This window comes from Giraffa tippelskirchi, chromosome 10 (genome assembly GCF_054371585.1).
Source record: "Giraffa tippelskirchi isolate mGirTip1 chromosome 10, T2T-mGirTip1v1.2.pri, whole genome shotgun sequence".
NCBI lineage: Eukaryota > Metazoa > Chordata > Mammalia > Artiodactyla > Giraffidae > Giraffa > Giraffa tippelskirchi.
Genome location: NC_137284.1, coordinates 111240654 through 111345353, shown reverse-complemented (window position 1 = coordinate 111345353; position 104700 = coordinate 111240654). Strand labels below are relative to the sequence as shown.

Genomic DNA, 104700 nt, shown 5'->3' with positions numbered 1-104700 from the left:
TTGAGGCAGGTAATGGGAAGTCCTAGCTGTGTTCCACTTATGGTCTTTCAAAAGCAGCGTGCGATCTCAGATACTCGTAATACCTAGCTTCAGGAAATCAAGCATCTTATGCTACCATGACTCACGAATAGGGCAGCAAGCCAAGAAAAAATATGTATGATTAGCTACATAAGAATTTCATTGGCCAATTTCATTGGTGTATTAGATTTTTTTTTTTTTTTAAACACAGTTTGTCATCAGGGAGCTTCTGAAGTCTTAAAGAACAATCCATATATTCATTTCCTATGGCTGCTGTTAGAGAAGGAAATGGTAACCCACTCCAGTATTCTTGCCTAGAGAATTCCATGGACAGAGGACCCTGGCGGGCTACAGTCCATGGGGTTGCAAAAAGTCCAACACAACTGACTAACACATATGGCTGCTGTAACAAATTACCACAAACAGTTGCCTAAAAACAATACAAATTTACTATCTTGTAGTGTTAGAGGTCAGAAATCCGAAATGGTTCACACTGACTAAAACCAAGATGTTGGTAGGACTGTGTTCCTCTTGAAGGATCTCGAGAGAATCCATTTCCTTGCCTTTTCTAGCTTCTAGAAGCTACCAGCACTCCTTGGTTTGTAGCCCCCTGTCTTCAGCAATGGCCCACTGAGTTCTTCTTGCACTGTATCACTCTTTTTGCATGTATCATTCTAAAAAGCCAAAATATATAAGTATATATTTGGTGAAATTACAGTTCTGAAAATAGCCCTGTGTTTGCCAGGACTTGGGGAAGGACCCAGGGTGCTGTCTGGTACATCTCCTGTAGAGGAGAGAGGGTGGCGGTCAGGAAAATACACACTGACATCTAGTGCCTCTCCTCTCCTCCTCCCTGTTTCATTTATAAGGAACCTTGAAATTATTTTTTTTATTTAATTGGAGGCTACAATATTGTAGTGGTTTTTGCCATACATTGACATGAATCAGCCATGGGTGTATATGTGTTCCCCATCCTGAACCCCCCTCCCACCTCCCTCCCCATCCCATCCCTCAGGGTCATCCCAGTGCACTGGCCCTGAGCACCCTGTCTCATGCATCGAACCTGGACTGGCGATCTGTTTCACATATGATAATATACATGTTTCAATGCTATTCTGTCAAATCATCCCACCCTCGCCTTCTCCCACCGAGTCCAAAAGTCTGTTCTTTACATCTGTGTCTCTTTTGCTGTCTCGCATATAGGATCATTGTTACTATCTTTCTCAATTCCATATATGTGTTAGTATACTGTATTGGTGTTTTTCTTTCTGACTTACATCACTTTGTATAACAGGCTCCAGTTTCATCCACCTCATTAGAACTGATTCAAATGTATTCTTTTTAATGGCTGAGTAACATTCCATTGTGTATATGTACCAGTTTCTTCTTCATTCATCTGCCGATGGACATCTAGGTTGCTTCCATGTCCTGGCTATTATAAACAGTGCTGTGATGAACATTGGGGTACACATGTCTCTTTCAATTCTGGGAACCTTGAAATTAAATTTGGCCCATTCAGATTATACAATTTCCCTATCTCAAGACCCTTCATTTATTTATACCTGCAAAGTCCCTCTTGCCATGTAAGATAATATGTTCACAGGTGCCATGGATAAAGGCATAGACATCTTTAGGTGGGCATTTCCCTATCACAGTCATTATTTTAAGTACAAAAATATAAGATGCAATTTTTAGATACTTATTTTTTATTTATTGATGTATTTATCTATGCTGGGTCTTACCTGAGGCACGATGATCTTCGATCTTTGTTGTGGCATGAAGGATCTTTATCAGTTGCAGCCTGTAAGATCTTTAGTTGCAGCATGCAAACTGTTAGTTGTGGCATGTGGGATCTAGTTCCTTGACCAGGGCTTGAATTGGCCTATTAAAAAGCTCATCACCTCAAAAATTGTATCTTAGTCACTGAGACTTTCCCGGTGGTCCAGTGGCAAAGATGCAATTTTTGAGGTGAGGAACTTTTTAATAGCCTAATTCACTGTGATATAAAACTGCTGTCCATAGTAGACTGTGTGGGAAAATAACAAGGCCTAAATTTCCTTTACTCATGGAATGTTAACAAGGAGGAAAAATAAATTTGCCACACCCAACATTAATATTTGGTCGCCCTCCAACCTGACTGCACACAGCACTACCTCTCCTTGCAGTTGTGGTTCCACGTGTTCAGAATGTCTATCCTAGGAATAGCCCTGAGTTGGAGAGAGTGGGAGATGTGGTTCTTGCACTGAGAAGCATTGTGCAAAATGAAATCCAGGGCTTTGAGAAAGCTGTTTATACCCCTGCGCAAATTCAGTATAGGATTGGATGCCTACAGCCAACAGAACTTAACTCCATGGCTTGCTACATCCTAAGGCTAGTTTTGTTCTGCCTTGTAGAACTGAATGTATTGCCCCACTTGTCAAACTTGATCTTTCCTATCTAGCGCTCCCAGGGACCCAAAAGCTTACCAGTCATCCCTGACTGTCCCTTCTCACTAATGTACAACACCTGATGGGCCTCCAAGACCTATGGTGGCTACTCTCTTAATAGCTTTTGAATCCACTGTACATCAGTCTCCTGACTTGTCTTCCACTTCCACTGTGCTTTCCTCCCTCTTATCAAGAAACTCTCCAAAATACTGCTTGAAGTTATCCTTCTAAAATGTATATACAATCATGCTACTTCCATGTTTATGAAAGTGGTTCTGTCTTCTGGATTGATTCCAACCTCTTAGCCCGGCACACCAAGCCAGTTAGACTTTGCCTCAACCCACTTTTCCAGCCTAGTCGCTTGCCTCATCGCCTCCCATCCTTTGTTTCAGCTCTGATGAACTGCTTGCTGTTCTTCAGATGCTCAGAGCTCTCCCTTGCTTCATGCTCCCTCAGCCTGGAATGCCTATGGCTGCTTAAGCCAACTCTCAAGATTCAGTTCAGTATCACTTCTGGGAATTCATCTGTCCTTCACCCAACCCCCGTCCCTGCACTCGGCTCCAGCATGCATTTATCACATTGCACTCTGATCATCTCATGATTTATATCTATGTCCCCTGACTCTAGGCTATAAGTTTTTTGAAGGCAGGGACCCTGTTTAACTTTGCATCCCCACTGGTAAACACAGGGCCTGGCAATTACAAATGCTCAGTCACCTTTTGCTTAAGGAATGAAGACATCTCCAGCTCAGGTCCCAAGGTATTCTGCAGTTTCCATGCATCAAGGACAACCTAGTTCAGGGCTATGTTCCAAAACCTACCTGGTTTAGACCTGTATCCTGAGAGTGCAGCCAGAGCCCAGCTAGTTTCTGGGAAACAGAGGGTGGGGCAAGTTGAACAGTAGCTCTTATTGCTCTGTTTTCTCTCTGGTTGCCAAGGATAGATCATCCAGCAGTTATGAGTTTACCACTTCCAACCTGCCCTAACCTGGTGGCATACGTCAATCAACAGCGACCCAAATGAAACTGGCCATGTGAGATATGGACTTCACTCGCTGAAAAGCACAGAAGATGGCAAATGGGACACAGGCAAACTTAATGCGGTGATGACAGCCTGGTAAATCAGGAGAGGTTCAGGACAGGTACTGTCACGGCTGCCCGTCGTGATCCACAGCGGATACTAACGTCTCTTGTGTGCAGAGTGTCTCAGAAGCAGGCACTGTAGGGAGTTAAAAATAAAACAGAAATAGAGTTCTGTATTTGGGAGGCTTATGCAATCTAGGCTTAAAATAAGGGGCTTGCTTTCATTGGGGCTTTTGGCTACTTTTCGGGCTAGGGGAGGAGGTGGTTAGGGAAAATGTCTTTTAATACTATTTAATCATTGATGTATACCATAGTGATTTCAGCAAGTGACAGGAAGCAGGGGGGCAAGTGTATATGCACTGGATAAGAGCCCACATGCATTATGTAGCAGAGAGCTATTTTTTTCTCCAAGTCAAGCTATTCTTCACTTCTGGAGGCAGGAAAACGCCCCTTGGTACTGACCTCATGACACACCTTTCCACTAAATCTTAAGTTTTTTTTGACAGTATGCTTCTCAGAGCAGGGATTCCTTTTAAATTTAAAACAGTGTGGGGAAGTTGAGGATTTCTTCATAAGGGAGAAAAATCATCATGTGTTACGGTTGTTTTGTATGATGGGTTTTAAAATACGGCTTTTAAACATTGAAAAAAATATATTATTTGCAATCCAAGGTGGATTGAGAAGACAGCATAATATAAACATTTACGCTCTTATTGATACTCCATATCATTTTGATAAGCAAGAATTAAGTTATTTTTATTAGTAGTTGCTGACATTGTATTTCAAGCTGTTCTGGGAAGGAAAATGATTTCAGAATCTGCGTTTGACATAGCTTAGGGATCTGGCCACTGATTAACATGAAATGCTGTCACAACATGTTTAGTCCTGTTTAGGATGCTGAAGTCTCCTTAGTGAAAGTGTAATTTAATTATCTTGTAGACTCTAGAGATTTTTTTCTTTTTAAAGCTTTAGATATATTTCAAATAGCTAGTCCCTGGCCTCTTAATGACAATTTCCTTACAAATTTAATATATATACATGCATACGTATTCATCCATCCTATGACAATTAGATGTGCCATTATATGTCTGTCATCAAAATTAGAGTAGTGATAGACACACTTATTAGTAAATTACTACTAAACAATTATTACCAATAAATTGTGTCAACAATGTATTCAAATTATACAAAGTGGTAAAATCAATCCCAGTCAGTACTAGTATATATTAAACTGAATAATATCATAACCTGCTAGAAGTAATATGCAAATTATTACAACCTGCTAGGGACAATCACATTGAGATTAAAATGTGTGCATCTATTAACAAATTTCAAAGTATTTTCCAACAGAGACTGACTCTTTTGAGACTCACAACTGCTCTGTGAGATGGGTATTATGATTATCTGCATTTTACAGAGGAAACAGGTTTAGCCAGGTGAAGTGGCTTGTCCTAAATCCCACAGCCAGAGCTAGGCAAAGCCAGGGCCTAATGCTGGCCTGAGCTTACCCACTTCATGGTGTGTGCTTAGAATCCTATCATGATGGCTCCATCTTTTGGAAGACAGGCATGACTGATTAAAGAATCAATGAAAGTAAAGGGATGGAAGAATTTGGCTTACTCGTGATTCCAAAAAAAGTGTGTTAAAGACATTATCTAAATTATTGATGTCCTATGAAACATTACCGAACAACACGAGTCCTAAATATTCCTCTCAAATGACTTCAGTTTTATTAAGATATAAGTTTCTAATTACCACTCTTTTGTAGGGTGGATTAGGATAAATTTTAGTGTTTAGATGTCTCATTTATTTATGTAAAAAATGAAACATAAGAATAGGAGAAAGGCCTATTTAAAGATAGGTAATTATACCTATGGCTTCCCTGGTGGCTCAGCAGTAAAGAATCCGCCTGCAATGAAGGAGATGCAAGAGATGCGGGTCCGATCCCTGGGTTGGAAAGATCCCCTGGAGAAGGAAGTGGCAACCCACTCAAGTATTCTTGCCTGGAGAATCCCATGGACAGAGGAGACTGGTGGGCTATAGTCTACAGGGTTGCAAAGAGTCAGACACAACTGAGTGCACACACACAATTATACCTATAGTCCTATAGTTTGGTAAGGAGACCAGATAGTATATAATACCAAAATCATGGCCATCTTTTAAATACTATAGTAAGAGGAAAGTGGGATGGCGGAGACTTTAGCAAACAATGTAGGGCTGGTGCTTGCTGTAGGAGAGCCTGGTTGGGAGGCTGTGGGCCTGACTGAGCAGATTAATGGGTGTGACAGGTCTTTTGCCTGGTGCAGATCTGCTGTCCTGTATGTCAAAGGTCTGACCCGTCCTAGCTTTAAAAGAGTGGGCAAGAGAGGAAAGAGAAGCACAAAAACAGAGTAAGTGCAAAAGGAAAGAGACGTGCTCTGACTGGAATTCAAACTAGATAACAGCAAACTGCTCGGTCAGGTATTTTTACTAAGCTCACAACTAGCTTATTTGTTCCAGTGTGGGTTTCTGGTCACCAGTTTTGTCAACAGGAAGTACTTTAACAATACAAGCTAATTGTGAACCCCAAAAGTCTTTGATCAAATATCATCATTTAAACCTGTTAGGAGAAAGAAAAACAGAGCATGAGAAAGCTTCAAACAATTTTAAAGAGCTGGGGCTTCGGTCTCTTGAATAGTCACTGAGACATTAAAACAGCTCTGATTAGGTACAGGAGAGTGTCCTTGAGACGAGTGCTTCTCCAAGGATGTCCTGAGGTCCCGTGGCATCAGCGTCACTGGGCTGCTTGTTAGAAAGCACATACTCAAGGTCCGATCCTGATCTAAGGAAGGAGAATCATTGAGGGTGGGGCCCAGCAGTCTGTTTCAGCGAGATCTCCAGTTGATTCTTTCATGCACTGAAGTTTGTAAAGCACTGATTTAGATCATCATTTGTCAAACCACAGATTACAACCCATGAGTGGGATATAAAATCAATGCATCAGGCAGTAACCAGCATTTTACAAAAGTGAAATGGAACAGACCAGAAACTGGAGCGTATCCCATGTAGCATGGGTATGATCACATAAGGCTTTGTTCAGTTCTGTACAAGTGTACTGATTTGGATGAAGCAGCACTTTTAAATGTTGAAGAAAGGGTAGGGTAGAATAAAGCAGCTACAAATTTTAAATGAAGTCAGAACTGTTTGGTTGACAATAAAACACACTGACAGATTAATGTGGATCCCTGTTTGGAGAGAGACAGAGGAGACAGGGAAGAGGGCCAAGGGAAAAAAAAAAAACAACAGAGCAGGCCAAAGTTTCATAACTCCAGGATCCTTGAGGGGACAGAAATAAGTCCCACCCAGAGAGAAAATAGAAGGGGCATCGACCACAAGGGAGATATCAAGGGGGATTCATGCATGCGTGCTTCAGTCATGTCCGACTCTTTGTGACCATATGAACTGCAGCCCTCCAGGTTCCTCTGTCCATGGGATTCTCCAGGCAAGAATACTGGATTGGGTTGCCATGCCCTGCTCCAGGGGATCTTCCTGACTCAGGGATCGAACGCAAGGCTCTTTTGTCTCTTGCATTGGCAGGCAGGTTCTTTACCACTAGCACCATGTGGGAAGCCCATCAAGGAGGATAAGTATGAAATAAGGTCATGTGTGACCTTTAAGAAACCATCATTTAAGCTAAATACTCACTCACTCCTTCATTCATTCATAGATCACTTATTGTACCATCACAGGTCCCAGGCACTGTGTTAGATGCTGGACAGTATTGTTCAATGACAACAAGAAGATGAATAATAACAATAGCAACATCTGTGATGTGAAGGGAGTATTAACATATGTTGAGTAAGAATACTCAAGTTAGCCTGTGATGATGGGGTTAAGAGTGGAGTGACAAGAGACATCCATATGGAGAGGGCGTTTAATCAAAATGATGACCACATTTCAACATGATAGTCTATTTTGAAGTTAATTAATGGTTATTGAGATAAGTGGTTCTTAAATATTAGCATGCCTCAGAACCCCTACAATGGCTTGTTCAAACACTTTTGATTTAGTAGTTCTGGGGTGGGCGGGTGGGGTCTGAAAATTGCCCTTCTGACAAACTTCCAGATGATGAAGATACTACTGATCTGGGCACAATACTTTGAGGATCACTGACCCAAATGACTGGAGAAGGCAATGGCAACCCACTCCAGTACTCTTGCCTGGAAAATCCCATGGACGGGGGAGCCTGGTGGGCTGCAGTCCATGGGGTTGCGAAGAGTCGGACATGACTAAGTGACTTCACTTTCACTTTTCACTTTCCTGCATTGGAGAAGGAAATGGCAACCCACTCCAGTGTTCTTGCCTGGAGAATCCCAGGGACGGCGGAGCCTGGTGGGCTGCCATCTATGGGGTCGCACAGAGTCGGACACGACTGAAGCGACTTCGCAGCAGCAGCAGCAGACCCAAATGACTAAATGAACAGTTGTGCTGGATGGTGTTTCTAGACACACAATGTAAAGCAGAAGGAATTTAGCTGACCCATACAGACACAAAATTTTTTTCTTTACATTTTGATGGCTTAAAAACAATAGCTGCCACTTGAAATTTTTCATGTAACTTAATTTTTATTGTAAAAATTAAAGTTTCACTAAGATTTCATACTTAGCTTAGATGTTTGATGGCCAGACAGTTGTTCCTGTATGGCAAAGATATGTTTGCTATGTGCCTGCCAAATTACTTCCTTCCCTTCCTGGGCACACACACAAATCCACATTTTCTGACCCCTTTGCAGGTAGGTTAGACCATGTGACTGATTTCTGCCAACATGGAGAGTGGGAAGAGGGATGCAAAACCCTCTAGTCTTGGCCAAAACTTCTTCCTATATCTGTCCTTTTTCTTTGGGTGGCACAGGATCTAGTGAGGGGACCAGGGGTCTGCTTAGCCACAAGATAAGAACCTGGGTCCCCGAGTTACCACTTGGAGAAGAGACACTTAGGATTGCCACTAAAGTGGGAAAATCTTTGGAGGGAGCTGAGAGGGTTTACCGAGTGAACCTGTAATGTGCTTTCATTGCATTATGAACCTGAGGTCAAGGGGCTTGTTTTCCATTTTGTGGCTTAGCCTGCCCTGATTAAGATGCTGTTCCTGGCACTAAGTAACACAAAACACACGTTTATGAAGCAGAATGAATAATCACTACAACTCTAATTTTTACCGTCTATATTCAGTTTGTAAATGGCCTTCTCACTATTCATTTATTCAACAAATACCTACCTAAAGGTTATTGTATGCCAAGCATTGCAATGGTGAGCCAGAAAATGATGCTTTCCATGCCCTCACGGAATTTACAATCTTGTGAGGAATGGATATAAACAATCAAACAAATGTAAAATTTCAGGTGTTGTGAGTGGTGTGAACACTGGAAACCTGGCACTATAAGGAGATGTTTTTCTTAGGTAGGAATAAATGAATAAATATTGAGTACTTTTTAGACGTAATTAACATCTGTGTAAAAATGATTTAAAAGTATAGGTTTGGATGTGTTGAAGCAAAATATATGTAAATTTGGATATGAGCAAGAATCATAGGGTTAAATCTTTTCATTTAACAGTTTTAACTAATGAATGGGGTTTGCTCCATATTATAGCTATCTAAACTTTTAAAATGCATAATGTATAATGACCCATAAAATTTTATATATGATAAAATGTATAATGATGAGTGTGAAACTCTATCAGTTGTTAGCTCCTCAGAGACCTGTAAAAGTCTTTTACTCCTTTTGAAAATCATAATTTGCTACTTTTCTCTAGTAACAATAAGTTCTTGCCATATTGGTATAAATTCCTGTTGAACCAGAGTTTCCCATCAAAGGCCTCATTCAATAAAAATTAAATCGGATTGAATCACTAGATTGTCTGCTTAAATTAGAGCTCATCATTCTGGCAACGACTTTGGCCTTTCAAACTTTATTTTTGCTTACCAAGTAAATGTTAAATTCTTAAAGAGATGGGAATACCAGACCAACTTACCCGCCTCTTGAGAAATCCATATGCAGGTCAAGAAGCAACAGAACCAGACATGAAACAACAGACTGGTTCCAAATTGGGAAAGGAGTATGTTAAGGCTGTATATTTTCACCCTGCTTATTTAACCTATATGCAGAGTACATCATGCTAAATCCCAGGCTGGATGAAGCACAAGCTGGAATGAAGATTGCCTGGAGAAATATCAATAACCTCAGATATGCAGATGATACCACTTTTATGGCAGAAAGTGAAGAGGAATTGAAGAGCCTCCTGATGAAAGCGCAAGAGGAGAGTGAAAAAGTTGGCTTAAAACTCAACATTCAAAAAACGAAGATCATGGCATCCAGTCCCATCACTTCATGGCAAATAGATGGGGAAACAACTGAAACAGTGACAGAATTTATTTTCTTGGGGTCCAAAATCACTGCAGATGGTGACTGCTGCCATGAAATTAAAAGATGCTTGCTCCTTGGAAGAAAAGGTATGACCAGTCTAGAGAGCAGAGTCACTACTTTGCTGACAAAGGTCCCTCTAGTCAAAGCTATGGTTTTTCCAGTAGTCGTGTATGGATGTGAGAGTTGGACCATAAAGAAAGCTTAGCGCTGAAGAATTGATGCTTTTGAAATGTGGTGTTGGAGAAGACTCTTGAGAGTCCCTTGGAGATCAAACCAGTCAATCCTAAAGGAAATCAGTCCTGACTTTTCATTGGAAGGACTGAGGCTGAAGCTGAAACTCCAATCCTTTGGCCACCTGATGCAAAGAACTGACTCATTGGAAGACTCTGATGCTGAGAAGGATTGAAGGCAGGAGGAGAAGGGGACGACAGAGGATGAGATGGTTGGATGGCATCAACAACTCGATGGACATGGGTTTGAGCAAGCTCCAGGAGCTGGTGACAGATAGGGAAGCCTGACGTGTGGCAGTCCATGGGGTTGCAGAGTCAGACAGAACTAAGTGACTGAACTGAAGTAAACGTTGGTTTCAGTAAGCTCATACCCAAGATGAAAGAATTTTGAGTAGCTCAAGATTTGAATTGAGTAGTTATATATATATGTGTGTGTGTGTATATATATATATACACACACATATATGTATATACACACACACAGTACATCAATATCTATACATATATTCTTCAGTTCTGTTTAAAAACTTAATTCTCATACTTCAAAATGATAATCATTACATAAATCACTCATTACTTATTACAAGTATGAGAAAAAAAAGTATTTCTGCAATTTGTACGAAAAAATACCAGTTGCTATTATTTTCACATAGAGAAAACTTTTAGGCATTTTAAAAATTGAACCCAGGGTGTCCACTGGGTATCTAGAGCATGCTTTGCCACCAAATACCACATTACAGTTTGGAATGGCGTGAGAAGAATTTTATTAGGTTGATGCAAATGTAATTTTAAATCATAACTGGGCTCAAGCCCATCTTTATTAATTAAAATAGGAACCATTATAATCAACACATTTTTGCCAACAAGAAATAAGTTTGTTTATCCCTGTAGTATCAAAATCCATACTTAGGGATTTGATGAACTCTTAGAAAGCATTTCCTGCCTCCTGCTGGCTCTGGAAGCATTTTCCCTGCAAAAATTTGTTGAGATGCTTGAAGAAGTGGTAGTCAGTTGATGAGAGGTCAGGTGAATATGTGGAGACGGCAACGGCACCCCACTCCAGTACTCTTGTCTGGAAAATCCCATGGATGGCGGAGCCTGGTAGGCTGCAGTCCATGGGGTCGCTAAGAGTAAGACACGACTGAGCGACTTCACTTTCACTTTTCACTTTCATGCAGAAGGAAGGAAATGGAGAAGGAAATGGAGAATTGAAGAAGGAAATGGCAACCCACTCCAGTGTTCTTGCCTGGAGAATCCCAGGGACGGGGGAGCCTGGTGGGCTGCTGTCTATGGGGTCGCACAGAGTCGGACATGATTGAAGTGATGCAGCAGCAGCAGGTGAATATGGTGGATGATGCAAAACTTCATAGCTCATTCATTCAGCTTTTGAGGCACTGGTTGTGTGACGTGCAGTCAGGTGTTGTCATGGAGGAGAACTGGGCCCTTTCTGTTGACCAATGCCAGCTGCAGGTGTTGCAGCTTTTGGTGCATCTCATTGATTTGAGGAGCATACTTCTCAGATGTGATGGTTTTGCTGGGATTCACAAAGCTGTAGTGGATCAGATCGGCAACAGATGACCAATCAGTGACCATAACCTTTTTTGGGTGCAAGTTTGGCTTTGGGAAGTGCTTTGAAGCTTCTTCTCGGTCCAACCACTGAACTGGTCATCGCTGGTTCTCATATCACAAACCGATGGAGAATAAGAGAAGAACCTAACATAGAAAAAGAGAAGACGACCCTTCAAAACGATGATTTTTTTCATTTTCAGTCAACTCATGATGCACCCACTTCTCAAGCGTTCCACTTTTCAAATTTGCTTCAAATGCTGAGCAACTATAGAATGGTTGATGTTCAGTTCTTGGGCAACTTCTCACATAGTTTGTAAGCTTCTCAATTGGTTATTGTCAACTTCCCATGGGCAGCCACTATGTTCATCTTCAGGCTTTTATCTACTTTGCAAAACTTCTTGAACCACCACTGCACTGTACATTTGTAAGCAGTTCCTGGGCCAAAGGTGGTGTTGTGAGTTGTCTCTGTGAACTCTAATAGGAAAATTGCTGGAATTTGCGTTTCCTCTAACATCATTTCCATAGTTGAAATAAATATAAACAAGTAATAAGTCAACCAAAAACATAAAGCAAGAAATGTGCATTAAAATGATGTACAGCACAACCAAATTTATTTCAGAATGTATTTCAATATCAAATGGAAAATTTAAACAATGCAAAAACCACAATTACATTTGCACCAACCTAGTATTAATTGGCATTTTAGAGAAATTGCAGGGTTTTAAAGCAGTAGGTGCTGTGGAGATTTGATACAAACATCCCAGGTAAGGAAACTAACGTCGACAAAGGTAAAATGATTTGCTTACTACACTTAGTTTTGGTCCCAGACCTAGACCCCAGGTCTTATGAATCGGTTGCAGCTTTCTCTGTGCCACAGTTTTTGCTCTACAGCTTAAGATCATGTTGGATTATCTTTAGTTCTATCAACTCTGTTTTCTCCACAGTCAAGAGTGTTTAAATGGGATAGATCTAATTCAGATCAAGTTGCCTTCAGCCTCCTAGGTTCTTTCTTTTGTTTTCAGTCTTTTATCATCAGCATTGGTGAGTTTCTGCTTTATTTAAAACACGCACTCGGAGTAACATCAAGGAGGAAGGTCGACACCCACTCAAACGCAATGGCTCGGGACACATGACCGAGACACTCACAGCCCCAGCTCTAAAAAGGTGAAGACTACCCACTGTCAGGTCCAGCGTCCGAGGGCCACGTGCAGGAGGAGGGGCCGCCTTCTGGTTGGCGCCCGGAGGAGCTCCGTCCCTCCAATCAGCGCAGGCCCCGCGGTGGAGAGGGGGCGCGCCCTGCAGGGGAGGGCGGGGCCAGAGATCTGTCCATCACCGAATCCGCGGGTGGCAGCACCTACCCCACCAAGGCACCTAGGCGAGACGGGGCGGGAGCGGGAAGGCCGCGGCGAGAGGGGAGGCGGGGCCAGGCCGGTGGGAGCCAATCCGCCCGGCGGCGCCAGGGGCGGGGGCGGGGTCACCGCGCGCGACCCAAACACACGGGTGCAGGCGCACCCTGGGGCCGCGCTGCTCCTCCGCCTTCCGGTGCGAGGGCCGCAGCACCTCCTTCCCTGCTGAGCACCCCTACCTTCATGGTCCAGACCCTACCCCCCGGCCCCTCCTTCTCCGGGGGAGCGCGGTGACGGTTGCTGGGAAGCGCGCGCTGCCCCTCCCTCTCCTCCTGGGTCCTCCCCTCCCGCGCCACCCGTTTTTCCTCCTTCTCAGTTAATAACAGCTGGGTGGCTGGGGGAGGAGGGAAGGTGGCCCCAGCGGAGTCTGGGCGGGCACCTCCCACTCACCCGCGAGCTGCCGTGGGAGCAGGAGGATGGCGGCGGTAGCGGCGGCCGCCCGGGAGGAGGCGGTGCCGAGGGCCTGGGCGCAGAGCGCAGCGGCGGCGGCGGCAGAGAGCGGCAGCGGCCCGTCGCGGCGCACCAGAACCGAAAGCAGCGGCAGACGCGCAGCCACCTGAGCCGCCCCTCCCGCCGGAGCCGGTACCTCCTTCCTCTCCGTCTCTCCTCATCTCCCGCGTCCCCAGACAGGCCGTCGACCTCGCTCGTCACCCCCTAGAAGAGCGCGGCGGGCGCCGACCGCCCCCCGGGGCGCCGGGCGGCGGCCCTGGACGTGCGGGCTTCTTTCTGTGCCGGCCTCCGAGCCTCGGCCCTGCCCTCTCGCTCCCGCGCTCGCTCCCGCCCTCCCGGCGCTCCGGGCGCTGTGCGCGGGCCCGGCCCGGGGCAGGGCGGACATGGGCGCCAAGCAGAGCGGCCCGGCCGCTGCTAACGGCCGCACCCGCGCGTTCTCGGGCTCGGATTTACCTTCCAGCAGCAGCAGCAGCGGAGGGGCCAACGGGACCGCGGGCGGCGGGGCGCGAGCCACAGCCGCTGGGAGGTTTCCGGCTCAGGTGCCCAGCGCGCACCAGCCCAGCGCCTCCGGCGGCGCCGCGGCGGCCTCGGCGGCCCCGCGCAGCCGCTCCCTCGGCGGGGCCGTGGGGACCGTGGCGTCGGGGGCCCGGGCGGCGCAGTCTACCTTCAGCATCCCCAACAGCAGCAGCGGCCCGTACGGCTCGCAGGACTCAGTTCACAGCAGCCCGGAGGACGGCGGCAGCAGCGGCGGCAGGGACCGGCCGGCAAGCGGGGGTCCCGGAGGGCCGCGCCTGGTAATCGGCTCCTTACCAGCTCACCTCTCGCCGCACATGTTTGGAGGTACGGTCCCTTCCCTCTCTGGCTCCCGCGGGCGGCACGTGGGCCGCGGCAGCGCTTATTTTTACCCTTCTCCTTTTCTCCTTCAGCCTGAGCGCCGGGGGTTCGCCGCGCGGCCGGGGCGGGTCACCCCTCTTGGGGGTGAGAGGGAAAGAGCGCCTCTTAACCCCTGCAGCGCCGCTATCGCGGGACCCCTATGTTTGGTTTTTGAACACCTCGTGCACCCCCACCTCTTCGTGGCTCTCTAGTACAGAAAGCCCTTGTTTGCTCTCGGAGGTGAAGGGAGCAAATATTGTTTTAAAAACAAACGCAGTGGCCCTGGTGCTTGTGGTTTTTAGCAGCAGGAAGTCAGGACCCGTTGCTAAATGTAGTTGTATCTGGTGACTCCAGTGGTGAGCAGTTTTTAAAGGCCAAAAGTCAGAGTCTCAAATGAACAGATGAGTGTTTGAAAAAGGAGAGAGTTATCGCTTTTGGAGTAAGTTACTGTAGAACTGTAATTCTCATGTCTTGTGTCAGTAGTCCCACCTACTGTGTACGCTTTAATTGGGTGAATGTGTTAATGAAAAGTATATTTTTAACCTCAGTAAACTGCTACTTTAGGTAATGATTAATGTGAGTCCTGCTTAATTTGGACAGAGCATTAAAAAATTGACGACTGTTTCTTAAGGAGAGAAACCAATAATCATTACAACTCTGCCTACAAGATGCAATAAAAGCCCAGGTGTTTTTGAAAAGCAGTGCTCGCTAGGGTTCAAGAAAGACCCTGTGAAAAGTGGAAATTTTAGTAGCAAAACGGTTTGTCTTTTAGGATGGATAGAAACGGGGGAGGGGTACCCCTGATCTTCAGTTGTGTTTCATGGTTTCTACTTTCCTGCAGAACAGTTAATGGTAAATGAATTAAGACACTCTCTTCCCAGTTCATGAAGAGTAGAAGTTAAATCTGGTTAGAGATGCAGACAATAGAAGATAAACATTTCCATATTATTGCTTTCTTTACACATCATGATATTACCTACAATTACAGTTGGGCACAGGTGAATTGTGAAAACACCGTCTTCTCTATTTCTCTGCTTCCTTTACTTATGTTTATAAATGTGAGGCATTTGAGCAGGCAGTTGGTAAAGTGAAATGTTCAATAATGTAATTTATCTGCTCTGATGTTCTGTACTATCAGTATTCACATTAGCACAAATTAAAAATGGGGGCGACATGTTTTGTTTTCCCCCCATCTTTTTAATACTGCGTTGCATATTCAAAATATAAAACAACTCTTTAATCACCCTTACTTTAATTACTTGTTATAAACTGAGTTTTTCTTTGTAACTAAAAATATTGATTTTTCTTAAGATTGGCCCTTAAAAAAACATTTCTTTTTGAGAAAAAGAACTAGTGCTGATTGTACTGTGATTTGTGATTCATAACTAACACAGCTGAAGGTCCTGTAGTACCACATCGAAGAATAACAAAAGATAGTTTCTTAAGAATGGGAGATTAGTGGCAAGAATAAAGGCTAAGCTGGTCCTAAAAAAATACATGTATCTTAAGATTAAAATTTGCATGTATTTAACGTCTAACAGCTTGCTAAAGAACGGGAATAGGAAAAGGCTCATCAGATTAGTAACTTCTTTGGTATACTGATGGCTTAACTTTTTTTAAAGGACTGTTTTTTTTCTTTTAACAAAGTTTATCTGTATGGGTTTAAAATGTTTCATCTGGGGGTGGGGGCAAATAGTCGACACCTGTGCTATTAATTCTTAGTGAAATAGCAGGTGAAGGAGATCTAGTTGCTGAAAGTTGGAGAAGTAAAGCATTTATCTTTTTTCTTCTCTGAATTCTTAGATTTGTACACGTTAGCCGTTTTTAGTATTTTAGGGGTTAGCATGATTGGGGCCTAGTGGAAGCACAGTGACACTGAGAACTGTGGCAGCATCTCCTAACCAAGTCTCTGTAGAGAATGGAGCCCCAATGTCTTAAAAGTATCTGCTGTCTGCAATTAGTTAACTATTCTCTTGTGCATTTGAAATGTTTTAGTTATGTATCATTCTTAGGAAATTTGAGAAAACAGTCACTGGGATAATTTTGTGTTTGGTTGTTCTGATGAGGAACCCTAGTTGAGAAAGCTTGGAAGAGAATCCAAGAAATTACCTGTTCTTTCTAAATGATAGGAACAGACCGAAGTGCCAGTACCTTAGATCCTACTTAAGACTGGAAGATGGAATACACTTGAGAGTGAAAAAGCATCTTTCTAGCGGCATTTGATTTAATGAGATTGTTTACATGTATTTCAGTAGTTGGGCTCATTAAGGAAACTTAATAGAAGCCTGTTTGTCATCATCCTGAGATTTAGGGAACCAGATGATAAATCTTATTTTGTTTTTTAATTGTTTAAACTCTTTATTGAGTTTGTTACATATGCTTCTGTTTTACAGTTTTAATGTTTATCCCTAAGGCACGTGGGATCTTAGAGCTCCCTGACCAGGAATCGAACCCGCACCCTTCACATTGGAAGGCTAAGTCGTAACCTCTGGCCTACCAGGGAAGTCCCTGAATCTTATTTTAACACATGTAAACCCGTGGCTGATTCATGTCAATGTATGGCAAAAACTATTACAATATTGTAAAGTAATTAGCCCCCAACTAAAATAAATAAATTTATAAAATAAAAAAAAAAAAGTAATTATTGATCAGTAAAAAAAAAAAAAAACAAACTGGACTTCATTATTACTCCATGTTGACTTAATTTTTTAGTAATTTATTCAGTTAGAAATTGTGCAGATATTTGGGCAAATAAAAAGGAACCCCATCTGAAAGTTGAGAAAAGGATTATTTCTAAATTATTGGAAAGTTATTTCTGTAATTTTATAAAACTTTAATTGATGTTTGTATTGTTACTGTTTCCTAATAGGAAAATATGGTACTAATCAGATACAAAATTATCTTTCCCTTATGGAAAAGGAAAATCTAAACAATATCACTTTAAAAAAATTTAGAAGTCTGGCAAGGTGAATTGTTAGCTAGTTCCATCATAATGAATTACCAAATTAAATGAGGTTTTCTGTGTTGGTTTTATGTTTTGCTCTCTTTGGAACATGTATTTTGGCTATATTCGCTCTTATTTAATTCTCTCTAGAGAAATAGAAGAGAGATTCTTAATTTATATTTCAGTTTACAGAAGTTTCCTAGAATTTCTTAGAACTGAGTTGTATATCAGAGTATGATTATAAAACATACAGGAATTTTTAGATCAAGTAGGTTCCTTCTTTTATTTTTTTCAGAGTGCTGAGTTTAACAAGTTTTACAGTGAACGAAAGCCTTTTTTTGTTTAATTACCTTTGCTTTAAAACAGGTCTTTAAGGGAATAGTCTAATATTGAAGACTTGGTGGTATCTTAGTATTTTCTTGGCTTTAGTGTATGTCTACATTTTTTTCATTATCAAGTTGCTAATGTTTGTAACATCAATTTTGATGGATGGTAAAATAGTGTTTAATAATCCAGCAAGAATATCGAAGGTAAATTGGACTATAGAATTATGCCAGTCAGTGGAGATCATTTTTAGAGAAATCATGTCGGGTCCTCATGTATCTCTGAGTCTGGAAATGAAATGGAGAGATGAATTAATCTAGACAGTTTATTAATGGTACTGGGTTGCTTTTGGTCACTTCTTAATTGATTGGCTTAAGTTTGGGTGTGTGATTGTAATTCAGGTGCCTCTTGTTACTTAGGAACAATTGTTTCCTTTTATTGAAGAAGTTTGTCATTGCTTAAAACTGAATATGTTAAAGTTTGTAGTTCTAGGCCAACTTCTCAATCTTCAGGATGGATGTGGGTGTTAAGGTGTTAGATTATCTGCATTAATTAACTGTATTGAATTATGCTCAGTCACTATTACTTACCAGTATTTAGTTCCGGAATGTTTGAATTGGGGATCTTGTGATTAATCTGCTTTCTATTCCTGAATGTTCTTTTATTCAGTTAGAAACTTACGGGGTGGTAGAGAAATGTGTGCTTCAGAAAAATGACTAATTAACCACCTTCCTGTCACCCATCTCCTCCCCCATCCACCCCCAAAAATCAAGAACTCTTGTGGTTAATTTTTCTCATTTGTAATCTCACATAATCCTTAAACACTCTAGATACTTTGTTACGCAGATACTTTGTTACGCTAAAGTATGGGCTCCGTGGTGGAAGTTTCTGCTTTGGGAATATTTTTGAGTTTTCTTGCCTGCAGGGTGGAGCGGGTGCCGAAGGGAGGAGTGGTTTATGTTGCAGTGGGCACCATCTGATAAGAGAGCAGCTGCCTGACCTAAGTGCTTTTGATGCTTTGCTGACTGCAAAGCCAGTACAAGCTCCATTGTTTTACTAACAGGTAGTGTCTCCAGCAGGAGAAGGCACTGGCAACCCACTCCAGTACTCTAGCCTGGAAAATCCCATGGGCGGGGGAGCCTGGTGGGCTGCTGTCTATGCGGTCACACAGAGTCGGACACGACTAAAGCAACTTAGCAGCCGCAGCAGTGTCTCCAGCAAGTCCCCCAGTCCTCTCCAATTGGATTACTTTGCCTGGTAACCACTTATTTATTTTCTGGTTACCAATACCACTAATTAGTTGTCAGTTTTTATGAGAATTGTGTTAAGGTTATACTTACTATGTATTCTGGGTATCTGCACAATTGGGAATATTAGCAAATAGGTTAAAAAGGAAGTATAGGAATTGCTATATGTAGCAAAATACTTCCTAATTAATTTTACATATATGTATATACTTGACTGGTGTTATTAATGAATTGTTCTGCACTTATTGAAGTGTTTAGACATTGGAACAAACGTACCCTTTGTATGAACAGAGTTCAGAAATAGCTTAGGTTAATGATTGTATTCAGTTGTAGGTAGTTTTCTATGCTGCTTATTAAATACTACAATTCATTTCCTCATGGTTATTAAGCTGTTAGCAGCTTGCATCTTCAAAGCTAGCAAAGGAGAGACTTGCAAGATGGGCCGGTGCTACACTCTTATGTAAATATGTACACGTAATCACACTCAGCCCATGGCCCTTGCTGCGTTCCATTGGTTATAAACAAGTCACAGGTCCTGCTTATACTCGGGGGAGGGAATGACAGAAAGGTGTAAGTATCAGGAGGCAGGAATCACGTGTGCCCACACTGATTATAGATTTAGGTTAACCAGCTAAACGTGCAACTGTTTCAACCATATTTTTGAATTTACTATTTACTCTGAAGAAGTTATAATAGTGTAGATGCTAACTATTGCTTTAATAAATGTGAATCGAGCCCTTTCTAGGGGCTGGCTATTGTAGTTGTCAGGGGTACAAACATGAGGCTTGTTCTTGCTCAGTGCTCAGTTGAATTTGAGATGGTTATACACTTGAGTTCTCTAAAATAGAACTGATAGAGTTGGGAACTGGGGTGTGCGGTGATGTCATTAACCAATATTAAAAATAAAGAAGAAAAGAATAAGTTTTAGGAAATTATAATGAGTCTTTTTAGGCTTGTTAAATTTTGAGGATTTCTATTTAGAAGATCTTTTAAGCATTTGTAAATATGTCTCCAATTTAGGACATTACAAAAAAAATTGAGAAATTGTCAATTTGCATATTATAAATGAAGCTGAACAGTGGTTAAGATTACTGAGGGATGGACACAAATTGAGGAGCAAGCACAGAATCCTGGGGAGCAAGAATTTTAAGAGACGGGCAGAGCAGGAGGCCAGTGATTACAATTAAAGCACAAGGAAAAGAAGTTGTTTAAAATGTTTTTATTATTAAAATAATATGTGTTTATTAGAGAAAGCTATAATGTGGAAAATACAGAAAGGCACATACAAGAAATTGCAAATCACTTGTAATATCACCATGGGAAATAACCAGAATAAAATGTTGGTGTCTATTTTTCTCATATATATGTTTTTAGATAGAAAATTTGGAGGTCATTCTTGTATATTCTTTTGATTTTTAAATCTTTTGGATGTTCTAATATAAGATTTTAAGGCTACAGATTTCTCCCCAAGAATTGCTTTAGCCGAATGCCACAAATTTTGAAGTGTTTTGTTAACATTCAGTTAAAAATATTATCTAATTTCCCTTGTGATTTCTTTTTTCATGCGTTGGTTACATATTTTTTGATAAAATGCTCTTTCTGCTTAATCAGTTTCTTCTATCATATTAAAAATGTTTATAGCATTATTTTTAATGACTGCCCAGTATTCCAGAGCTCATTCAATAAATATTTGATGAAAACCTACTTTGCCTTGCACTGGCCTAAGGATATAGAAGTGGAGAAATCTTCCCCACTGTCATAGGCCTTATATTGTACTTGGGGGAGACAGTAAACAAACAAGTAAAATATCAATATACAGTGTTTCAGAGGGTTTTGAATGTGATGCAGAAAAATGGAAGTGGAAAGGTAGAGATCGTGGGGTATAGACTTGTTTCTATTTTAAATAGGGTTTTAGGGATAACTTCTCTGATAAGGTGACATTCAAGCAGAAACTAAAGAAACAAGTTGTGAAGAATCTCTAGGGCAATAGCAAACGCAGGGAGAAGGAACAGTAACTAGAAAGGTGCTTAGGTGTGATTGTAATGAATGTACCTGGTGTGTTCCGGGAACAGTTATGACACCAGTGTAGCTGGAGTGCAAGGGGTTGTAGATAAGGACTAGGATGGGGCATGAACTGCCTTATAACCATTGATGTGGTTTTTAGAGTTTTGTTTTAGAGAGAGATGGGGAGGCATTGCAGAGGTTTTTTTGAGGAGATTGACATATCGTGACTTAGGCTTTTAAAAGATTGCTCTGGGCACCATGTGAGAGTAGACCCTAGAGAGCAAGAGCCAGACAAAGGCGCAAAACCCTTGGCAAGAGATAAGTGACTTGGACAGAGTCATGGCACCGAAGTTGGTGAAGAGTTGCTAGACTCTGGGTATCTAGCTCTTTGAAAGTGGAGTCAACTAGATAAGATGTAGAGGATTTATATTCAGCTGACCCTTGAATGTCGTGGAGGTTTGGGGTGCAGGTGCTCTGGGCAGTCCAGTTTAATTTGTAGCCCTTCTCTGAAATAGCCGTTCCTCTGTATCTATGGTTAGGAATGGAGGACTCAACCAAACTGCAGATGGTGTGTTGTTGTTGTTTAGTTGCTAAGTCATGTCCAACTCTATTTTTCACCCAGTAGACTGCAGCATGCTGGGTTCCTCTGTCCTTCTTGGAGTTTGCTAGAATTCATGGTGTACCGGAGTATATACTATTGAAAAAAGTCCACGTATTTGACCTCCATGGTTCAAATTTGTATTCAAGGGTCAACCGTAGTTTGTTTGCAGTTTGATTCTTTCAAATTATTAGGAAGAGTCCTACAATAGCTCACAGAATAAAAGGACCAGGTTCAGGAACCAGCATCTGTGAAGCTGAAATTGAGAAATTCTGTATGTGCATGCGTAGTTTAGTTCAGTTGTGTCTGACTCTTGTGACCCCACGGACTGCAGCATGCCAGGCCTCCTTGTCCATCACCAACTTGCGGAGTTTACTCAAACTTATGTCCGTTGAGTCGGTGATGGCATCCAACCATCTCATCCTCTGTCGTCCCCTTCTCCTCCCACCTTCAATCTTTCCCAGCATCAGGGTCTTTTCCAATGAGTCAGTTCTTCACATCAGGTGGCCACAGTATTGGAGTTTCAGCTTCAGCATCCGTCCTTCCAATGAATATTCAGGACTGATTTCCTTTAGGATGGACTGTTTGGATCTCCTTGCAGTCCAAGTTACTCTCAACAGTCTTCCTCCACCAACACCTTGGAGGAGTCTTCTTCTCCAACACCACAGTTCAAAAGCATCAGTTCTTCAACGCCCCGCTCTCTTTCTAGTCCAATCTCACATCCATACATGACTACTGGAAAAACTATAGCTTTGACTAGACGGACCTTTGTTGGCAAAGTAATGTCTCTGCTTTTTAATATGCTGTCTAGGTTGGTCATAACTTTTCTTCCAAGGAGCAAGCATATTTTAATTTCATGGCTGCAGTCACCATCTGCAGTGATTTTGGAGCCCCCCCAAATAAAGTCTGTCACTGTTTCCATTATTTCCCCATCTATTTACCATGAAGTGATAGGACCAGATGCCATGATTTAGTTTTCTGGATGTTGAGTTTTAAGCCAACTTTTTCACACTCCTCTTTCACTTTCATCAAGAGGCTGTTTAGTTCTTCTTCACTTTCTGCCATAAGGGTAATATCATCTGCATATCTGAAGTTATTGGTATTTCTCCTGGCAATCTTGATTCTAGCTTGTGCTTCATCCACCCCAGCTTTTCTCATTATGTACTCTGCATGCACACCCACACCCTGGTTTTCATTTTGCTTGTTACCTAGTTTTATCCTCTTATATTGTGTATAGGCCTTATTTAAGGTGATGGCCTGTTGGCTCACTGTTACTTCCATCTACATGTCATCTGAGTGGCCTGAAGGGAATGTGTTCCTCCAGCTGTAGCAAGGGGACCCTGATTTAAGTTGTGTGCCTATCTACACATCAGTCACCAAAGTGAAGGAGACGGAATGCACTCTCTGAATGAGATGGCTGTATTCTGTTATCATGGGGAGGAGTTTGGGTTGTCAAGTCAGGCTGTCAGGGTTGAGTCCATCCACACTGGGTGACCTTAAGCAAGTTATTTAACCACTCCATACCTTAGTTTTTTCACCTCTAAAATCAGGATAAAAATAAATCTTGTTTTGTGGTATTGTGAGGTTTAATCTGTGTATCTTTATATTTTTAACATTTGAACTGCTATCAAAAATTAAAACTTTCAAGACTCGTATCCCTCTTCTCATTCTCACCTTCTTCAGAAAGACCATGTCCTTTACTTTTCTCAACTTCTCAGATTTTGCAAAAAAATCCAAATATTTAGCTTTTATATATGTGTCTTCTGTTTCCATGAATCTCCCTTGAATATCTGGATTAAGCTTTACAGCGCATGTACTGTGTTAATCAGAAGGTAAAACTTTGTAAATTCAGTGTTTTCAGGTACATTTTGTATTTGAGAACACAGCTAATGATCACTAAAATTATTGTGTATTTAAATCGTATATAAAAACTTACTGCTCCAGAGAGATGTTATATTTTCACTTGTGTGAATGCACAGCCATGAAATTAAAAGACGCTTACTCCTTGGAAGGAAGGTTATGGCCAACCTAGATAGCATATTTAAAAGCAGAGACATTACTTTGCCAACAAAAGTCCGTCTAGTCAAGGCTGTGGTTTTTCCAGTGGTCATGTATGGATGTGAGAGTTGGACGGTGAAGAAAGCTGAGCGCCGCAGAATTGATGCTTTTGAACTGTGGTGTTGGAGAAGACTTTTGAGAGTCCCTTGGACTGCAAGGAGATCCAGTCAATCCATCCTAAAAGAGATCAATCCTGGGTGTTCATTGGAAGGACTGATGTTGAAGCTGAAACTCCAATACTTTGGCCACCTCATGCGAAGAGTTGACTCATTGGAAAAGACCCTAATGCTGGGTAGGACTGGGGGCAGGAGGAGAAGGGGACGACCGAGGATGAGATGGTTGGATGGCATCACTGACTCGATGGACATGGGTTTGTGTAGACTCCGGGAGTTGGTGATGGACAGGGAGGCCTGGCGTGCTGCGATTCATGGGGTCGCAAAGAGTCAGACATGACTGAGCGACTGAACTGAACTGAAAGTAAATACATGCAAACTGAATTGTTGAGCCAAAGAAAATAGGTATAATGTGGACTATACAAATGTGGCTCTCATAAAATTGTCTTACAAATAAAATTATGCTGTACTTAATAGTTGTTTTTTCATAAGCATTTGAAGTGCTGCAAACATTGTTAATCAGTTTGAGTATATTTTGTGGGTGGTTGGAGATGGTTGAGGGAGACCGTTGTTGAGAAGTTAAAGCAGGTCAGTTCTTTTAAATATATACTACTTCTCCAGGGAAGTATCCGAAAAACTTAGCATTTTTATGCTGTTTGATTTACTGCATCTCAGGCAACCTGGATGACATGGCATTTGATAAAGGAACATGCCGCTTTGCTGGTGTTTTGGCATGCTCTGGTCTGAGACCTCTAAGGTCTTGATTGGGAATTTTTCAGATTTCTTGTCTATTATAACACATCTTCAGAAGCAGTACATCTTCGAAAGCAGTGCATCTGATCACCTTTAAATCTCAGTTAATTCCCACGTTTCACTCTTTGCACCATCTTGCCATGTAAAGAATTGTTCAGAGGAATGTCATTAGTTTCCTAAGAGAAAACTTAGAGGAATACTTAATATTATAGACCACTTTTAGTGTCTCTTTAAATATAGAACTAATACTGTTTTATGTGGTAATTTGTGGATTAGAAAAGTGACTTCACCAGCACTAACTCATTTGCATTTCATAAATGCAGAGTAATTTCTTCGGTTATTTGGAGATGAACATCAGAAGTTAGATGAATTCCAATTCTGCATTTGTTGTATTTTTACTTATTCCCAGGTGGCACAGTGGTAAAGAATCCACCTGCCAGTGCAGGAGACACAAGAGACATGGGTTCAATTCCTGGGTCAGGAAGATCCCTGGAGTAGGAAATGGCAACCCACTCCAGAATTCATGCTTGAAAAATCTCTTGGACAGAGAAGTCTGGTGGGCTACAGTCCATGGGGTTTCAAAGAGTCAGACATGACAAGTGACTGGATATGCATTTCATATGTTGCAATGCACAGATCCTAATTTACATTTTAAAGAGTTTTGACAAGTAGATTTGACAATTCACTGTGTAACCAACACACTGTCAAAAGTAGGGAACACTCTCTCTGTCCCCAAAAGTTCTCTTACGTTCCTTCCAAGTCATTCCCACGGTACTTCTTAAGAGATGATTAATATTACCTATTTCTATTGTCATAGATTATCATATCATCTATTATACCATCTATTATCATAGATTAAAAAGTTGGATGGTATCACCACTCAATGGACAGGAGTTTGAGTAAACTCCAGGAGATAATGAAGGACAGGGAAGCCTGGCATGCTGCGGTTCATGGGATTGCAAACATGACTTCACAGCTGAACAACAACAGTATCATACATTAGTTCTGTCTCTTCCTGAACTTAATGGAGTCATAATAACAGGTAGTTTTTCACGTTGAGGGTTTGGGTAGTTGTAAAGTTAAAAATAGGAGACATTGGAAAGGTTGATTTTTTTTCTTGCCACTCCCATTTTTCTGTCCCTTTCATGCCACTCCCTCCCTGCAGTAACACTGTCCTCTAATGTGTGGACACTAAGCCTGAGAATACTCACAATGTTTAATCAGTGATAGATTGATAGTAGGATACTCGAGTGTGTAAATACCTCAGAGGAGAAATTTAATTTTAAAATTAATGCTTAAATTTATCCTTAAACTTTATTGACTCTTTAATCTTAAATTATCTGATTGGAAAAGGTTTTGAATGATACTAAATGTTTTAGATGGTATTCACTATATCAAAGTGGGATATAGTGGTTAATTGTTTCTTCAAATTGTCAATTCTTAGGAAAAGGACAGCATTCAGGAAGCTTTGTTATTAGGATCAGTGCTTCTAAACATGGGAGAAATGTAACTTGTCCAAGGAATGTAGAGAAGTGATTGAACAAAGATGAAAGAGTTGGTTATTGCCAATGTTTTTGGTTTAGTCTAAATCTTTTAAAAATTAAGTAGACAGTAGCTAGACATCTAATTTTCTTTATTATGTTTTCTGTTTTTGTATATAAATCAGGAAGTGTAAATGAGTCAAAGATCCTGTTTTGTGTACAACTTAACTGTAATCCAAAGTAACAGCTAGTTAGTAGAAATTCCAGTCTTATGCAAGAAGAACCAGAAAAAGGAGTTCTTAAGGCTATTGTGATAGTGAGACAGACTGTACTGAATCTTGAATATGGATTCTGTATTCACCAAGGATGAGAACAGGAGAAGAATCTACTCATTTTTTTATATGATGCATGTATCAAGCTACATGGACTGAGAAAGGAGACTAGGAAGGCAGAACCTCAGCCTGGAGATTCCTTTAGTATCTGTGGAGAAGAGTATTCTTAAAAAGCTAGTATAAAGGGCCTAACTAAAATTCCTAAAAGCAATCTGGGACATGGTTAGCTGCATTCACTTTTGATATATTAGATATTTTTGGAAGGGTCATTGGTTATGGTGAGAACAAATTCTACCTTGAGGTCAATAAAGCTTGTTTTATGACCTTCATCTTTCATTTTCTTGGGCTTCAGTTTCCAGGATAGACTAAAGAATAATGAAGCTTAAGAAAACAGCTATGTCCGTGCCTTGGATTTGAATATACTAATGCAGACAATCCCCATTTTTACAAATTACAAAAGGGTAATTAAATTTGCTGTATAAGAACAAATGATTAGGACAGCAGCCTAGAGGCCTGTCCTCTTGCAGGTTTGTGCACTAAGGAGAGTCATAATGATACTTGTAGAAAGACGCATGCCGTTACTTGTTCGGAGGAGGTGGTTTCACTTTTTTTCAGAGGGGGGTGGTAAACTAGCTCTGTCAGCATTATTCCTTGGTGTCCCGAAAGCAGTCTTCCTCTTTCAGAGTCAGGAGCTCTAGAGGAATTTGAGAAATCTGACAAGCTTACGCCACAGAAAATTGAGGTCCTTTGGGGACCGAATTGTCTGTCATTCCATTGACATTATTCTTGCTTTTGCTATGTATCCACATACTTAATGTCTTAAGGCTTTTTAAAGAAAGTAGCTTTATAATGTGGCAAACACTAGAAAAAGTATTTCTTACTTTTCACATGAAAGTGTGACAGTGAACTTTCATAAGCCAATGCACAGGACTTAGAGATATCTTTGTGTTCAGCTGGCTTTAAAACTGAGTATGGAAGAAACCTAAACTCTTTTCTTATTATCATGCACAGTCTGTGTATCTGATTCTTCTTCTTCACTCAGTCAAAAAATATTCAATGCCAGCTGCAGTAAGCTAGGTAGGCTTTCTGGTACTGGGACTGCAAAGGTGAAAACCACTTTTGTCCTCAGGAAGAATAGTCTAGTGGACAGACTGTTTGGAAACTGCGAAATTAAGTATAAAGTGGTACGGGTTTTGTTTTGGTAATTTTGTTACCAAATTTCTGTATGTATGTGCCTATAAGGAAAAAAGACCAGAAGATAATATCCATACATTAAAAATCTGGATAGTAGGAATTTCTTATGTTTTGTCATATATTTTCTTACAGTAATACGTGTATACCTTTTATAAACAGAAAAGAACTGGTAGCAGTATCATCATCATTGCTATTCTTACTGTTACTACTCCTGTACTACCGTTACTCATACTTTCAGAGCTCAGGTTCATACTTAAGTTTATCTGACTTCCAGTGTGTGCCCTTAACCCTCAGGTCCCATGGAGCAAAATCTGCTTTGAGACAGCATCCTTGAGAGTTTAATCATATTAAAACACTGATCCCATAAGATTCTCCTAGAAGAGAGAGTTCTGCAGCCAAGGAAGTTTTATAAAGAAATCTGGTTAACTCCTTTTAATTCAGTACCTCCTAAATTAGTTTCACAGTAGTTTAACTTCTGTTTCATTAATCCTTTATTGATGTTCTGTGGCTCTCGAACTTTAGTGGGCATTACCCCCACTCAAACACTTTGAGTGTTTGAGTCAAACACTCAAAGTGTTTGACTCAGTGAGTTTGGAATGGGGCCTGAGAATGTGCATTTCTGATAAGTTTTCAGGTTGCTGATGCTGCTGGTTTGAGAATCACACCTAGTACTCTCTCTGTTAGGTGATTTGTAGTCCCATTTTTGCTTTGAGATGTAAACTGGACAACTCTTAGGTTATGATGCTAATGTTTTCCTGCTGAAAGAAGATATCTAAAAATAGGAAATAATTGTGTCTAGTATGGAATGAGCCGTCAAAGGGGTTTCATTAACTAAATTAACCAGGGGGCATTATTTCCCTTCTACCATCAGTATTTCTCTGTTACCTTGTGAGCTTGAGGTTAGGTATCTGTAGATGGAAATAATTAAATCTACCTCAGAAAGTTTTAATAAGGATTAAATGATGTAATATTTGCAAGAGTGCCCAGTGCTCCCCACTTAGTGCTCACATTCTAAATGCTCACCACCTTCTTAATCAAAGTACATTCTGTGGGCCAATTGCATTACATTTACTTGTGAACTTATTAGAAATGCAGAATCTTGGGCCCCATCCCAGACTTATTGAAACAGAAAAGAAAGTGAAAATCGCTCAGTCATGTCAGACTCTTTGCCACCCCTTGGACTATACAGTCCATGGAATTCTCCAGGCCAGAATACTGGGGTGGGTAGCCATTCCCTTCAAACAGAATCTACATTTTAAAAAGGCCCAGGTGATTTGTATGTACATTACCACACAAGAAGCACCGCTAGTAGCATACACCTTGAAAATAGCTCTCTAGTGCAGCATGTGACTTATTCTCTACTTTATAAACTGACCATCCAGGGCTGTTTCTGTATGGATGTCACCAGGTGGGCTATTAGTTATTCTAGAACTTAGAGATACTTTGTTCAAAATGATAGTATCTACTTTAGTGCTTACTAGCCATAAAATAATATATCCTATTTATAAATCTTGAGTGCTATTGTTAAAATCTTGAAATGGCACATAAAAATGTAAGAAAATAAAAATTACCTGAAAATCCAGTAAGATAAGTTACTTGAAAAGTTGCTTGAAAACCTGCTAAGATAAATACCACTGACACTTTGGTACATCTATACATGTATGTATGTTCACACCAATTTTTTTTTCTTTTTCTTTTTCTTTTTTTATCCCCCACACCTTTACCTGCCAGATAAACTATTTCATGTTTATTTTCTGAACCTTTGTGCTAGTCATGGATATAACATATACACATATATAGGAATTTTGTGGTTTTATAAAAGTGGATTGTATTATGAATACTTTTCTGCATCTTGTTTTTTTCACTTAAAACACTTTGAGAATTCCTCAAGTAATACACTTCAGATTCTTTTTAATGACTGCAAGATAGTTCACAGTCGCCATGTTGGATAAATTATTGAGCTTTTTTTTTAAAACTACTACAAACAAATGACAATCATTGTGCATATGTTCTTTGTGTATTGATGTTATCCCTAGGATAAATTACCAAATGGAGATTGCTGGATCAAAGGGTAATTTTTAGAAGTCATTTTATTGTATAATATATTTTACATGCAGAAAAATATGTGAAATTGTATGCATCTTTCAAGACTAATAAAGGGAATCCTTCTGGAGAAGGCAGTGGCAGTACTCTTGCCTGGAAAATCCCATGGATGGAGGAGCCTGGTGGGCTACAATCCACGGGGTCGCAGAGAGTCGGACACGACTAAGCCACTTCACTTCACTTCACTTCACTTTTGTACCGCCACTCATGCCAAGAAATGAACGGTTCAGTGTTTATTAGACTCTCCCTCTGTGGTCTTCTGTTGTATCATACTTGCTTCTGAGAAAAATATTTTTCTTATCTTTCTTTATGGCTTCATTGCTAAGTTGCTGCTGCTAAGTCGTTTCAGTCGTGTCCGACTCTGCGACCCCATGGACAGCAGCCCACCAGGCTCCTCTGTACACAGGATTCTCCAAGCAAGAATACTGGAGTGGGTTGCCATTTCCTTCTCCCATCGCTAAGTTACTCATCTCTAAAACATTAAGCATCCTCAAATAATAGACTTTGTCATGAATACTATGTAAATGGAGTCATTCTAAATAGAGACTATTTACATTTCATCCATGTTATTGTTTGTAGCTGTAGCTTATTCATCTTTATTGATACATTGTATTCCATTGAATGACTATCCCACAATTTATTCATTTTAATTGTTGATGGAATTGGTGGTGTTTCTGATTTCGCATTATTATAAAGATGCTGCTTGAACGTTTTTATTCATGACTCCTTTTGCACATATTCACAAGTACTTTGGGACAGTGGTCATTAAACCTTTTTGCTTTTTTATCTACTAAATAATTTTTTAAAAATTGAAGTATAGTTTATTTCCAGTGTTGTGTTACCTTCTTATGTACAGCAACGTGATTTAGTTATACACACACAAACACACACACAGAGACACTTTTTCAGATTCTTTTCCATCATTACTTGATACTTGATAATGGTTCCCTCTATACAATAGAACCTTGTTTATCTGTTTTATTCAATATATATATAGTTTGTATTTGCTAATCCCAAACTCCTAATTTATCCCTCCTCCCCTGCTTTCCCCTTGTAACCATAAATATATTTTCTATGTCTGTGAGTCTGTTTCTGTTTTGTAAATAAGTTTATTCGTTCATTCATTCATTTGTAAATAAGTTCATTTCTGTTTTGTAAATAAGTTCATTCAGATATATTTGTCTGATTTCACTTAGTATAATCTCTAGGTCCATCCATGTTGCTGCAAATATTTCATTCTTTTTTATAGCCAAGTAGTATTGCCTTGTGTGTATGTGTATATATATACACCACATCATCTTTATCCATTCATCTGTTGATGGACATTTAGGTTGCTTCCATGTCTTGGCTATTGTAAATAGTGCTGCTGTGAATATTGTGGTGGAGGTATCTTTTTCAGTTAGTTTTCTCTGGGCGTACATCCAGGAATAGGAGTGTTGGATCATATGGTTACTTTATTTTTAGTTTTTTAAGAAACCTGTATGCTGTTTTCCATAGTGCCTCACCAGTTTATAGTCCTACCAACAGTGTGGAGAGTTCCTGTTTCTCTACATCCTCTCTAGCATTTATTATTTGTAGACATCTTAATGAGGGCCATTCTTACTGGTGTGAGGTGATACTTGATTATGGTTTTGATTTACATTACTTTAATAATTAGCAGTATGCATCATTTTGTGTGCTATTGGCCATTTGTGTGTCTTCTTTGGAGAAATTCCTATTTAGGTCTTCTACTTGTTTTTTGATTCCCAAATAATTTTTTAAACTATCTACCTCTTTTTACATTTTTAAGTTGGCATCTAACTTTTTTTATCATAATGTTTAAATAGTTGTAAGGGATATAATTTCAGGAATATTAAAAATATTGATGTTTTAAAATACTAATATCACTGTTCTAAATATATCCAATGGAATATAAATATAATATTCTAGTGTCTTGAGATTTGCCTGCATCCTTTATAACATTCATGAAGAGGCTAGACTTTTAATTGTTGGAAATTTTACATTGTTCCTTTTTTACCTTGAAATAGTATTTGTATTTTATTTCCACCACAGAATTTTGCACCAGAGAGCCATGGTTTTCTGTTCAAGTCTTCACTGATCACTTTATCATACTCCTCTTCATGTATTTATATATATATATACACACACACACACACGTGCATATTATGTAGTACTGGTACATGAAACAATGTATTTTAAATATAATTTAAATTTCATTAAACATTTTGTTGCCATAAGACTCTAGATATTAAACATTGCAGCTGATGATAACTATCAGTTCAGTTCAGTTACTCAGTCATGTCTGACTCTTTGCAACTCCATGGATTGCAGTACACCAGGCCTCCCTGTCCATCGCCAACTCCCAGAGCTTGCTCAAACTCATGTCCATTGAGTCAGTGGTGCCATCCAACCATTCATCCTCTGTCATCCCCTTCTCCTCCTGCCTTTAACCTTTCCCAACATCAGGGTCTTTTCAGATGAGTCAGTTCTTCACATCAGGTGGCTAAAGTATTGGAATTTCAGCTTCAACATCAGTCCTTCCAATAAATATTGAGGACTGATTTCCTTTAGGATGGACTGGTTGGGTCTCCTTGCAGTCCAAGGGCCTCTTGAGTCTTCTCCAACACCACAGATCAAAAGCATCAGTTCTTCGGTGCTCAGCTTTCTTTATGGTCCACCTCTCACATGCATACATGACTACTGGAAAAACCATAGCCTTGACTGGATGGATTTTTGTCAGCACTGTCTCTGCTTTTTAATATGCTGTCTAGGTTTGTCATAGTTTTTCTTCCAGGGGCAAGCATCTTTTAATTTCACAACTGCAGTTACCATCTGCAGTGATTTTGGAGCCCCCCAAATAAAGTCTCTCACAGTCTGCATTGTTTCCCCATCTATTTGCCATGAAGTGATGGGACCGGATGCCATGATCTTCGTTTTTTGAATGTTCAGTTTTAAGGCAGCTTTTTCACACTCCTCTTTCACTTTCATCAAGAGGCTGTTTAGTTCCTCTTTGCTTTCTGCCATAAGGGTGGTGTCATCTGCATATTCGAGGTTATTGATATTTCTCCCAGCAATCTTGATTCCAGCTTGTGCTTCATCCAACCTGGCATTTCACATAATGTACTCTGCATAGAAGTTAAATAAGCAGGGTGACAATATACAGCCTTGATGTACTACTTTTCCTATGTGGAACCAATCCATTGTTCCATGTCCGGTTCTAACTGTTGCTTCTTGACCTGTATACAGATTTCTCAGGAGGCAGTTTGGTGGTCTGATATTCCCATCTCTTTAAGAATTTTCCACAGTTTGTTGTGATCTCCACAGTCAAAGGCTTTGGCGTAGTCAATAAAGCAGAAGTAGATGTTTTTCTGGAACTCTTGCTTTTTCGATGATCCAACAGAAGTTGGCAATTTGATCTCTAGTTCCTCTGCCTTTTCTAAAACCAGCTTGAACATTTGGGTGTTCTTGGTCCATATACTCTTGAAGTCTCATTTGGAGAATTTTGAGCATTACTTTGCAAGCATGTGAGATGAGTGTAATTGTGTGGTAGTTTGAACATTCTTTGGCATTACCTTTCTTTGGGATTGGAATGAAAACTGATCTTTTCCAGTCCTGTGGCCACTGCTGAGTTTTCCAAATTTGCTGGCATATTGAGTGCAGCACTTTCACAGCGTCATCTTTTAGGACATGAGATAGCTTAGCTGGAATTCATTACCTCCACTAGCTTTGTTCGTAGTGATGCTTCCTAAGCCCACTTGACCTCACACTCCAGGATGTCTGGCTCTAGGTGAGTGATTACACCATTGTGGTTATCTGGGTCATTAAGATCTTTTTTGTATAAATCTTCTGTGTATTCTTGCCACCTCTTCTTAATGTCTTCTGCTTCTGTTAAGTCCATACCATTTCTGTCCTTTATTGTGCCCATCCTTGCATGAAATGTTCCCTTGGTATCTCTAATTTTCTTGAAGAGATTTCTAGTCTTTCCCATTCTGTTGTTTTCCTCTATTTCTTTGCATTGATCACTGAGGAAGGCTTTCTTATCTTTGCTTGCTATTCTTTGGAACTCTGCATTCAGATGGGTATATCTTTCCTTTTTTCTTTTGCCTCTAGCTTCTCTTCTTTTCTCAGTTATGTGTAAGGCCTCCTCAGACAGCCATTTTGTCTTTTTGCATTTCTTTTACTTGGGGATGGAGTTGATCACTGCCTCCTGTACAGTGTCACGAACCTTCATCCATAGTTCTTCAAGCACTCTTGTCTATCAGATCTAATTCCTTGAATCTGTTTGTCACTCCCACTGTATAATCATAAGGGATTTGATTGACGTCATACCTGAATGGTCTGGTGGTTTTCCCTACTTTCTTCAATTTAAGTCTGAATTTGGCAATATAGAGTTCATGATCTGAGCCACAGTCAGCTCCTGGTCTTGTTTTTTGCTGACTGTATAGAGCTTCTCCATCTTCAACTGCAAAAAATATAATCAGTCTGATTTTGGTGTTGACCATCTTGTGATGTCCATGTGTAATTCGTCTCTTGTGTTGTTGGAAGAGGGTGTTTGCTAGGAAAATTTATGAACCTTTGCCCTGTTAATTTTGTATTCCAAGGCCAAACTTGCCTGTTACTCCAGGTATCTCTTGACTTCCTACTTTTGCATTCCAATCTCCTATGATGAAAAGGACATAATTTTGGGGTGTTAGTTCTGGAAGGTCTTGTAGGTCTTCATAGAACCATTCAGCTTCTTCGGCATTAGTGGTTGAGGCATAGACTTGGATTACTGTGAAACTGAGTCGTTTGCCTTGGAAACAAACAGATCATTCTGTCATTTTTGAGATGGCACCCAAGTACTGCATTTCAGACTTTTTTTTTTTTTTAAACTATGATGGCTAATCCATTTCTTCTAAGGTATTCTTGGGCACAGTAGTAGATACAGTGGTCATCTGTATTCGCCCATTCCAGTCCACTTTAGTTCACTAATTCCTAAAATGTCGATGTTCACTCTTGCCGTCTCCTGTTTGACCATTTCCAATTTACCTTGATTCATGGACCTAACATTCCAGGTTTCTATGCAATATTGTTCTTTACAGCATCGGACCTTGCTTCCATCACCAGTCATATCCAGAACTGGGCATTGTTTTCACTTTGGCCCTGTCTCTTCCTTCTTTCTGCAGTTATTTCTCCACCAATCTCCAGTAGCATATGGGTCACCAACCGACCTGGGGAGTTCATCTTTCAGTGTCCTATCTTTTTGCCTTTTCATACTGTTCATGGGGTTCTCAAGGCAAAAATACTGAAGGGGTTTGCCATGCCCTTCTCCAGTGGACCATGTTTTGTCAGAACTCTCCACCATGACCCTCTGTCTTAGGTGGCCCTACATGATGTGGCTCATAGTTTCATCGAGTTACACAAGGTGGTGGTCCGTGTGATTAGTTTGGTTAGTTGTCTGTGATTGTGGTAATAGTAGGCTATAAAAATGAAAGTTAAAGGAGTAATAACTAAATTTTTAATAAATTAAAAAGTGATAATAGTAAAAATTTATCTAGGAGTTTCTCTGGAGCTATTGTGGGCCGTGTGGGGTCAGTTCCGTGTCAGATAGTCCCTTATTCCAGCTTGTATTTGTTCTCAAGGTCTATGGTTGCCCCTCAAATGCACAGTCTCAGCATTAACTGCAGGGTTTTAATCTGTTGCACCTGTCACTCCCAGAGCGGTACCCCCTTTTTTGTTTATTTTGGCTTCCTCTGTTTCCAAGTCTCTTCAGTGTCTGATTTCCACTCTGACAGGAGGGACCAAAGGTGGCCCCTTATTTAGACTCACTTATTCAGTTGTAACGTGGAGAGGGAGGGACACTGCAAACAAATACCGCTAGCAAGTGTGGGGAGTGCTCGCAGTGGATGGATCACACTGGGTCTCCCTCAGCCCAGGGCGGCAGGTACATCCCAGGTCCACACTGCTCTGGCTCCAGGGTGCTCTGCAAGTGCACTGTCCCACGTGGACCCTTTGTTTCATGCACTTCCCAGGTCTGAGCTGCTCAGGTTCTCCGGTGCTCCGCCAGGGCACAGACCCAGATGGGCTGTGTGTTTTGTGCCCTTCCAGGTCCAAGCCACTCAGGCAACTGGGTACTTGGCGAGTGCCCTGTCCCAGGTGGACCGTGTGTCTTAGGCACCTCCTTGGTCCTGGCTGCTCGGTTTCTCATTGATCAAAAATAACATTCAAATTATGCAAGTTTTATACACACACACACACATATATTTATCTATGAGGTAGCAGTATTCTGTTTAAATAGGCCATGTAGGTGATTCTGATTCATGTTAAAGTGTGAGAATTTCAGTATAGGGTTTTTAAACCATGTAGGAATTACGAAGTCAGACAGCAAATGGAGCAAGAGTTCTATTTGTGTTCCCAAATTCACAGTGGTGATTTTTTTCATTTCCTCCCCACCCACTGTCAAGGTTCAGTGGCTTTTCCTTGAAGTTGCCTGGGAGATGGTGGTCAGGAGAGGAAAGTTATTTCTGACTTACCATAATACAGCCATTTGAGGGTATCCTACCTCAAGGCAAAGGGCTTCCCAGGTGGCACTAGTGGTAAAGAACCCCCCTGCCAATGCAGGAGACATAAAAGACATGGGTTTGATACCTGGGTCAGGAAGATCCCAGATCTCCTGCAGAAGGATGTGGTAGTCTACTCCAGTATTCTTGCCTGGAGAAGCCCATGGACAGAGGAGACCGGCAGGTTACAGTCCCTAGGGTTGCAAAGAGTTGGACATGACTGGAGTGACTTAGTATGTATACCTCAAGGCAAAAGCTTGTTGCTGTTCATTGTAGTGTTTTGGATTTTCAGTCTTTTTTCATATTCTGGCCTAGGATTCTGTATCTTCCTTGCTAGCTTGTTAATGTTTTTAAGATTTTTTTTTTAATGCTAGATTTTTATTTATTTATATTTTTTCTGTTAGGATTGACCAAAGTACCTATTCTTCTGTGTTCCTGGGACATCTTTCTCTATTACAAAATTCAGTAGATTTTGCCAGGTTGCTTTCTAGGGAAATACAAGCTAAAGTAGTAATGCAGTAGCACTTTATTCCTGTCAGATTGGCAGAAAGTAAAGTAGTAGCAACATACCATTGCAGGTGAGAGCTGTGTAAGTGATAGTGGTGTAAAGGTAAGTTGTTCTGGTTTTTTAGGCAACTTAAAATCAGCTTGTGTCAGGAAAAAACCATCATGTCAAAGAATAGGTTGGAGGAAGTGTGTTTACAGCAAAGGAAACTGGCCACTGCTTTCATTTTTCTGTGATGAGGAATGGGAATGAATGATTGTTACTCATTTTTTATGTTTAAGCCCTGGGGAGTGGCTTTTGCTTAACTGAACAAAAAGAATAGGTGGATTTAGGGGATATTTACATAGGCTTGGAATAAATAAGTGAAAGCACTGATGGATTAAACTGTTGAAACTTCCTTACTAATCCACCAAAATGTATAATAGCAAAGTGAGGGAAATAAATGAAGGACTGGGGTAAATTAAAAAGGGAACTGTATGCCAGTGGTGTGCTAGAACCGGCTCTTCCTGGAGTTGATTGTTAAATTCAGAATTTTGGCAATCATCATTAAAATTACATAAACTTACAATTAGATAAATTACATTTTGAACAAAGATAATGAATAGTCAAAACTCACCACTTCGTAGTTATTTTAGTATTAATGTGTTCTTGAGGTTATTGGCATCTATTTGATTGTATCTGTATGGTGGAAATACTATAAAATGATGTACTTGTGCTCATCTCTTCCCAATTCTGTGTTCAGTGATGATACTTTGGTGACTTAAAATCAGACAGAAATCATGGAAATCAGCAAATACCGAAAGTCAGGATTTTTTTTGCTCTGAAGAGCAGTTGTTATGCATTCACCAGAACACCACTGGGTATGTAACATTTTGTTGCTTGAGATACCAGCTGCTTTTCATCTCTTTAAATGTACTTAGCTTTCTGAAGTTTTAGGCCTTCCAATATTATGTGTAAAGCTTTAGCTGTTCTTAGGGAAATACTCAGTTATTTTAAACAAATCTTGAAGATATGCCTTTTACTTAGGTGTAACTTGTGTGTAGACTGTATCTGCAAATTTGTTCTAGTCTTTTAAAACATTGTTATTTAAAGGTATCTTGATAAACTTTTGTTTTTCTTGTAAGTCATTAGTTTCATTTACTGAGTTCCTTGTAGCAAGAAGGAATATGCTTTTTTGTTATTTTTAAAATGAGTGTGTGTGGGAGAGTGTGTGTAAGAGAGAGATTGAGAGATTTGAATCTTGTACCAGTGTTATCGATGAAGTTGACCAGTAACACTAAGAAACATTATTTGTCTAGTATTTTTATTTATGACTAGAATTTGATTTTTTTAAATAAGATTAAAATAGTGTTGTTTTAATTATTTCCTACTTGTATATGTGGTGTCTTTATGTTCAGGTACTTAGAAAATCAATGAATTGGGAAATTCTTCATAAAACTTTTGATTGGTATTACATTGGTCTGTCATACATATTTTCAGCACTCATAGAAATAAGAAAATAACATTGAAATAATGTGAAAATACTATTTTAAGTTGCGTACACATTCTGCAGTATAGTGGTTTACATTTTTGGATTTATGGTTGGGCCTTTACAACTTTGGTCAAATCATTTAAACACCAAACCTGTATTTCCTCAAATAAGTGGTGATAATAAATAGTATCTGCCTCATGTGATGGTTTTGAAAATTAGATGAGGTAGTGTAGCATTCAGCAAATCACTTGACTTATAGTAAAGTGCTCTGCAAGTCGGAGCTAACATCCTTATTACCAAAATAATAAATCCTATCTACACATTGCTTTGAATGGTGGGTATGAAGCTAGTAGTAAGAGATGGTATGATATACTTTATAAAATAGTAAAAGCTAATGTAACAAAGTTGTGAGTAAAATTCCATCTTTTATGGCATATTAGGTACATATAAGTAAGGTAATTATCACCTTTCATTTGTTCAGTGTGATGGTTCGATATGAACCATACCAGCAAATATAAAAACCATCTATTTTATTCACTTAATGTTAAACCACTACTTTAGTTGTATAGATACATTTTGGATAAACTTAGATGGTTTTCCTAAAATACTAGGTAGTCCAATTGCTGTAGAATAAAATGTAAGGGCTCTTAGTCCCTTAGTAATTTAAGTTGCATATTGACTCGTTGGCCTTAATGAATATTACAGACTTAACCTTTGCCCTCCCCTATCTGCTGTTTAGAATAGCTAAGGAACTCTGTCCACATAATAAGCAAAATGGGGATAAGCAGTGAAAGGGGCACCAACAACCCACCTCTCAATACTTCTGGAAAGTTGGCTGCTTGACCTCATATTTTCTATTCATTTGTTATTTTATTCAAGGTGCCTAGAGTTGATGTTGTGTTGCTACTTTTTATTCTTAGTATTGATTGGGTTTTCCCTCTTTTTTCTACTCTGCTACCTCTATTCCTTCTGGAACCAGTAGTTTGATGGTAAGTATTTCAATAAGATTTACAAAGTTTTTGACCTTGTGAGGAATTTTTTCCCCTCACCTCTGCTGGTGAAAACTTTGTAGACTCCAGATGGTCCCCGTGGTTTCCCAGGTTTCATTGTTGCCTTGTTTGTGTGTGGACTGATGGACCTCAAGTTTGAGGTACCGCTGTCCTTGCATGCTGTGTCAAATGGCATCCATCATTTGTGTGTTTCATAGTGATATTTCTCTCGGAGCTTGCACTCTCTTTTTCCCCTTATTTCTGCTAGGTTTTTTTTTGGTTGGGGGGGTGGAGGTGGTGGTGGAAGAAGGAGCTTTTGGGGTGGGAAGGAAAAAAATCTTTCTCACACCTGTACTTTATTTTTCCTATGATATTTGGAATCTTTCCAAATCTTGCCAGTTAGATACCTGTAAGATGTTTGTTCTATACACATTAAAAGCATAATTACTAATATCTTTGGGCAGACTTATAGATTGAGTGATAGTGAAGTTGATTAAGCGATACTGCTTTCATCCACTGACTCTTCAGTGTTAAATTTGCAATTAGGTTTTGTGTTGCTGTTATTTCTCATTTCAAATTTCAAGATAGTTGAGCTGTTTCAGTATTTTTTTTTTCTTCTTCTTCTTTTTTTTTCTTTAATAAATTTATTTATTTTAGTTGGGGGCTAATTACTTTACAATATTGTAGTGGTTTTTGCCATACACTGACATGAATCAGCCATGGGTTTACATGTGTTCCCCCTCCTGGACCCCCCTCCCACCTTCTTCCCCATCCCATCCCTCTGGGTCATCCCCTTGCCCCAGCCCTGAGCATTTGTCTCATGCATTGAACCTGGAATGGTGTTCTGTTTCACATATGATAATATACATGTTTCAATGCTATTCTCCCAGAACGTCCCACCCTCACCTTCTCCCTCAGGGTCCATAAAATTGTTCTATGCATCTGTGTCTCTTATTCTGTCTCGCATATAGGGTTATCGTTACCATCTTTCAAATTCCATATATATGCATTAGTATACTGTATTGGTGTTTTTCTTTCTGGCTTACTTCACTCTGTATAATGAGCTCCAGTTTCATCCATCTCAATAGAACTGATTGAAATGTATTCTTTTTAATGGCTGAGTAATATTCCATTGTGTATATGTACCACAGCTTCCTTATCCATTCGTCTGCTGATGGACATCTAGGTTGCTTCCATGTCCTGGCTATTGTAAACAGTGCTGCGATGAACATTGGGGTACACGCGTCTCTTTCAATTCTGGTTTCCTCGGTGTGTATGCCCAGCAGTGGGATTGCTGGGTCATATGGCAGTTCTATTTCCAGTTTTTTAAGGAATCTCCACACTGTTCTCCATAGTGGCTGTACTAGTTTGCACTCCCACCAACAGTGTAAGAGGGTTGGAGAGTGTTTTGCCTATGTTTTCCTCTAGGAGTTTTATAGTTTCTGGTCTTACATTTAGATCTGTAATCCATTTTGAGTTTATTTTTGTGTATGGTGTTAGAAAGTGTTCTAATTTCATTCATTTACAAGTTGTTGACCAGTTTTCCCAGCACCACTTGTTAAAGAGATTGTCTTTTCTCCATTGTATATTCTTGCCTCCTTTGTCGAAGATAAGGTGTCCATAGGTGCGTGGATTTATCTCTGGGCTTTCTATTTTGTTCCATTGATCTATATTTCTATCTTTGTGCCAGTACCATACTGTCTTGATGACTGTGGCCTTGTAGTAGAGCCTGAAGTCAGGCAGGTTGATTCCTCCAGTTCCATTCTTCTTTCTCAAGATTGCTTTGGCTATTCGAGGTTTCTTATATTTCCATACAAATTGTGAAATGATTTGTTCTGGTTCTGTGAAAAATACCATTGGTAGCTTGATAGGGATTGCATTGAATCTATAGATTGCTTTGGGTAGTATACTCATTTTCACTATATTAATTCTTCCAATCCATGAACACGGTATATTTCTCCATCTGTTTGTGTCCTCTTTGATTTCTTTCATCAGTGTTGTATAGTTTTCTATATATAAGTCTTTTGTTTCTTTAGGTAGATATATTCCTAAGTATTTTATTCTTTTTGTTGCAATGGTGAATGGTATTGTTTCCTTAATTTCTCTTTCTGTTTTCTCATTATTGGTGTATAGGAATGCTTGTTTCAGTATTTTTAAAAGGTATAAATAGATTTTTTTTTTTTAGGATTTATCATAGCAATATCTATTTGTTATGCTGTTCTCTCAAAGCTTTGTACTATAGTGATAAATTACCATTGCATTTACCACCAAGGCTAATATTTATTTCTTTGAACTTATAAACTATAATTTAATTGACTAAAAGGATGAGGCTAGATTTAGAACACTGAGATTCAAATAGCAAACTTTGGAAAGTCACTTTCATAAAATCCTATCATCAAAGAAAATATCTTTAAAAATTTGTTATAAGTAAGAAAGATGCATAAGATAGAATAATTCATATTTACAAAATGAATACCAGTGCAACTATCACCAATGTAAAGAATAGAATATCACCAATACTCCAGAAACCTGTCTTCCTGATTATGAAACCTCTTCTTTCACTTAGAATAGTAACTTTTTAGATAACCATTTCCTTGCTTTTGTTTATCATTTACATACGCAATCTAAAGAATACCTTTAATTTTTCTGGCTTGATATAAGCAGAATCGTATTTTTATTTTTGGATCTTTCTTCTTTTCCTCAGTTTTTTGGTTAAGATTCGTTTAATTTTGTGTGTAGTATACAGAGGGAATAATAATTTTCCTCTACAGTTCTGAGATTTTAGCTGAAACTCTGGTAATAAAAGACAGATTAACATGAGAAAAACAACCTTATTAACATGTGTGATTTGTGATTTGAAACCCAGAGAAAAATGAGTAACTCTCCAAGATGGCTTAGAATTCACGCTTAAATATCATCTTAACAGGGAAAGGGGAGAGAGAATATAGATCCCTCAGGTGAGAGAAATGATTTTTAGGAAGAGTGAATGGACTTTTATAAGAACTGGTGGGAGATATGATAGTTTGTGACAAAGTTTGTCTGACTGTGGTGTCAACTTCTAGTCTCCTCTTCTGTGATAAGAGTCAGTTTTCCCTGGTTGATGAAATTCCTGGGGCAGGGAGGAAGGAACTCTGCAACTGAGTTCCTTCTTGAGCTTACCTCTTTGGGCAGATGAGAGGAGTTCAGAGGGAGCTGCTCTGTGGATTGACTGTCTTTTCAAGTGCCTACAGCTCAAAATAATCTGTATACCAAAGTGACATATTTTAGGGTGGTGTATTCTGTCCTTCAGTAGCTGGTTAATCTCATCATCCCTTTCTTTGACTATACCACAATTTATTTCACCATTCCTTTGTTTGATGTTTATTTCCATTTCACTGTTAGAAATACTGCTGCAGTGAATATTTTGTTAACATGCATTCTGGTGCACATGTGCACAAGTTTCTTTAGGACAGTGTTAACTCAAAGTGTGGTCCTTTGACCAGCAGCATTGATGTTATCACCTGTGAGCTTATCACAAATACAAGTTGATGGGCCACACCCTCACCTGCTGCATGAGAAACTCTGGTGTCCAGCAGACTGAAACAAAATCTCCAGGTGAATCTTAAGCACATTAAAGTCTGAGAACCACTGTTCTGAGATTTATACCTTGGAGTGGATTGAGGAATTACAGGCTGTGCATACCTTCAGCTTTATTTCACAGTTTTCCAGTGTAGTTGTATCAGTTTATACTTAGGCTGGCGGTGTTTCAAGACTGTTGTTGCTCTGTAAAAATGTTGTCAAAAGTTTTAGGGTTTTGTTTTCTTTTACATGTCAGTATTTTCTGAGTTCACTTTTAATTGCAGTCGAATTTTGCCTTTTCAGATCTATTGGAAAAATTGACTTCTTAGAGTTACTGAAGACTTTCTAAAAGTATTATTAGAAAAGTTTCAAACATTCTCAGAAATAGAAATAGTGCAGTGAACTAATAAACTGCATCCCCATTTACCGGTTAATTATTTTTTCCATATTTGGCTTTATCTCTTTTCTTTGAAATATTTTAAGCCAGATCCCAGATATCCTTGTCATTTCACCCCATATTCTCAAATGTGCATATTTGAAATACATACTATTTCTTTATATGATGAGAATATGTTTAGAAGGCCTTTTTATTTTAAAAAGTTAGACATCGTCATATTAAAAGCATGTACAAATTCTAAAGTAATGACACAGCACAGTTTTTAAACATTTGGGATATTATGAGTGAGGGATTTTGAGTGAACTTAGTCTTTCAACATTCTCTGCACTCTTCTAATATATTCAATTAGATAATTATACTGAATATTGTCTCTCACCAATAGAGTCAGAAATTTAGCCTTCTTAAAATGATTAACTAGATTTTACTTTTAAGTATAATTTTTTTTGAGTGCTTAGAAATTGATCAGTTCTCTAAGGACTTGCTCCAGGGAACAGCAAACTTTCAGTAAAGGGCCAGATAGTAAATATTTTAGGCTTTGCAGGCCATTGATCTCTGTTCCTTCTTGTGTAGTGTGAAGCCAGCCATAGAAAATATATAAGTGCATGTACATGACTCTGTGTTGCAGCAGACCTATTACTGGACACAGAAGAACTTTGAATTTCATATAATTTTCATGTGTCAAAAAATATTCTTCTGGTTTCTTTCCCCAGGCATTTAAAAATGTAAATCTGTTTTTGATTCAAGGTCTGTGCAAAGGCAGATTGCATTTAGCTCATAGGTTCAGTTTGCTAGTTACGCCAGATGCAGGTTCTTCACAAGAAAGTTTTAAGATAAACAGTAAATAGGCTGTCAAGTGTCAATTCCTTTCAGTCCTAAGGATTTATAAATCCTTCAGTATGTAATGCTGTTATTTGATCCCTCCATTAGTAGATTGGGGTTCCCCAAGAGACAGGAATACACATAGAAACAAGGAACTCCCAGCAAACTAGGTATAGCTGGGGAAATATTTAATGTAGAGTGAATTCCCTGAAGAACTGAATCTTTAAGGAGGTAAGAAGTGGTTTCCAAAGGTCAGCCACGATGGGAAAGAGTCAGTAACTTTGACTGATTGCAGATGTGTTAAGAAAGTGGAGTTGGGTTAGATTCTAGTAGTGAGGAATATGATTTGTACCTGGAAGTTGGCATTTCTTTTAGGCCTTGCTCTACTCAGTTCAATTCAGTTGCTCAGTCGTGTCCGACTCTTTGTGACCTCATGGACTACAGCACGCCAGGCCTCTGTGTCCGTCACTGACTCCCGGAGTTTACTCAGACTCATATCCATTGAGTCAGTGATGCCATCCAACCATCTCATCCTCTGTCATTCCCTTTTCCTCCCATCTTCAATCTTTCCCAGCATCAGGGTCTTTTCCAGTGAGTTGGTTCTTGGCATCAGGTGGCCAAAGTAATGGAGTTTCAGCTTCTGCATCAGTCCTTCCAATGAATATTCAGGACTGATTTCCTTTAGGATGGACTGGTTGGATCTCCTTGCAGTCCAAGGGACTCTCAGGAGTCTTCTCCAATACCACAGTTCACAAGCATCAATTCTTTGGCACTCAGCTTTCTTTATAGCCCAACTCTCACATCCATACATGACTACTGGAAAAACCATAGCTTTGACTAGATGGACCTTTGTTGACAAAGTAATGTCTCTGCTTTTTAATAAGCTGTCTACATTGGTCATAACTTTTCCTCCAAGAAGCATCTTTTAATTTCATGGCTGCGGTTACCATCTGCAGTGATTTTGGAGCCCCCCAAAATAAAGTCTGTCACTGTTTCTATTGTTTCCCCATCTATTTGCCATGAAGTGATGGGACCAGATGCCATGATCTTAGTTTTCTGAATGTTGAGCTTTAAGCCAACTTTTTCACTCTCCTCTTTCACTTTCATCAAGAGGCTGTTTAGTTCTTCTTCACTTTCTGCCATGAGGGTGGTGTCATCTGCATATCTGAGGTTATTGATATTTCTCCTGGCAATCTTGATTCCAGCTTGTGCTTCATCCAGCCCAGTGTTTCTCATGGTGTTCTCTGCATAGAAGTTAAATAAGCAGGGTGACAATATACAGCCTTGGTGTACTCCTTTCCTGATTTGGAACCAGGTCTAGCAGCTCTACTAGGAATACCATATGCTAGTGATTTCACATCTTCTGCTAAACTTATATAAACTCTTATAGAACCAGCCTTTTAATTCTAAGTCAAATTTGGTATGGTAAATCATGAGAATTAAATTATGTGTACATAGTATTAGGAAATACTGCCAACATTGAGTCAGATTATTTGAGTACAAATATAGTGGGCAGAGTTTTACCTAATTTGTTCTGTGTGTGTGTGTCTCTGCGTGTGTGTGGCTTGTGGAATCTCACAGTTCCCTAACCAGGGATTGACTCAAAGCCATGGCAGTGAAAGCCTGGAATCCTAACCAGTAGGCCACCAGAGAATTCCCAGTACTAAACTGTTAATGTATGTTTAGCCTTCATAATTGACTTTTTGTTGTGGTGGACTTAAAAGATCATTGACAGTAATTGAAAATACTTTTAGTCAAACATATAAGATTTTAAAACCCCAGTTACCAAAAGAGCATTTTTAAAAATCCTATCAAATTTTGTTAGATATATTCTACACCTGATTATGTATCTAAAAACAGTTATTTGGTAAAGAATTTAGTGTTGGTGATAGACATGTTAAATTTTCACACACTGGTGAATTGAATTATTTAATTTATTGTCTATAATAAATCTCTAAACATCAAAGCCATATTGTTTTTTTACACAAAACAAAATATTTAAAATAAGATTTTAAAGTATCTGGCTTCTATTTAACTTGTAATTTTTGTTTTAATTATTTTTCTCTCCTCACATTTCAAGTTAATGTACTACATGGAAAAAGTAAATTTACTCATTCAAGTGTAAGCTATAACTAGAATGGCACAAATATAATTTAAATATAATTCTAGAAGCTTAATAAATGTGAATATTTTGTATACTTTGTCCGTGTATAATGTTTGGCCTAGTATTTTTTCTTTCAATGTATTTTTTTTTGCATTTCCAGTTACAATCTTTTTTCATTTTGTATAGTATAGAGTGCAGTGAGAAGAGAAATATGAGTATAGAAGAGAGGATATATTTTTATTCTTTGCTGTGTCTTCCTGTTTTCTTACCGATGTTCTAACAGCTCTGCTTTAGCCATTGCAGCAGCTACTTGTACTTTCTCTTGCTCTTTCAGCCGTCCTGGTTGGATATTAACTTTTCTTCTTTCGCTTCTTTAAGTCTCTAATTCCGTGAGAGTGAACGGAATCATTAAAGGTTTTAAAATTTAGTTAATCAGGATGATTGATAAAAGATTATCCCCCTTAGAGATAAAGTGCACACTAAACTTTTTCAGTCAGTTCAGTCGCTCAGTCGTGTCCGACTCTTTGCGACCCCATGAACCACCCCACCCCAGGCCTCCCTGTCCATCACCAACTCCCGGAGTCCACCCAAACCCATGTCCATTGAGTCGGTGATGCCATCCAACCATCTCATCCTCTGTTGTCCCCTTCTCCTCCTGCCCTCAATCTTTCCCAGCATCAGGGTCTTTTCAAATGAGTCACCTCTTCGCATCAGGTGGCCAAAGTATTGGAGTTTCAGCTTCAACATCAGTCCTTCCAATGAACACCCAAGCCTGATGTCCTTTAGGATGGACTGGTTGGATCTCCTTGCAGTCCAAGGGACTCTCAAGAGTCTTCAACACACCACAGTTCACAGTTCAAAAGCATCAATTCTGCGGCGCTCAGCTTTCTTCACTGTCCAACTCTCACATCCATACCTGACCACTGGAAAAACCGTAGCCTTGACTAGACGGACCTTTGTTGGCAAAGTAATGTCTCTGATTTTTAATATGCTATCTTAGGTTGGTCATAACTTTCCTTCCAAAGAGTAAGTGTCTTTTAATTTCATGGCTGCAGTCACCATCTGCAGTGATTTTGGAGCCCAGAAAAATCAAGTCTGGCAGTGTTTCCACTGTTTCCCTATCTATTTGCCATGAAGTGATGGGACCAGATGCCATGATCTTAGTTTTCTGAATGTTGAGCTTTAAGCTAACTTTTTCACTCTACTCTCTCACTTTCGGATTTTATTGAAAAGTAAGTTCTCTAAGAATGTAATGTGCATATCATTCCCTGATCTTTTTTGAAAAACATACTTTTTATGGTTAGTGACGGAGAATTTATACTATGATTTTCAGAAGAATAGGTACCTCATTCTGTCTGCTTCTCCTCATGTTTCTGTGGCTGAGTGGAACATTAAACCATTTAAATGTGTTTTTATGTGAAACAACAACAGACAGGCACCAGCTATTGTTCACCGGATAACTATTGTATAGTTATTCAGTAAACTATTGTTCATTCCATCTTCTCCTACTTTCTAGAAAATTGTGTCACATTTTTTGTGGTCTTTAATTTAGGTTTAATTCTGATAGTTGACAGCATGATAAAACATCCATGGTGTGTAGTATTAGAGACAGACAGACAGAGGTGGGGGGAGGGGAGAGAAGGAGAAATATAAATGAGCCATGCTTTAAAAATGTCATCTAGCTAGCCCTTCAGAGCTGCTATTGTTAACTTGAGCACTGAGAAGAGAATTGTGGAGAAAGAAAAAAACCTCCATACTTCATCACATTTAGGCATAAGGAGGGATATATTAAAGGGAGTACACTGTTCATTCATTCAATAAATATTTGAATGTCTGCTTTACTTTGCCTTGGTGTGCTGGCAAGTAGATATCCTGATATGAAACACAAAGAAGATATATTTTAAGATCACTCCTTTTTTTATTTCAGCTGAATATTTTGTATATTTTATATTTGTACTTGAAAGTTCTAAAGACATTTGACTTTAAGACTATAATATAATTAGCTGCCTTGTAGTTACTGAAAAAATTTTAAGTCTAATGGAGTCTGGTTACTATACTAGTAGTAATTTTGTTCTTGTTTATGTTTTGAAAAGACTTAAAGAGCTTTAGTAAAATTGAATTGAACCTTTAGCAAATTGTTTTTGGAATAGCTAATAAGACAGCAAATATAAGTATGATAGGGACAATACATGTGTCTTACAGAACCTGAAATGAAACAGGTGATAAACAATTACAAGCCATGTGGGCTATATCCAAGTTGATACTTTGTTTCTAGAGCTTTGGTCATATGATTTCTGCACTTCCAAGGGAATTGAAAACATGTCTGTTTAAAAACCGGAGAGGCAGTGGCACCCCACTCCAGTACTCTTGCCTGGAAAATCCCATGGATGGAGGAGCCTGGTAGGCTACAGTCCATGGGGTTGCTAAGAGTTGGACATGACTGAAGCGACTTAGCAGCAGCAGCTGTTTAAAAACAAATATTTTGGGACATTGAGCTTATTGATAATTTTAGTTGGTAAGTTTTTCATAGTATTTTGCTTTAAGGCAACAAGTGTGAAAAGTTAACTGTGGTGGTTAGAGTTCATTGTAATAATTCTGAAGTCTATCGTTTAAATTTTTCCTCTTCATTTGATTTCTTTGTTAATCTAGAGCCATGACAGAACTAACACTTAGCTTATTATATGTTACATATGAACCCATAGGCTAGTGGGCATTATTATATAGCTGTACTGTGTGTGTCTTGGATGAGAAACTGTGGCTCAAAGATACTTTTCTCCATCTAGTATGTGAATTCCCAAAGTAAAGGCCATTACTCTATCCTCTGCCTCTCCTCCTCCCTCAGAGAGAACATCCCAGAGCAGAGGTTACTGTCCTATATATAAAAATGAATTAACTGTGACTGTTGTTGAAGTTCAATTTCAAAAATGCCTTGCATATTGTTGTGATTTGAATATTTGTGCCCTGCCCCCAAATTAATATGTTGAAAACCTAATGGCCAAGGTGATGATGGTGTTAGGAGATAGGGCCTTTGGGGTGGGATTTGGTCATGAGGGTGGAGCCCTCATGGAAGAAATTAGTGCCCTTGTAAAAGAGGCTCCAGAGAGCTCCCTAGCCCCATCCACTATGTGAGGATACAGTGAGAAGTCTGCAACCAGGAAGGACCATGTGCGACCATGCTGGCACCCTGACCTCCAGAACTACGAGAGAGAGAAAATTTCTGTTATTAGCTACCTTGTCTCTGGTATTTTGTTACAGTAGCCTGAATGGACTAAACATGTCCCCAAAATGCAGAGACTGATTTACCCTTGGCACTGAGGTATTCTCCTCCTATTCTAATAGTGAACTTGTTTCCATCAGTGAAGGATAACAACTCATTACTTCCCTTTGGCCTTTGTCTGTGTTTTGGTCATTCAGTGCCCTGTCTCACTGCCCTCCTCTCCCCGTGCGGGTATGTGGCCATTTTGAGGTTCACCGATGAAAGAAGATGTTCAGTATATTGAATTTTACAGGACTCATTTGTACTTGTTAAACTACTGATCCCTAGGTTCTTATACGATTATTGGCATACTATTCATTATGAATTAAGGACATCTTGTTTATATTACCATATGAAATTTAATTTTCCATGAGAGCTTATCTGTTGCATACTACTGTAGTTGGTTTACTTTTGTAGCATTCTGAATACCGTTTGGTTCTTCTGTTCCCCTTTTCCAACCGTTTAATAAGAGCAATCTATCATATTCTATTTGGCTTTCTTATGTAAGATGGATTAATTTCTTAATTCAGTCATACAAGTTTAAGAAGGAAGATTTATCTTATTTGTTTTCCAGAGAAAAGATCCATGTTGCTATGGCTGTGCTGGGTCTTTGTTGCTGTGCACAGGCTTTCTCTAGTTGTAGCGAGTAGGGCTTTCTCTTTGTCACAGTGCGTTGGCTTCTCATTGTGGTGGCTTTTCGTTGTAGAGCATGGGCTCTAGGGTGTGGGGCTTTGAGTAGTTGCGACTCCCGGGTCTAGAGCACAGGCTCAATAGTTGGGGTACATGGCATGTGGGATCTTAGCGGTTCAGGGATTGAACCCATGTTTTCTGCATTGGCAGGCAGATTCTTTATCACTGAACCACCAGGAAAGCCCCAAGATCTTTATTTTTTAATGCACCTGTGATTTTCCTTGTTAGAATTATCTTTCTTATATAATATAGGGCTCATACAAATTGCAGAGAAGGCTTCTCTGTCACTTGTGGCGCACTGTTAGGATTGTTCCTTTATCACATTTGTAATATTTAAAATAGTCGAGACAATAAAGAAGCCAAAATGTAGGATGAGAAATAAAGCTAATGGGATATTGAAGAGAGTTGGGTGGAGGAAAGAGAAAAAAGTTGACTTAGAGTTGATTGATAAACTAGAAGACAATAAAAAGAATAATAAAAGGAAGCAAAAGTAAAAAGATGGGTATCTTTGCCGTGTTGTTTTCTAAGATTGTGAGTATATCAAAGACATAAACATTTCTACATGTTTTTCTTGCATTTTATGACTGCAGTTGCTTTTTGAATCAGTGAAGGAAAATTGTTGAATCTCCAGTACTTAATCTTTCTGGGTTTCTGAACGGTTTCCCAAGTATGGGAAGTACATGTGTTAAGATGTCCAGGAATGGGTCCTAGTATGGATTTTGATTTGCTTGTGGTTCCTGGTGTATGTTCTTAATTCTGGCCATTCATTTTGTAGAAGTTTGCCACTGTACACAAGGAATCTCACCTCTTCTTGAAAACAAACAAGGTCAGAATAGATCTTCTATAATTGTTGTATGGTTGTTACATTAGGTTGGTGCAAAAGTAATTATGGTTTCGGACCCTGAATTTTAAATCATTATAACTAGGCTCAAACACATCTTTATTAATCAAAATAGGAACCATTACAGTCAACACAGTTTTGCCAATGAGAAATGAAGTTTGCTTATTCCTGTAGCATAAGAATCTATGCTTCAGGATTCAGCAAACTCTTGGAAAACATTTTCTGCCTCCTGCTGGTGGTGGAAGCATTTTCTCTGCAAAAAGTTGTTGAGATGCTTGAAGAAGTGGTAGTTGGTTGGCGAGAGATCAGGTGAATGTGGTGGATGAGGCGAAACTTCATAGGCGGAACTTCATTCAACTTTTAAAGCATTGGTTGTGTGATGTCTGGTCGGATGTTGTTGTGGGGAAGAACTGGGCTCTTCCTCTTGACAAGTTCTGGCTGCAGATGTTGCAGTTTTCAGAGCATCTCATCGATGTGCTGTGCATACTTGTCAGATGTACTGATTTTGCTGGGATTCAGAAAGCTGCAGTGGATCAGAGCAACAGCAAACCACCAAACGGTGACCATGATCCTTTTTTTGGTGCCAGTTTGGCTTTGGGAAGTGCTTTGGACCTTCTTCTTGGTCCAACCACTGAGCTAATCATCGTATAAAATCCACTTTTCAACACACATCACAATCTGTTCAAGAAATGGTTCATTATTGTTCCAAATGGTTCATTATTGCATAGACTTAAGAGATGAGACTTCAGAACAATTTTTTTTTTTTTGATTTGCAACCAGCTCATGTGGCACCCACTTTTCGAGCTTTTTCCCCTTTTCAGTTTGCTTCAAATGCCAGACGACTGTAGGATGGTCGGCGTTGAGCTCTTGGGCAACTTCTTATGAAATTGTAAGAGGATGGGCTTCGGTTATCCTCTCAGTTGGTCGTTGACAAGTTCTGATGGCCGGCCACTGCACTCCTCATCTTCAAGGTCTTGAACCATCACTGCACTATATGTTCATTAGTAGTTCCTGGGCCAAATGCATTGTTGATATTGCAAGTTGTCTCTTCTGCTTTATGACCCAGTTGCAACTTGAATAAGAAAATCACTTGAGTTTGCTTTTTGTCTAACATCATTTCCCTAGTCTCAAATACATACAAAATACATAGCAAGTAATAATTCATTTAGCAAAAAACATAAAGCAAGAAATGCTTATTAAAATGATGTATAACATAACCACATTTAAGAATGTATTCCAATATTAAATGGCAAAGTTCAATAATGCAAAACCGCATTTACTTTTGCACCAACCTACTAGCATTTTTATGTATATTGTATTATAAATTATTAGTTTAATTAGTTACAAATGCTTATGAGAGAGATCTCATGGTAGATGAATGAATTGGGGAATGTAGTGAGAAGAACCATAGTTCTGGCCCTACTGCTGATTTGTTTTATAACTTCTGGCAAATTTTTTTACTTCTCTGGATTTTCTTATCTGTTGAAGTAGATTAGAATAGATGCTCTCTTCAGACCCATTCACATTCTTATAAAATTGTTTCTAAATGGCATGGGAATAATTATAGTGAACATGGAAAAGTGGCTTTTTTAAAAGAATACTGGAGGGCATTGTTTGAACCTTATTGTTATTCAGTCACTCAGTCATGTCTGACTCTTTTGAGACCCCATGAACTTACCTGTCCTTCACTATCTCCCAGAGTTTGCTCAGACTTCACCTAAATCCATTGAGTTGGTGATGCCATTCAACTATCTCATCCTCTGTCACCCCCTTCTCCTCCTGCCCTCAATCTTTACCAGCATCAGGGTCTTTTCCAGTGAGTCAGCTCTTCGCATCAGGTGGCCAAAGTATTGGAGCTTCAACTTTGGTCCTTGCAATGTATATTCAGGACTGATTTCCTTTAGGATTGACTGGTTTGGTATCGTTGCTGTCCAAGGGACTCTCAAGAGACTTCTGCAGCACCACAGTTTGAAAGCTTAGGGCTTCCCAGGTGGCACTAGTGGTAAAGGACCTGACTGCCAATGCAGGAAACATAAGAGAGCTGGCTTTGATCCCTGGGTCAGGAAGATCCCCTGGAGAAGGAAATGGCAACCGACTCCTGTATTGTTGCCTAGAAAGTCCCATGGACAGAGGAGCCTGGTGGGCTATAGTCCGTAGGGTTGCAAAGAGTTAGACACAACTGTAGTGACTTAGCACATACATAGCCTTCTTTATGGTCCAACTCTCACATCCGTACGTGACTACTGGAAAAACCACAGCTTTGACTATATATGGCCCTTTGTTGACAAAGTGATGACTCTGCTTTTTAATACACTGTCTAGGTTTGTCATAGCTTTCTTCCAAAGAGCAAGCATATTTTAGTATCATGGCTACCGTCACCATCTGCAGTGATTTTGGAGCCCAGGAATATAAAATCTATGGCGGTTTCCATTTTTTCCCCCCATCTCTTTGCCATGAAGTGATGGGACTGGATGCCATAATCTTAAGTTTTTTTAATGTTGAGTTTTAAGTCAGCTTTTTCACTCTTTCACCTTCATCAAGAAACTCTTTAGTTCCCTTTCTCTTTCTGTCACTAGGGTAGTGTCAGCGAAGCAGAAATAGATGTTTTTCTGTAATTCTCTTGCTTTTTCTGTGATCCAGCAGATGTTGGCAATTTTATCTCTGGTTCCTCTGCCTTTTCTAGATCCAGCTTGTACATCTAGAATTTCTTGGTTCATGTACTGTTGAAGCCTAGCTTGAAGGATTTTGAGCATTATCTTGCTGGCATGTGACATGAAAACCTAGCATAAAGCATATAAAAATATCCAAACTATAAGTATTTTTGTTTTTTCTAAAACCAGGAAGCAGAAGAGAAAATAAATTATACTCTTCCCCCACTTTTTAAACTACAAAGAAACTTTCAGGACATATTTAAAGTGCTTGTAGAACATTTTATGAATCATTTCAGTGTGCTCATATGTAACTTGAAAAAATAAAACTTCTTTGGATAGTCTTTCGTTTATTCCATTATTTGAATGTCTACCTTGTGTCATAATAGGCATACTAATGGCTTTGGGACAACAAAAAAAAGATAATTTTCACTTAAAATTGTTTCATTCATTTCCTTTTTCCATTCTTGTTGGAAATCATTCTTTTTAAAAAGATCATATATGAAAAAAGAATAATAGAATTGTCACAAGTGGATATGTGGTAGAAAATAATGAGTTTTCCTAATGGACTTAAAATATAATCCTAACATAAACCAAGCTCTTCAGTAATGTTCATTATGCAAATTGATACACACTGACATTATTTTGTAGGTTCTCAAGAATTGTTTTTGATGATCTTTAGGATTCGAGATTTAGACATTTACTCTGGTAAATATGCTTGTCAAGTAGAGTGAAAAATGTATTCTACTATCTTGTGTTGTGGAAACATTTGCTTTCCTGTCATTTAAATTTTGTTAGAGATATTTTTGTCTTATAAGTAGCTATCATTTTTAAACAACACAGGTTTTACCTAAATGTTTCCCTTTGGCTTTTTGAGCGTCTTTTCTCTTGTAGTAGAAGTTTTGCCAATTAGAAACCCATGATGGTTAGAAGACAGTCTACAGCTCATCTTGTCTGTGGGTTTTTTTGTTTTTTGGTTTTTTTTAAGGTGAATTGCCTTGCATTTTCTGAGGAAATTTTCCAAATCAGATAATCCTATATTTGCCAAGCTCTGAACAAGTCCTATTGGCAAATGAGATCTTGCTTTATACACTCCATACCTTTTCCTGAATGTCATCTATATTATGACACTTGCTTATGGAAGTTCCTCTGTTTACCTTTCTTTTTATTGCATGTTTTCTTTTTATTGGCGTGTTTAGAATTTTATTTTTAAACTGAATTTCTAGGAAGACAAAATGCAGTTTATTCCTGCAAACAATGCTTAGGACTCTATTAAATTGCAGTTAAAATTACCAGGAATTAGATTTTCCTTGTCTACCTTTAATTGTGCCACTGTTGCCTTTTAGAACTCAGGTCACCTATACAATTCATTCACACATGCATTTAGGTATTTACTGAGTCTTGACTATAGATCTATCTAGATGTTGGGACAGGGTGATTGAATAGAATATTTAGAAGAATATACAACTTCTGCGCTACAGGTATTATCAAATTTGGGAGATTAAGTCTACATAGAAGAAATGTAGTAGCTGCTGATTTGTGTGTGTGTATATATATATATCTCAAATGAGTGTTGAAAGTGGAATATAGTAGGACAGAGAAGGACATGGTTTCAGATTCTTTTACAAGGTCTTATTGAAATAGCAAGACTTAATCTAGACCTAACAAATCTAGGCTTGAAGGGATGGGAGTAGATTTTTAATAAGAGAAAAGGCATTTGGATTTAAGAGCAAAGGCATAGAGGTATGAATGGGTGTATTCTATTGGAAGAAAGGATTAAATTGCCTTCACTAAGTTAGTATTAGGTTAATAGTGGTTATGCAAAACATCTGGTGTAGGGGAAAATGTACATTAGTGCAGTAATGTAAAAGATGATCACAAGTCAGGGTGCTGTGGTAGAAGGCTTGATAGCTCAGGCATCAGAAGAGTTAAACTCTGTTACTTGATTTCTTTGCACTTAGGCTAGTCTCTTCAAATGAGCAGTTTAAACCAAGACAGTCTGTAGACTCCTTTAGCTTAATGTTCTTCATTTCTGTTATTGAAGATAGGAGATGGCAACTACTGTTTTGTGTTATTGTACTTGAAGAGATTGGTGTGGCAAATTGAGGTCACCTGCTGTAGAAATCTCTTAAATATGTTCCTCAGTCATTGATTCATTTCATTGTTTGTCACATTCAGTGCACGTATACCTAAGAGAGTTTTAAACCTATTGATCATGTCCTTCTGGAAGTTTATATTAGTTAAATTACCTAATGGAGATTAGGAGGAATAGAGCTTTGTTTAAGACAGTGTGTAGATAAATAGTTTTGACTTTGGGTAACTTGGGAGTGCCATCTTTGGGTAGGAAATCCATCCCCATGGGGGATTATAGACTGTGAGCACACCTTGGGAGGGGCAGAATAGTTGGATTTTTGTAAAGGCTGGAGTAGAAGAGTCCTAAAGTCAGGCATCTGTTATGTCTTCACAGCAGTCAGCACAGTTTGTCTTCCTGTTCTTTCCCCTGAATTCTGGTAGTGGCTGAGAGGATAACTTTTCCACTGTGACCCTCTCTGATGTCTTTATTTTGTTTATGACTCAACTAATAAGCAAGTGCATTTAGATGACTTGTTTGTTGTAGAGTTGACAATTTGATATGTAAATCTCATAATAGGACCTGATACTTATAATCTTCTATTTTGCCTAGCAAATTCTGATTGTGGAAACAGATTTTTCCTGCTGATTGCTGTACAGTGTCTCCTCATGTCTGAAGGAAATTGGTTCTAGGACTCCCAAGGGCACCAAAATCCACCTATGCTCAAGTCTTTTCTATAAAAATTGGCGTATGTATATTTGTATATAACCTATGCACACTTTAAATCATCTCTAGATTACCTGTAATACCTAATACAATATAAATGCTGTGTAAATAGTTACCAGGGTATGGCAAATTCAAGTTTTATTTTCTGGAATATTTTTTCCTCCTCAGTATTTTGATCCCAATGGTTGGATCTGTGGCTGTGGAGCTTGCTTATACAGAGGGCCTACTATGTTTAGCAGACTTGGGTGTAGGAGCAATCCTTTTTGCTGATAGAAGGAAACAGTGTACAAATGCTAAGTAAATGGGCCAGAGGGGATACTGAAGAGTATAAAGAAGAACCTTTTTGCCTTAGTCATCAAAGTGGAAAAGGACAGGTATTCACAGTTTACTGGTGCTGTTCACGTTTACTATATAAAGTAACTTTGATGTCGTAGGTTCATCTCATTGAACTGTTACAGGACATTTTCCTTTAGTCTGAAGGATCTGAATTTTACCATTAAAGAATGTCAGTTTAGAACTGTACTATTTTAAGAACTTCACGAAAAATAAGTGAATTGTCTTGAAGTTGAAAAAGAGACAATTTCAGTAAGTAATAACCACTGTTTATTGAATGGCTACTATGTTTTTTGGCACTTTACGTACATTTTTGTAATCTTTAATCCTTAATCAGATTGCCAACATGTAAGTGATATTAACATTTTATAGGGAAAAAATCAGACCTGGAGAACTTAAGTATTATATGCCTTCCCTTGGGACACATAGTTTGTAGTAGAAAGTACATAACCAGGTTTGTACCCATGTCTTTGGGCTCCAGAGACTGTTTTCACTGGACCATTAAAGCTAGTAAGGAGGATAGACACACGAGTAAGGAACTAGAGTGCCATGTGCTATATTGCAGTATTGGAAGCGTCATCAAAGTATAGAAGAAACACAAAGGGAGAGGATGATTAAATCAGCTCTGAGGTGGAGCATTCTGTAGCCTTTAGAGCAAGACTCTCGGGAGAAGGGTGATCCCTGAGTGTGGTTTTGATGACAGCCTCAAAGTTCTTTAGGGTAGAAGAGAGAGAATAACATTAATGTTTCAGTCAGTACCTGTGTAGTTAGTGTTAGTTGCTCAGTCGTGTCCAACTCTTTGCAACCCTTTGGACTGTAGCTTGTCCATGGAATTCTCCAGGCAAGAATACTGGAATAGGTTGCCATTTCCTCCTCCAGGGGATCTTTCCCTATCCAGGAATCTAACTGGGTTTTTGGCATTGCAGGCAGATTCTTTACTGTCTGAGTCACCATGGAAGCCCCAGTACCTCTATGCTTAGTTTTAAAGGAACAGGGTGATATAGATCATTTCTGCTGTTCATTTTCTTCTTGCATACCAGTCTTTTTTGTCCCTTTTATACACGGCAGGATCATGTCATTCTCATCTCAGTTTTTGCTAGTTGTGTTGTTTTTGCGTTGACATTTCTAATAGTGTAGCAATAATTTCTATGATTGTTTTACACCTATTCAATTAAATGATAATATGTAGTGTACTACCTTGTGTGTGTGTGTGTGTGTGTGTAAAACACCACAGCTTTTTTTGGTTAATCTCTTGGTTGAGTCTTGAGTCTTTGAACTTTTGAGGATATGAATTACTTGAGTCCTACTTCCTCCCACTCCTTTTAAGAGTTCTGAAGACATCCTTCCCATCCTTCCCTACACATAAAATGTGTCCCAAGTAAAATGTGTGTATTGATAATTCTGAGACCAGTGTCATTTCTGCCATCCTCCCCCTTAATTGTAGACATCTTATGTTTTCTGTCTAGATATTCACTAGGATACTTGGTAATTTTGTTCTGTTCTTTTGATGCAAGTCTCTTTGAGAGAACCAGTTAGCCTTTTGTTTTCCATATGTTTCATCTTTTTTTTTAAATCACTGTCATCTGTTTTGTTTTTTCATAAGTCTGCTTTCCATGTCAGTGATGTTACTGCTAGCTGTTTCTGTCTCGTTCTGATTCTTCTGATAGTGTTTATCGTTACAGGTTTATTATTGAGTTCATGAACTATGACAGCTGTTTTTTGAGTTAATTTTCTAAGTTGTCTAATTCATAGGCCTTTTTAATGTTTTTGTTTTCCTTAAATAGTAGATTTCAGTGGTTAGGTCATGTAATGAATTCTTTCTTATTATTCATCAAAGAATGGAGCCAGTCCTAGTTGGCCCTGTTGTAAGTGAAGACGGTATGGGGGTGGGGGTAGGGTAGAGTGGGGGATGGCAGAGGAAGAGATCTGAGGCAGCCTACAGCTTCAATTAAGTTCCTGTGGAAACCTTTTCACTTGGCTTATATGTTCTATGCTCTTCTTCCTTTAAAATAGTTTTAAAAATTAAACTAATGTAAGATATATGTATATTTTGAAAATACAGAATAAATATAGTCTTACAATAAAAATAATCATTTTCTTGCCTCAGCCTCCCCCAACTCCCAGTTTTTATTTTTTTGAGGATGGCTGTTTTCAACACCTGTAGGTGTTGCTTGTAAAATTTACTTTGGTTGGTTATAAATACTACTATTTTTATTACTACATATTACTAAGTAGTAAATATTACTATTTGTAAGAAATGTACCTGTATTCCTGTTTTTAACTTATTTTAAATGCTAGCTATTAACCACTTGTTATGGAAGGTGAGGATTTTCACATCACCTGTCTTTATTTTTATCCTTCCACCTGTTGAATGTCTTTTTAAGTGACAGTTTGCTTGAATTGATACTCATTGTTTCTGACTGTGGATTGCATTTCCTTTTATGTATTTGTGTCATGATGAATAATTGCCTTATCTATTTGCTTACTTCATTTTTTAAGGTCCTATCAGCTTTTCCCAAACTTGCCCAAAGAATTCTAAAACTGTCTTAGTACAATACTGTTTTCCACATGATTAGACACATCAAGAAGCCTCATCAGTCCGCGCCCTCCCCCTCCCCCCTCCCCTACATCCCCCTCTGCTCTGCTCCCGTCCCTCCACTCCTTCCCCGGTCTGTCCTCTGCCTTTTTCCCCCTTTCTCCCCCTTCTTAACCAGCTACGGAACTATGCAAGGAGTTCCCTTCACCTTCCTAGTATGAGAGATCTTGTTGCCTTGATCGTGTTGTCTTTCTCATTTTCCTCTTCTGTTTACTCCCTTATTTTAGTGGAGCATATGTGCTAGAAGTTTCTCAAGAAGGCACAACGAAGGAAAGGTTTTGATGGTGTGTTTTTAATCAGGGAAATATGTTTTTGTCAATCAAGTATGAGTATGTAATAGTTTTTGTATACAGTCTAAGTGAAATAATTTTCTTCTAGAATTTTGAAGTTATTGCTTCACATGTCTTTTTTCAAGTGTTGCTGTTGAGAACATTAACGCCATTCTGATTCTGAAAAGTGGACTAGACTCTCCAAAAATATTAGTTTCATGAAAACAGAGTATAGAAGTCTGGGAAACTGTTTCAGATATTTTATATTGATCTTTTTTCATTTTCAAAACTTGGATTTTGTTCTCTTTCCCTAGTGCTCTGTTATTTTGTGGTGATATACTTTGGTATGGCTCTTTATTTTCATTTGTTGTATGGATATGTTCTTTCAGTCTGTATACTCATAAACTTCAGTTTGGGAAATTATGTCTTTGACAGTTTCTTTCTCTTTTCTCAATTGTGTTTCTAGCTGATTAGATATTAGACCACCTGGATCAATCTTTTGATTTTATTTACTCTCCTGTTTGACTTTTGGTTTTACTTCCTGGGAGATTAAAAAATATGTGTAGAGTAATGGTTAAGAATTAGGCTTTGGATCCAGAAAGCCTGTTTGAATTCTTCATTGCCAATTTCTAACTGATCTTATGTAAGTTAATTACCTTTTCTCTTTTTTATTTGTAAAATAGGATTAATAGTAGTGCCTAACTCAAGGATGTAAGGATAAATAAGTTAATTCATCTGAATTGCTTAGATAATTTCTTGTTATATAGTAAATGTTATTGTTATTAACATTTGGCATCATTATTACCTCGAAGTTAATTTAATACTTTAACCATCTCTTTGAATTCTTAGTTTCTACCAAAAGTTTTAATTTTCCAGAGCTTTTGTTTGCTTCTCCGTTCCTAGTTTATAGCCTCCTGTTCTTGTTTCATGGATGCAGTATCATCTTGAATTACTGGGACAATTGAGGAAATTTGGAAAAAACCTCCAGTATGTAAGATGGACACCAAAACAGTTTGTAGAAACAAAATTAAATAGATAAAGCAAAAATAGAAATCTTTTAATTTTAAGGTTTTGGGGTATCAGCAATGCTGAAGTTTGTTTTGTACATTGATTGCATTATTAGAGTTCCCTTTTGTATTAGTTTTGGTGTACATCTTGTTAGAGGTTTTTTCTAAATTTCCTTGTTGTTGTTCAGCCGCCAAATCGTATCCAACTCTCTTGACACCCACAGTATGTCATATCAGGGAGCACAGATGTCAGCTTGCCCTTGTGTTGGTGATACTAAGTTTGGACTTTTAAGCTACTGTGAGCCAGTTTCTCCATTTAAAAAATACCTTTTAATCTTTGTTAATTAAGTGATTTCAGTTGATATTTCAGAATATGTAATTATCCATCTGTACTTTTGCATTTTTTCAAATTTAAAATATTATAATTTATTATGTCATCCATTTTGATGTTTAGATTGTCCGAATTTGACCAGGAGAAGCCTTTCAAAGTGGCTTCTGTACCTTTTTGTGTCTGTATATCAGGTTTTGAACTCTTCCTTAATCTGGAACAAGATATTCGAGTTTCACTATTTCTCACTGCCCCAGACTTAAAACCAGCCATTTCTTCAAGGATCCCTGGTTCCTTTTTTTGGGGGGCGAGGGGGGAAGATATTTAAAAATCCAAGATCTGGGAGTAGGTCCTTTTTGCTACCAAGTATCATTGCTTCTCGGAGAAGGCAATGGCACCCCACTCCAGTACTCTTGCCTGGAAAATCCTGTGGACGGAGGAGCCTGGTAGGCTACAGTCCGTGGGGTCGCTAAGAGTCGGACATGACTGAGCGACTTCACTTTCACTTTTCCCTTTCATGTACTGGAGAAGGAAATGGCAACCCACTCCAGTATTCTTGCCTGGAGAATCCTAGGGACGGCGGAGCCTGGTGGGCTGCTGTCTATGGGATCGCACAGAGTCGGACACGACTGAAGCGACTTAGCAGCAGCAGCAGCAGCAGCAGCATTGCTTCTAGGCTCTTTTAGAGAACTGAGCTAAATAAGTTTGTGTGTGTATTTTTCTTTGTATCTATTTATATACAGTTGAGTTCATTTGTTTCCATTTATATTTGCTTTTGAGCTTCCCTGATGGCTCAGAAGGTAAAGAATCTGCCTGCAATGCAGGAGACACACCTTCAATCCCTGGGTTGGGAAGATCCCCTAGAGAAGGAAATGGCTACCACTTAAGTATTCTTGCTTGGGAAATCCCATGGACAGAGGAACCTGGTGGGCTACAGCCCATGGGATCACGAAGAGTCGGAAGCAGCTGAGTGACTAACACACAGGCATACACACATTTACTTTTACTAGAGACTTTTCTCTAATCCTTGTTTTTAATCTTTAAATACTTATTATTAACATTGTTCAAAAGTCTAAAACTTTATTAAAAGATGGACCCAGGAGTACCTTCTTCTTTGAGTTTTTTCACTACATTCTCATTTACGACTTGTAGGTAACATGTGTAAACTTTAATTTGGAATTTATCCTTCCTTGTTTTTCTTTTTGCAGATATACACATACATGTGTATTCTTATTCACTCGTCTTTCTTACACAGTAATGAGTGTAACATATGCCTACTTTTCCACATTGTTTTTTCCATTTAATTTAGCTTGGGCATCTCTTCGTATCGGTTTATAGAGGCTGTTCTCATTTTTTAATAATATGTGCATAGCAGTTCCATTGCATATATGCGTAAATGCATAATTGTTTATTTACCAAATCTTTTATGTGTTTCCAATATTAGGCTATTTCAAAGAGTGTCACAGAAATTACTGTGTGTGTTTTAATTAAAAGATAAATGTATTATCTCTTTAGGTTCTAGGATGAGTAAGCTGGGATCAGTAGATGAGCTTCCCATTTGGAGTCTGTCAAGTGGTTGCTGTTGGAAATTGAGATTGGAGTCATCTGAAAGTCCAAGTAACAACATCTTAGGAAACTCGCTCAGTATGCCTGGCAATTGATACTGGTTATTAACTCTGAGCTCAGCTTGGGCTGTCAGCTGGAGTATCTACCATGACCCCTCTGTGTGCCTAGAACTTCCAGAGCATGTCAGCTGGGTTCTGAAAAGAAATGTCCCCAAAGTCAACATCCTAAAAGACTCAAATGGAATCACCTAGACTTCTTAAGGTTTATCTCAGAAATCCCAGAGCATCAGTTATGTATTCCATTGATCATATTATTAAGGCTGATTCATACTCCTGGGGAGGAGAATTGGACTCCTTAATGTGAGGAACAGGATGCATGAAATTGATAGCAACTACTCTTGGAGACTATATACCATAGTCCACTTAAAACTCAGCATTCAGAAAACTAAAATCATGGCCCCAGTCCCATCACTTCATAGCAGATAGATGGGGAAACAGTGGAAACAGTGACAGACTTTGTTTTCTTGGGCTCCAAAATCACTGCAGATGGTGACTGCAGCCATGAAATTAAAAGACACTTGCTCCTTAGAAGAAAAGCTATGACAAACCTAGACAGCATATTAAAAAGCAGAGACATTACTTTGCTGACAAAGGTCCATCTAGTCAAAGCTATGATTTTTCCAGTAGTCATGTACGGATGTGAGAGTTGGACTATAAAGAAAGCTGAGCACTGAAGAATTGATGCTTTTGAACTGTGGTGTTGGAGAAGACTCTTGAGAGTCCCTTGGACTGCAAGGAGATGTAGCCAATCAATCCTAAAGGAAATCAGTCCTGAATATTCATTGGAAGGACTGATGTTGAAGCTGAAGCTCCAATACTTTGGTTACCTGATGTGAAGAGCCAGTTCATTAGAAAAGACCCTGATGTTGGGAAAGGTTGAAGGCAGGAGAAGGGGACAACAGAGGATGAGATGGTTGGATGGCATCATCGACTCAGTGGACATGAGTTTGAGCAAGCTCCTAGAGTTGGTGATGGACAGGGAAGCCTGGTGTGCTGCAATCCATGGGGTTCCAAAGAGTTGGACATGACTGAGCAACTGAACAACAGTCTTGTTATCTAAGTCAGGTCCAGTTATAGTTGAAGCTTTTCAGGTGCAGTTCCTCCAGTATAGCACCTTGTTAACAGTTTCCCTTGACCTAAAGACCTTTACAGAGATCTTTATTTCTCCATATGGCTTTGAGTTACTGTCCAGTATCCTTTCATTTCCGCTTGTAGGTCTCCATTGAGCATAACTGGTAGGGCATGTCAGTGATAACAAACTCATTCAGCTTTTGTTTATTTGGGAATTTCATTTCTCCCTCACTTTTGAAGAAGTTTTGCTGGTTATAAGATTTTTTTGTTTTTTTGGCTGAGGTGGGTCTTAGTTGCAGCGTGTGGGATCCAGTTTGCTAACCACGGATCGAACACTCATGGAGAGTGTGGAGTCTTAGCCACTGGACCACCTGAGAAGTCCCTGAATGTAAGATTCTTAGTTAATGGTTTTTTCCTTTCTCCACCCACCAGCTGCTTTCTGGAATCCAGGTTTATCATGAGTAATCTGCTTATAATCATATTGAGGATCCCTGTTTTCAATAGTTTTTCTTTGTCTTTTGAAAATTTGTTTATAATATAACCTAGTGTGGCCTCATCTTATATGGAGGCTGTTGAATGTCTCACATGTTTATGTTTGTGTCTTTCATCAAATTTGGGAAGATTTCAGCCATTGTTCAAATATTTTCTCTACTCCCTTCTCTCTTCATCTTCTGGGACGCCCAGATGTATATTTTGGTCTGCTTGTTGGTGTCTCACAGGTCTCATACCCTGTTCACTTTTTTCAGTCTTGTTTACTTTCTGCTCCTAAGACATGATAACTTCATTGTCTTATCCTCACACTCACTGTTTTCTTTCATCTTCTTGTTCAAATCTGCCTTTGAATCCCTCTAGCGAGTTTTTCATTTCAGTTATTATACTTTTCACTCCTGCTGGCTTAGATGGTAAAGAATCTGCCTGCAATGTGGAAGACCTGAGTCGGGAACGTCCCCTGGAGAAGGAAATGGCAACTCACTCCAGTATTCTTGCCTGGAGAATCCTATGGACAGAGGAGCCTAGTGGGCTATATACAGTCTGTGGGATCTCAAAGAGTAGGACATGACTGAGCTACTAACACAGACATTATACTTTTCAGCTCCAGAATTTTTTGTTGGTTTTTATTTGTTCTCTGTTGATATTTTGCTCATTTGTCATTTTGTTAACTTTCTGCACACCTTTCTTTATTGAGCATCTCTAAGACAGGCATTTTAAAGGTTTTTTTCCTAGTATATCTGCCATCAGGTCTTTTTCAGTGACAGTTTCTGCTGGTTTTTTTTTTTTTTTCCTCTGAATTGGCCATACGTTTCCTGTTCATTTGTATAACTTTTTTTTTTCTTTTTCTTCCTGAAAACTGAACATTTAAATCTAATGTGGTAACTCTGGAAATCAGATTTTGCCAGGAACAAGTGCACCACTGCATGCCATGTGGCTGGGCATTGGGGGGAAGGGTAACTGCCTCTGTGCTAAGAGCTGAAATTAACCACAGTGTATTGTCCAAGCCTTCCTTCCCCTGGAAGTTGCAAGCCTTCAGTAGACTGCAGACTTCCAAAATAGTTCTTCAAACAAATTCCACCCATCCAGTTTTTTGTCTAGGTGGGGAGGTAGATTCCCTGAGTGCATTCTCCTTTGCCATCTTCCCATGGTCTTTTGTCCCTGCGTGTGTTTTTGGTATTTTGGCTGGTATACCCTCAGGGAGCGATCCTAGAAATGGGATGGCAGGATTAGTAGATTGCACATGTAATCTAGTTAGATATTCTGAAATTACCCTCTGTAGAGGTTGTACAGTTTAGTACTCCTACTAGCAATGTGTGAAGGTACCTGTTTCTGCACAGCCTCTCCAAGAATGCGTGTCAGTCTTTTGTGTTCTTGCCTGTCTGGGGTGAGTTATGGTATCTCAGTGTAGAGATACGAAGCCCAAGGAGAGAAAACAGTATGTACAAAGAACCACCTGGATTTTTAATTAGAAAATAGTGAATTAAACACATATTTCTCTCTTCCCTCCTCAGTCCACTAAAATGAGAGTAAAGAAATAAACAGAACTGCTGGAGAAGAAAGCGCTTCTTACCTTCTGACACTGTTCAGTTTTTCATTTGTTTAAGGGTTGGTTGCTTATCTTTCTTTTTGGTGAGGTGTCTGTTTAAAATCTTTGCCCATTCTTCTAACAGGTGTTTGGTTTTCCTCATTTTTAAAGAGTTCTTTGTATATTAAGGATATTGTCCTTTTGTGATAATGGTTATAAATATTTCATTAGCCTTTTGAAATTGTTTCTGCTGTGTTTTAACTGTGAAATTTTTTTTTTTTTTGTATTGCATAATGTTTATGAGAAGAAAACCTGAAAAGCTGTTTGGAAGCTTTATATGTAAGACTTGACCTTATCAGCAGACAAGAATATTGATGTTTCATTCTGTGGAATTTCTGATTTAAGAGAAGAAGCTACCAATTTTTTTGGTAGAGATAGAGAAAGGGAGATTGGTAGGAAGGGCCCTTTTCTGTACATAGATATTTATTTATTCATTCCCTTGTTTTCTTTCCTTCTCCTTGCTGTACCTGGTCCTCAAGCCAATCTGTTTTGGTCTTTTTTTCTCCTGTAGTGAACGTTTATTCTTCTACTCTCATTGCGAAGCTGTAGTTGCTTGGCTACATGTCATGGGTTGGAGACTCGGGAATTTCTTTTATTCTGTTTATTAGTCTGTATTTTAACCTCATGGTTAACCTCATCACTGGCATGGAAAGTTATTGGAGGTATAAGTTCTTGAGTATTTTGAGAATTATGTAGTGAGAATTGGCTTACTTCTGCAGACACTTAGTATGTCTGTTTTCTCAATCCTGTCAGTTCCACCTGTCTGTTCATCTACTGCTGTCTCCTTTCAAGTTCCTTACCTTATTTTGTTATTTATTCTCAATTTAGTGAGTTTTAGGTGAAAGAGAAAGAAACACATCAATTTATTGTATTTAACTAGAAATACAGTGGTTCTTTGTACTTAGAGTTTCTTTCCTTAGGCTCTACTTTGTGGGCAGTTGGATGGCTCTCAGAGGTTCATGGTTGTGCACTTTTGTTTGATAATTTAGAGTTCATGTGCCAGTATGCATATGATTTTGATAAGTAGTTAGAAAATTAAGTAGTTAAAACAAATTTTTTTAAATGTCCTGTTTAATTTCAAGGGAAGGATGTTTTTGCAAATCTAAGAAAAAGATTGCTAACAGTCCTGGAAATAGGAATGCTGCTTGAGAGTCTCTGTCTTCTCCCCATTTGATGCATGTTTTGCCACATTGATGGAGTAGCTAGTATTTGTGTCAGAATTGTTTGAGGGTTGTAGCTGTTTTTTGTAGTTTAATTTTAGATTGATCCTCTTTTTCTTTTTTGGTGGTTTTTAAGAAGTGGGAATTAAATATACCTTTATTCCTTTCTTTTAAAATGTATTTAATACAATGTGAAAAACTGCTCAGAAACACATATTTCATTTAGGAAGTTGAGTACATCGATTAAGTACGCATGCCAAAACCCTTTCCTATTCAAAGAGCTCTGCATGGGTTATGACTGTACTCTGACTTGAGTTGCAGTGGGTTTCATGTCAAGACGAAAGGAGGAAAGTGTCTATAAGAGCACACAAATACTGGAAGTAGAAAGCTACCACAATCTGGGGCAACTTTTAGGGACTTTTTTTTTTTTCTTTCCCACCACCCTTACTTGTTGTTTCTCTCAGCACTTTGCTCCTCTGTGCACATCTGCTCTAAGATCTCCCTGTGAGCTGTTTTCCTGTGCTTGCTGATAGTTTTTCTCCTGTAAGTTCAGCCTACACATGACCCAGAATAGATACCCCACCGCAGTCTCTTAACTTCATGTGCCCTTTTTGCTTCAGCTGTCTACAGCTGACCCATGACCCTCTTGCTGTTTCTTAGTCATATTTTCAAGAAAAACGAATTGGCTCAGGCCATCTTTTTGTGCCATTTCTGGTTAGTTGTTCCTCACCAGACTGTAAATGGACTCTGTCAGTTCACTGCTTACGCAGATTGGGGATGTTGGAGGAAAGAGCAGTAAGTAGGTCTACAGGGAAACAGCAGGGACCCATGGATGAACAGTTACCCTTGGTAAGTGAGGGAGCAGAATAGAGCTGAATTCATAACATATTCCCTCCTTTGGTCTACCAGTTTATTTTTAATAGAGTACTTCTGGCAAGTACTTAGTGCAAATTGAATATTGTAGGAAACTAATATTTGTATCAAAATTGACTAAGAAATCTGCCATTTGGTGCTATTTTCTGTTTGCCTTGTGTCTTGTGGTACGGCAGTAAGTCCAATATAGTAGGAGTCAGGAGTCTTAGATTCTAGACTTGATTTTGCTGTTCGATGAAAGGCTTCACTTTCTTCATCAGATAAATTTTTAAAAGGTCAGTGGAATAGAATAGTTTGTAAGGTACTATCTAGCTATAAAATCTTGCAACTCAAAATGTACTGTACCAAGCTGGGAAAGGTACTGTCAGGAAAGATGGTCAGAATACAAAGCTATTATAACAAAATCGTAAGTTCAGATTAATGAAAAAGTAAGAAATGGAAATGATTGGACCCATACATTAGAAAAGGATACGAAGTTTGGTAGTGAATCAGATTCTCTTCATTGAAATTGGATGGTGTTCATAAACTGATTTAAATCAGATACTATAGTCATAAACTCTTTTCCCAACTTAAGTTGCGCATAGGTAGTGTATTAATGTAAGTGTAATACTGAAGTTTGAAATGCTTTTTCTTCCTTGCTTTTTTTAAAAAGCAAGGCTGGATATTTAAAATTGTTAAGTAACATGGATTTCTTTTATTTTTTAGGATTTAAGTGCCCTGTATGCTCAAAATTTGTACCCTCAGATGAAATGGATTTGCATCTTGTGATGTGTTTAACAAAGCCAAGAATAACCTATAATGGTAAGTCCAGTGCTTTAAAATGATACTTTAAATTACCGTTGTAATTAGATTTCGTAAAATGTATTATGAATTTCATGTTTCAGGTAGAAGTTAAAAGGCCAGGAGGGACTGCCTCTGAGCCCTGAGCTAACTGATACCCTGGTTAGGTCTGGTACTTTGGCCGTGCCATTCTTACCTGACCACAATCTCCAGATATTCAAAACCATAGGAGAAATTTTCAGTGTAGTCTTAGTAAATTTTGAAGTAGACTTGGGAAAAAAAAAAAAGAGTAGTTCATTTGTGACTTCAGATGAATAGAGTGAAATAAAGGAAAAATGAGAGCTTTTTTCAAAATTTTATTGATAAAAAGAGAGACTTCAAAATCCATGGAGAAATTTTATATTTTTCAAATGTAAAATTTGGTTTGAAATAGAGTGAGTAAGAAGAGTACCAGTAAACAGTGAAGCCAGTTGAAAGACTGACTCATTGATTAGCAAATGTTTGTTGAGTACCTGTCACCTATGAGGCATATAGTGTTAGAAACTTGAGATATACCAGTAAATAAAACAGATGGGTCCTACAGCCTAGGATCAACCAAAGGTTAATCAGTGTAGTAACACTTAGTCAGTAATCTGAGATTTCTTCTCAGGTTATAGAAACTTGTAGGAGTACAATTTAATATTGAAATGAACATGTTATTTTGAGTAGCTTTTTTGCAAAGTGATTTAGGAATATCCCTCTTGATAAGGTAGTGCTTCAGCCCCACTAATATAGTAGTAATTGAGCACTTTCCCCCATTTTCAAGTGAATAAATAAAAATAGCTTTTAACATTTTCTTTGAATAGTATATGTACCTATTGATTATATATAAACCTTTTTGCATGAGGAAATTGACTTGGCTACTTTGCATAATCTAATTGAAATTTAGCTACTTAAACAAAAGACAGGTTCAGAATTTGAGATAAAATTGATTGGGCTTGTTTCTCATACTTTATTATCTTATCATTCTCCTCCATAATTATTATGTTTATTACAAGTGTTTTTAAAATGAATATCCTTAAATGTTAAGACTCTGGCCTTGAATTTTAAAAGACAAGTGTATTTCCTTTTACCATACAATATATTTGCACATAATCTTAGTATTCTGTTTATTTTTTGTGCGGTATATTTGGATATAGTCTTCTTACGTGTTGATATTTGGCAGTTTTTAATTTCCTGGTTGAGCTGTGCCTGGGTCATTAAAGTGTTCTGATAGAGCACTTATTTGGTGGCTTAAAAAGCAGTATATAACCTTCTGTTTCTTGATCCAGGAATTCAGGTTTTAAATATTTGACAGTGTTCCAGTTTAGACATTAGTAAACCTAATGGAAAAAGTAAATAAAGTTTCAGCCACTTTTAAGAAGGGCTACCTACTGTAAGGTAGGTAGGCCTGAAAATTTTTAAATTGTTAAATATATACGAGTATCTATAGACATTCACAACAAGAAGCAAAAACAGCTTTTTTTATAAACATGTATGATTCTTGAATTTTTAAAATGTGGACAGTGGTCAACTATGAGTGAAAAGAAGAACTGTGATTGACTGGTTTAGGTTAGATAGAGGTAGCAGCTTGGTGATGTACTCTCCCCTCACAGGCTGTGGGAATTCTAAGGCAAGGGCCTGTAGGGGAAGGAAAAAATGATCCCCTTACCCTTCTGAGTTCTTGGCTGAGACCTCTGTAATAAAAGACAGATTATATAAGAGGAAAACAAAAGTTTATTAACATGTATACCTCCTGGGTTCATAGAAGGTATTCCTGAGAAAATGAGATCTCCAGGGTGGCTTATAGTGTGGGCTTAATAACATCGTCAGCTGCAGACAAAGAAGAAAGTGAGGATGGGGAGGCCAGTTGTGGAGGATTACCAGGAAAATCATGATAAATGAGGTTTGTTAAGCAGGTATAAGTTAGTGCCTCTCCTTCTCTTGTAATCTTTTGTGATTTAAAGCCCTCCTTTTCCTGGAACTGAGGAAACATCCTGGCAAATGAAGAGTTCCTCTGCTCAATCTTATGTAACAGCCTAAACGGGAAAAGAATTTGAAAATGCTTCTTATTTTGTGTAGTAATTTTAAAATTTAGCATGTGTTTACTTTATAAATAAGATGATGGATCAGAAGTGGTCATACAAGAAACAGCCTTATCCAGTTACAAAATTGTATACCTATTTTATGTGGCACTAAATTCAGTTTTATTGTCCTTCTTTTAGCATATAGCTGCTCAAAAGCAGTACCAGTTTGCAATTAAAATGCTACAAAGAACAATGATACTTGGTACAAAGTTTAATGTTTAAGTTCAGCTTACTGAGTTCAGATTTCTGTTTTATTACTTAATTCCAGTGTGTAATCTTGGTTTTGATTTTCTCTCCTGTAAACTTAGGACTGGAAATAGCACCTGTCTTCATAGAATTACTGTGAAAATCATACATACTTCTTTGTAGCTTTTGTAGTGAGTGTTAAGTAAACAAGACCTGTTGTTATTACAAAGAAATATTACCTTTGACTTTAAGAGGTAAAGATATAGTGGATACCATATTTAATGTGCTAACAAATCTAAAATTCTTTTGATATTTTAAAAGCTCATAGTAACTTAATTCCAAATTAGATGTCTAAAAGTCTTGCATGGCAATAATAGTTCCTATAATATATGGAGAAGCAAGGAGATGAGAGGATAATTAGAGCACTACCTGTTCTCACCTGATGTGATAAATTTACAACTGCAATTCAAGGAAAGAAATACTTTTTCTGCTTTCTATAAGGAATATGGTGGCCTGCACAGCTGAAATCTGAGGTCTAAATTTGATGATAGGCCGTTTGCTTACTCTTGGAAGAAGCATAAATCCTTTCATATTCAGTACAGAAATAAAATATTATAAAAAACTAACTGTAAATGGATGTGTGTTTCTGTTACCTTTTTTCCTTATGGCCTATTATTATAAAAGAAGATATGTAGACTAGAAGTTGAAATTAAAATACATATTTCAGTGAGAAGGAAGTTCTGTAGATCTCTAAAGCATAAAGTAGGTTTCAAATTTCTGTTTCTGATTTCTTCGATAAAATTTGAGAAGGAAAATTACATCTTTTTATTTATAGATTCTTACTTTGTTTCATGATTTTATAAATCATTGTCTTGCCTTTTTTGTGTTCTGCTTATCATATCACTTTTATAATGTTGATTTTTAAAAAATTAATCCAACATCCAAGGTAAGCTTTCCTGAATCATAAGAAATCTGAGGAAACAGAACAGAGGCAATGAAAAGACCTTTTTTGGAGTGCAAGAAAACCGAGTAAACCTATAGCGCTGCCCTCAGAGGGAAAGTTTTTTTCCTCTGGTCACAGTTCTTACTTTGGTTAAAATGTACTATTGGCAAACTCATTGTAAACAAATTTTAATGCAAATTTATACAATGCATTTCTAAATTTGTCTCATTTTTATGTTTCTTCTATATTGGAGCAGAGATACGAATCAGCTCATGTCTATCAAGAGTTTTGCCCTTTCAAAATTATTGTATATGTATATAAATTAGTCTGTTATCAATAAGATTTGGAGAGAAATGGAGGATGTACTTATAAATAACCACTAGGTAGGTATAGTTTGGGGCAACAGAGAATGATAAGAGAATTGTAGGTGAAAAGATAAATTAGGGCTGAATAATGAAGTTTTTTTTAAATAAATTACGTGTAATTATTTGTATTCATGTGCAAAAATATTTGTAAGGAAAATAATTTCTTCAAAGACCAGTTGGAAGAATGGTATGGTATTTCATGTAGGAAATGGTCAGATGATTGTTAGGTAGAGAAAGAGATGAAGAAAGAATGAATTGAGTTCAGTGATTGCTAGAAATGGGGAAGGAGGAGCCACAGGTGACTTGAGGATTGGCACTGGAGGACTCAGATTGGAGTAGAAAGATTTTAAGAGAGTACCTAGCTGCTCTCAGTGTTGTTGATCTTTGAAAAATGTGAAAATGTGTGAATTTTGTTTTTAGGATTTTTCGAAAATGAGTAAGGGTTTAGGGTCATTGAATATTTTAAGGTAACAAAACAATAAAAATATTCTAGATAGTCTCACTCCTTTGGTATCTAAATACTTAATGATATTTGTGAGTTGCTTGATTTCTTCCATTTTTTGCTAGATAGACTTTGGGATCTCCAGGCTTCTTGACCTCTCAGTACCTCATAGGTGATTGTTACTTAGGATTCTTTTTATCTTAATCACTTTAAACTGTACTTCTTGGTATTCGGTTCTTAGACCTTTCCTTGTAATGCTTTTTGGTATGAGAGATCTTTTTACAGCTGAAAAATCTTGGACACCCAGTACCCAAATTTTGGTTTCTAAATACTGCTGCTGCTGCTAAATCGCTTCAGTCGTGTCCGACTCTGTGCGACCCCACAGACGGCAGCCCACCAGGCTCCACTGTCCCTGGGATTCTCCAGGCAAGAATACTGGAGTGGATTGCCATTTCCTTCTCCAATGCATGAAAGGGAAAAGTGAAAGTGAAGTCACTCAGTCGTGTCCGACTCTTAGCGACCCCATGGACTGTAGCCTACCAGCCTCCTCCATCCATGGGATTTTCCAGGCAAGAGTACTGGAGTGGGGTGCCATTGCCTTCTCCATTCTCATGTAAAAAGAAAACAGGATTCCTTGGAGAAATGGCTGATTCCAGGACTGGAGCAGAGAAAGAAAAACCTGGAGATACTGGATTATTTGAATGCAAGGAAGCGCTCAAAAATCGGAAAAGATGGACACAGGAGGAGCAAACCTGAATGAGCTCCCAGTAAACAATTTGTGCAACAGAATTAATACAGCATGGAGATGGTGGTTTAGTCATTAAGTCATGTCTGCCTCCTGTGACTGCATGGACTGTAGCCTGCCAGGCTCCTGTGTCCATGGATTTTTCCAGGCAATAATACTGGAGTGGGTTGCCATTTCCTTCTCCAGGGGATCTTCCCGACCCAGGGATCGAACTTGGGTTTCCTGCATTGCAGGTGGATTCTTCATCAACTAATCCACCAGGGAAGCCCTGTAGCATGGTATTGGATTATAACTCAAAGTATAAAATAAATATATCTGGTTCCACCAATCAATCAGTAAATTAATACAGAAAAGTAGAAGTTTAACCTGGATATTAATTCTAAGAGACAGACCAGACATTTCTTGAAAAAAATTTTTTTTAAGATTTTTAACATTCTCATTTGTGGTTATTTAGAATAATATTTTCCCAAAAATTTCTAGTGGTCCATATGTGCTCTCTGATTTTAAGTATCCCCAAGACACACTAAAATGTATAATGGCACATATATAACTTGAAATACCTAATCTTAGTTTATTATTATCATTACAGTAGTGGATGAAAGGGGTTTTTAGGTGGATGAGAACTACTATTGTAAGCCCCAGCAACAAAAAACTTTATAATTTTCTCTTCCTTAGGGAAAACATGAGTTAATTTTGTTAGGTTTCATATTGTGAAATTCTCATAGTGAAGGACTCCTGTTGTTAAGTCTTACTTTCTAGTTTCAGACACTTTGTTTGTTATGTACAGAATACAGATGAGTGACTATAGAATAGCCTGTTATTCATTATTCATTAACATAAGACTGAACTGGACTCGACATGTTTTATACTTTAGAAACTCTTACTAAGGAAAAGTTCACTGTCTTCCTCAGTGCTATTTTTTTTAAGATTGTCAGTTTACCTGTTAAGGAACATGCTTTGTCTCTACATTTGATTCACTGAGAACCTATACTTCAGTGTTAAACTTGTTAAATTTTTGCCTAGTATCTTATAGTTTTGCTACTGTTATGGATGAGATTTGCTTACTATTTGAATATCAAATTGATTTTGCTGGTTATAAAGAGAAGCTAGGTTTTAGGCAAGTCTAGGTTTTCTAGATTTATGACATATCTGCAAATGAAGATAATATTTTCAGGCATTTATGCACATTTGTTGTTTCTTTGTCTTCCTGCATTAGTTTGAAGCTTAAAAATGATGTTGATAATAATGGTGCCAGTGGACATGCCTGTCTTATGTGTCTTTAGTGTTTCATTGTTTCATAGATGCTGGCTAAGAGTTACGGTTAATCATCTTCATTGTGAATATGTCATTCTCATTTCATTCTCTTTTACTTAAGGCAAAAAACAGCCTAATTTTATTAAATGTTTTGTTCCTTTATTTGTTGATAGATTACATTGGTAGGTTTTATAATGTTTCAATTGGATTGTGTTGATTTCGAATATTAACTAGATTTAGCTGTTTGATCATAGATAATTCATGTTCTTTGACGTCCTTTGTCAATTATGGGAATTTGTATTTTGTTAGAAAATATTTTTCTTCTGAATTTCCTAATTAATTGCCACAGCATTGCATTGTATATAATATCTTCTTACAAATATTATAATTTTTAATATATTTTTTGTTGTATTGGCCTTTTCATTCTAATGTTGTATATTTTTGTACTTTTGAACCTTAGGCTAGTTGAAAGAGCTTATATTTAGTTTGTATTTTCAAAAAAGCTTCTTTAGAGTTGTAAATAAAGCTAATAATTTATAAGTACTATGGATTGAATAAAGCTACTTTCTTTTCATTTTTTTAATTTTAATAAAAGTATTTTAGAAATAGAAATAGTTTTCTTACAAGAGGCTTAGTTGTATCTGAGGTTTTAATATGTATCTGAGAAGAAAATGTTTCTTCAGTTGAAGATAATTTTTTTTATGACAGGAGAAGTATGTGTGATGGGAAGTCATTCTGATCTTGTTATTAGAGAATGCTGCCCATAAGAACTATGTTTTAATAACTGTGACCACATACATCATTGATCTTTGTAAATCATGAATATAAGAGAAGCATATATGTTCTCTGTAGAGTAAAAAACTTACTTATATTATTCTTTTTAAAACACATGTATGCATATACTTCCAGTAAACTGAGTTTAGTTGTATTATTGAAATACTCTGTATTCTTGCCTGTGTTTGATTTACATAGTCTGACAAGTTTGGAAAGAGTTTATTAGTGTCCCCTCTGTGGCCATAGTTTCATTAATTTTTTTCTTATACTGTTATAAGTTCCTTTTGGTGATAGTTGCCTTGCAGCAATCTTTTTCTGGCTTTGTGTATTTCATAGTATGTTGTTTACACAAATATTATGGCTTATTTTCCTTTTCCATTGAATCTTTTTATGTTATAAAGCATACGTCTCTCTATTCTGCTTTCTCTAACGTTATTTGACTTAGGCCTACCAGAAACCCTGCAGGGTCTTAGATTTTTACCTTGTTTTTCTTGTTCAGTCAGAGTCACGTCCAACTCTTGGTGACCCCATGAACTACAGCACACCAGGCGTCCCTGTCCTTCCGTGTCTCCAGGAGTTTGCTTAAATTCATGTCCATCCAGTCAGTGATGCCATCCAACCATCTCATCTTCTGTTGCCCCCTTCTCCTCCTGCCCTCAATCTTTCCCAGAATCAGGGTCTTTTCCAGGGAGGTGGCTCTTCACATCAGGTGGCCATAGTATTGCAGGTTCAGTATCAGTCCTTCCAATGAATATTCAGGGTTGATTTCCTTTAGGATTGACTGGTTTGAACTTCTTGCTGTCCAAGGGTCTCTCAAGAGTCTTTTCCAACACCACAATTTGAAAGCATCAATTCTTTGGTGCTCAGTCTTCGTTATCGTCCAACTCTCACATTTGTACATGACTACTGGAAAAACCATAGCTTTGACTCTATGTACCTTTTGTCAGCAAAGTAATGTCTCTGCTTTGTAATATGCTGTCTAGGTTTGTCATAGTTTTTCTTCCAAAGAGCAGGCATCTTTTAATTTCATGGCTGAAGTACACCCTTGACAGTGATTTTGGAGCCCTAGAAAATAAAATCTGTCACTGTTTCCACTTTTCCCCACCCTACATGCCATGAAGTGATGAGACTGGATGCCATGATCTTTTTTTGAATGTTGCATTTTAAGCTAGTTTTTCCCCTCTCCTCTTTCACCTTCATCAAGAGGCTCTTTAGTTCCTCCTCACTTTCTGCCATTAGAGTGGTATCATCTGCGTATCTGAGTTATTGATACTTCTCCTGGCCATCTTGATTCCAGTTTGTACTTTATCCAGCCCAGGATTTCTCATGATGTACTCTGCATATAAGTTAAATATGCAGGGTGACAATACACAGCCTTGACTTACTCCTTTCCTAATTTTGAACCAGTCCGTTTTTCCATGTCTGATTCTAACTGATGCTTCTTGACCTGCATACAGGTTTCTCAGGAGGCAGGTAAAAATGTGGCCTAGTTTTCCCATCTCTTGAAGAATTTTCCACCGTTTGTTGTGATCCGCACAGTCAAAGGCTTTAACGTAGTCAGTGAAGCAGAAGTTGATGGGTTTTGGCATTCACTTGCTTTTTCTGTGATACAACAGATGTTGACAATTTGATCTCTGATTGCTCTGCCTTTTGTAAATCCAGCTTGTACATCTGGAAGTTCTTGGTTCACATAATGCTGAAACCTAGCTTGAAGGATTTTGAACATAACTTTGCTAACATGTGAAATGAGCTTTATTGTATGGTAGTTGGAACATTCTTTGGCATTGCCTTTCTTTGGGATTGGAATGAAAACTGACGTTTTCCAGTCCTGTGGCCACTGCTGGGTTTTCCAGATTTGCTGACATATTGAGTGCAGCACTTTAACAGCATAATCTTTTAGGATTTGAAATAGCTCAGCTGGAATTCCATCACTTCTTCTAGCTTTGTTTGTAGTAATGCTTCCTAAGGCCCACTTGACTTCACACTCTAGGATATCTGACTCAAGGTGAGTGACCATGCCATTGTGATTTTCTGGGTGTGGGTAAACTATAAAAATTCTAACTTTTTTGTATAGTTCTTCTGTGTATTCTTTCCACCTCTTCTTAATATCTTCTGCTTCTGTTAGGTCCTTGCCATTTCTGTTCTTTATTGTGCCTATCTTTGCATGAAATGTTCCCTTGGTATCTCCAGTTTTCTTTAGTCTTTCCAATTCTATTATTTTTCTCTATTTCTTTGCATTGTTCACTTAAGAAGGCTTTCTTACCTCTCTTTACGGTTGTCTGAAACTGCATGCAGTTGGGTGTGTCTTCCCATTTCTCCATTCCCTTTCTCTCATATTCTTTTCTCATCTATTTGTAAAGGTTCCTCAGACAACCACTTTGCCTTCCTGTATTTCTTAAGGATAGTTTTGGTCACTGCCTCCTGTACAGAATTATGAACTTCCATCCATAGTTCTTCAGGCACTCAGACCTGATCCCTTGAATCTACTTGTCACCTTCACTATATAATCATAAGGGATTAGGTTTAGGTCTTACCTGAATGGCCTAGTGGTTTTCCTTACTTTCTTCAATTTGAGTCTGAATTTGGCAACAAGGAGCTCATGATCTGAGCCACAGTCAGCTCCAGGTTTTGTTTTTGCTGACTGTATGGAGCTTCTCCATCAGTCTAGTTTCCATATTGACCATCTGATATCCATGTTTAGAGCTGTCTCTTGTGTTGTTAGAAGAGGGTGTTTGTTTTGACCAGGCATTTGCTTGGCAAAACTCTATTAGACGTTGCTCGTCTTCATTTTATACTTCAAAGCCAAACTTGCCTGTTAACTCCAGGTATCTCTTGACTTCCTACTTTTGCATTCCAATCCACTCTGATGAAAAGGACATCTTTTTTGGTGTTAGTTCTAAAAGTTCTTGTAGGTCTTCATAGAACTGTTCTGCTTCATCTTTTTTGGCATGAGTGATTGGCGCATAGACTTGGATTACTGTGATGTTGAAAAGTTTTGGAAATGAGCTGAGATCATTCTGGAGATTTCACTCGAGTACTGTATTTTGTACTCTTTTTTTTTTTTTTTACTATGAGAGCTACTCCATTTCTTCCATATGATTTTTACCCACAATAGTAGATATAATGGTCATCTGAATTAAATTTGCCCATTCCTGTCCATTTTAGTTCACGGATTCCTGAAGTGTCGATGTTCACTCTTTCCATCCCCTGCTTGATCACATCCAATTTACCTTGATTCATGGACCTAACATTCCAGGTTCCTAAGCACAGTCACAGAAAGCTCGCCAAAATGATCACATGGATCGCAGTCTTGTGTAACTCAGTGAAACTATGAGCCATACCATGCAGGGCCACCCAGGATGGACGGGTCATGGTGGAGAGTTCTGACAAAGTGTGGTCCCCTGGAGTAGGGAATAGCAAACCACTTCAGTATTCTTGCCTCAAGAACCCCATAAACAGTATGAAAAGGCAAAAATATTTGACACTGGAAGATGAGTCCCCCAGGTCAGTAGGTGTCCAATATGTTGTTGGGGAAAAAGTGGAGAAATAGCTCCAGAAAGAATGAAGAGACTGGGCTAAAGTGGAAGTGATGCTCAGTTGTGGTTGTATCTGGTGGTGAAATTAAAGTCCAGTACTGTAAAGATCAATATTTCTTATACATTTATATTTCAGATAATACTTCTAGTAATTTATTTTAATGCTGGGGTATATTTGCTAGTATATGAGATATTGCAGAAGTTGTTACTTTTTAAAAATTTGTTCACATATTCTGTATTTTGGGTTAATACCCTGTTTGATCAAAAGTTATTGAGTGTTTTAAAATTCCCACGTTGGGCATTTTCCCTGTAGTTTTGTTATTTGTTTTCTAGTTTTACTATATTGTGATTAAAGGATATTATCTTTACTGTTCCTTTGTTTCAGTTTATTAAGATTTTCTTTTTGTTGTTTAATATGTGGTCATTTAGGGCAAGTGTTTTGTATTTGTATTCAGTTTGAAAGGTCTTTTATATCCATCTTTTTTCTTACTCTGTTTGTCATGAACTGAGGTGAGTTAAAGTCCTCTACTGCTAATATTTGTTTTTGTCTGTTTTGTCCATGCTTTTATGCTTTATGAATGCTAGTGCTATGTCTGTTATTCCTAACTATAATAACTTTGTGCCATTTCACCTTTTAGTACTATAATGGTCCTTTGTCTCTTTTCACGCTTTTCTCATTATATTCAACCTTGTCTGATGTTAAGATTGTAATTCTTTATTTCTTTTAGTTTGTATTTGCCTGATAAATGTTTTCTTGTCCTATTACTTTCAACTTTTGTCTTTTTGGTTTGAATATGCTTCTTGTATACAGTGCAGGGTTAATTTCAGTCAAGATCCAATCTTATCTTTCCTTTTATTGTGTTGGTTTATTTCATTTACATGTATTAATAGGCTAGTTTTAGTTCTGTCATTATAATTTTATATACTCTGTTTTTCTGGCTCTTTAAAAATGTTTCACCAAATGGCCAGTTTTTCTTTGTTTCATATGCTTCTTCTTTTACTTAGGAAGAACCATTGTTCTTTTTTTAGAGATTACTTTCATAAATATAATTTGATAGTATTTTTTAGATATTTTTAGACACAATTTCTTGTTATGAGCAATGATGAAATTAAATATATTTCCTTTTTCCTTTCTTACCTCCATATCCCAATTTTAATTATCTCTTTATCTTAATCTTTACACAAATAAATATATTTATACTTCTGTTATTTGCCTTGTCAACTTCAAATGATACTTTTTTATACCCAATTATTAGACAATAATTAACTTTTAATTTTTAGGTATATAATTTGTATATCATAATTACCACATTTGTTTTAATGTTGTAGTTAAGTAAAATAGATTCAGTTCTCACTGCCAGTCCTTTTGCTTAAGCTTTTCCAGGCATGTCTTGATTAGTTGAGGTCTATCCTCATATAAATCCTTTGAGAAGAGTCATGGAAAACAGTTCAGTAGACTTCTTGTTTAACATTGTTTACCTGTGTTGTTTTTGAGTAACAGTTCAACTGGATATAAGATCTTTGGGTTATGCTTCCTTTACTTGAGGATATTATAAACATTCTTCCAGCCTTACAGTATAAAGTGCTACTCTGGAGAACTCCAAGAACAACCTGATTTCAACCTCTTTTAGAGTTGACATTCTTTTTACCAAGGTGCCTAAAGAACTCCACTTTTTATGACAAATACAATAGAGTATATTTTAAATACCATTGATTTTTCACGATTAGTTTTTTCTAGGATTCAGTATGCCCTCGGGGAAGGCAATGCCACCCCACTCCAGTACTCTTGCCTGGGAAACCCCATGGACGGAGGAGCCTGGTAGGCTGCAGTCCATGGGGTTGCGAAGAGTCGGACACGACTGAGCGACTTCACTTTCACTTTTCCCTTTCATGCACTGGAGAAGGAAATGGCAACCCACTCCAGTGTTCTTGCCTGGAGAATCCCAGGGACGGGGCAGCCTGATGGGCTGCCGTCTATGGGGTTGCACAGAGTCGGGCATGACTGACGCGACTTAGCAGCAGTATGCCCTTAAGTATATAGATCTAGATTAAGTTTTGTTTCTGTGATGTTTTCTTGAATTTTATTTTTTACTATAGGTATATGATGGGATCTCCTTTTTTGTCTTCCATAGGTAATTATTAAAGCTTTTTTCATATCCGGTTTATTCTCACTTTTGACCCCTTGTGTTCTTATGTTCCTGTAATATCAGGAATGTCATTTTTTTCTTGTGCTCCATTTTTTTCTAGTTTCAACTTCATTTTGTAATAGGTTTTTTCCCTTTTCTTGTTCATCTTCTCTCCTCAACTGTTGTATCTTGACATGTGTTCTAGGACAGTTGCTTCCCTATCTTTCCCTGTTTTTTTTTTTTTAATTCATGGTAAATAAGTTGATTTTTTGAAGCTAGGTAAATATTATATGATGTATACCGCTCAGCACACATACGTTTACATCATAGCTGGTGGTTCTTCCTAGTCTTCTGTGGATTGGTCGAGTTCCTTCCCTTTCCTCCAAATTCAGAGCTTTCACTATAAATCTTTCATTCTTCATTGGTTACCTTACTTTAATATATATATATATTTAAACATATACTTCTGTTTTATTCTATCAAAATTAGGAGTTTTCTTTGTGCTCATCCACCTAATATATTATTCTTGCTCACTTTCCTGTCTCCCACTCACCTTCCCCTCTATCTCCAACTCGTGGATATTATGAAATAATTTTGACTTTACATCCTGTATTACATATGAAGTTTGCACTGGCAGGATCTTGCTTCTGTTTCAAAAACCCTTTGTTGCAGTTTCAATCACAGTGTTATCTATTTAAATCTCACTTATACATATTTCACTGCTCGCTGCTGTTTTTTGTACTCTTTAATTTTCTATTTTTGTATATTGAGGGTTTTGTTCTTATTTTAATTTTCTTTTTCATTAAAAGCATTTTTGTGAATAATTTCTTTAGTCTTTCATGGATGATATACTTAATGAGCTGTTGGGTTCCCAGGTGTTTCTTCTTTGCTTTCATGTGTGATTGCTATCTTAGCTAAATATAGGATATTTTAATTTTTTTCCCCTTTAAGTCTGTAAAGTTGTAGTATTCTCTTATTCCCAGTATTACAGGTGTGAGGCCTTACTGGGTTTCATTGTTCTTTCATCTTAATTTGCCTGTTCTTTCCATTTGGAAGCCTTTAGTCCGCTCAGGGATTATTTTCTTCTGTATTTCTTTGATTATTATTTCTTTCTCTGTTCCTTTTTCTCTTCCTGTGATTCCTGTAATTTCAATATAAGAGCTCCTGAATTTATCCTCTGTTTCTTATGTCTTTGTTAATGATTTTTGTTTTTTATTTACATGATATTTATTCTAGATTACTAACTTAGTTTTCTGCATTGACCTTCCTTTTCCCTTCCTCTGAAGTATTAATGCTTCTAGGAATTTCTGCTTGTAAAGTCATCATCTCCCTTACTTCCATTCATTCGTTTGTTCTGATTTTATGGTAAGTATTCATTTCAGTTTTTTAGCTTGGTTCACCTTCATTCACATTGTTGTGTGTACTTAGTCTATGAATTTTCTCTGTTGTATAATGTTAGCACACATACAGATCACACTTACTTGTTTCTCAAATAGAAGAGGATAGAATGCAAGATACTCTTCTCTTGTGAACCCTGTGGTCATAAGCTTGGTGCACACTAGCCCTTTTTGTTTAAAACTGTGAGGGAAAAAGTTTCCCTGTTCTTGGGTGCAGAGAGAGTTCTATCCTCAGCCCAACTCAGTAGCTTCTTTCTTTGAGTAGTACTTTCACCTTCTCCCCTTGTCCTAATGGGATTCACTCAGGTACTGAAGTTGCCCAAGGCAACTGAAGGATTGGTGAAATTTGAACAGAAAGAAATAAACCTCTTTCAGAATCAGTGTGTTTCCCCTCTCCTTAAAACAATTTTTTGAAGAAAGTGTTTTACATTTACCCTTTCTTGATTTTCATGAGGTTTCATTACATGAATTATCAGATGAATCTAGATTTAGTTTCTCCAGGGTTTTTCTCACAGGGTGTTTTGTTTTGTTTTTTAAAGTAATTTAGTCACAATATTTAGTCATTTAGTAGCAGAGTATAAGGGGATCAAGAAAGAACTCTGAGTGGTTAGTATTGCGTGACTGTTATTATGAGAAATACTGGTTCTCACCTTCCTTTTTCCTCCAGGTACATGTGAGTTTCACACTTTGCTTTCCTATCTTGGTGGAGTGGACATTTGAAATATCTCTCCTGTGTATACATAGTACTTTTAACTCTTTACCCATAATTTTAATCAACTTATTATTATTTATTGGCAAACTATGCATATATTAGTGCTTTCTGGTTGATTGGCTGATAGGAACCACTTGGATAAAGAAGTCAATACACTTAAAAAAAAAAAAAAAAGGTCTGAGCTCAGCTGAGTCAGCAGACTGCAAACTAAGTGCTCAAGTCACCGAAACTCCAGCCCTCTGACTTTGCGGTGTTTTCTCTGTCCGTTGGTTCATTTGTTGCTTGGTGCTTTCTGTAGTCTTCTGAGATCTTCTGTTTTCTTAGCTGTTCAAAAAATATTTTTCAAGCAGTAACTGTAAAACACCATGCTACGTGCTGGAGTAAGCAGAATCTACAAGGTTCCCTTCCTCATGGAATTTATTGTTTCTTGAATACAGAAATTGCAAAGTATTGGCCACATCTGGCTCAGAGACTCTATTTTTATATCAAAAATGTTGGGGCAATGAAAAATAAATGAAAACAAAAAAACCCAGGAACTTCCCTGGCAGTCTAGTGGTTAAGACTCCACCTTCTAATTCCTTCCTCCTCATAGACTCAGGAGGAAGCAGAAGGGAAGGAGCATCACACTCCAGCCTCAGTTAATAAAAGCAGCACATACACATACACATTGTAACACTCATTCTCAAATTCATTCTAACAGAATGATAGACTCCTACTTCATAAATCTGATAATAGTTCTGACATAATATGTTTTGTTATTTACCATTTAAATTGACATTTTTCAGTTTCAATATGATAGTAAATGGAATTTTGTTTAATTTAGCCAACATTTAGAGTTAAGCATTTTTACATTAGCTCTTCCATTTTTAATTATCAATATTAAAGACTGTGTGAGATATAACTATTAAGACTTACAATTTATTTGAAGAAAACGGAGCTCAAAGAATTTTGTGTGTTGTCCAAAGTTCAGGTCTTCCATTTGCGTTCTCATTAGATCTCCATAATACTCTTAAGAGAACGGTCTAGCAGGTTTCATCATTTCTTTCAACTGGAGATAACAAACTCAGAGAAGAGTCCCTTTTTATCAGTAGTCCTATAGCTAGTATTCAGAACATACCTGCTCCTTGCCAGGTACAATGCTAGACATTTAACAGATATTTTCTTAATTCTTACCACTGCCCTATGAAGTAGGTATTGTTATCCCCATTATGTACCTAGATTTGTTGCAGCTTTGGAATTTTATCTTATTTAATTCCTACCACTGCCCTAAGAAGTAGGTATTGTTATCCCCATTATTCCTAGGTCCATTGCAGAGTTGGGATTTGAACCTAGAACTGTCTATAACATCTTTTTTAAAAATTTGCTACATTATATTACCCACATTGTTTGACTTCTGTTATTGCCATTAAAGCCTACTTTATAATTGAATACATTAATATAACCTGAAAGTATACAATCATAAATTAAATCTGAAAATCAGCTTTTTTGTTTTTTTAGGACTGATGTTTTTCTCTTTGCATTTCAAAGCAAAAATGAACTTGAAACTTTAGTTCAAAGTGTATTTTATTCTATTTTTATATATTCAGCAGTTTTTTTTTTCTTTTCTGTGTTTTTTTTCCCCCTTTTTAATGTGGCAACTCATTTATATGATCTGAAGAGAAACCAGAGTATTAATGTGGACAACTCATTTAAGTAAACATTGGTTTAGAGTTAGCAAATCAGCGATTTGTGATAGGGAGAGAGTAAAGGAAAGTCGTCTTAATTTGATATGAAGATGGGAAGTAATTTGGTAATTTAGAAATTTCTCAGATGACTTGTATAACTTCTTAGAGCTTATTAGGTATCTGGTTTTATAGAATACTTAATCCTGAGTTTTTTCTTAGGCAAGTTAGAAACAAAAATGCCCAAGAAAGCTGAATCTATAAGCATTTAGTTAGTGTTGTTTTTGTCTATTTCACTTTTTAGAGTATATAGTTTGGGTTCTGTTTTATTTTGCTTATATTTTCTTGGAGAAGGATCCAAATGTCAATTTCCAGAAAATCCCAAGAGTACACATTTTTCCAAGTCATCAGAAGAGTTGCAGATTCTTTCTCTTGAAGAATAGTCTTAATTTTAAAGTAAGTTTCTAACAATGCAAATGAAAAGCGACTAGGTGTTTAGTCATTTCTCAATTATATTTAAAGAAAACATTTATGCCGTAAATGTCAATGGCATCTAGGCAGAGGAAGCCAGCAATTGCTCCTTGAACCAGAAAAATAAATTTCTAAAAAGGATAAAAGTTGACCCTGACCACGAATTTTGAGTTTTAGACAGTTTAGTGAAGGTTACTCACATGTTTTTATTGATACATTAATTTTACACTGAAAATGACTGTTTCCCTTTGTTAAATATAATTTCTAATTCCCTTTCTGGTATTTGAGTACAGTAACAGCTCATGGACCTATAATCTAGAATGTTAACGTCTTCAAAGTCCATTAGATATAACTTTATATCTGAAAGTACTTATTAATAAACCCTGTGAGCCCCAGTTTTTCATTCTTTGAGTAATTGCTTCTTACTAATGTTGTGAATTTTTTTAATTCTTGATTTTTCTAGGGATTATTTCACATTTCAGCTGCTTTTGTTTTCTACTGCTATCATTGAGGGTTCAAGAACAAAAAATAAGTCTTCAGGTAAAATGCCTGATCCATAATAGTGCTTGGCATTGTATTTTGCTGAAAAGATCATATACCTTTGGATGCTTGATCTGAAAATAAAGTTGTGATGATTATGATTTTTTCGCATGGAGTTTTGTTGGCTGGCTCTAACAAATTTGGTCTTATTTGTTGTTTTTTCTCTCCCTCTCCCAAAGGATTTTGGCTGTGTGCTTTTTTCCATGTTGTCTTGATCTGCAATAACTGTATGGATATGTGCTTGTACTTGCTACATATTTTAATTTTGCATATTTGGCTGCTTGAATTTTAAGTAATTTCTTTGGGCAATGCAAATTAAGAGCTTGAGGCTATAAGTAAAATAACAATTTACAGAAATTTTTAGTTTATAAATATATGTTCCTTATCTATTATATTAAAATATATAGGTTTCATATTTTGCACTGACCACATTTAAAGTGCTGTTTTCAGGCCGTATGTGGCTAGTAGCTACTGTTTTGGACAATATAGATAAAAGACTATTTCTGTCATCATAAAAAGTTCTATTGGACAGAGCTGTTTTTCTATTCTGTAAAGAAAGTAAATAGTAAAGTATGAGCTCATTTCTGATAAGTTTTTATGGCAGTTTATTAATTCCAGAAGATAAAGCATATGATCAGTCTTGAGCGTCCTTCCTCTAATCTAAATAGGTAGCCACACTAATCTTTAGTACTTCAAACCTAAGTTGTCTAAAATAGTTTGCCTTCTGTATTTATACTCTTAAAGTGAAATTGTTTCTTGTACCAAAATTGATGAAGTTGTAAAAAGGCCAAATAGCCTAAATTTGAATCCTGACCCCAGGACTTACTAGTTTAGTAACTTCTGGTAAATTAATTTATTTGAGCCTCATCTGTAAAATGGAGGTAATTTTAAGTTACCTAATAGGATTAATAAAAGACTTAAATAATGTCTAAAAGCATGTAATAAAGTGGACATTTATAGTACTTTCAAATATAGAATGAAGCCAAGACATTTAAAAATCATTTAGGCAATATTGTTTGTATGGAGTTGTCCCCAGCCTAGAGTTACAAAAGGTCTCTAGAAATGACTAGGTCTAGAGTATCTGGTAGAAGTTTCTGTTGGCCATGGGATTATTTATGACTTTTTATAAAATTCAAGCAACTAGGATACCAAATGGGGAGAAAAAGAAAAATGACCAACTTTGTTTTGGGAGAAGTCCATTAAGTTTTTTCTGATAATAGTTTATATAGTGTTTTTATAACAACATTTTTATACAAGATTCTTTAAAGCTTCATCTCTATAATATTTTGGATACCCAAAAGGAAATTCAAGGTTGACCAACATTTTGGAGGTTATGTACCTAATAGTGAGAATGGAAATTCATATTATTTGCAGTTTTAAGTCTTAAAGTTCTTTTTACTTCAACGTGGTGTTTCCTTGATAGCAGTGTTTTTCTGAAGCAGTTGTAGATTTCGGAATCTCTAGGGATGGGGCCCAGGTATATATAATCCTTTTTTTTTTTTTCTGTGTTGACACAGAATACAAACCCAGGTAATTTTGGTGCCCACTTCTTGATAAAATCATTGCTGTCTTCCCGGTTTAATTCTTCTTTTCCTGTATCAGTATCTCTAAATTAAGGCACAGACCATATGAATAAATCAATTTGATAAGCAGTACACTGACTCTAGATGTTAGGTTGGACATCGACAACACTTCTGAAAAAGCAACATAAATTTAGTTTCATGTTCACAGGGAGTATCTCTCCCGTGATCAGTGCTGTGGAGAGGGGGATTACACAAGCAAACCATGGTAGTTAAGTCTGTGTTCCCTCCTCTGCTTCTCTCATTTTAATTTTGGTTGGTTAGTAGTCTGCCCTTAAGATATTCTAGTCCTAAAGCATTGATTCCTTCTTTTTTGAGATGTTTTTTTCATGAATGTTTTCAGTTGATTGGTTAAAGACTTTTAATAATCTTTTCCCAGCTTTCTTAAAAGCATTTAAGTCTCCTGGATTTAGTACTATTTCTAGGTTCTAGTTAACTCTGCATGTATCTCATTGCTAAGCTGAAAAATTCTCTTTTAATGAAAACAGAAAGTCATAATGGGGTAGGAGAGGGGAATACTGTAGAAAACCTCCAGACGTTGCATAGTGAATTTTCAAAAATAAAAAATGCCTTCAAATATATAAAGACAGATTCTATTGGAAATAAGTCTTTCAAATTTGAAAATTAAGTATTTGTTACTTGAGGCAATAACTGTGAGGTTTTGCAGTGAGAGTGAACTCAGAGTGACTTATCAAAATGCAGTTGAGCAGTGGCTGTAGTATGTTAACAGCGTTTAATTTTCTGAGCAGGAATCATTTCATTAGAAGCCATTTACATTGGATATTGGGCTGCTTCTGCATTGAAATTAATGTGTTTGGAATGTTCTTGTATGTACAGGTATACCTTTCTTAACATAGAGAATACAGTTCTGAATATTTTTTATTACTTGGGCTTAGAGACCTTCTGATTAAAATGACTGATGTTACTATGTCATTCTAGATTAAAGTAAAAAGATTTTTTTAACTTAGTAACTGCAAAGCATATCATCATATTCTTAAAATATATATTATTCTGTTAATGATATGAATATTGGATTTTGTTGTACTGTAAATAAATTTTCTTGTAAGCAGTATAGCCAAGGCCTTTTAAGATACTAAAATTTTCCCAACTCAAAGATTTTTAACACCTGTTGCAATTAATGAGAGTTGGTAGTCGTAGGTCTGCATAAAAGTATTGTAAGACATTTATATTTGTGTGAACAATGAATTTGGAAGCTTGCAGCTAGTGAATTTGTGCTGCTACTGCTAAGTCACGTCAGTCGTGTCCGACTCTGTGCGACCCCATAGACGGCAGCCCACCAGGCTCCGCCGTCCCTGGGATTCTCCAGGCAAGAACACTGGAGTGGGTTGCCATTTCCTTCTCCAGTGCATGAAAGGGAAAAGTGAAAGTGAAGTCGCTCAGTCATGTCTGACTCTTAGCGACCCCATGGACTGCAGCCTACCAGGCTCCTCCATCCATGGGATTTTCCAGGCAAGAGTACTGGAGTGGGGTGCCATTCTACTTACTTTTATTTGGTGCTGAGAATATGTTACAGAGATTTAGATGGGAAAAATGTGGCAATATATTTTATTTTTTAAAGCTGGTCTACTTTATGTTAATTGAGATTGGGGTTCATTTATACTTAAATCTAGATGTGTTGTTAATGTATTCTAGAAGGTAGAAAGTTTTACACCCTAGTCCATCAAAACTAAGACATACTGTTTAAAAATAAATTGTAAAGTTCTGAAAAAGATGTATCTTAAAATTGGTTAATGTCACAGTTGAGTGGGAGCATTTTTTTACTCAGTGAAATATAAAACCCATGGTTCATTTTATATAATGTCTTAGGCTTGATAAAAAATGGTTAATTTTTTGAAGTTAATTGTGAGACACAGATTCATTTTATGACGTGGTTATCCTTGTGGTGGAAAAAGAAAAATCTAAGTGGTGAGAATCTACATTCATTTGGAATTATACAATTGTACAATTGATACAATTGATATAATTGTACAATTATACAATTGATCTTCTAGTGTTTCCTTCAGATCTTTTTCTCTTTGTTTTCATTGCTATCATCCTCATATCAAATGGCAAAACTAAAAAACTTAATAACAAGTTTGATGTCCTTTTACTCAAGGGGAAACAGTCCATAAACTGGGGTCTACAATGCCTAGCAAGCACCTCCTCAGGGAATTTAGGGTAAGAGTGACTTTTATGGGGTCTTAAAAGAGGCACTGCAGAAACAGGACATGATTGGCTAGAAAGATGGGAGTTTCCTTATGAATCTAGAAGGTCCTATTTTCTAGGACAAGGTAGGCTGGCTAAAGCTGAATTGGACAATTGTGGTTGATGTTGCGTTTCTTGAGAGTGAGGTAATTTCTATAGTGCAGGCTGACTTAACGTATAGGTTAGTGATGTCATCTGAGCCACTGGGATGACTTTTGTGAGTTCCGATACAGCAGTTAACATTAGTTGGGTGCTTTACATTAAACTGGTTCCCTGTTTGTGGAAAGCTATTCAGAATAATAGAGGAAAAACAGAGATCAAGAGGAGGAGAAAAGAATTGGGGTTGCAGTTGAGGACAGGGTAGTGGTTAGGACTTTCAGGATCAAGAAAGAAAACTGAGAAGACTCTTGTTGTTCAGTTGCCACGTTGTGTCCAACTCTTAGAAACCCCATGAACTGTAGCAAACCAGGCTTCTCTGTCCTCTGCTATCTCCCAGAGTTTGCTCACATTCATGTCCATTGAGTCAGTGATGCCATCCAACCATCTCATCCTCTGCCGCCCCTTTCTCCTTTTGCCTTCAGTCTTTCCCAGCATCAGGGTCTTTTCCAGTGAGTCAGCTCTTCACATCAGGTAGCTGAAGTATTGGAGCTTCAGTATCAGTCCTTCCAGTGAATATTCAGGACTGATTTCCTTTAGGATTGACTGGTTTGATCTTGCAGTCCAAGGGACTCTCAAGAGTCTTCTCCAGCACCACAGTTCAGAAGCATCAATTCTTCAGTGCTTAGCCATCTTTATGGTCCAACTATCACATCTGTGCATGACTACTGGAAAAGCCATAGCTTTGATTATATGGACCTTAGCCGGCAAAGTGATGTCTCTACTCTTTAATAGGCTGTCTAGTTTTGTCATACCTTTGGGTTTCCCTGGTGGCTCACATGGTAAAGAATCTGCCTGCAATGCAGGAGACTCGGCTTCAATCCCTGAGTTGGGAAGATCTCCTGGAGAAGGAAATGGCAACCCATTCCAGTATTCTTGCCTTGAGAATCCCATGGACAAAGAAGTCTGGCGGGCTACAGTCCATGGGGTTGCAAGAGTCAGACAGGACTGAGCAACTAACACTTTCACTTTCACTTTTCTTCCAAAGAGCAAACGTCTTTTATTTTCATGGCTGCAGTCACCATCCGCAGTGATTTTAGAGCCCAAGAAAATAAAATCTGTCACTGCTTCCACTTTTTCCCCTTTTATTTGCCATGAAGTGACGGGAACAGATGCCATGGTTTTAGTTCTTTTAATGTTGAGTTTTAAGCCAGCTTTTTCACTCTCCTCTTTCACCCTCAAGAGGCTCTTTATTTCCTCTTCACTTTCTGCCGTTAGAGTGATATCATCTGCATATCTGAGATTGTTGATATTTCTCCCACAGTCTTGATCCCAGCTTGTGGTTTATCCAGCCTGGCATCTTGCATGATGTACTCTGCATATGTTAAAATAGGCAGGGTGACGGCATACAGCCTTGATATAGTCCTTTTCCAATTTTGAACCATTGAGTTGTTCCATAACAGTTCTGACTGTTGCTTCTTGACCTACACACAGATTTCTCCGAAGACAGGTAAGGTGGACTGGTATTCCCGTCTTTTTAAGAATTTTGTACAGTTTTTGTGATCCACACAGTCAAAAGCTTTAGTGTAGTCAATGAAGCAGAAGTAAATGTTTTTCTGGAACTCCTGAATATCTGGAAGTTCTCGTTTTACATAGTGCTGAAACCTAGCTTGAAGGATTTTGAGCATAACCTTGCTTGCGTATGAAATGAGCTAAATTGCATGGTAGTTTGAACATTCTTTGGCCTTGGAATGTAAACTGACACTTTTCCAGCCCTGTAGTTTTCCAAATTTGCTGACACATTGAATGCAGCACTTTCACAGCATCATTTTTTAGGATTTTAAATAGCTCAGCTGGAATTCTATCACCTCCACTAAATTTGTTTGTAGTAGTGCTTCCTAAAGGCTCACTTGATGTCACACTCCAGTATGTCCAGCTCTAGGTGAGTGACCACACCATCGTAGTTATTCAGGTCATTAAGACCTTTTTTGTATAGTTCTTCTCTGTATTCTTGCCACCTCTTCTTAATCTCTTAGATCTCTGCATCTGTTAGGTCCTTGCCATTTCTGTCCATTGCATGAAATGTTCCCTTGTTATTGCCAGTTTTCTTGAAGAGATCTCTAGTCTTTCCCATTCTATTTTCTTCTATTTCTTTGCATAGTTCATGTAAGAAGGCCTTCTTATGTCTCCTTGCTATTGTCTGAAACTCTGCATTCAGTTGGGTATATCTTTCCCTTTCTTCCTTACTTTTCACTTTTCTTCTTTCCTCAGCTGTTTGTAAAGTCTCCTCAGACAGCCATTTTGCCTTCTTGCATTTCTTTTTCTTTGGGATGGTTTTGGTCACCCCCTTCTGTACAGTGTTACAAACCTCTGTCCATAGTTCTTCAGTCACTGTCTACCAGATCTAATCCCTTGAATCTGTTTGTCACTTCCACTGTATAATCATAAGGGATTTGATGTTTGTCATATTTGAATGACAGTGGTTTCGCACTTTCTTCAATTTAAGTCTGAATTTTGCAATAAGAAGCTCATGATCTGAGCCACGGTCAGCTCCATCTTGGTTTAGCTGACTGTAAAGTTCTTTTCCATCTTTGACTGCAAAGAACATAGTCTGATTTCGGTATTGACAATTCAGTGATGTGCACGTGTAGAATCATCTCTTCTGTTGCTGGAAAAGGGTGTTTGTTATGACCAGCGTGTTCACTTGACAAAACTGTTACCCTTTGCCCTGTTTCATTTTGTCCTCCAAGGCCAAACATGCCTGTTCTGGATATCTCTTGACTTAATACATTTGCATTCCAATCCCTGATGATGAAAAGGACATCTTTTTTTTGGTGTTAGTTCCAGAAGGTGTAGGTCTTTATAGGTGGGTGTTAATGAGCATTTTTCCGTTTACCCAGTTCCACTTGCTGAAAACTCTTTTTCCGGTTAAATCTTTGATGTGATGTATTAGCTTATGAGCTACCCAATTGTTAGCTAAAATTGCCTCAGTCATATTCCCTAAATTCTGAGAGCATAAACCTTCTTGCCAAGGCCTTTCCTTTTGCTGTGGAAGTTGCCCTGTTACCCTCTCTAGCCTAATGGGTAAATCATCTGCTGGTACCTTCCTTTCTCCAGACCAAATAGAGCTGTATTTCCTCTTAATGTGCTGTCTCAAAATGAATCACCAAAGGGGGAACTATTTATAGAATGGATTTTTCTAAAAGGAACTATTAGGAAATTTACCTACATTGGTCTGTCTTTAAGCATTTAGGGAGAGATTAATGCAGCTTTTCCCTTTTAGCTTGTTTGATTTTTATTTCCAAAACAGTAATTTATCTATTTTTGATGTAATAGATGGGGAAACAGTGGAAACAGTGTCAGACTTTATTTTCTGGGGCTCCAAAATCACTGCTGATGGTGATTGCAGCCATGAAATTAAAAGACGCTTACTCCTTAGAAGGAAGGTTATGGCCAACCTAGATAGCATATTTAAAACCAGAGACAGTACTTTGCCAACAAAAGTCTGTCTAGTCAAGGCTATGGTTTTTCCAATGGTCATGTATGGATGTGAGAGTTGGACTGTGAAGAAAGCTGAGCGCCACAGAATTGATGCTTTTGAACTGTGGTGTTGGAGAAGACTCTTGAGAGTCCCTTGGACTGCAAGGAGATCCAACCAGTCCATCCTAAAGGAGATCAGTCCTGGGTGTTTATTGGAAGGACTCATGTTGAAGCTGAAACTCCAATACTTTGGCCACCTCATGCGAAGAGTTGCCTCAATGGAAAAGACCCTGATGCTGGGTAGGATTGGGGGCAGGAGGAGAAGGGGACGACAGAGGATGAGATGGTTGGATGGCATCACTGACTTGATGGACATGGATTTGGGTAGACTCTAAGAGTTGGTGATAGAGAGGCCTGGCTTGCTGCAATTCATGGGGTCGCAAAGAGTCGGACATGACTGAGCAACTGAACTGAACTGAACTGATGTAAAGTTATATTACATGTTCCTGCTTTTGCTTTGTGTTCTCTAAACTTATTAAGCTTCTCCATATTCTAAAGTAATGGCATGTTTTAGTTATTCCTTGTTTAAAAAGAGTCACAAAGCATATACTAATATACGTTTAGGCAGGATCCTTTTAAAAATTAAATTTTAATGTTAAAATATAATTTAAATTTTTAGTATAAAACATAAATTGAGAAAACCTTGGTGGGTTTTTTTGGTTTGTTTGCTTTTCTTTTTTTTTTTTTAAAGGAAATTTTGCTTTATAAAGGGTTTCACCACAGTAGTATTTGTGTTTAAAATACCCTGCAGGGCCTTTTGCAAGTGAGTCTGATTGGTGTCTGGGATAAACTTCACGTAGTTGCAGAAAAGGATTAAGAATTGTTGAGTCCAGTGTCTAAAATCCTCGTTTCTAAAAGTCCCTTTCAGTATCTATGCAGAAGCTTTGATCTCCCTTGTTTTGTATGTTCTTGAATTAAGCATATTTTTTAAAGTCCTGTACTCAAGATGATTTCTTTAACTTATGTAATTTTGTTACTTTAGAATTTTAAAAATTATAATAGTATTTTAATGTCTTTTCTGCCATGTTATACTCTCTATACTTTTTTGACCTAGCTTGGTGGTGGTTTAGTCTCTCGGTTATGTCCAACTCTTTGTGACCCCATAGACTGTAGCCCATCAGGCTCCTTTCTTTTGTCCATGGGATTTCTCAGGCAAGAATACTGGAATGGGTTGCCATTTCCTTCTCCAGGGTATCTTCCTGACTCGGGGATCATACCCGGATCTCCTGTATTGCAGGCAGTCTCCTGCATTGCAGTCAGATTCCTTATTGATTGAACCACCAGGGAAGGACCTTTGGGCAGGAGATTAATATTGGTTAGTAGGATGAATTCTAAATTACAAATAACAGACTTACTGATAAAATTTTATAGCAAAGTTGTTTGCGAGTTGGAAAATTGTATACTGTGTTTGTATTAACTGTAATGCCTCAGTGAAATCTAAAGGAAATTGAGAGACATTGTAAGTAAAGGTAAACATTGTTTACTGATTTACAAATAGTATTTCAAATATAGGTGCTGAATTTTATGTGCTGCTGACAAAAATATGCTAGACACCACTCTTTATAAGTTAGCATTCACATAATTCTTGCAGTTCTATTGTCCTAAATGCATTTTCTTTTTTCTCAGAGGACGTACTGAGTAAAGATGCTGGGGAATGTGCAATATGTCTTGAAGAACTGCAGCAGGGAGATACTATAGCACGACTGCCTTGTCTATGCATATATCATAAAGGGTGAGTTTATTTTTATGTTAACCAAATTGATATTAGACTAAAAGACCTTTCTCAAAGTTTGAAATTTTGTAGTTAGGGCTGAAAGGTTTCTTCTTCATTGAAACTCCCTTCCCCCATTTCTTAAAAGAAAAAAAAAGGGCCTTTTTTTTCCCTGCTGGTAATAAAAATCTGTTTGCGTCCCAAAGTCTACCATTTGTTAAGCATTTACTATAACCCAGGTATTGTCCATAGCTTCTTGAATAGGTTATCTTATGTAAGCCTTATAACAGTCTCATTGTACAGTTGAGGAAATAAGCTGGGGGGCATGGTCACATGGCTAGTAATAAATGAAAGAACTGAGATTCCAGCCATGTCTGTTTGACTCCAAAGCCCATCTGGTTTCTAATAAAGTGTTTTGTTTTTAGAGCAACAAGGAAAAATTTGATTTAAGATGATTTAAAGTAAACTACAAAAAGAACAGAAAACTATAACTTTAAAAGCAATAGTGGAAATAACTTGGAATTTTATTTAAAAGCAGGGTGTGGAGGTTGGAGAAAATAGTAAATAGTACCAAAACAAAGAGGCAAAAATAAATCCAATATCAGTAATTATAATAAATCCGAATGGTCAAACTAACCAGGTGAAAACAGTGCAAAAGGTTGGAATATGCTGTTGATGAGCAGCACACTTAAACATAAGGGATACAGAACAATATGGACATAAAGGAATAGAAGACTATATCCAGGCAAATGTTAACTAAATAATACTGACAAAGCTAAATTAATATTGGACAAAATTAACTTTATTGAAAAAAGTATTACTAGTATTATATGATGATAATAGTATATAAAACTCCATTCTTTGTGTGCCAAAGAACACAGTCTCAAAGTGAAATATTTGTAGAATGGTCAGAAAAAAATTGAGAAATCCATCATGGTAATTGGAAATTAGAATATACTTCTCATTGAGTCAAACAGGCATACACATAACTAGTTAAGACCTAGAAAAATTGAGCAGTACAGTGAACAGATTTGATCTCATGAGTATGAATGGATGTATTACACTCAGCAATTTAGAGAATACATTTTCTTTTCAGGGACATACGAAATATTATAGAAATTGGTCATGTACTAGGCCACAAGGCAGGGCTTAGTAAACCACAAAAAGCTGGTGCCATACAGAAAGCTGTTCTGTTCTCTGAGCATAGTTAGATGTCAATGACAAAAGATAAATGATCTCCACACATACTCTTAAGTAACTTATAGGTCAGAGAAGAAATCATAATGGAACTTACAAAATATTCTGAATAATAGTGAAAACCTTTTCAGCATTTTTCTAGAGTGATCCTTGCAAGATTTGTGTTACTGTGGAAAGGAAAACTAGAAATCAGTAGTACAAGTTTTTACCTGAATTAGAAAATTTATAGCAGGATAAACACAAAGGAAACAAAGATCAGAGAAGAAAAAAATTGAATGAAAAAATTACACACTAGAATAGAGACTAACAAAGTCAAAGTTGATTCTTTGAAAAGAATAATAAAATAGGTTAGCCACTGGCAAGATTGTGTCTAGAAGGAAAAAATAAAGTGTTGGAATGAAAAGGAACACATAACTTTAGATGTAACAGAAATTAAAATAGTTGGAAAATTCTGTGAAATTTTATACTAAAGTATAAAATATAATATTGTCCAGAATGACTCAAAAAGAAATAGGAAATCCAAATAAAGTAGTAACTATCCTAAGTAATTATTAAGATTAACCCCAAACAGTAACACATATTTTTTAAAAAGCCAAACCAAAAAAGTAAAGACAGGCCTACCATGACAGTTTGACACCAAGTTTACCGTATAGCTAAAACATTATATGGGCTTCTGTGATGGCTCAGTGGTGAAGAATCTGACTGCAATGCAGGAGACGCAGGTTCTATGCCTGGGTTGGGAAGTTCCCCTGGAGAAGGAAATGGCAACCCACTCTAGTATTTCTTGCCTGGGAAACCCCATGGACAGTGGAGTCTGGCGAGCTACAGTCCATGGGATCACAAAGAGTCGAACATGACTTAGCAACTAAACAGCAACAACAAAACACCATGTTAATAATCATAAATTCCTCTGAAAAGTAGATAATGATGGAAGGTTCTCCCACTTATTTTATGAGTATAGTATATACTTGATACCCATATCAGACAAGAACAGTATAAGAAAGAAAACTAAAAGACACTCTCATTTATGAACATAAATGCAAAATCTGAAAACATAGTAGCAAACCAAGTTCATCAGTATATATGTAAAATAATGCCTCTTGACCAAATTGGATTTATGTTATTAATAGTAGGAGAAGGCAATGGCACCCCACTCCAGTGCTCTTGCCTGGAAAATCCCATGGGTGGAGGAGCCTGGTAGGCTGCAGACCCATGGGGTCGAACAGAGTTGGACACGACTGAAGCGACTTAGCAGCAGCAGTAGCAGTATTAATAGTAATACAAAAACACTATATGATTAGAAAATTTGTGTATATAATTTACCACATTAGCAAAGGAAGAGAACTATATTAATAAACTCTGTATTTGTTATTAATTTAAAATCAAAAGCAAAAAATAAGTATTAGATAATATGTTAAAATTAATAAGAATTTAGCTATGTTGTCTGATAGGAGCTCAACATATGAAAATCAGTTGCATTCATATCCCAGTAAGAAAAAATATATATAACTTTTTTAAGGATAATAACATTAATAGCAACAGAAACGACAACAGGAATAAGATTTATTAAGAATAAATCTTACAAAAAGATTTTCAAGATTTTAAAACATTACTGAAAGATATTATGGAAGGTCTAAAATAAATATGTGGCATACGATTTTGTGGATGGGAAAACTCAATATCATAAAGATGTCACTTTACCCCAAATCTATGTAGTTAATACCATTTCAATCAAATCTCAACTAGTTTTTGCATGTAACGTGACAAGTTGATTCTTACATATATATGGACAAAAGAGCAAAGGGTCAAGAATAGTCAAGACAATCATAAAGAAGTAAGTGATGCTGGGTGGTGGTGGTGGGGTACTTATCCTATACAGATTCACTGTAAGACTCTTAATTAAGGTGATGTGGAAAGAATATAGACAGATAAGTGGAAAAGAATAGAGTCCATAAACACTCACGCATATAAAATGGATATTCAGCATTGCATGGAGGTAAAGAACGTGGCCAATACTCCAATACTTGGTCACCTGATGTGAAGAACTGACTCACTGGAAAAGACCCTGATGCTGGGAAAGATTGAAGGCGGGAGGAGAAGGGGGCGACAGAAGATGAGATGGTTGGATGGCATCACCGACTCAATGACATGAGTTTGAGCAAGCTTCAGGAGTTGATGATGGACAGGGAATCCTGGCGTGCTGCAGTCCATGGTGTCGCAAAGAGTCAGACACGACTGAGTGACTGAACTGAACTGAAAGAACATGGACTGTTAAGAGTCAAGATTCCTAAAATTTGAATCCCAGCCCCTCTGCTAATTCATTGTATCATCTCGATCAAGTTACATTCTCTGCCTTAATCTGTAAAGTGAAGCACCAGTATTAATTTCATAGAGTTGTTCTGAGGTTTTAAATGAGTTATTTTTAGAAAGTGCTGGCAAATAATAGATGCTATATAAGTGTGTCTTTAACATGAATAAATGGAAAAATTGGTTTACCAAAGTTGGTATTACAGTATAGTAAAGATAATATGGAATAAACTATTCATTGAAGGGCACTGGAATCAATTAGTTATTGACATGAAAAAATAATTGAATCTCTATTTTACTTTTGAAATAAAAATGAATTCTAGACTAACTGCCTATGGAAGCTAAAGTCTAAAGTATTGGAAAGAATATAGAGAGATGTTCTTAACCTCATGACAAGGAATTATTTTGGGGGCTAAGATAACCTCTCCATAAAAAGTTAAAAGTTGAAGAATTTGACTACATTAAAATTTAAAACTTTTTTTGCATCATGATACTATGAAAAATTAAAAAACTAGATGTCAGACTGTTTTCAGTACATAAAACAAAGGTTCAATATGTAAAACATGGAAGCAGTACTGTATGTTATTTTGGAATACATACGTACACACAGTTTTAGAGTACAGGAGAGTGATTTCCTGCTGGATCTTGGAAGGGGAATATAATATTTTAAATAACATGGGTTCATAGCAATTTATCTAAGAAGGGGAGATTTTAAATGCTTTCTTTGACGAGATGAACTGAAATCACATGGTTGTAAAATAGGAAGTACCCATTTTAGATCACAGAACTGTACATTCAGATGTCCTGGGAATTGTTAACGCATCTGGCATATTTTGTTCAGTTCTCAGTATTTTGTTGTTAAGAGGCATTCTGGTAGACCAGAAGTGAGTCAAACGGCAAGTTGAAAACAGTGTCATAAGTCAAATTGGGCATGTTTATTTAGACAGCAAAAGTCTTAATGGCAACAGAAATTGTTTTAAAATAATTTGTAAGAATATCGTGTGGATGGGATCTTTTACCTTCTTTCCTTTTAAATTTATCTATCGGTTTTACCTATCAAACCAACCTGTGAGGATGGATAACTATTAATTTTGCCCTTCAGCATATTAGTCAGGCCATCTAGCTTTGTGGCTTATGTTAATTTGCACTGTTAACTGTGAGAATGTTCGACACTTTAAAAGCAAATCTGCTTGGGTAACTTCCTAGCTGTTGGGCAAGTTACTTAACTTTCTTAAGGCCTTGAGTTTATCCTTAGAACTTTCTGTTCTATGTCTGTTTTATCTAGTAGAGTAGCCACTAGCCATGTGGTTGTTGAGCACTTGAAATGTGGCTAGTGTGACTAAGCAAGTGGATTTTTCTTTAATTTTAATGAATTTAAATAGCCATATGTGGCTCGTGGCTTACTGCATTGAACAATGCAGATCTATAATGATAATTATATGTGCACCCTAATATTTAACTTCCTATAAACTCGTAAGATAGTTTATAAATACAAATACAAATGGATGATGGTATATTTATTTGTATCTGTACATGTATTGTCGGAAGAAAGGGATAGAATTAAGTTTTCAATACTCCCATATAAATATAGTCTTATAAAATGTGATATAGTATTGTCAAGAATTAAAGTTTAAAAGCTTGATCTGTGGTTGACATTTGCATAAATTTGAACAACTATTTTGAAGACAAGTATCTGTCCAAATATGGCCTTTAACTTTGAATATTGGGTAAAGTGGTAATTCTTTAGGTTCTCTTTTGGGAATGGTGGTTCTGTTTAAACCTTAAAGTACTTTGTAGCATAATTGTGCAAAGATTTATTTCCTTAACTGCTTAGAATAATCAGAATGTAATAAAAATATCCTTTTATTTATATATGCCAAATATGATCATTAAAAATATCAAATTCTTTTTCTGTAGAGATATTAATGTCAAGAAGTAAGCATTTTTATTATAACTATTATATAGATAATTAAACGTGTTTCAATTTTTCGGTTTTTTACTTTTCTAGCTGCATAGATGAATGGTTTGAAGTAAATAGATCTTGCCCTGAGCACCCTTCAGATTAAGCATCAGCTTCCTGTCTTATAGGTAATTTTCCCTTTTTTTTTTTAAATTGCTTTTTAAACTGTTACCTGAGTCATCCATTCTCAACCCCCGTTTTTATTCATTGATTTAGTCACTGAGGTGTGTATGTGTTCCAGATATTGTATTAGGCTGCTGTATAGAAAACTCACATGAAAAGTTACAAAGAAACAATTTTCTTGATTTCCTGAAGAGAATCATGTATTAAGTAAACTCTACAATTTTGGTACTTTAAGGCACTTTAACTTATTTTAGTTTAATGCTTTCAAAAACCCCATGAACTACTATCCTTACCCCATTTTACCAATGAGAAACCCAAGGGTCAGAGTAATTAAGTTCCATGACATTAAGAAGCATGTTGTCCCAACAGCCCAAGGTTATGTAGTTAGCAACAGAATCAAATTCCATGTTCTTCCTCTAACTTCCCAGGTATGTTTTTTAAACAATGCAACATATTATAGTTCTTCAGTCATAATAATTAGTTAACATTTATATTGCATTATTATGTACCAGGCATTGGTCTAAGCAGTTTACATCTGTTAATAACTCATCTAATTGTTATAACAATTCTTTGAGCTCAGTACTCTTAACTACTCCCATAATGCAGATGAGGAGACTAAGTTTTAGAGAGGGTAAGAAACTTGACTTGTCAAGGTCACATGGCTAGTTCCTTAGTAGAGCTGAGGATTGAACCCAAAGATTGTGTTCTTTGCTATTTTGCTGTTATTAGTGAGAACATTTTCCTCAGAAAGCTGTTTTTATAGTCATTCATTCAATTTTATCTCTCTCGTGTATCCTATCTACACAGTCGACAGAAAAAAAGAATTTTTAAACCAAATACAGAATTTGTTTTGCACTGTTGACGTAGCTTATTCATGATTCTGCATTTTCTGCAAATGTTTAGTGAATTGAATGAAAACCTCAAAACCTCACTTGTGTATTGCTTTTTTTTTTGATTTTCCATGAAGTGAATTGAATGACATCATTTAGCTTTGAAATAAGTTAATTGCTAACTTCATGTGTATGAAAAGCTTCTTATTTTTATCACTTCAAAATGGTATGAAGTATTGTGTTTTACATGAAGGCAGAATATTTTAGTCTGTCTTGAAATTGTTTTGGAAGGAGTTACTGCCTCTGTGTTCAGAGACTCAAGGTAGTCACAGAACAATCTTTTCTGAATGTCTGTGATCACAGGCAGGAAACTAGAGCAGATAGTATCCTAAGTTCTAGTCCTGTGCTGTCCCCCCAACTTCCTTTTATTTCAGTAACTCCTGGTATTAAATATGAGCTGTTGTGATAATAAACACATTCAAGGAATTCTGTTGTTCTTAATGAGGATCATTTAATAGCAACAGATTAGAATATTAACAAAGGAGATTTGAGGTAACTTAATGACAGCTATTGCAGCTGGAATAAGAGCTGCAACTTTGAGACCTCTGTATTAATAACAGTAGGGTTACACATGTGAACTATGAAGTCCTGGCTAAACTCAGCTTTTGAACCTTTTTACTATGAGATGATTCAGATCATACCTTGACACATTTGAAGTATGAACTGGAATTAGATTACTGTGTAATCTAATCGGAGTGATATTTTGAGGATGCATGCATGTATGCTTTTATCTCACGTTGTTAAAGGGATTTTGAAGAGGAGGATGCTTTGGAATGTCTTCAGTGTCACCTTACATCTGGGTCACTAAAGCTATGGCTAAAATTATAGAAGCTTTTTAAGAGAAGTACTTACACCAATGCTAATAGAATGAAATTTAGTATTTTATGGACCAAAACAATATGTCTGAGTCTTTCACTCATAAGTAAAATTTGTCTTTTTAGTCAATAAACTTTTTTGTGTGTAAATGAAATTTTATGATATGAAATCTGTTATTACTCGGTCTAATCAGCTGAATCTTTCTTTTAGTGTCACAGTGAGCTTATGGGATATGTGGGAACATGGCATCTCATCTTATGGGCAACAGCATGTGTGTTGCTTTTAAACAGCATTTCAGTTTCCTTACCCTATGTATCAGTTTTATTTTCTATCTTCTTCTTTAGTTTTTTTTGTTTTTTTTTTTTAATCTTTCAGTGTGGAACCTGAGTTTGGATGTGAATCAATGGAATCTGTCTCTATGGGTCTTTTCAAATGACGAGTCATTTCCGAGAATGTATAGACATGGGATATCTCAACTCACATTTTTGTCTTTGTTCTGACTGCCTTTCTTTGTCAAATAATGAATCCTCCTATCTCTTTAGCTGTCCTAGATTAAAAGTGTATGGGTTTGAAGAGGATTCGGTATTGTTAAAACTTTTTTTTTTAAGGCAACATGTACCGATACTCTTCAGCATATGAATTCAGTAGTCAGCCTAAAATAGAGATACATGAATATCTAAGGTCTTGATTAGTTAGGAAATCATGTACTATTTTTAATCTGAGGTTTTGGGTCACTTGGAAAGGGATTAATGAACTGTGTATATGTGTGTGTGCTTGTGCTTTCTGTACTCTGATTGTGGAGGGGAAAGGACTGTTGGGTGTTTTTTTGGTAACAATTTTAAGCTTTAATTTGTCCTTTGGTGTCCTTGATTTGTTCTTTTGCAGAACACAGATTTTATCAGCTTTTTAAAATGCTAAGTGTATGAAAATTTACAGTCTAAAGCAATGTTCATGGGGAAATAGGTGTTTAATTTTGATTTGTGTTACTACTATGGACCATTGCTTAAGCTGAATGTATCTGCTTTTACACAGGTTTCTTTGACTTCAAGATGCTTGAAAAACCAAGAGGATACGAAGATCTGTCTCTGGAAAAACAAAAACAAAAATGCAGGCACCCTCAGCCAGATATCTAAGTTCTGTGAGACTCAGTAATGCAGAGATGGACAATCATATAGGAAAAAAAATCCTGCTGAAGAGAGGACAATTGCCACAGAACTCAGTGTACCAAACATGCATATAAAGGACACACAGGGATTTTGAAAATGCTGCACATCCCTTAGTAGTCATCTACATAGGTAATACTGATGAGCATTTTGTATTCAGACGCCAAAGTTAACTGATTTAAAAGTTGATTTACTTTTTATTAAGTTCTCTAGGGCTGCACAACTACTTGTGTTTGATTTGTTTTGGTTTTTAGTTTGGGGACCCTTTATTTTCCCAACATGATGTTCCTGCATTCATCAGTTCTTAAATTGAAGACCACGTAATTTACTTCTGAAAAATTAAAAGTCTTAAATGTGAAACCAAGAAATGTAATCAAGCAGTAAAACATTCTCTGAATGTAGACCATGATCTCAAGTTCTTCGATTTTTTTCCCCCAACCAAGAGTAGAAAATAGGCTTCTACATAGGAAAGCTACAGTATGTTACTATTTTAAATTAAAGGTTTAACATTATCAGAATGCAGTCCAAAGAATAAAAAGTCAAGTTACATATTATATTCTAATTAATTAAATCTAGAATTATCTACTGAATTGCAATTTATTAAATATGTTATTTCCTTTTTAAATAAAACTACTCAACAGGTAATCAGTAATGAATCATCTTGCAGCTATGCAACTTAAAAAAAAAAATTACCAATTTTAAGTGCTGCCAGCTATAATAACTTTGTTTTAACGGGTATTTTTATTTGTTCTTTTCATGTAATTATTGTGCTTTGCATCTCCAGGCAGTTTTCCTACGTTTAGGTAAAATGTTTAGCAGGTTGTAATACTTTAATAACTTATGAAAAGGGTAAAATAAAATTTTCTTGAGTGGAAATTGGAATAATTTGAGGGACATTTTTATATACTTTTAAAAATCAGAATTTAATTGGGATGCCAAATTTATAGCAATTTGCATCTTTAATTTTCCAGATAATCTGGAGTTTAGCATTTGATAAATGATTTTTTAAAGCAGACATGAAGATTTTGTTAATTTATAATTTAGTAATGTGTTATTACTATAATTAAAATGTTACAGAGAGTTTTAAATTCAGCCTTGTATAGAAAGAAATGTATTAAGCAAAATTATGTGAATAAATATTCCCACAAAATACATCTGAATGGTTAAAAAATACTGGAAGAGAGCTATCAGGGGTGCAACAATGAATGTCTTTTTCTTTTTTTTTTTAGTATCAAAAATACCAATTCATAAATTTCATGTTTTCAACATAGGGAAAATGTTATCAGAGAACAATTTAAGCAGTGCACTTTACTCAGAGTAATTAAGAGTTACATAGTACTGTTTCCTCACTTTAAGCTTTCTTTAATGTATTTAAGTGTTTGCTTTTCTTTTTTACTGCTGCTCTTCATATCCTTCTCGATTTTTTTCCCTTGTTCTGTTGCTTCTGTTTCATATTTTTTTTAAAAGGGCACGTACAGGAGCAACTGCTGCTACCCAGAAAAATTTCTGTATTATAAG

At 37.6% G+C, this 104700-nt stretch overlaps 1 protein-coding gene and 1 long non-coding RNA gene across 2 annotated transcripts; one reads left to right on the top strand and one right to left on the bottom strand.

Moving 5' to 3' along the window:
* Nucleotides 1-3469: 3469 nt before the first annotated feature.
* Nucleotides 3470-13883, bottom strand: LOC145523820 (uncharacterized). Its single transcript, XR_014066901.1, has 2 exons — nt 13717-13883; nt 3470-3661 (listed from the first exon to the last, which is right to left on the bottom strand). It is a non-coding gene; the product is annotated as an uncharacterized LOC145523820 (long non-coding RNA).
* ZNRF2 (zinc and ring finger 2) lies at nt 13370-103583 on the top strand. The gene is made up of 5 exons (XM_081534829.1): nt 13370-14420; nt 68263-68358; nt 94642-94747; nt 100239-100318; nt 103052-103583. Exons 1-4 carry the CDS (start codon nt 13964-13966, stop codon nt 100294-100296), a joined length of 717 nt encoding a protein of 238 aa, XP_081390955.1. The 5' UTR covers nt 13370-13963; the 3' UTR covers nt 100297-100318; nt 103052-103583.
* The last annotated feature ends 1117 nt before the right edge of the window (nt 103584-104700 follow it).

What these genes read in the sequence shown, in the direction of transcription:
- ZNRF2 (XM_081534829.1), top strand. Translation starts at nt 13,964, where the DNA reads ATGGGCGCCAAGCAGAGCGGCCCGGCCGCTGCTAACGGCCGCACCCGC. An exon ending in CTCGCCGCACATGTTTGGAG is followed by an intron (nt 14,421 to 68,262) that starts GTACGGTCCCTT and finishes TTTATTTTTTAG; the next exon opens with GATTTAAGTGCCCTGTATGC. An exon ending in CTATGCATATATCATAAAGG is followed by an intron (nt 94,748 to 100,238) that starts GTGAGTTTATTT and finishes TTACTTTTCTAG; the next exon opens with CTGCATAGATGAATGGTTTG.